At 42.0% G+C, this 144,179-nt stretch overlaps 1 protein-coding gene across 3 annotated transcripts; it reads right to left on the minus strand.

Annotated features, from left to right (window-relative positions):
• Nucleotides 1-11,713: 11,713 nt before the first annotated feature.
• On the minus strand, nt 11,714-94,524 carry CDH11 (cadherin 11). 3 transcript variants are annotated; one of them, XM_053987374.1, is made up of 14 exons: nt 94,498-94,524; nt 93,548-93,699; nt 54,205-54,326; nt 32,794-33,189; nt 30,611-30,905; nt 29,736-29,855; nt 29,168-29,335; nt 26,746-26,933; nt 25,020-25,273; nt 23,677-23,813; nt 23,341-23,462; nt 22,130-22,247; nt 16,023-16,274; nt 11,714-14,702 (listed from the first exon to the last, which is right to left on the minus strand). In XM_053987374.1, the coding sequence occupies exons 4-14, from the start codon at nt 33,019-33,021 to the stop codon at nt 14,206-14,208; spliced, it is 2,379 nt and encodes a 792-aa protein (XP_053843349.1). In that variant the 5' UTR covers nt 33,022-33,189; nt 54,205-54,326; nt 93,548-93,699; nt 94,498-94,524; the 3' UTR covers nt 11,714-14,205. The 3 variants fall into 3 exon arrangements, with proteins under 3 accessions (XP_053843349.1, XP_053843348.1, XP_053843350.1); XM_053987373.1 differs by lacking the exon at nt 94,498-94,524 and adding an exon at nt 94,028-94,072; XM_053987375.1 differs by lacking the exons at nt 93,548-93,699; nt 94,498-94,524 and adding an exon at nt 81,688-81,743.
• Between the last annotated feature and the right edge of the window lie 49,655 nt (nt 94,525-144,179).

Here is a 144,179-nt window from a genome sequence, read left to right on the forward strand (position 1 = left end):
TCCTTCCTTCCTTCCTTCCTTCCTTCCTTCCTTCCTTCCTTCCTTCCTTCCTTCCTTCCTTCCTTCCTTCCTTCCTTCCTTCCTTCCTTCCTTCCTTCCTTCCTTCCTTCCTTCCTTCCTTCCTTCCTTCCTTCCTTCCTTCCTTCCTTCCTTCCTTCCTTCCTTCCTTCCTTCCTTCCTTCCTTCCTTCCTTCCTTCCTTCCTTCCTTCCTTCCTTCCTTCCTTCCTTCCTTCCTTCCTTCCTTCCTTCCTTCCTTCCTTCCTTCCTTCCTTCCTTCCTTCCTTCCTTCCTTCCTTCCTTCCTTCCTTCCTTCCTTCCCTTCCCCACTTCCCCCCCAACCCCCCAAACATTCCCTCCGTTTCTCTCTGTTTCTCTCTACAGAAATTCAAACTTTTTCAATAACAGGTTAATTCTCACTCTTGATGTTGAAATTCTTCCTTCCTTGGAGTACACCAAAAATTCAGCAGTTGCTATAGGAGCAATGTTTAAGGGCTACCAATAGCATTAGTCTATCCTATAAAAACACAAGCAGTTTAGTAGTTGAAGGCTGCCAAAAGATACAGTAATCTGTTGGAAACCTAAAGTTCTGTGCACGTGTCAGAGTGAGTAAATATACATTAAATTAAAAAAAAAAAAAAAAAAAAAAAAAAAAAAAAGAAAAGCAAATTTTTTACTTGAAATGACTTGTGGAAGGAGCCTCAGAGAATCTCTGAATATTTTTAAAGGGAAAGACATAACAAATAATGCACAGGATGACTTGCAGATTCAGCCCTGCCTGCTCTGAGGGCCGCAGGAATTCTGTGCATCTCTGAGTGGCAGCTCCTCCCTGCAGGGCTTGGAAGACGTGGTAAGAATGAAGGGTCATCATCACAGTGAGTAAAATGTTGCATCCAGCTTGGGTGGTTTCCAGAAAATTCTCTTCTTTGGTTCATTTGCTTATTGCTTCACCATTTCTGCTCATTAAACCATCCAGTGTGAAACTCAATATACAAATAAATAAATAAATAAACTGATAAATATTCCGTGATGCAGAAGAAGGCTGGATAAGAGCTGGCACACTGAGAGTTGAAGAGGAGGATGCAAGAAGGCTCTTTGCAGTTCTCCCCCATAGCTTTTTTAATGGCTGGTGGAGGCAACCTATAGAAATTTGCTCTTTGATTTTTGGACAGTGTGAAAATCCCCACTAAACTTGTGTAAAGGCCTGACTGTGTCCATAATGGTTGTAATAAGATTGCTATAAAAAATCACTGAAGTGTTTTCTAGATAAGTCAGTCTGTAAGCTTAGGAAAAAGTCAAATTTTTTTGTTTCTCAGGGATATAAAGCTGCAGAATTGTTGATTAAAGAATCACTTGGTGGGTGAGAAGTACCCTCATTCCTGAGTGCAGTTCAGTTTGGTCATCCTGATTAAAAAATTCCCATGCTGCAGTGTTAAACCAATATTTATTAGTTGATTGTTTCATATATATATTATATTAAATACTATTAATAGTTAAACTACTATTAAAGAATAGCCTGGCCTTTGGCCATTGGAATTCACTGTAGGATTTTTTTTCACTCAGTTTATTTCACAGCATTTTGGATTATTTTGACACGAAACAAACAACCAAGCAAATAGAAAATTGCTTAATTTCACAAGAAGATGGAAACTTTCAGAAAGGTTCATGAAGCACAGATCCTTGTACAGGGAGGATCTCGGGAATTCCTTTGGGAAAAAAGGACACCAGATTTAGGCACCAAAGAGCTTTGAAGTCTTTAAAATGGTTCTTTTATAAGCCGCTGGCACCAAGCTCAGTTAAAGCATTGAGCTAATTTTTAATCAGATATATGAAAAAGCATAGAATGAGAACGTGGATTTTTTTCTGAGGCTTGTTGGTTATCAGAGTAGTGCTGGAAAAAAGGCGGCTCTATTTCAGTGTTTAATGTGCCTTAATACTACATGACCACAAGCCATTAGGTTCTTCATCTCATAGGTGATTAATTTCCAGGGAACATATGTTAAGAGAATAAAATCTATCCCCAGATTCCCTCCCCAAAAGGTTCTCACCAGGCAATGTCAGTGTTTTGTATTTACTGACACAAAAATGAAAAAAAAGAAAAAAAAAACCGATGAAAAATCAGAATATTTTTTCAGCAAAACTAGTTTTAGTCATTAGAGGGAAAACAAATATTTCCCAAAGTTCTGTGAAGCAATATGGTGGTGATGAGGAAAAAAAATATTGCAGCTAACTTAATGTGAGCATGAAATGCATCATCACTGTTCCCTGACTTCTGAAACTTGGTAATGCAAGTTCATAAAATGACTATAACTTCTTAGGCAAAATCCCTATGTAATCTCCTTTCAAATAAGCAGAAATGTCATTATGTTGCCCGTTTCCTGCTTTAAACAGACAGCTCAGTGCTCAGGCTCATCTGTGGGGGCTGATGCTGGGCCTGGGACAGGAGCAGGATGGGAAAATTGTCTCAGACTCCTGAGAGAATTTGGCTGCCAAGTGCTAACAGGTCTTCACTGACCATCTGTAAACTGAGTTTTATTCCCCTTCTCCCCACCCAGGCTCAGGCATCTTCTACACTGGGATGGGTTTTCTTAGGGCAGGATCAGTGATGAATGGACATGGTTATCCACAATCCTGCCAGCTCCCACAGCTCAGCCCCTGAGCAATGCTGACATTCCATAACAAAACTATTGCCAGGATTCTCTTCATCTTAGCTCCACCTTTTCGCTGAAACTTTTCACCTGCTTTATTTCTGCAAAACTTGATGTTCTTTGAAAAAAAACACAGAAAAATAGTCTAAATAGTTTATATTTGACAAATTATGGATGTTTGTGTTTGTGTCTGTCCAAGGCAGATCTTTAGTGTGAGGTTTCAGTGCTATCTCCAGATACTGAGTAAGGACAGCCCAACAGGGCTTTCAAGTTATGCCGGTGCAATTGTTTGAAAAACTATGTACAGCTAAATCTGTCTTTAAAACTCCCTATTTATTGTTTAAGCTTTCAACAGATGGACCTAAATATCAGTATTGAAGTAATCTATTTCACCTGTCTCATTAGAGAATTATATGTAAGAGCCATAGGAATGTAAGGGTTATATAAAATTGTATTCACTATTTATGTATTATTGTCTCCAACACATATGTCCTTTCCATATGGGATGTTCTCACTGTACAGAACATGGTCGCTTCCAAGTATAACTCAACAGAATCACTCAACCTTTGATTTTAAAACTGTGATCATCCCCACTTCAACAGCCCACATTGGGAGGAGATTCCAGATTGGGGAGGGGGGGTGGGGGGAATGGCTGCCAATCTGAATGAGGAGGAACGTTGTCAGATGGCAGGGAAGTATTTGTATGAGTTGTATTAACAGAAGCACTGACCTTTACATACTCCAAAACAAGCCAGATGGGCCTTGGATCACAACACCCATTTGTCAAGCAGAACTCCTGTATCTTCTCAGGCAGTGTTCAAATACGGCCAGGAGAAGTCTGAACTCAAAGATCTCCCCTAAAATACAGCCCTGATGCAGCAGAGGCACACCAGGTTTTGAGGTAAGTGCTACTCAAGCCATCAAATCCTAGGCAATATTTTGTTGCATAAATTTCAGCCTATCCATTGTCTGGTATGGAAAACAGATGGGTTGCAGTTTAGCTTTGCAGCAAGAATCCAAATTCAATTCTCTGGCTTGCTCTTAAGAGAGTTAATGCAAGTTGAATAATATGCACTGGCAGCCCCTATAACCCTCTGTGGTTTTCTTTTCCTTGGCAGGGCGAGGCCATTCTGCATTAAATTTGCACATGGCCACCTTTCTCCCTAGAGTAACTCCAGTGGTTCCTCTGACCATATTTCTAGTGGATAAGGACCCTACACTTCAGGAACTTTGCCCTCACAGACAATCTCCATGCTCTTTGCAGCTCCTGCAAGTGAACCAGAGTGACCTGCAGAAGTGAGCCATGATTTAGTATTTGCCCTGTTTATTCATTAAACTGATGAGGGTGATATTCTGCTCCTCTATGACAACACTAATCTTTAACTGAAACAAATTGAACTTAAGGGAGAGAATACACTGAGTTTTGGATGTTTGCGGCAGGGATATTAATAGAGTGCTCAGGGTGGCAAACAACACATTTTAAATGGAATCTAAGAGAGATCAAGAAAGAAAACACCATATTTCAGGAAAAACAACAACAACAACAAAAAACCCAGACAAATTGAGCATGTAATCTTTGTTGTGAGTAGAATGAGTAGAGCAAAAAAATTACATTGGGTTTTGCTTGGAGAATCTGGAGGAGAGGAAGAGCTCATGTGCCAGAATCAGAGCTAAGAAAACACCACAAACATTGCAGTCTTCTGAGTTTAAGTGATGATGGGATTCAACCTGACAGACTAATTTTGAAATCTGAGTTTCCATCTGAGAAAGATGGAAACTCTTTGCCAGATAAATAACTCTGAATTTGGCCAATCAGGAACAAGAGCCTTCCTCCAGCTGGACACTGCTGCCCTGCCATTCCACTGTGGGCACAGAAGCTTTCCTGAAGTAAGGACTGGAAAGATTCATCCTGCTTTTGGTTTTCTGACCTGCCTGACTCTCTGCTCAGACAGCAGTGATGTGCTGAGCCCCAGAGCACAAGAGGGTTGGGAAGGAGCCCAGCAGAGAGGGGATGAAAGTTTTCAGGGGTCATTCTTAAAGATCAATGAAAGTGCTCGTGAGAGAAAGGGATTTTAAGAACTGCAAGGTAATATTTGAAGTCAGCAGGAATCTGGATTCTTTCAAATGTTGCACCCTCAACAGACCTGCAGGGCCTGTCAATGGAGCTGGTCCCACTCACCAGGGTGTAGAGCAGCCCTTTGCTGTGGTACAGAAACCAACCTACTACCCATGACTGTGTGTCCTCTCGGCTGTGCTCTGGAGCTGGGTCTCCATCATGGCCATGCATCAAAGTGGTGGCTGAGGTGAGCATGGAGGCCTGAGTCTCTCTCACTCCCTCACACATACTCAGATTATCTCGCGTGCCTTGTTGGCTTTGATTTCTGGCCCCATAGGACATTGAGCCAATGAGACCAAAAGCACTTTGCCTGAATCTTTCCTCCTCCCACTCTTTTCTGAAAGAGTTTTCAGACAAAGAGTAAAGCTCAGGGAGATCAGGATGGTTTAAGGTGAGCTCCTCCTATTTCCCCTGCTGTGTGGCATTTCCAGGCAGGCTCCCTTCCTTAGAAGTGCTTCTATCCCTCTGTTTCCTGACTCCCCAAACGAAAAGATGCTTTTTCTGGCCGCAAGGTGGTGGTTTTGGTGGTGTGGTCACAGCACATCATTCTCTTGGAAGATGCAGCTCTGCATTGGTTCACCTCCACTGCTGCCAGGGCAGCCCAGGTGTCCCATCCACTGGGCAGGGAGCCCTGCATGTCTTGTCCATCAGTGGCTATTCCAGCTTGTGATTCCCAGGGATATTTCATAAATGTTGCCCTCAGAGTGTGCAGCCAGCACAAACTGGGAGCAGAGGACAATGACACCTGCAGGGTATGAGGGAGGTCACAGGAAAGGAAATAGCCTGGGCTGGTGGATTCCAGCAATCCCCACAGCACCAACAAACAGAGCAGCTAACTGCTCCTGGGTCTGGCTCACCTCTGAAACCCGTGGTGGGAAGGGGCCATGTCTGCAGTGAATCGCTGGCATCTGGCTTCCCACGTTGCATGGGAAGGGTTGGTTTAGGCTCTGAGTTTTACAGGCACAATGTGTCTAATGCTCTTTTATTAGCACGACTCCATGCTGACCTCCATGCTAAAAAAAGCAGTGACTTTAATTTCATCTCATAATCCACCAAGGGCAAATAAACAGTCAGAAATTCTACTCTTTCTTTTTCCCCAACTCTCATTAAAACTGGTCTCTGTTATTACCATACAGACATTTTGCACTAGTTTTTTATTACAGTCAAGTACAGATGCCCTTTTTATTTTGAGGCAGAGTTAATAGCAAAGGGTTTTTTTGCTAAAGTTTCTGATTATCTGCTATGGCTGAGAGCACTTTGCCAGCAATAACCTTCTTGGAATATTCAGGGTTATGCACAGCTTTTAATTCTTTAAAGAGTTTATCGGTAAATAGCTTGTGAACACTACGATATCACTTGAAAAACAGCCAGCAGACTTCTGAACCTGCCTGTCCACTTCTCCCTCACCCAGCCACTGGTCCAGCATCAGGAACCTGAAACTGCTGATGCAAAAGTCACATAATGGATTTAAGTTAGGGGATTTTACAATGAACCATTGGACACATCACAAGCCATGCCCCATGTCCATGCTTTTGGTGCTGCTGTAGCTGTGTGTTCTGTAGGATATCTCTGTGCTCTGTAGGATATCTCTGTGCTCTGTAGGATGGCTCTGGGTTCTGCAGGATATCTCTGTGCTCTGTAGGATGGCTCTGTGTCTTGTGGGAAGGTGCTGGCCTTGCTGCTCTCACTTGGAGGTGGCATAAGAAAGTGGAGGTAAGAGCAGCAAGAAAGAAAAAGAGATCCTGTTTTATCTATGTGCTGGAAATGCCCAAGGCCAGGCTGGGCAGGGGCTCTGAGCAACCTGGTCTGGTGAAATGTGTCCCTGGCCACGGCACGAGGTGGGAATGGGATCATCCTCAAGGCCCCTTCAAACCAAATCATTCTATGATACTTTGATACAGTTGCTGGACAGTCAAGGCTGACCTTGCTGGAGATTTACAGTGTCTCTCAATACAACAAATTTCTGCTGATTTTTTCTTTCTTTTTCAAAATATTGTAAAGCAGCTCCTATGTTGTTTTTTTTTTGTTGCTGTTTTGGGGTTTTTTGTGGTTTGTTTTTTGTTTGTTTGTTTGTTTGTTTGTTTGTTTGTTTTTACTCTTACTACAGTTGTGTATTTTTACTTAGATGAGTGAAATAGTCAGTTGTCTTTGGGTGGCCATGAGAAAAAATCTGCCTTTCTAGTGTTCTTAGTGGGGGACTTAGGTGTTATTGGAGGAATTTTCCTCATGAAATGAATGGTTCTTGACACCAGGCACTCCAGAGTAGTGTGCAGTGCAGTGACAGCCTGGGTGGACCCACAGACTGTCCATATTGCTTCATTTATGATGTTTAAACACTGTGTGACACAGCAGCCTCCAGGAGTGTGGGAGCACTTGGATTCCAGCAGTGCTAGCTCATTACACTGACTGTCCTGAGTGCTACCATTTACTCACAGTAATAAACACTGTGCTAGAGCGTGTACACAGGATCCAGGCTCTACAAAATGATACCATTATGAGAACTGAACAATCCTGAGAGACTGTGCTTAGTGAAAAACATTTGCGGGAGCATTGTATAAAGCCACAGAAATGGGCAGTTCTTGGATGTCAGGAGACTTTCCAAGGCTTTTTACCCAGATAAAACTCTGATAGAAATTAAATATCTGAGATTAACTATGATTCATTAGTGAACAAAACTGCAGAACTTGGGGCCCATTCAGTACCTGAGCTCCTCTAAGACTCTTAACAAGGGTGAAGGATGGCTGGATGAGGACAGATCTTGAAGTGTAGATTTCTGCTAAATCAGTGGATGAGACTTATCAGATTTCCAGTCATTTCCCAGAGCTTCTGCCAGCCCCAGCAAACAGCTACCCTTTCATTCATTGTAGCACTAGGCACTAGAGACACATAACAAGAGAGCAAATCATGTTCTCTGGGGTTTTACACTTTAAGGCATCCAACTTTCCATTTTCGAAAGAAAAGAATGAAAACAACAGTTTTGTTTCTATGTCTGACCAACATACAGCAGGTCTAGAATCAATAACAGAAAATGTTCCTGAAAGGCCCAGCAGACCTCAAAGAGATAATGTGAATTGTCCATTAACAGTAAGTTATTATGGAACTTATTAAGTGAAGCCTTGGGACCGTCATAGAGCCTAAAAGTTGACATAAATTTTTTATACACATTGAACTTTGCTAAATGTGCTTGCATTTGATTAATGATGACTTTCTTCAGTGCACTAATAAGAAGAAGGAAAATGTGAGCTGGGGCTGCAGCAGGGAAAATGGGCTCCTGCAAGGAAGGGCAGTATTGGCAGCAGGAGAACAATGGGGCTTTCTAGAGATACCCTGCCAAGCAGGAGGGAGTTTATTACTCCCTGAAAAACTGCTCCTTAACACCCAGGGACAGGGTACTGAGCACAGCATGAAAGCCAGTTTCGTAATTGTGGAAGTAAAAGCATCATAGGTCCAAAACACTGGTGGAAAAATCCACCTCCCAGCCCCCTAAAGCACTCATATATCGCAAAGAACAACAAAAAACCCCAACCTCAGCCCCTAAAGCCCTCCATACATCACAAAGAACAACCAGAACCCCACCCTCAGCCCCTAAAGCCCTCATATATCACACAGAACAATGCAGAAGAGCTTCATATTCAGCAAGAAAGAGGATTGGCGTGTCTGCAAGTCCTGCTGGAAACAGAACTGTAGGAAATTTGCCTTGGTGCAGCCAATGCAGTGAGTCATGGACTCATATGGAATGATTTAGTTTGGAAAAGAAGACAACAACAACAAAACAAAGCCTTCACTTGCAGCTAGGTCTGTACAACAGCATATGGATTTGTTGAGTTAAAATAAACATGTTTTTCCCTTGTTTGGAAGTAGAACAAAAAGGGAAAGCAATCAATAACCTCAGTCCAAAGCAGTCACAATGTCCGAGGCTCTTTCACTAACCACCAAAAATGCAAGGCATGCCCTAAAATTCAATTAAAATTGAATTCTTAAAAAACACTACAGGGTGAGGTTTTTTTGGGATTATTTTAAACTTTTTAGTTTTAAAGTTGCTAAAGGCAAAACTTTTAAGCTTTCATTTTGTTTTATTTTAAAAGAGCAACCCTTTGAACAAGAGTCTGCCAAACAGCCTTAGCAAAGAGGACTCAAGATGAAGTCTTCTCCCAGCTTAGATAGCTGAGCAATCAGGTATTTGTCCTGATTTTACAAGCACAAAAGGAAGAAGAAATGCAGAAAACAAGAGATGCGGCTCGCTATTCCATCTCCTGGCAGCGTGGGGTAGAAGGCAATAATTGTTTCCCCATCACCACCAGCTATAAATTTGCCACTCCAGAGCAGTTTCCCCCCAGCCATGAAATGCTTTATCCACAAACCTGGTTGGTGTCTCAGGTGTTGCTCTTCTTGATGCAGTTATGAACTACTGCAAATGGACTAAACAAGTACAAAAAACAAAAGCAGGGTGTAAAAGTATCAGGTTTTGAGTTTGGCAGTTAAGAGAACTCACAAGGACTTTGAAAATCTCAGGTTCAATTCCCTGCTCCGGATAATATTTATTTATAAAACACAAACCAGCTTCATTAGGAAATCTGAAAGACTCTTGAGAAAGACCTTTGCCTGACCTGGAAGGAGTTCTGAGAGTCACTCACAGTCCAAGCAAGTCTCTCCCTCTTTCTCATTTTCTTTCCATGAGGAAGGATGAACTGCTCCATACTCTCTGCAGAACATCCCCCCTGCCATGGATCAGGAGCTGTCCTGAACATCACATCCCCCCAGCAGGAGAAGGAGGTCTGGGCCATCAGCAGAGTCCCCTGTGTGTGCACACACATGAAGTTCCCTTGGCAGGTCTGCTGCAGCTTCTGCCCCTGCTCTGTGGGACAGAGCAGGACAGCCACAGTGGATATGGGATTTGCAGCTCATTAAGAGAGGGACTAGCAGAGACCTGGAGTTGGTGAGCAGCCAAGGCCCAAGATTTCATGCAGAAATACAAGAAAAAATTTTTCAAATGACTATGAATCCATGAATTGGAGTGGGTTAAAATTGCTCTATGGCTTGAGTAATTGTAGCCAGTCCATCTCAGGTTTGAAAAGGCCTTTCTTATCAAACACAGAGATCAATGATAATAAATAATGGAAAACTTGGGCACTTGCATGCAGGCAATGGAACTGGGTCAAGATGGTTGATCCCCAATTTCAGGCTATAAGAGTGAAACAATAATAGAGCTCCAGAGATCTGCAGCTCACTCCCTGAAAAGCTCACTCAGTCCCATTCCCAAGCCATTCATTTTGCTTTTCTCTTTCATCTTTTTCTTCTTTCTCTTTCTCTTTCTCTTTCTCTTTCTCTTTCTCTTTCTCTTTCTCTTTCTCTTTCTCTCTTTCTCTTTCTCTTTTTTCTTTTTCTTTTTCTTTTTCTTTTTCTTTTTCTTTTTCTTTTTCTTTTTCTTTTTCTTTTTCTTTTTCTTTTTCTTTTTCTTTTTCTTTTTCTTTTTCTTTTTCTTTTTCTTTTTCTTTTTCTTTTTCTTTTTCTTTTTCTTCTTCTTCTTTTCCTTTTTTTCTTTTTTTTGTTTTCTTTTTTTCTTTTTTCCCCTTGATACAGAATGTGATTCTGATGCCAATTAATCAGTTTTGGTTAGTAGCTCAGTATTTGGTTCAAAGGGCAAAGGGAAAACTTGCGTAAGTCCTACCTGAATTTTTGCTTACTGACCCTTTAATTACAAAAGTAATTCTGACAATGCAGCTAGACGGGGAAGACATACAAGAATTCCATGCTTTTGGGTCCCTAAGATTGTCCCTTTGTGAGCCTTATTTAAAGTCCTACTGATCATTTTATCTCTGAGCTTATCAGCAGCAACATGGTAAATTTCAGCATTTTATTTTGCCAGTCAATCAACAACATGGAGCCAACAGAACCTGCAAGCTCTTTAAAAAGCTTTTCTTATCTGAGTTGTAGCAGTCTCTGGGACAGGATCTTGCCCCAGATCACAGAAATGCTGGTGGTGAGCTCACAAGCTTGTACCCCTTAACATGTTACCAAAGACTGCTTGACATTGTGGCAGGAACACAGCAGAGGAGATCTGAGAATTCCCAAACAAACCCTCCCCTTCCCTATCAGTGCAAGCTAGGAGAGCTCCCTTAGCAACCAGCCCTGCACTTGCTTCCCTAATTGCTTCTTGCAGGAGGAGGAACAGCGTTACAAAGCACTGCAGAGACACCGTGGCACCTTGGCCTTCTGCTCTTCTGGTGACACCCAGCTAGACCAGGAGCTGAGCAGTTCTGCCAGTTGCAGCTCAGGATTTGCTCAGCTCACTAAAAAAATCCCTCTGGTAAGGTCAGGCTGTCTGTTACTGATGGTGTTTGGAGGGGTGTTGTTGTGGTCCCTCAAATGATCCTCAGGCAAGATTTGCAAGAGGCAAAACTGGCCAAAGCACCACCTTCACTTGCCACCATCCCCTGACTTACCTGGCTCAGCCGTGGTGATCCTCCTTGTGGTTTGGGTTTTCTCCAGACCCACTGAGGTTGTAATTAACCTTTCAGTTGTCTTCCATGGATGTGAGGCTTTGTCCTTGGGGAAGGCAGTGCCACTGCACTAAAGTAACTGGAGTGGGTGAATCCTTTCCCAGGTGGCCCAGATCTTTGGGAATGCTGCGACAACCTGTGGCCCACAGCCTTCTTGTGTGTGTCGGGACTAACTTGGAGCTGCCATGCTGGGCTGGGTTTTACCAAGCTCAGATTAAAGACCCGAGGCTCCCGCGAGTGCCGTGGTGAAGTTCAGAGCAAAGCAATGTCTTGTTGTGGTGCCAGAATGCGTTGTTCATCCAAGGTGCTGCCGACAGTCTGGAGTGAAGGTAATTCCCAGCACTTCAGGGCTGGCCTTGGCTGAGATTAGCAAGCCTAACTTAAAAAAGCACTACCATAATTGCATGTTCACTGGGAAGGGGAAAAATAATCAAATGAAAAAGGACAAAACTAGCACAGAAAAAAAAATTTATTTCCAAGCATCTACGAGAGTGGTACAAACGATAGAGACTAAAACTCAAAGCATTTGAAACTATTAAAAAATGTAGTTGACAATGTCCTTCTTAAAAATTAAACATAAAGATGTAGAAAATGCAGTTATTAATTCTAAAACTTGCTCAAAAGTGAAATAAATCCAGATAGCATCAATGACGATGGAGTCCTACAAATTACCTTTTTTTAAATTTTATTTCAATTTGATAATTTGCAAAGTGATACTTATTTATTTTCTCTTTTTTTTTAATGTTTATTTAAATTTATAATGGAGAAATGTGCAAATCTAGCAAAATATTCTTTGGATTATAAACAGAGAAAAATCAACAACCAAAGAAATTTGAACCAAGTTAATAATAAACTATAGAATTATATAGAATGCATACAGCTATAATAAAGTGAAATATTACAATAAACACTGTAGAGCAAATCTGCTAATTTAGCAAACTTTGCCTTATAAAACATAGGGATATAATGTGACAAGTGAATGCGTTATGGATATAGATCTGAAACATCAGTCATCCTTTTAAGGAGTTAAGTTTTAATCTAACTACATATATGGGGGGCGGTCTTCAGAAAAGCAACACACCAACAAATCAGTTTTCCTCTCAGATCAAGCAGTTTGGTACCTGACTGCAAATGAAGGACAGGGTCTGTAAAACAAATGTAGGAAAATCTAGTTAATAATTTTTTATTTATTGCCTCTTCCCATATTGCAGCTGCTGATTTCTGACCCTAAACAGCCAACTATATTAAATTCAGCAGAGGTACAGCTTGTACACAGATGCACAAAATGTTGATGTGCAGAACATATCCCATCCCTTGCTCCTTCTGAACTAATACTTAAAAGAAAAAAAAAGTTATAAATCCCTTTTTGGATTAAAAACATGCATTACAAAGAACAATTCTGAAAGCAATTCTGTATTTCTGTTGTCACAAATTAAAATATCTCCCTATCTGCAGATGATGCTATTCTACTGCAAATTAGAAAAAAAAAAAAAAAAACAACCAGCCAAACAAACACTCCACCCCACCCCAAAAAAAAAAAAAAAAAAAAAAAAAAAAAAAGAAAAAAGGAATTAAGTACCAAAATCTTAATTACTACTCAGGTAAGGTAATTATCAGGTAGAACAGTCCTTAGGGAAGTCACAGCTAAACTGGGTCAGATTTCAGTCTCTAGAACCTGCAGAAGCTCAGCACAGATATGGAAACTCACAAGGCTGGAGTAAAGTGTAAGCACAGAGTACTCCCGTCCACCCATAAAGTCACTCCTAAAGCCTCGGGAATCTCTAAGATATGAGATAAATGCATATTACATGGGAAATATTGAAAAGTATTACACTTAATCCAGAAAACACAGTAGGACTATATGATGATTCTTACTGTGTTCTGGGAGCAGCCACAAGCTGTAGATAGAGAGGGTACAAAATGTTCACCAGACATTACATTTGTTTTAATCTAAAAAACATTTGTAAAATGTACTTGATTTTTAAATAATCACTTAACAAGGCAACAAACCAACTACAAACACATAATAAATAAGGCTATTAAAAGGTCACAATTGTAGTAAATTAGTCAGAACTATAAATGGGACATTAGAAACACTATGTTTTTCCTTATATGCTTAATAACCAGAACAAGAATTAAAAAAGAATCAGTTTATTTCAAAGTCTGCTTCTTATATTGAAGCACATATTAAAGCAACAGTACAATGTTCATAAAATATAAGTGTGATGCTGTAACATTTCTTACATGTCAGAATACTGATATTTGTATGTATACTAAAATAAGAATTTAAAAATTGTACAAATAGATACATTAAAAATGACATAGAAATAGGGCGCCTCCCACTGAACAGAGTTTTTATATCTGGCACGTATTAGTTTAAGATGAAAGAATAAGCAAAAAGATTTACAAGAATCAGCATTAACAAGTTTGATGCTCAAGAGACATAATAATTGTACATTGTACTGTACATACATCATATGGGTTTAAGCTGGCTGAATATTATATATTTCAAGTTTAAAAATGCACTACCATATAGAGTGTCCATAGTTTAAGGCGAAATTACAGCTCAGAACTGTTATCTTTTCTAATTTGTGGAAGCTTCTTTGACATAAAAGATTTAGATGTTCATAACACATAAAAGATTTCCCTTATTTGTAGATTCGCTTTTAGCATTTTCCTTCATTTAAATATTTCGCATTTCTTAAGTGGGTTTTTTCCTTCAGTGAAGCTGGCAGCCAACTTCAAGATTTGCCTTTTGTAGGAAAAGGTACTTCACAGTATTTACCACTTTCATGTCCTTTTTTATCAAAGGAAACCTCTCTGTCAAACTTAAATGTTTAAATGAGTTTTTTCTTGATTTTTAAAAAAATACCTGCTTACATTTCCTCTGGATTCTTCAGAACTTCGGACACAGTTCTTAAGGCCAAATCTTAAACTTTATTGTTAAGAATCATCATCGAAAATGTCTTTGGAGCCATACAAGTCTGCAAGTTTCTTAAATCGAGGTCCCCAGTTTTGTAGATAGTCGTAGTCCAAGTCAGAATCTGTTGTTGCTGATTCCAAGGAGCTGAGGGACCCAGCCACGGAGCCCCTGCCCTCATAGCCATAGATCTGGATGGAGTCATAGGGAGGGGCAGTGGGGTCATTGTCAGCCTCCTGTATCCTGGTGTTGATGAAATCATCCACGTCCACACTGTTGGGCACGGGCCGCAGCCCCGGCCTGGGCAGGTACTGGTACTCGGGCTTGATGTCCTTGCGGGGGATGAAGCCGTTGATGCCGTCGGGATTCTGCAGTGTGGCGATGTCAAACGCCTCTGTGTCCTCCTCACCTCCGCCCTCATCATCGTACGTGATGATGTTCTCCCGCACGTCTTCCTCCTCAAACACAATCAGGGGCTCTTTCTTCTGCCTCTTCAGGGTTACAAACAGCACCACAATGACTGGGGAAAACAAAATGCGGGTTAGACCACACTGTCAAACAGCAGCCCCTTTGTAAGTAATTATTGCATCCCCGAGCCCTCGGCTTTCTGATGGATTGTTGCAAACTTCGGCATTTTTAGTGCTCCTTGCTAGGAAAAAACAGAGATGTTTGTATGCAGAACTAAACCCACTGATTTGAGGCTTTCTGTCTGAGCTGCATGACAGTGCTCTTACTAATTGCTCATTACTGCAACACTAATTCAAGGGAAGTGCTTGTGGGGCCCCCAGTACTGCAGAACACTGTGACACTGCCTTTGAGCAGCCCAAGCACATGAATATCTGCAACAAACCAAAGATGAATCTTTATCCTCTCCTGTATGCCCAAAGATTAACTCTAATTCCAAAGTGTCATTTCCATTAAAATGGAATTTTTTTAAGCAACACCTCCAAAGACGTATTTGTTTTGCATTCTCACTTCAAATTTCTAAAAAATAAAGTATATGAGAAAGGAAACACTATAAAATATTACAGGGAAATTAGAAAATATTGTGTAATTTTTCTTCCAAATCATCAGGAAACATTTTGCGGCACTTTCTTAAAAGCAGGTCTTCCAAGCTACTCATCTGTCTTCAACACAAGATGGGTTTGAGGGAAATAGCTGGCAGGGGCCATTAATCCTGGCTGACGTCAATAAGGAACTTGTCATCCAGGGAAGATCACAAAACTTAGAACTGTATGCTATGACCTCCTTTAAGCAGTGTCCCTGATTAGTAGGCATCAGGCCACAGGAGGACATTCTCCAAGCACATCTACACAAATTCACTGGTGTTTGCTATCGAAGATATCACAGAAGCCCAGAATGGTTTAGGATGGAAGACACCATAAAGCTCACCTCATTCCACCCCCTGCCATGGACACCTTCCACTGTCCCAGGCACTCCCAGCCCCAGTGTCCAGCCTGGCCTTGGGCACTGCCAGGGATCCAGGGGCAGCCACAGCTGCTCTGGGCACCCTGTGCCAGGGCCTGCCCACCTTCCCAGAGAACAATTCCTAATTCCCAATATCCCATCCAGCCCTGCCCTCTGGCACTGGGAGCCATTCCCTGTGTCCTGTCCCTCCATCCCTTGGCAATTGTCTCTCTCCATCTTTCCTGCAGCTCCTTCAGGCCCTGCAAGGCCACAGTGAGCTCACCCTAGATCCTCTCACAGCCAGGCAGATCAGCACTCCCTATAAAAATAAAAGCTAAAAAATTCAGATTCATTTCTACATCTTGGAGCTGAGGGCAGGATATTTTTTTTTAACACAAGCCCAGACAAGCAGCAAGGAAGGAACATTTTTCACCTAAGAGAATGACGATGCAGGCCAGGATGGCGATGAGGGCGCCAGTGCTGAGCCCCGCGTTGAGGACGTAAGCCTCGGCGTTGCAGGACAGCAGGGAGCCACTGCCGTCGCAGCCGCACACACGGATGGTCAGTGTGTTGGTGCTGCTCAGCGGGGGCACGCCGCCGTCACTGATCACGATGGGCAGGAGGTACAAATCCTGCTTCTGGCGACTGAACCCTTCCCGTCTGACCAGCACGCTCGCTGTGTTATCTGGTTGAAGAAGAGAGAGAATCGTTGTTAATTCTTCCACAGGGCTGTCCTCTTAGCCAATATTGAAAAGGAAATTATCTCGCTGCAAAGGCTCTCAATTTTCTGGGGCTTTAGCATTATTTCTACAGTAAAACAGTAGAAAATGCTGCCTTTCTAACAACCCAAGAGCAATTACAGGATTATATTTAATTCATATAGCACCACACTCAGTTTTAATTCTTTAATTAACACAAGCAACTCAGGTAATCTCTGTCTGATAGTACGTTTTAGTATTTGTAACTTTCTGAGAAATGCACAATATTTTTTCAGCTACCCAAATGGCTGGACCTTCTTATTGCTGTCTGATCTGGTTTTAGTGTCTCTCCAGAATTAAAGCTTTCAGTGGAGGGGTAAAACCCATATCTCCCTTATGTGTTCTTGGCATCACATATAAAAGCGTGGTAGACGCTGTCCCCAAATGGGCTTTGATAATGAGACTTCCACCATAACAAAAGCCAATATTTACTGTGTATGAGCAAATTTGAGCCTTGTTGTTTCAGTAAGAAATGCTGAAGGTAACAGTGCTTTATCAGAATCTGGTTTTCACCCAAACTTCCAAAGCCAGAATTCAGAGAGCTGGATCATACATGCACAGTATGTCTGGGCACATTTTGAATCACATGGATGTGAGGAAGAATTAAATCACAAAAACAAAAATGCCCTGAGTTGGAAGGGACCCACAGGGATCCAAGAGTCCAACTCCTGGCAGTATTGCTGTAACTCTATTCCCATTGTCCTCACAAGAAATGACCTGCCATGGTGCAGGGGACAGAAAATGAGCTGCCATCTCAGCACAGGATATTTTGGATGGTCCTGCATACTTCCTCTGCCTTAAGCCTTGGAAAGGAGACAGTGTGAGATGACACCCTGGGCTGAGGCAGCCTGTGCTTCCCGCTCTCAGCGGAACCAACAGGGCTCCCTTGCTGTGCCCCTCCTCTCTCTCTTAGCTCAGCCTAAACCAAAGTTTATAAAAGTTGTAAACATCCCAAAGTAAATAAAGTGAAGTAATCACATCTGTGGTTTTCAGCCCTTCAAAATCCAGTTTATATTGAAGATTTATTCCATACAACCTTTCCTGGCTTGCTATGTTCTTTATTTTTCACTGTATAACAGAAAGGGGGGAAAAAAGTGCAGTTCTTTTGTCTGCTGAAGGAGGGCTGTTCAGTTTACTGCTGCCTCAGGCTTCTGCAGATTAATCGTTTTCCTGTTGAAGAGTCAGCATAAATCCCAGAATTTAATAATGCAAACCATAAAACCTCTCCTAATGATCTAATCACTGTGATTCCCATGGAAATCTTTGAATAAATTATACCCAAAGAGAAGCATTCTTGCCTTGTATTAACCACCCTTGCAGGCAGTGCCTCTGATGTAGGACAAGGTCTGAAACTGACCCCAAATTTGGCCAATCTATGGGATGAGGAGGAAGTTTGCACAGCTTGACTCTCCCAGGAACTTCACCAGAAAAGACGAATATTTAAGGTGGAGCTGTTTGTTACACACCAAATGAATCTATCCCCCATATCTGCCCCTGTCCTGCCAGCCCACACCCCTGGTGCCCTGAATGGCCACCTGGGCTTGACAGAACTGCTGCTTTTTGGTGTTGAGCCTCACAAAAACAGCAAGTGGGTAGAAAGGAGCTTGTCAACTTCTCCTTTGCACAATGTCACATTTGCTAAGGACAGAGACACTGATAAAGATCTGATTATTACTTGTGGCTCTTGGAGATGTCCCATGTCTCCCTCAGAGTCTTCATAATCTCCTGAAAGTTTACATGCACTATCTAAACTTTGAGGCACAATTTTTTACAGGAGCTTGGTGATATCAATGTCTGCATGACAAAAGCCTTATTTTAGGACTTTAGATTAATGGGCTTGTATCACTTTGGTACAAATAGGAATACAACATCTAATATCTATTAACCTATCAGCTAACTTAAACTAATATATTGATCCAGAATGAAATATTCCCCAGAGTCCTCTAAAATGCACTTAATAATTCATTTCCTCAATGGGAGAACCAAGATTTGCTCCATTAAATGAAAAACCACAACAGAGCATATTATCTTGTAGCAAAAAATATGAACATTAACAGGGGCCTGAGCTACAGCTGCCTCAAGGCTGCAAAGGCAATGTGCAAGGAATGACAATACCATATATTCGTATATACAGTCTTTGGCTATGCATTTTTTAACATATATTTTACTTTTCTTGCCTTTTGTCAGCTGAAATAGCATTCCTAGTTAAAAATAAGAAAAGGCTGGCAAATTATTCAGCTGTTATACAGACTGGCCTGGTCCACTGGCCTGCAGTCACTTACACTAAAAAAACCTGATTTTGATCCAATGACTGATTTATCTGTTTTAATGGGAAGTGATTTTTGGTTTAACATAAATTTTTAAAAAGAAAAATCCAATCAACATGCCTGGCTAAAGTGTAAAAAGAGCTACAATACATCAAGTCTAAAAGGTCATTTTTTAAACTTCTCCTGTTACTGTTTATGTTCACTTCTCACATTTAGAAGAAACATAATATCCATAAGAGGAAAAAAAACCCCTTTCTTACCTAGAAAAAAGATAACATATAATCCCAGCTAATATTCTCATCCTTGCTTTTTTATTATTTTCAAGACCCAGGAGTAGAACTATAATGCTGGTAAAATGGCATTTTTTAAGCCAACAGAAGTTAAATGTCAATACCAGCTTAAAGCTATTACTTAACACATATGGGAGCTACTTGACTGTCAGTCCTAATGAACACAATGGGGGTTAACACAAGAAGGAAAAGAACAGTCATCTCAAGGCCATTCCCAAAATATCACATTTTTCCAGCTATTATTGCCTTGGCTATCCAATATTCAAAGATGTTGCAGGCAAAGCTTCCCTGTGCTCTCCATGAAATCTTCACAATTAGTAGCTAAAATTGCATTATTCTTGGTGATACTTATACTGATCGCCCTGACCTTTGATTTTTGTCTTTTTCTCTAGTGATATTATTGATGATTTCCATTTTTTCCTGTGTGCATAGGCAAATGTAGCTTAGTTTTTGGGGGCTTGTTAACACATAGATTGTGTAAGGAGGATTCTAGATTACAGGAGCTGACTGCAGTGTGAACTTTATCACTTATATGAGGTGTGAGGGCTGATTCAGCTAGAAAATGAAACAATTTCAGGGGTCCAGCTGTCTAAAATCTTTACCTTACCAGGAGTGGCAATCACTGTGTATAATCCATGGCAACATCCTATGACTTGACTGTTTGTGTGTTTCAAAATTTTCTTGTTGAAAAAGTGTGAAGCACATGTTTGAATTTGAAAAGTAGACTTTAGTCACTGATTTTCAGGAGCTCACAAATTTAATTTCAGGCTCTGTAAAGCTTTATCTTGTGAATTTGGGACTGCAGCCGTTCCAGTAATGCTGGGCTGAGGGAGCTCAAGGAAAGGGCATTTCAGCACAGGACCCAGCAGGGTAAAAGCAGGAAATCCATTCACTCAGAATCTGCCTCTTTGCTGTGAAGTGCCACGAGCCTCTGCTGCTGTTTTGAAGGCCTGACTTCAGTGGGAGCGGAACTGAGCAGAGCCCAGGCAGACAGTGCTGTTTGTTTATGAGCTATAATATAAGGAAACAGTGCAAAAGTAATTCTGTGTTTTATCCCAGCGTGGGCTAAGCCATTATCTCATGTTTTCCATGGGAGATGGGCTCAGCTGAAGACTTGGTAACACAGTGGGCTATTAATAGGATGTAGAATGTGATTATGCTTTTTTGGATTACTGCAATATGTGATTACTTTCAGGAGCTGGTAAAAAGAAACTCTATTAAATGATAATTATGGGACGGTATTCACTTTAAAGTTCTGTAATAGGCCCAAACACTGGAGTTTTCATTAACTGTTCTCCACAGTTAATAAAGCCATTTTTCCCTGAAAGTAGCAATTCCCTCTGAAAGCTGTGGCATGGCTTATAGAATACTCAGACTTACCACTGAAAAAACAACTTTGAATGAACATGGACATTATTTGACTTGCAAATGGTAACACACTATCCCTAAGAAGTTTTTTTATATGGGAGTACACAGAATTTTAAATTTTTTACTTTGTTCTAGTATAACTTTTAAAAACTCACAAGAATTTGGAAATTAACAACATAATTGCACCGAGGATTGAACAAAATGAGGGAAAGAAAGGATAGAAATTAATGAATTTTCTCAGCCTATTCATTTCCCAAAAAGAAAATTATGTGGGAAGATTCAATCCCTTAATACTATCTTGAAATAACCTTTTGCATTATTGTCAGGTAGAAACCTTACATTAAACTGACACCATAATTTCAACTACAACACATTTTTATCTGGGTTAATTTTGTCAGTAACAAATTTCTGCTTATGGAAATGAAGGATGAATGGATTGGCTGGAGTCAGAAACCATAATACCACTCAGAGTATCTCCACTCTGAGCTGCACTTCCTTTGCTAGATTATAAAATAGAATCTATATTCAGTTTGATGTGGTGACCATAAAATGTATTTTATAGTGAAACTTGGCCTCTGGGTCTCAAGCAAAGAATACATGCTTATTTACTCCTCTCTAAAAATACACCCATGAATTTTTCAAAACTTGTGTTTTACTGCTTTAAAGAGAATAAATATATGCCCTGCACTGACTCCTTTATGAATTGCTTACATATGTACAACTGTCAAGCACCAGGCAACAGTATTACTTTGATCAGTCAGGAATAACAGAGATTTTATTTGGGAACTCTAATGATAATTGCCCTCCCTTCAGATGTGAAGAGATATAAAGTGTGCCTCAACAGAATAGTTTTTACTGAAATCATGTATCTGGATTGTGTTGCCTTTTGTACTTCTGGCACTCTTGGATTCATTATTTAAGCCAGTTCAACCAAGTTTTACTTTTCAGAAAACAGTCAAGTTTCCCTCAAACATTAAAGCTTACTAATCAAAATCAGTTCCTTAGAAGCTGAAGCAGTTTTTGCCCTGTGAAGGGAAATAAAAAATGAACACTGAATCAGAATATAATGAAATAAATGGAATAAATATGTATAATGGCCAAACCTGTCTTTTTTTTTTTCAGTTTGCCCACTTCCTCTGGCTCTCTCAGCCTCTGACAAGTTCAGGTCACTCATGGTATTATGTTGTGATCAATTGAATTTTGACACTCACCCAGGCCTGGGTTTTTTTGCTTACAAATTTCTTATATCTTGCCATCAATCTGGATGCAAAGCTCTACTTTATTTCATGAATACCAAATTGGCAAAGGGATCAGGATATCCGGATCCTGAGACAACCAGCACAGGTATGTTCCACAGCACAAATCCCCATTTCATTTCCTGCACTGGGCAGTGATTTGATTCCATTGGGAATCTAGCCCACATCTCTTGTGATCCATAATTTACAAAAGCTGGCAGGCACAGTGGTGAACAAATACAAGCAGCCTAATAATTTATGCTGTCCCAGCTAATTTTAGGTTTGTCTAAATCAAGGACATCTGCCAGTTCCATTTACTGAGTGTTTGACAGTGGTTTTATCCTCTTCCTGGGAGATAAAATGGCAGTGGATTCTTCCTGTTGGGTATTATTATGTAATTTAAAATATGCATTCAAGAAAATTCAAGTGAGTTAACAAACATCCCACTTTCCCAGGAACATACTTGCAACTCAGCTGTATGCTTTTGCCTTCCTCCCCTAAATCTTGGAGAAAGACATTCTGCCAAAGTTAATGACGATGCTTTTGCATGACATTACATTGGCCATTAGTTCTACTTTGTCATTTCTTTGGATTCTGGTAGAGTGGGAATCTTCACACAAACCTCTGTTGTCTCTGAGTGTAAAATTTGGATTATGAATAATTTCAGGTGGTAAACTGAAGATAAATCTTGGTCCATTGGCCGAGTCATCCTTGTCATCAGCACTAATTGTAATAAATTGCTGTAAAAGAAAAGCACTCAGTAAACAAACAGCTCCTTCTCCGGGTAGATCACATACAGGCAGCATTCTGAGACAGTCCTTGAGTAAGAATTGTAAAATAGCAGTAACCCCCTCAAATACAAACATAAGCAATTAGAAACACAGAGCCAACTCCAAACTACAACAGGCAATCTTTAATTACTATTGCATTAACCACCCCAGAACTACAGCTGTAAAAGCACACACCTTCAACATTCTTATACACAAATATGTGTTAATGGTAACACAACAGATTAAATAAAATTCTGCAGCAAACTCAGCAGCTGAGAAAGTCTCTTACAAACTGCTGCTCTGACTGCAAAGGCACAGATCATGTGCAGAGCTGTATTTCCCTATGATCCTAACCCCTCTTCCTCACAGATTGCCAGGAATAAATCTGTTGGCTAAACTCTACAAGCACTGCACTAGGATTCTTCCTGTAAGACATTGAGTATTTCTGTAATATCCAAACGAGTCTCACAACTGGGAAAGCTGCCCCCAGCTGCACTGGCCCTGTGTGGGTGGGTACTCCCACCCAACACCAATCCCACTCCATGCACAAAGCACTGGATAACTGCTGATAGCAGAAATAAAGTGCCTTTCTGAGTGCTCAAAGCTTTCTGGTCAAAACCTCAAAGCAAATGTTCATCTATTCCCTCTCATTGGAGCTGACAGGACAAACCTGGGCTAATGCCCTGAGGGAAAAGCTGTGTGTGCAGGGAGGTGGGGGGAACAGGGAAGGTGGTGGGAAAAGGGAAGGTAATGGGAACAGGGAAGGGCCTGGAGGAAGTGGTGGGAACAGGACATGTTGGGAACAGTGAAGGTGTTGGGCACAGGAAGGTGGTAGGAACAGGAAGGTAGTTGGAACAGGAAGATGGTGCACACAAAGCCGTGGACAGAGGAAGACGGTGGGCACAGGGAAGGTGGGGCAGGGCAGGATGGTGGGCAGAAGAAGGTGGTGGCACAGGGAAGGTGGTGAGCACAGGGTGGTGGTGGGCAGAAGGAGGTGATGGGAAGAGGGAGGTGGTGAGAACAAGGAAGGTGCTGGGCACAGGATGTGCTGGGCAGGCCATACCTGGTTGCTTCGGGCATTCTCACACACGAAGGCTTCATAGGCAGCCGCAAACTTGGGAGCGTTGTCATTGACGTCAATGACCTTGATTGCAACGGGAACTTTGGCTTCCTGGTGCTGTTTGTCTGCAGGAGAGGCAACACTGAGATGAGACAGAAGCAGGAAAACCCCTCAAAACAAAAAATTTCCCAGCTGCATCCAAGGAAAGATCAAATATTGGAAAGATCAAATAAGCTGAGGTATTTCTGCTGAGATTTCTTGCAGTTTATCAAACTGAGACAATTGGAGGATTACAAGATTCATGCCACTGATTCTAAAACACCTCAGTGAAATACTCACGGACTTCAACTGCAAAGACAGAGATATTATGCCAAGCCATTTCTTCCCTATCCAAAGCCTTTATTGTCTTGATATTGCCATCTTCTGCATTAATAACAAAATATCTTTCAAGGTCGGTGTGTCGATCAATTGAATATCTAAAGATTGAAAGCCAGTAATTAGAGAAAAGAAGGACTTAGGAGCTTCATGCATCCAGATTTGTGCAATATAATTATTATTTCTAAATATTTGTAAGTAGTACACCTATTGTCATCCTCAATATGATTGTCAAAAGGACAATATGTGTTATTTTAAAAGGAGAATCACCTGTTTGGTTTCTACATTTAGAAAAACAGTACATCAGAATGTTTGTAGTAAGTGAAAATGCTGGTCTTTGAAGTCTCTATATCAAAGGCCTAATATACTCTTTATTTTCTTCTCTTATAAAGCATGATAAAAATATCTACTGAGATATTTTTTCTCTTCTGTTTCATATTAATCTTGTTGATCTTTTAAGTCTTCCAGTCTTTGGTTTACTCAGAATATTAATTGATCATACCAATTTATCAGCTGTTATCCACTCTCTGCACATTTGTACAGCTTTATTCAGCTCTGACTTTCATAACTTCACATTGAAATTCTTTGAAATGTTAAGTATACCCACAAAAGAGGTCTTCATAATTTCAGTTACACTGAGAACATGACAAATAAAATTAAAATAATAGAAGGGTATTATAATATAAGAATTCTTTACTATGAGGGTAGGGAGACCCTGTCACAGGTTGCCCCCAGAAGCTGTGGCTGCTCCTAGCAGTATCCAAGGCCAGGTTGGACACTGAGGCTTGGAACAACCTGGGGCAGTGGAAGGTGTCCCTGCCTATGGCAGGGGTTAGGAATGGATGAACCTTAAGGTCCTTCCAGCCCAAACCATTCCATGAGTCTGTGATTCCAAGACGATCCAACATAACTGCAGAAAGCAGGGGTCTCTGTGTGCTTCTCTTTAACAATTAACACTTAACAATTGCCCAGCCCAATCCATAATCTACATCTTAGACTTTGATGTGCTGTTATCACAGCATGGATTTTTCTCAACATATCAAAGTCTAAGATGTAGATTATGGATTGGGCTGGGCAATTTAGAATAGAGTCTACCAAAGATGCCCTTAAGTATATTTTAATTAGACATAGCTATAATATGATACAGGCTTTGAGAAACTGGCAGCTTGTGGAACAGGCATAAAAACAATGCTGGATGGTTAAACTTTCAATATTCTGGGTGTCTGTAGATCTGTCACACTGTCTTCAGAACTTGCCTAACAATTCCAAAAGCTAATGCTCAGAAGGAAACAGGAAATCCAGCAAACCTTATAGCACTGTTGGCAGCATCCGGGTCTTTGGCATGTACTTTTCCAACCACAGTACCAGATGCTGCATTTTCCTGTACTTCAAAAATGTAACTTGGCTTCAAAAACACTGGTGGTTCATCAGCATCTTCCACCGCTATTTTCACTGTCACCGTGTCCTTGAAGGGCCCGTTGCTGATGAACTTGGGGTCAATGTGGACATTGGCTGCCTCCACCTTCAGGCTGTAGGACTTTTTGGTTTCATAATCTAAGGTCTGTGAGAAACAAGAGGACAGTGCATTCCAGAGTCAGGGAAACCAGGCTGTAAGAGCAGCAGGCAGCGCCCCAGTGTTCAATGACATCAAACAAAGGTGAGCGTCTGTCAACGAGCTTGGACTGAAATGTGTGTATTTAAAAACATAAAGACTCAGATGGAAGGAGCTACATTCTATGTATGGAGCAGCATAGGAAGGCACACAAAATATCACCACAGAGTCCTGGTCCTGCCCTTTGCTTACTGTATCACTGAGGAAATCATCTGTACTGGAAATACGAATTTTACCTCCATCCAGCCTTCCAGGCAGCACAAAAGTGCAACGGATGGGAAAGAAGCTCCCACATGAGCCCTGGCTTTATCCAGGCTGGCAGGCATTCCACGTGGATGTGGTTTGAAATGCTCCTGGGTGCACCATGAGATAGCACACTGATAAGTTAAATTATTTAGGTAGTGGGGAAAATATGAAGATGGTTTGCAGTGCTTTCATTCCTGCAGTTCTTTCCAACCACAGAACTCATACGCTTTCCAAAGAGGAGGTGAAATAATATCCCATGGGACAAGTCCTTTTGGGAGCCTGATCAAAGCCACAGCACCTCTTCACCTGCATTGGCATGAAATGGCTGCAGGGTTGCATCTCAAAATGATCACTCAGGTGCCAACCACAATTCACAAAGTATGTTAACACCAGTGGAGTGGAGTGACAGCTCACTCACATTTCAAAACACACAAAAAAATCCACTCCCACCTCTAGAACAGAGACAGAAATTGAACCAGGGAAGTTTTGAGCAGAGGAGACCTCTGGGTCCCTCCCTGAGGGTCTGCCCTAAAGGGCAGGGCAGGGTTGACCAGAAGTTGACCAGGTCTTCTCCTCTGAGTTCTGATTATCTTCAAGAGGGATAAATAGCTCAAAGATACAAAGGGCAAAATGATAATGCTTCCATAATAATAAGATTTATGTTCTGTAATTTCCAATTTAAAATTAATTTGATAACGTTTTCAAAGCTCCTGCTGACGGGCTGTGTGTGAAATCCCCTCTGCTGCTTTTCCCATAGCCTGTGACTCCTTCAGAACACTATTGTGGACAATGCACAGCTGAAGAATTCAAACTATAGGGCATGAGGCTTTTCAGACTGAACATAAAGCAACAGTGAATGTCTGCTACTTATCAGCACTAGGCAAAACTTCATTAACAATGAAGCTGATGGCATCATATTTTACCATGACTTTTTATTATGAATTCATTTAGTTTGTGCAATTAATCCACTGTACAGTATTTATGTAACTCTTCTTGGTTATTTTCTTCCATTCCAATTCAGCTAATGGGGAAATGGAATATTAAGAGTTAATCACACCTTGAGAAATGAATTAAGTGAAATTTGCATTTACTAATTTTAGCTTAGGTAGTAATCCATTATTACCAAATATTCTGTCAGCAACAAAAAACACTACATAGCAATAGGCATCACTCACCTTCTTAAGCTTCACAACCCCTTCCTGAGTCTCATAATCTGTGGTGATTTCAAACATGTCCATGCCATCTCCATCAATAATGCTGTAAGCCACCAAGCCATTCTCCCCAATGTCAGGATCTTTGGCCTTCACTCTCCCCACTTCCTCTCCTGGGACAGCTGCTTCCGACACTGACATCTGGTACACACCTGGGCCAGGGAGAACAGGAAGAACAGGCATGTGCCCCAAGTGAGCAAGCTGCTCCCCACTTGTGTGTTAACTCTTTGAACTTGAGAGTTCCAAAGAAACACAGTGATTTTTGGCATTTTCACTCCTCTGAAGGAATGTTGTGTTGTGTTGCGTTGTGTTGTGTTGTGTTGTGTTGTGTTGTGTTCTGTTCTGTTCTGTTCTGTTCTGTTCTGTTCTGTTCTGTTCTAAAGAGCTTTGAGCAGCAAGTCAGCTGTGAAACCTTAACCCACATGGATAATGTGTAGAACATGACCTCCTCCCTGTTACGCCTCTGCTCAGGGAGGGACTTAAAAGGACAACTAACCACCCAGCATGCAGAAATTGTTGTGGCATCAAGGCTACCACCGATAGCAGAGAAGTTATTACAAAAATGGAAATAAAACTCTCTCTCTCACGTGACTCATGGTAAAACCTTCACCTCCGTTTCTCATTTCTGCCCATTCATTCAAGAGGCGTAAATTATATACAGTGAATTGGATAAATCCTGGATGCTGTGCTGGCTAAAGTATAAATCTGCTGCTTTCGATGGCTTGAATTTGGAGTGTGAATATAGAGCAACAATGATTATTAAAATTTCACATCACAGAGAGTATGTACCAATTTGTATGTGATTTCATGGCAAACAAAAAATGGCTTTCCCACAGCAAGTTCCAGTAGGAAAATCATCCCCAAACATCCCACAGGTATTTCCCTGGGTATTCAGGGACCCCAGAGGAGAGCAACACTGTTCCTGGATAAATATCTTTCCAACAGTTGTCCTTTAGGCACTACTGATTTCAGAACTTTCCCAACCCCCTCCAGAGTTCAGATAACATAACCTGATCCTAAATATATAAATCTATGTCAGCATATTCTGACACATCATCAGCAGTAATAAATTGGGGAGAAAAAAAAATGGATGCTAAAATAAAATAATCTAATTTATTCCCTTTTGTAATTGCTCCTATTTGCTCCATGGGCACCCTAGGAACATTAGGAGACTTACACCAGGCAGGGACTTGGCTCATTAACCATAAAAACAATTGCCACATGTCATTGAAATAGGTCATTAACTCCAGTTACAAAGAACCCAAAATTTAAGCATATATCTGATTAACAGCTTGAGCAATGAACATTAAAAAAAAAAAAAAAAGTAAAATAAGAATGAAAATATCACTAATTTGGCTGTTTATACAGACCCTGCTTTTGAGTTACAAAGCATTCCCAAATCAGATTTAACCTGGGGGTGAATAATTAAGTAGAGGAACTGCTTTTGGTCATTTCTGATAATTTAACATGTTCTTGCAAAACACTCAGTGAAGGAGCTTGAATTCATAGAAAAATCTATAATTTGATTGAGTTAACAAAATATTGTATACTGGGGTCCCAGGTTATGATGTGGAGGGAAAAGGCTTGTTTGTAAGGTACATAAAACCTGATTTTTTATGATTTAATCCTTTTTTGAAGGGTAAATAACGCTGACACAGATTTTTGCATTCAGTTCTTGCATGAGAAGCCAGGGAGCTGCAGCACTGGAAGAAGAGCTGTTAAAGCTGTTAGAGGGATGGCCACGGCCAGGACATGTCAGGGTCAGAAGTGCTGCTCAGAGGAGAAACACGGGCTGAGACGGCTTTGAGTGAGTCTGCACTGCACTCAAAAAAACCCCAAAGCCATGCAGAGATGAGCTGCAGAACAGATGTGTGGGCCCACTAATGTACTGCCACCCAGCTGTGAAGGCTGGGTCTGGTAATGTCAGCCCTGATTAATTTTATATGTGAAAAGTAAATTGCTCAGGTATAAAAAAATTGCTGTATTTGACCTCCATTAATACACTTCAACAATTAAAAAATGTAATTGTGCTAAATTTAGTTTGTTTTGCAATGGTAAATATGAGTCTTGAAGAATATATGCATATGTCTCTCTGCTCATGTAAGTTATAGAGCATGGCCCAGTAGCTTCAAAAATGAAGTGTAGGGTCAGAAATCTTTGCAATTTAATGTTGGCCCTAAAAATGTCTCACTTTTCAACACAAAACAAATAATCCAGACACTGAAGTTCCATATGTTACCAGCAAAAAATGAGTAACTAATACTTCTTTATTCACGTGTGGTGCAATAATCCATCAGTTATTGCCTCTTCAAGCCTTGGGTGTGTCTGATACTTCACAAACATGGGTCCTGGCAGGAGATGGGAGAAGGATTTTGTTGATACTCACTCTGTGGGAACTTTGGTGGGTTGTCATTGACATCTGTAAGCGTAATTGTCACTTTGGTTGTCCCTGAGAGGCCTCCCATGTGTCCTCCCATGTCCTTGGCCTGTATCACTACATGGTACTCCTCCTTGGCTTCTCTGTCCATGTTGGGAAGGGCAGTTCGGATGATTCCTGAAGGCACAAACAAAGGTGGCATACACAGATTTAATGCAAACCTGGCTGCTGCATTTTGAGTGCATTAAACACAGCAATATTTGCAGTGATGGTGGATGTTTTGCTTTCCCTGAGCATTGCTGTGAGGAAAGCAGCCCTAATATTCCACACAGAGGACAGGCCTGGAGAATTACAGCTGAGTACAGAACCAGCCTTTTAATCATCACAGCATACAGAACACACAGAAACAACACCAGCTTTCTAGTGTAGAAGCTCCAGCAAATGCTAGGAGACCAAGCTGCAGCAGAGCAGGAAGCTTTGCTCAGACACAGCAGCAGCTGCGTCCCATCAGTACGTTCAGTTCACTTTGATGTGCTCTGGTCACGAGGTGCCACTCAAAGAAACTGTTTAACAATACCTGTCTGAGCCTCCACCGAGAAGTAGGGTTGACCTTCAAGGATACTGTAAACCAATTTGGCACTGTTCCCATAGGTAGGGTCATCAGCATCTGAAGCTGTTACCTGAATAACTGATGTGCCTAAAAATGGAGAGCAAACACAGGAGGGAGAGTCAGAGGCAAACACATCTGGAAGGACCACGCAGAGATGCTTTCAGTCACACAGCAGAGCTGTTCCTAACATTTTTTTTTCCATTTTGGTAAATGAAAATCAAAGTTACTTGACAATTTCTATATGACAAAATATACTCATATGATCCAAAAAGATCTGTCAGCAGCTGTGATGGGGATTAATGCTCTAACCAGTGAAGATATAAAAGTCAGCAGTCACCCTGCACTGTTATGGCTTTTCCCCTCAGTAGTTTAAGCCTTATATTGCTTTTGTCATTACACAGCCAAACAATAGAGTTTTCCCTTACATTTTTCTCAGTAAGTTTCAGACAAATCATTCCTGTAGAAATCTCTGAGACAGACACAAGCTCAAATAGGAGATGAAAATGGAATAGATGGTGAGGCAGTAACTTCCCAGCTTTATTACACAGCTCTGCCAAAGGAATGATCTTTGGGTTTACCCCAGAGGAGTCACAGTCCATAAATTCCAGGGGATTCTTATGCTCCTTCCTAGGAGGAAAAATAGTTCTATTCTAGGAAGGTCTCCCAGTTAGGAGCTGTGCAGGGTTTGATTTGGCAGCAGATTAAATACATCAAGTGAATGATGGCTGAACACAAAAGTAAATTTTACTTCCCCAAATCCTTGACAATAAGAATGAAATAAAGCTAAGATGTCCTGACAGTGCAGCACCTTCCACAAGGGCAGTGCCCTCCTGAGCACTCACCTACATTGGATCTCTCAGGCACATTGGCATGGTAGTTTTCATGGAGAAACTCGGGTGGGTTGTCATTTATATCTTGAACTTTGACAATGAATTCAGAAGGGGGTTCCAAAGGTCTGTTTGTGTTCCTGTCCACAGCCTGAGCTGTCAGGGTATACTGAGCTCTCTCCTCCCGATCCAGTGTCTTGGTTGCATGAATGTTCCCTGATTTGTCATCAATAACAAAAATGATTCCTGCTCCTTCACCTGAGAGAATGTATTTAATGTTTCCATCTCCAGAATCAATATCTGAATGAAGCTACAAAAGGAGAAACAGACACACCTTAACAAGGGAAAACACATTTCCTGGATGTGCTTGTAAAACAAAGAAGTGCAGGAAATTGCTATCATTTCACAGTTTTCAACAATTGTGGCTTCCATCAGGCAATAATCGACATTCAGGGACATGCTGTGACCACAGGTACCCTGCATCCAGGGCAGTGCCAGCCCAGACATGCCTCCTGCCACATGCAGGACTCTGCTAAACCCAAAATTTCAGATTTAAGGAAGAGAATAGATAAAAAGATGCTTATAGCAGGTTCTTTATTCACATGAAGTTAGTGTGAGTACTAATTTTTACAAAGATTTTGTACACTTCAGTGAACCATGTTCTAGTGGGATACATGTAAAAAGCTGTTAAATGTCAAATGGGATGAGTTAAGTGATAAATTAATGAGCCGAGCTGTGCCCAGGTGTGCAAGAAGGCCATGGGCATCCTGGCTTGGAGCAAGTACAATGAGGACAGCAGGACCAGGGAAGGGACTGTCTCCTGTACTGGGGGCACTGCTGAGGCCACCCCTCGGGGCTGTGGCCAGTTCTGGGCCTCCCCATTCAGGAAGGACATGGAGGGGCTGGAGCATGTCCAGGGAAGGGAACGGAGCTGGGGAAGGGGCTGGAGCCCCAGGAGGGGCTGAGGGAGCTGGAAAGGGGCTCAGCCTGGAGAAAAGGAGGCTCAGGGGGGCCCTTGTGGCTCTGCACAGCTCCTGACAGGAGGGGACAGCCGGGGGGGTCGGGCTGTGCTCCAGGGAACAGGGACAGGAGGAGAGGGAACGGCCTCAGGCTGGGCCAGGGCAGGCTCAGGGTGGACAGCAGCAGGAATTTCCCCATGGAAAGGGTGCTCAGGCCTTGGCAGGCGCTGCCCAGGGAGGTTTGGAGTGCCCATCCCTGGAGGTGTCCCAGGAAGGGCTGGAGGTGGCACTCAGTGCTCTGGGCTGGGAACAGGGTGAACATCGGGCACAGCTGGGACTCCATGGGCTGGGAGGGCTTTTCCAACCTGAATGATTCTGGGATTCTGTGTTTGACAACTAATTTTTAATTACACCCTCTCTAATATAAAAGAGGCAACAAATGCTTACTAAACATTCTTAATTCCAAAACCAGTGCACATTTCAGTTTGATGAATGAGGGAAACATTGAGCCAAATTACAGATTTATTGATTTTGTATTGACAACTACAAATTGAACCATTTTAAATGAGAATACCCAGCATGGTATTTGCTGACATTGATCCTGTTTCTCAGGTCCTTTTGTGGTGGGGTTAAGTCAACACCGTTCTGCTGCCCATTTAGAAACTGGCAAATATACTGGTTTAGTTACCTGTTTATATTTTATTAGTGTTAGACAGTAGCAGAATAAAAAAAAAATCAGTCCAGGATATGTGTACATACACATGTGCACACAGATATTTACCTTCCTCTATACATAGCCCTCAATATATTTAATTGTACTGATAATTTGAAAATGAGAGGACAAAAAGATACCTATTTCACTGAGTTGCCGGGTTAGATATTCAATTTTTACTTGCTGTTTTTAAAGACCTGAGAATGGTATTCTTGAGACATATTTTTCCTCCTTTTGTTGGTGTGGTTCTTGGTGTTTTGCTGAGTAACAGTCTGCATAGCTTCATTCAAGGACTGCTGAGGTCAATGGAAATATTTGTATTGACTTAGGTTGTATTTTGCTTAGCATTTAAACTGAGCTACCAGAAAATGAAGAAGCAGCTTATACAGCACAAAGGCAACAACAACAACAACAGCAACAAAAAACCACAAAAAACACCCACAAAACTGTGGTAAGCACAAAATCACCTCAAAAATAATAAAAATTAAGACTATTAATCAATGGCTGAAAAAAGAATTCTTTCTTACCCTTCCTACCAGCACAGGATCTGGTCCTGTGTACTCCTCTATAACAAAGAACTGGTTCCACACCCAGCCTCTCTTGGAGCGGTGCAGGACTTGTCCTTCCTTGCCCTTCTCGTGGTGCCCGTGCAGCGAGGGCCGGGTGCGGCCAAGGCGCTCCGTGGTCAGGCCGTGGCTGTAGCACAGCACCCCCAGGCAGAGCAGAGCAGCCTGTAAACAATGGTCCTCCTTCATTTTTGGTTAGTGTGTAGGCGCAGGAGTATCCAAGATTCTACTCCTTCCACCTCGGAAGTCACAAAGTCTGGGGCCACTGAGGAGTTTCAGACCAACCCTTGTGCACATAGGATGGCACCACGCATTAAACACATCACCTTAATGCTCTGCAGCTTCCCAGCTCAGTTCCTGGAAGAAGGGAAAATGGAAAAAATCGTCAATTCTTTGAGGATCTAGTAGGGTTTTTTATTTAGCAAAACAAAACTAAGACTGCAAAATGGGTAAATATCAAGATAAGAAGATTAAAATAAATACATCAATGCTGATGAAATCCTGAGTAATGATCAGATTTGGTGTTTTGCTGCATGCAGCTGCCACCTTGCAGAATCTCCTGGCTGGCTGGTTTGGCCACTCAGTGACTGGAAGTTGAAAGACAGATAGGGAATCATATTTTCTCATGATCCTTTCAAATAGATTTAGCCCAAGATGCAGGGTAACTGTAGAAATACCTAATTTAGACCTAATCCCTCTTTAGAGCTTAGATATAAGTCTTAGATATAAGCTGCTAAGGTAGAGGTTCCAGATATAAGGGAGATCCCAAGACTTATCAGAAATGCAATATTTCTCCACCAGCCCTTTCATGATCAACACATCCTTGTGCTGAACGTAACCATCCCTGTTTTTTTCTGGGCAGGAGCAGGGGCTGGCAGACCTCCAAGGAACTCCAGTTTGGATTTAAACCCGGGAAGCACCTCTGAGGATCAAGGCACCATCAGCATTGATTGCCAGTGTGATGCATTCAGATATTTTTAATAGTATAACAATTGATTTAACTATTTATTTCTACTTTCCCTGGATGTTAAATTACCAGGATTACATTGATCTCCTACTTTCTTATACTTCTTAAAACACTCGGTCAGATTTAATATTTGAGGGAGAAAATGCATTATACAGTGGAACCCAAACTAACAGCCCTCAATCCATCACAAAGGCCACTTTCACTTATCTCTGGGGTATGTCCCAACATATTCTCCTTGAATCTTTACACAGCAAATTTTACAAGGTCCCTAAAATGTTTGGTTAATTTTTGATGTGATTCACTTTACTCTTCTGCAAGATACTGATAAAAATCTTGACGTTATATTTATACAGGCAAATGTATAAATATGTACCACCATCAACTGTAAAACATAATGATTTTTAAATGTGAAGTAAGGAGATTTTAATGGTATTTTCAGCAGAGAAAATGTGAATATAGGCAAAAGCTTGAAGCTAAACACATTCTGTAACTCCAGCCACAGACAAACATCTCACTAGTCCCAAACCCACTCATTTGGGGTTGTCTTTCTCACATCCTAAGCAGTCATGTCCTCCTTCCACATTCCATTTACAGTTACATAAAAATGCATTGGCTGACAGGGGTTCATGAATAAGGAATGACATATTTTGGTTGATTTCCTCAGAAAAGACCAGCTTTCAATTTTATTATACTGAAAACTGAAATCACCTCAATTACAGCACCAAACTAGCTCCAACATAATGAGTGAAATTACATTCTCACACATAGATGGAAATACAGTCTGGTTTTCCAAAGCATATTTATTAAATAGATTTGGTGTATCCATTTGACTTTTTCCTGTTGTTACATGATGACACATTACAGATTACTCACACCAGCATGGAACACATAGAAAGGAAAATAATCCCTATGATTTTGCTCAGGAAAATGCTTCTATTTTGACACAACGTATGCATGTGAAGTGTGGGGCATTAGGTCTGTGGTTTCTATTTCATGTCTCCATCTTGCTGAGGGGTAAAAACAACAAAAGGCTTAAATGGCATGAAAACTGCGATTTCACATATTTTGGAGGCTTGTTTTGCACCCAGCTTTGCATAGGAAAAAAAAAAAGGTTGGGATTTCTGCTGTAGGGATCACTCATCTGCAGTAGTTAGAAGGGATTGGGCTCCTAGAATGTTATAAAGAACCTACATGCTCTAAACATGGAATAGGAAGATATTCCTGCACAGCTGTACATTTCTAAACATGCTGTGGGAAAAAAAAAAAAAATCTGTAAATAAACTTCTTATGTTAATAGACTTGGGGTGCACTTGAAAATTAAACTCACTGATAGTCATTCATCATTAGCATCACAGAATGATGTCAGCTACAGAGACAAGTAAACAAATCCCCCCACTCTTCCCCAACTCCTCAATACTGTTATGTAAACCAGTGAACACTTTTTAAAGCTGCTTAACCAGAATGGCAGAACCAAGCTGATACACACACTGCTTATTATCAGCTCTTCAAGTGTGAAGTGCTGGAAACAAAATGTTAATCACAGATCCATGCTTATTTACTAACAAGGATTTAAAGCAAAAAAATGCTTGTTATCTTTTGTTTTATCCTGTCCATGTACAGAGATGAAGCAATAAGGCTCCATATCTTCGTGCTAAAGAAAACTGTTCTCTCTTATCTATCACTTCAGAGAATGCCAGAATCTCAGCATGGTTTTGGCTGGAATGGACCTTAAAGCCCATCCAGTGCCACCCCTGCCATGGCAGGGACACCTTCCACTGTCCCAGGCTGCTCCCAGCCCCAGTGTCCAACCTGGCCTTGGGCACTGCCAGGGATCCAGGGGCAGCCACAGCTGCTCTGGGCACCCTGTGCCAGGGCCTGCCCACCCTCCCAGGGAACAACTCCTGATTTCCAATATCCCATCCAGCCCTGCCCTCTGGCACTGGGAGCCATTCCCTGGGTCCTGTCCCTCCAGCCCTTGGCAATTGTCTCTCTCCATCTTTCCTGCAGCTCCTTCAGGCCCTGCAAGGCCACAGTGAGCTCACCCCAAAGCTTCTCCTGTCCAGGTGAACAATCCCAGCTCTGCCAGCCTTTCCTCCCAGCAGAGCTGCTCCATCCCTCTGCTCCTCCTGCTGCCTCCTCTGGGCTCTCTGCAGCAGCTCCAGGTCCTGGCTGTGCTGGTCCCAGGGCTGGGGCAGCTCTGCAGGTAGGGTCTCACCTGAACACAGGGGCAGAGGGGCTGCCCTGCTGCCCACACTGGGCTCAGCCCAGGGCAGGGGGTTCTGGCTGGGTCAGGTCCTTCTCAGGCTAAAAACAAGTCCCTCAGGCTGTTTGCAGCAATTGCTTCTGTTTTGGGTTGTAAAGGCAAAGGGCTCCATGCTAGCAGCAGTTCCAAGCTGGCTCTTTAGGCAGTGACCCCAGGTAAGACAGGCTGCCAGGAAAGCTGGAGCTGCAATGACGTGACCCTGGCCTCCTCAGGCCCCTTCTCCCCTCCTGGAGTTCATGCTCTGCTCACTCACATCGTGTTCACTCCAGCAGTAAAACCTCTGACTCCTATCCTCAGAAAACCTAAAATAGCATAAATCAACAGGCTTCCACTGAAGGCTGTGAAATTACTTAAATTCAAGCCAGCTACAAGCTGGATTTTCATAAACTACTTGTATTCTAAAAGACAAGGTGCACAAGATGCTCTTAAGTTAAAGCTAAAATAAACTCCATTAAAAATGAAGCAGTAGCTTTTACAAAAAAAAAAAAATCCCAAATCTCTTTTTTCCTTCCTTTATTTTCCAAACAATCTACTTAAAATATTTCAAATATTTCAACATTAACTCAACTGCTGAAAGCCTACAGTTTCCTTCTACTTCAAGCAGAAAACATGGAAAAACAGCTAAACAATTTATAAAGCAATTCCTTTTTCTCTTGGGGAAAAATACTTCATAATCCTGAGACTTTGGAATACAGATGTGAGGATGGCAATTGTTGCAGCTGCTGGGCTGCTGCTCCAGTGAGCATCTGAAAATTCTGTGTGCAGCACTTGGATTCAGGCACTGCACAGATTTGTCAGACTGATTTCCCATGAATGGTTGCAGCCTTTTTTGTAAGTCACAATCTTTGAGGCATTGGGGTATCTCTGCCCATAGCTTATAATCCCCAACTGCAGCAAAGCCAGTCTCAGTGAGCAGTTGACCAAACTGCAACACTGCTGCTTCTAGCTGGGACAGAGTTAACCTTCCTCCTGGTAGCTGCTCCATGGTGTGTTTTGGATTTAGGGAGAGAATGGTGCTGATAACACACTGAAGTTGGAGTTAGTGCTGAGCAGTGCTCCACACTGAGTCAAGGACTTTTCAGCTTTCAGCAGGCTGCACGGGAGGCACCAAGAGCTGGGAGTGGACACAGCTGGGATAACTGACCCAGCCTGCTCAGAGGGATATTCCAGACCATTCCACTGTGCTCGGCACATAAACTGGGAGGAGCTAGCCAGGTGTCTCTCAGGAGCTGGCTTGGCAGAAGTCTGTGAGTGGTGAGCAACTGCAGTGTGCATCACTTGTTTGGTATATTCAAATTCTTTCCTTGTTGTTATCACTATTTCCTTCCTTTTCTGTCCTATTAGAGTGTCTTTATCTCAACCCATGAGTGTTCTCACTTTTACTCTCCCAAATCTCTGCCCCATCCCTGGGGAGTAGCAGGGAGTGAGCAGTGCCTGTGTGGTGCTCAATTGCTGGCTGAGGTTAATCGACAAACATCCCGATTTTTTTTTTTTTTTTACATTATTTAGAATTGCGCAAGATATCACTTTGAAATCCCAAATTTTCCTAACAAATCTGTAAGAAAAGCTGTTTCCCTCTTCCTTGAGCATAGTGGATCCCAAGTTTCATAGAAACATAGAATATCCTGAGTGGGAAGGGACCCACAGGGATCATCCGGTCCAGTTCGTGGCCCTGCCCAGACCCCCCAACAATCCCCCCAGGATCATTGATCCAGCCCCTGTCCCTGCCCAGACCCCCCAACAATCCCCCCTGTCCATCCCTGGTGTCCAAAGGCTCCTGGAGCTCCGGCATCCTCGGGGCTGTGCCCATTCCCTGGGGAGCCTGGGCAGTGCCAGCACCCTCTGGGGGAAGCAGAACCTTTCCCTGCTCTGCAGCCTGAGCCTGCCCTGGCCCAGCTCCAGCCACTCCCTGGCTGCTGTCCCCAGAGCAGAGCCCAGAGCTGCCCCTGGGGAGGAAGTCTCAGACTGCTCTGGCTGAACCAAGATGGACTTAGACGCAAAAGCATGAATTCCATTGATATCTTTTAACTGTATACAGATGAATGTTGGCAATTTTGGTATTGAATAAGAGTGTTATCAGGGGTAAAGGGTGAACAAGAGTTAGTCAGCCACCACACAAGGTCTGATCTCATTAGCAATGCACATGAATGCAGTGAAATCCCTGAATATCATTGGATGCATGCAGAACAGAGAAATATTTTAAAAGTCTAGTCCACACTCTGAAAAAGAAACTTGCATGAGGAGGTGTATACCAAAATGTCTGCATGGAAATAAAATGTGTCCCTAAACAATTGTGAGAACAGGCCTGCTGGGCATTTCTAGCTGCACAGACAGCGTGGCTGTGCTGTGTGCTTGTAGTTGTTAATGCAAACCTCACCAGTTTCAATTTTAACATAAGAAAAATCTGTTCTTTGACTGTTGGAAAATAACACCCATCAATATTCCTAATGGAAATATGCTGTTCATTTAAAAATTCAATCAAGAACACAACACCTGAAAAATAATATATCCATGTCCACGTGGAAACCATATTGCAAGCAGCCACTCTGCAAAGTCACTGTGCTCCACACAGCTTCACACAGATCTGAATGACTGCTCCAAGATACCAACACCAAAAAATGAAGAGGCGGCAGAGATAATTTCAATGACAAGAGCAGTGGCGGAAGTGAAGTCTAGCCAACTTTAAATTCCTTTCATTATTTTTATAGCAACAATAATCCCCAGCATTCATGATGATTTCCTGTGTGCTATTAAATGACCATATGCCAAATTATAATAGACTAAACAATTTTTTCTGATTTGTCTAGGCCATAACTTCTGGATGATGCATTAAAATAGCAATTGTTCTCAGGGATACACTTGGCAGAAGGCAGCCAAGATCACAGTGTTGCAGTATAATAATGGATGATTATGTTCTGAAATGTTTTGCAAAAGTGTCATGTAAATATAGCAAACTCCCAGTCTAAATGAGATTTTAGCTGTAATTAGAATTAGCTGAAAAGATGAAGGATTTATTCTACCATAATTTTATCATCAGACAAGGAAATGAATAGCTTTTTAATGACAGAATAAATATTGGATCATATTAGTTCTGGAGTTGAGAGTGCTTGAGTTTTGGGCAGAGAGGTGGAGGTGGGGCACAGCGGGAGGAGCTCTGAAAGGCAGGGAAGGACCTGCAGTGTCCAAGTGATGTCCCCAGCTGGGCAGGGACCTCTCCCCATAGGATCAGGCACTGCAAAGCTCCCCAGAACCTGGACAGATTCCTGCCTCTGGCAGTGGGGCTGTTCTGAGCAGCCCCAGGGCTCCCACTGCAGGGTTAAACCTCAGTGTTCAGCACGGAGTGTGTACCTCCCCTGGACACTGCAATTTCCATGGGCTCCTGGAAAACGAGCAGCTCCCATGGAAAGCAGGGGGGGAGCAGATCTCCAGATCCAATAATCAGTCGAGTCACACTGGTTAACCTTTAGGGTATATCATAAATGTAACTTTGGGAGTTTTTCATAAAACACACGAGGTGAGGGATGTGGAAGAGTTCTGTGCACAAGGGTTCCATTCCTCCTGTTCATTGATGAGTGTGGGAGGAGTTCAGCCTGTCACGGATCTTTATCCTCCTGCAGATTGCTCCATGCAAACCCTTGATGCCTACCAATTTTCAAGATATTTGGTGTATATTAATAAGAAAAGATTTTTGAAGGATAAAAGTTATTGTTGAAGAAAGCTATTCAGCCCTAACCAGTCAGTCTCCCACATTTAACATTTAATTTTATTTTTTTCCTCTTTAACAAAATGTTGTTCTCTTCCTTGAGTCATTTCAAGAAAATTACATAATAAAGTAAATTGATAGCATATTCCTTATTGTGTGTGGAACAAGAAAAAACAACAGGAATCAGTACATTGCACATTTAACTTAATTCTCTCCATTAATTTTTGATTTTAAACTGTTCTGCATTATCAGACCAATCTTTGAATAGTTTTTAGCTTGGACTTCATGATAAACTTATGCAAAAGAGGGTCTCTCATTTTATTTACACAAAATAACATTATGATATCAAGATCTGATTTGCAGCACATTCAGTTGCATGACACATATGGCAAAGCCAGTTCTTCAAATAAAACCTTTAGTCCTGAAAACAACTGAAATTTTAAATTCTAGGTGTGCTAAATTTGGACAAGACTCAAATGAGGATTATTGCATTTTTCCACTGTAACTAGAAACCAGGCTGAATTTACCCTAAAGCAGAATTAAGGGAGGTGCAACACTGCTGTGACAAAATTTGCAAGGCATTCTTTAAAAGGACATCTGAACTGGGAGATGAGACAACATCAGCTGTCAGCTGTACCCCAGCAGTTTAGGGCTTCCTGTGTATTTCCAGTCAGGAAATCATCCCACTGGGTGGGATGAGTTTTGCTTCCTCAAATGAAGCCCCTATCCCAGGGCAGCACTGGGACACAGCACCAATACAGTTCCCTCTCTCAGTGCCAGCACCATGGGCCTCACTCATCATGTGTGAAACAGGAGAATTAAAAACTGAAGGACTCCCTCTGCATGAAACTGACTCCATGCCTGTGAGCAGCCCCAGAATCTGGTCATGTACATCTGTGTGTGCTGGGAATCAGGCACCAGCAGTATGGAATGACAGGACAACTGATAGAGAGAAGATTTAGAGCAGATATTAGGGAAAAAATAATTGTTCTCTGGGAGGTGGGCAGGCCCTGGCACAGGGTGCCCAGAGCAGCTGGGGCTGCCCCTGGATCCCTGGCAGTGTCCAAGGCCAGGTTGGACACTGGGGCTGGGAGCAGCCTGGGACAGTGGAAGGTGTCCCTGCCATGGCTGGGGCAGCACTGGAATTGGTTTAAGGCCCCTTCCAGCCAAAACCATCCTGGAATTTTTAAATAAAAGCCAATGTGCATTGGTCTCATGTAAAATGTTTTGTTTAGATGACAAGAGCTCTGATCTCTATACCTTCCTGCTGTATATGTAGCTGGTAAATTTCATTTTTCCCAGTGTGTGATTTCAAAGCAGACCAGCAGCCAGTAACTCCCTGTGAGCCCCTCTGCAGCTCTGGGTCCCTCTTGCTGGAGCACATTCCAGGCCTCACTGGAGAGAACAGCAAAAACCCCTCAACTGAATGCAAATTAATATAAAGTTTTCTGTGCCATTCACAAAACATAATTAGTCTTACGAGACAAAAGTATTTAGTCCAGAAAAGGAACTTCTTCATATTTATGGATACCTGAGGGAAAAAAATTCACTTAGTTATTGCACTGAATAATGAGAACCTCACACTCCCCCAGTTCACGTTCTATGTTTTGTATGGGAGCACTTTACACTGCAATGTAAAGGATTAGAATTTGAGGCTGCAGTTCTGCAGAGATAAGTGTATATATAACTTTATATTTGGTGAGGAAACAGCCAAGATTCTAGAGGTATCCCACCACAGAGGAATTCTAGGTCATGGCAAGATTTGTATGTACTAAATACAGAAGTGAAGTCTTTACAGAACTGGTGATTTGCATCTTGACAATAGAAGTTGCTTCAAAAATGCTAAGCAAGTTTTGTAGAATCCTATTCTGAGTTCTGTAGAATCCTATGAAAGGAAATCTTAATCCTTTGCATTTTTAAATTATGTTTTATAGCAGTGTATTGGATTACTGAGATGTTTAAAGCCAATAATCCCCAGCTGCTCCAAATAAGAGTTTTTGAAATGTAACCACATTTTCCTGTAGCAGCACTGAGACTCAGCATTACAAAACCATAGACAAAGCCAGAAAATGATGGCCCTTTGAAAGCAGAAGTCATTGTGCAAGGAAGAGGAAGAGAAATAATCTCGTGAGCAGTGTGATGTGCTATCTGTCAGCACCCACCTCTGAATTCATCATGGAAGGAGGGCATTTTCCCCAAGCTTTGATTTAATTTGTGCTCGATGGGGAGGGGTGAGATTGCCTCTTGCTGTACCTCATATAAAGCAGGGGAAAGCAGGAAGACAACTTAGTACATTATGGAGTGAATGACACAGAAATAAGCCTGAGAGAGTGATATTAAAAGGATTGGGAAATGAAAAATGGCTGTAAACAGAGTTTTACATTTACTTGCTGCCCTGGGGAGATCCACTTAAGATAAATGTGACAGAGGCTGTCTGGTTTTAAGCATAAACTCTACAGGAACACAACCAGCATAAGAAAGGCAGTCTTATTAAAGAACATGGTGATTGATAGAGTTATTTCAAGTAATGACTAAGCTTTTGGTAGAGTTTATTTTAAATAGTAATTGTGTTCTTGTGCTTCTCAGACAAACTGGAATTCTCATAATTCCTGGGATGATCCAAGGCCAGCAAGGCTGAAGCCAAGCCCATGCTGGTCTCAGTCATTTTGTTATTATGTAAGTGGCTATCAATGACAGCCTGAGGAGGACACAAATGACAACTAAAGTCAACTTACTTGCAACTACTAATTCTGTATTTACATGCTAAACCAACCCTGAATATTTTTCCCCTAAGAATTGATATGTATGAATATGTGAATAAAATTTGTGCTATGACTGATAGTCTCTTTGGTTAGTGCCAGAAATGAGACAGAAAGTCAAGATTAAATGGTAAAAACCTATCAAAAACTAACGTCTGCAGGCAGGTCTATTGAGCTCCCAAAACAAGGCAGACAGAATTCCAGCCAGCAATCCATTTCTGCTCAGATCCATAACCTCTTGCTGAAAGGCTGGCAGCCCCCTCAGGAGCAGAAATCTAAATTCATTCTGTGGTTCTGCACTTACAGCTTCATTTCCAGAGGCAGCTTCAGCAGTGCTGCCCAAAAGCTGGACTACTAAAGCATCCTGGGTGGTCTTTGTGTGGCCAGTGCGTTTCTCGACAAAACATTCTTCAACTTTGAATGTAATCCCACTGGACTCCTCAATCCCCTTGTCCCCTTCAGTTTGGTCTCCCGCATGCAGGAAAGTTCCTGATGAAAGACTTTCCCACCATGACTCATTTAGAGAGGTTCACATTACAGGCCCTGGAACATTTATCTTTACTCGACAAGTTAGGGAATTACTGAGAGTTCCCTTTACAAATACATTTGCTAAAAAGAGAAAGGTGAGAACTAAATGACCAGTCAAAAGCCTTCTCCTTTCCCCAGCTTTCTTGGAGCTGCAGAAGGAAGAGCTCAGATCCTTTAGCCATGCCTGTGGAAGGTTCTTCTTTTGATAGCTTGCTTAAGTATTCCAGTTTAGTGCAGATTTCTTCCATAAAGAGCATAAAAGCCACTTTGAGATTTCTGAATGAAAAATTGAATCAATAATTAATTTTTGCCTAGGCAGAGATTGTCTGTGAGGAGACCAATTTTGGCTCAAAAGTATGAGATAACAACCTCAGAATATTCAAACACATTCCTAAAGCAGCCTCAGTGGCACTAATAAAGGAGACCATCACTGTTTAAATACCTAATGGAGGCTACAGCTGAAAAGACCAAATCTTCACATTTCTATTAATATTTGCAACCTATTAAATCACAAGATTATAATTAAAACAATGTTTGCATGAGTCTTTTCTGAGATGCCTTGCTGTAATTAATCACCATAGAATATTTCCATTTAACCTAAGAAACCCCAAGTACACAAACACAAAGAAAACACCACCTTCATTAAAACAACTTCCTTTTGGATTTCTGATCTGCTCTGAGCACAAATCAGAGGAATTATATGAATTTTTAGGGTTCATAGGCTGTAAGGCATAATTCCCAACTTATTATTGTAAACCCAAAAATCCAGCAACATGTGGTAGGATGATGCAATGAGATGCTAAGCATACAAATAAATACAATAATAGCACAAAAAAGACAGGCACAAAAAATAGCACAAAAAAGACAGACTGGTGTCAGCTTGCAATTAAAATTTGTTTTTCATTCAACTGATCCACTAAAAAAAGGGGCAAATGATTCAGCATATTTTCCATAAGCATAACTCATTTCAAGTTAAACCTGTTCATCACATTTTTCTAACTGATCACATGAACCACAAACACATCCCACACCTGGCCTGGCACTATTTCTGACCTGTAATTACAGATGATGGTGGCAAAACATTTCATTTCTGTTCCTGTGACAGAACCAGTAGCAACAACAGATTTAAGGCAGTGCCTTGCTTTAGCTGGAATGATGTTTGGTGTCATTGTTATCATGCAGAAAAGGCAAATTTTAAGTACCCGAACTGATATTTCACACAGTTTGTCGTGGGAAATTGGCCAAAAATGGGCATTTTAAAAATTAGATTAGTGATATTCATAGCTGAATCTCTGAATTAACTTTATTAGAAGTCTTTTGGAAGTTCATTAGGGATTTTGAGGCTATAAATACCTTTTGTCACCCTTACTCTGGTGCCAAGGGCAAGCCTTGGCCTTAAGAGTACAATCACCAGGTGTGGTGGGGTGTGCCTGCAGGTCCTAGAACACCAAGCTCATGTCTGCATCTTGCACCAGCAATGTTTCCTTTAACCAGCCGGAGATGATGAAAGTACTGGAGTGGGAATGAACCTGTGTCCAGTCAGGTAAAGCTTCACTTTCCACATCAATAACAATTTTCTCATTAATGAAAATCCCTGAAGTGCCCTTAAAAATGAATTTGGGGAAAAGAAGGAGGAAAACTGAACATTTGGTAGGACTGCTGGATTGAGAACAGTTTAATTTTTTTGATGAAATGACATTAATATGAGGCAAGTAGAAGGGAAAAAATTACATTTATAGAAGTGAAATAAATCCAAAACCCTATTATTAAAAAATGACATGCATGTACAAATATACACATAAAAATACTGGAAGCTCCATTCACCAGAACAGCATTAAGGATTTTTTTTTTCTCCATGTTAAACATGCCCTTACATTCAGCTTATTTTCTACCAAAATGTTCTTTTCAAAATGTTGCCAGGGTGATATCACTATTTCAATCCAACCAATCCAACCAATTTCCTTTGAAGTCTCCCATAACAGTAATTAAATAAATTGCTCTTGTAGTAATTATGGGGCTTTTTTTTTTTTTTTTTTTTTTTTTTTTTTTTTTTTTTTTTTGGAAAAATAACTATTAGGTTAAAGAGAGATGAGAGAGTCTGTCACCAAACATAATCTTTCTAGAAACATTGGTGCTTGCTACATTTATTGGAAGAAGGATGGAAATGTCAACTTCCCAGCTGAAATAAGCACTAAGCTAAAATGACTGCTGACAGTCCTGGGAGTGCAGAGAGAAAGAAAATGGAAGTTGTGTCAATAGAAAGCTTTTAAATTCTATGTATTAAGCCCAAGAGGGCTGGTGAGAACTGGAAGGCCAAATTGCAGTGTTAAAGCAAGTGGATGGTGAACAAGATGAAGGGGATGGAGAGCTGAGGACTGATGATCCAGTGGAGGGCACAAAATGGAACAGTCCATAAATCCTTCGTTTTGGAGCCCCTGGGGACTGGGCTGCTGCAGTTGGGGAGGTTCTGTGTGTGGCCATCGTCAGCTCCAATGCCTCCCTTCTCTGCTCTGGGAATTTGATCAGTCCTGAGAGAGGCAAAAGAGGCTTTCACAGCTCCACAGTTTCCAAATGTGTAACTTTATGTTCCAGCTGTACTTTGGCTCCAAGTCAGGCTAAAATTGCTAGGTGTAGCATGTCGAGCATCTCATGAATTTTTTTGGTTTGGTTGTTTTTTGGGTTTTTTTTCCTCAGAATAAGTTATTTTACCTTTGCTAGGGATTCCCTTTTATTTGTGGGGATTTGGCCTTCATCTGATAAGCAGCACTGATTTCAGAACAAACTTAGCTAACCCTCACCTTGTTCTCTGGCTTAGTCTGGTACCTCACACTTCATGGAATTTAAATTCTGGTGCTTGCTAGTATTGTTCACATTGCAAAGAACATGGAGCTTTCCATTTAAAGCTTTTCTTTTAATTCCTCAGCTCCGTTTTTCTTTATGTGTGATACTGAAACACCCATCCTCCCTTTCCTTTAAATCTCTCTGGGATATGAGATAATGTTGCATAAGAATAACCCACATGGATCAGTATCTGAATTTATTTATGGAGCCTTTACCATATCCCACCCAAGGACAGTGACACAGTGCTTGTCTGCAAGCTAAACCTCTGCTTTCTCACCACTTTGAAGACCCAAAGACAGTGTTTTCAACTTAAAAGCTCACAAGAGTGAGCAAAAGGACAATAAGAAATAGTTTCCTGGAAATCCAGTGGTCAGAGGGAATAAAGCACCAGACAGGCACCAGCTGGAGAAACTGGATCTGGGGATTCATCCAAGAACAGGGAACATCTTTCTGAGCAGACAGACATATTTCTTGTTCCAATGGATGGCTGACAGGGTAAACATTGCTATAAAAAACTTAACATGTTTTTTTTTTTTTTTTTAACTCTTTGTGCAAATTTTGTGAACCCCTTCTGGCTTAAGCTTCAGCAAGTAAGCTTAGACCCAAGGAATGGCAAATCCATATTATAAGCAGGAAGAATAATTAGGAAGGTCACGCACAGGCAGTTGTATTATGTTTGCAAACACAGCTTTAACTAAACCAAACAAATGATGGTGTAAGCATGAAATTGCCAATAGGAATGTTTACTAAATGCTTATTTAATAATGGGGCTTAAATAAATAGTGTAAAACATAATTTTCCACATGTTAATGTGAACTTTTTAAAATTTCAGCACCTTGTAAGCCCTTAGGACAGTGTCGCCGTTGTTTGTGACATGCCCAAGCTGGAATAAGCTGCCAGCACAGGCAGCAGGACCCAGCTGGATTCTTAGGTAGCATCAGCTTTTGGCCTGCCCAGGCCTTGGGTTTGGTTAATTTATTTGGCTGTAAGAAGTTATCTAAGGACCAAAGGGCTATTGCCTGTTTTGCTTGGGCTTTTTGCTTCACTCAGGATGACTCCATGCTGTAACACAGTGAGTTTTTGTGTATGTTTGAAATGAAAGGGTAAAAATAATAATGCTCTGGTCCATACACTGTGAACTACCTGTGCAGCCAGGAGACTGCAAAGGAGGAGAGAGGAGATCTGAAAACTGGAGAATAGTGGGGCTGGAAACTGCTCCCCACGGCTCAGCCGTGGAACCACTGCCGTCTGGGAGCTGCACAAAGCTCAGAGACAGCACAGGGAGCAGAGGGTGCTGTTCAACACCCACAAAATCACCTTTCACAGCCACACAGGCTGCCATGTGCCCTACAGAGCTGAGGGGGAAGCGCAGCCTGAGGAGCAGGTTTGCAAACTTAACAGTGACTGGAAAAATAACGTTACAAAGAGAACAATGGCTCTGGGTCCAGGGAGAAGGATCCATCCCTGAGTTCTCTGTGATAAGGTCCCACACCCATCCTGCCTCAAGACCTCTGCTTGAGGCAGCTGATGGTTCCTTTCCATCAGGAAAAGGCAGGGACTGAGAAGCTCCTGTGCACCACTTTTAACTGTACATAACTTGTATAAGAGCTCAGTGTGGCAGAACTGATAATTCTTTGGTTAGACTCTTTAGAATTTAGGCCAGAAGAACATTCTTGGCTTTTAATTTGTGTTCTTTTGGGTTAGATGAGCTCAACAAGCTGCAGCAGATTAAACTGGTGGCGACTTCAAGGACTCTGGACTGAGACCTGGATGTAACTCCACAACTGCTCAGAGGCAAAGCACTCAGCTGGACAAAGGGAATGTGTCAGCCCTGTGTGAGCTGTGCAGAGGAAACAGAGGGAGCAGCATGTGGGGAACAGAGGTAACCTGAGTAACCCTAACCCAACAGAGCACCAGCCCCTGCTTGGGAGAGTGGTTTTGACAGCTGTTAAAAAGTCATTACCATTCTATTCTTTGCTGGTAAGTTTTCCCACTTAAACAATCTCTGTATTTGTTTAATATAAAGCAAATCAAATTACTACAGACCTACAAGGAGAAAAGTGGTCATTCCATTTATTGAACACACAACTTTGGTGTCATTCTGCTGATGTTGGGAGCAGCAGAGGGGTGATAACCAGTGAGTCAGTGGCTTTACTGGGAGAGAGCACAGCACAGTCTCTGTTGAGCTGTCTTTGGGGTGAGCCTGTTCTTGGAATGGGGCCGTTCTCTCCTGGGCCTCACACATGGCAGAGGGGGACAGGAGACATAGGTGGCACCTTTGAGCTCATGAACAGGACAGCAGAGCAGTGAAGGTTGCAGCTGGCTCCCAGCCTTGGGATGAACAGCTCATTAGTGAGTGCTAAATGTTTGTGTGAGCACGTTTCCTGGATTAAATAGGGAATATCTTCTACCCAGCGTGCTGCAACTCACACATGCTGCCTGCAGTAAGAAAGCATGAGAACAGCTTGGGAGGTCAAGGCAGAGCCTTTGGCTTGGTTGGTTATTTTTGCTTCAGTGCAGCCCTGGTTCACAAAATACAGCTGATGGCACGAACCCGAGCCAGGACGGCCAGGAGGCCTCTCACAGTGGCCAGGCTGTGCAGCTTATGTAATCTGCTTTTCTGTTTTGGGGGGAGAGACGGGAGAGTTGGAGGCCAAATGGCCAAGTTCTCCTGTAAAAGAAGGGATAAAGCTGCAAAAGTACAGGGGGCCAGACCCCATGGCCATGAATATTCAGTATTTTAGGCTGTTGTTTCTAAAGGAAGATCATGTTCATAAACAGAACCAGAAAATACCCTTCAGGGTCAGTCCTGCTTTTGATTCCAAATGTTATGTTGGCTCAGACTTCCCCTTTCCTGGCCTCTCCCATTATCCCATTGAATTCATCAGGAGGCTGTGGCTACTGGCCAAAAGAAACAGGTAATGCATCCCAGAGCCCATATTCTTTGAAATATCTTCTGAGACAGGAATTTATAGCATCAATATAATGAAACTCAGATTACAGCATTAAAGTCTGAGTCTGTCTGCTTGCCACACATACCAGAATTATGCAGAAAATTTGAGCCATGGAACCCTGAAGAAATTGGGGAAAATATGCACTCCCATCTAGAGGGAGGCTTTAGGACTTGGTTGCACCAAGTCAGAGAACAAGTTAAACCACATTAAAGAACAGCCTCAAGCAAGAGAGAAATCACGCATGATGCTACATAGGTAGCAGCAGCAGACCTGAAAGAATTGCCATGGAATGACAAACACTTTGGCTTTGGCACACTGAATTTAGCAAATTTAGCCTGGTCTAGAGCAGTTGCTACCTTAGATAAGAAAAAAATAGGATCAAGTCCTGACTCCATTCTCATTTTGTCCCTCCTGACTGTGACCAGCAGTGAGAGGGTTACTTTCTTGCTTTAAGGTATCTGTTTAGTGTGTTGTATTCTATGCCATTCTCTTTGATGTTATGTTTATTATTATGCATTCAATGATTATCAAATGGGTGCTTTCTATCCCAAAAAATCCACATTATTCTCCTGCAGTAATTACATGTATTGCTTCTATAGACCAGAAACTGGACAGCTTTTTCCTGTAAAGGGAGACTTCACCTAAAACTTTGGAACAAACCTTCATTTATGAGAGACGGGAATCATTTTTATTACACTACATGAATTCAGTGGGCTGCCACAGGCCAGTCATAATCTGTTATTGTTTCCCTACAACCTTGTACTATTAATTTTTCTTTTTAATTAACTGTCCAGTCTAGTTTAGCTGTAGAAGCTATGATGGAGCTGCAATAGAAATGGTTTATGTCATGCCTTTGTCAAAAAGCTTTCCCCTACAGCAGCAGAATGTAATTGAAAAGCCATTTTAAAATAAAAGTAACTGAGTGGTTGCAAATGCAGGTTGTCAGGAATGGAGAGGGAAAAACCTTTGCATTGCATTAGATTTTACCAATCACTACTTGTGTGTCTTTATTAGTGTTTACACAGATGAGGAAAGCCACAGAAACTGCATTTGCTGCGTGGTTATATCAGCAAGTGATCCTGCAAGATACATTCTTAAATTTTTCTTCAACTGTGACTAACAATGTAGTAATTGGCTGGGTTAAACGCTCAAAAGAATTAAATACACTAAATTTTGATTTATTTTATGGCATACAGAATATGTCAATTTTTGAGACAGCAAACTAACATCTGAGCAGAATTCAAATCACTTTTACTGCATATGAAACCCTGAAAGGCTGAGTGCACAGTCATCTTTTCATATGTAATATATATGTGAAAGGCAAACTATGTAGTTTTTTCTTGGGTTTATTTTTCTAGCCCTGGCTATGTGTATTTTTTCTTGGAGACACTATAGTAGAAATTTTAAATATGCTATTATTTCCTCCTCACCATCACTATTAAAACACAAAGTGAGCAACTGTATATATATATATATATATATGTATGTATGTATGTATGTATATAGGTATACATGTGTGTGTATATATACACACTGTATATTTATGTATTTATTGTTAAAGCTGACAACAGTTTTATCCAAAAATTCCCATTAAAATTGTTTCAGAAAGACTCTGATTTAGCTTTTAATTCTCACTTTTCACCTTTGAAGTAACTGTGGAACTTTTGCCAGTTCATTGTATCAGAGCACAATTTCCAAGTATTTGAGGTTATTTTGACCCAGAAATGATTGGAGTTTTGGGGAGTTTTTCAGTCAATGGATCAATCTTTTACTGTCCTTTCTCCTCTACTGGCCAATCTCTACAGCCTGTGCAGTGCAAATTCCTTAGGGAATCTCATCCTGGGGCGGGGATTTCAGGAGTTTCTGGTTCCTTAGCCCAGCCAGGCTGCTCCAGATCCTGCTCCAGAGCTGCACCCTGCAGCCCAGGCATGGCTGGGATTCCCCAGAAAGCTGGAAAATGCAGGGATGAGTCTCTGATGACTCAGTTATTTCAGGATTCAACCAGGAACAAACTTTTTTGACACGAAAAGCTGAATTTCAGCTCAGGTACATGTTAATTGTTTTCAAAAACAAATCACTCATTTCAGCATTCTTCTACACTGAAGATTCTTTCAAGGCAACATGGAAATAATTTTCTATTAAAAAGCAGATAGGAAAACCTTAAATGTCCATGTTAGTAAGTACTGAGACCACAAGAGACAGGATAGTGTCAATGTATTTCCCCACTTGATGTCTTTGAAGCCTTTGTAATTTCTAACAAAATAATCATTCTTCTTTGGTATCTGTGACCAGAATATGTCTTATAATTATCCCAAAAATGTTTCCAAAGGTTTTTCAGCTCAAATAAGGTCTTGAAGAGAACCAAAAAGGCAGAAGTAATAAATTCAGACTCCATCTCATTGCACAGACTATGTAAAATGACACTCTTCTTAACAGTTCACTCTCAGGCATTTCTTTAAGAGCCACCTGGAGATTCCCTGTACTTTGGAGTGTCATCCTACTAAAATCAAAGCTTTTGCCCTCACATGTGAGTCTATTTCATTTAGAATACTAATATCCATCCTAAAATAGATGTGATGAGCTAATCCTGCAGGTACACTGAGTGTCTGTTCTGTGGGTTGACACTGAGAATTCAAAATTCAGGTTTTAAAAACCTACAGAAGTGGATATTTGTAGAGAAGCAAAGTGAAGATGTGAGACAGATAAAACAGGCAGCTGGAGGGGGAACACTCTGCTCTGACTTACAGGCCAAGTTCAACATGCAGGACAGGGATTCAAAGTGCAAATTAATTTTCTTTCCACGTGCCATCTGTGCAAAAACAAAACTATAGAGGAATTTCATTCCAAGACCTGCTCTGTGCATCAGGAACAGCCTGGTTTTCCCATTATGGTCTTTCTACATAAGAATGGAATATTACATATGAAAGAGGCAAAGTATGTATTATACAGCACTAATTTATATATTCAGGAAGTGAACTTCAGTTTCTCATCCCATCTGATGAGCTCATCACAGCCTTCCAGGATCTGAGGGGGCTGCAGGAGTGTGGAGAGAGGCTCTGCACCAGGAGCTGCAGTGCCAGGGGCAAGGGCAAGGGCTTCACTCTCACAGAGGGGAAATTCAGTCAGGTGTTGGGAAGGAATTGTTCCCTGGGAGGGTGGGCAGGCCATGGCAGGGATGGCACTGGGTGGGCTTTTAGGTCCCTTCCAACCCATTCTGGGAGTCCCTGATTTTATGATTCTATGAGAGAATTCTTTTTTGGGGTCCTGAGGACCCTTTATTCATGTAGGATGCTTTACAGAATAATATCATCATAGGGAAGTGTATCTCTTATGCTTACCCTCAGTCTCTCTTGAAATTCAGTATCTAAAATCCAAGCAGCACAGGAGGAAAATGTCCAGTCAGGATATTCCCAGTTCCTGTAGCTCCCTGGTCACCTTCTGTAGTCACTGAGCCAAGGCTGTGTCACAGCCCCCAGCAGCTCAGCAGGGCCTTGCTGTCTGCCCCACTGCTCTTTGTTCCATGAACAATAGTTAAACATGAATATTTTACCTTCTCAACTCTTGTCATTATCCAGATACTGTAACAGGAAATTTGCATTCCTGAATAAGCACAGCTGGAAGTAATTTAAGAAAGATCCTTCAAAAGAAGGGAAAAGAATTTAGGAAGCATATGGAGTCACAGGTTTACATGATAATCAACAAAAGCAGCTCTTGTTCCTCCTCTTTTGCAGGGAGACACTTCACACTCCAAGCAGAGGGAACATCCCACAGTCTCTCTGCAGGAAGCTTTCTTTCACAAATTATTTGCTTTAACTCTGAAATGCAAAGAAGTCTATGAAAAAAAAAGACAACACTTTGTCAGATAAAACTGCGGTAGGAGCCCAGTTAAAATTCACTTATCTCACGCACTAGTGAGAGTGATGGGCTGTTTTCCTTTAAGCATATTCCTCACAGTCATTTAATTTCTAAAAATTAAGTCCGTTTAGAAGTAGCTCTGAAGTCAAGAACAAATGGAGTAGAAAGGGGCCTGAACTAAACCATGAACTGAGATATTAGAAAATGCTAAAAGAGGCAAAACAGTGGTGAAAAAATTCATGTAACTGTGCATGGAACAGAGACATGCAGAAGTAACTTCAGATATTTTTCTCTATGTCTTCTTGATACCCAGGAATGAATTTGAAACCTAGTCAGGAAGTCTTCAAACCAAACCCTCTTTAGAATCATTCTGTTGAGAAACTGGATCTGAACAAGGGCTGAGCACTGATGCAAAATATGGCTTTTGTGGTCAGACAGGACCAGAATCTGCCTCTGCCATTGCTCAGGAGTTAATTCAACCCAGTGCTGCTGGTGTCACCCAGCCTGGCTGCTGCAGTCCCCTCTCCAAATCTGAGGACACCACACACACACATCCCATAGAGCTGCTCACAAGGATGTTGAAGTGTTGGTCCATTTGGCTGCCAGAAATAAGATCATTGTCATTTAAGGACATTTTCACAGAAATGGAGCATCTGTCAAGCAGGACCTGAGCAAATTGAACGTAGAAACTGTGAATGAGTCAGCAAGACAAAGAGCTTTAAAATCCTGGCATGGTACTTTTTATCCCACACAATTCAGGTGGGCTCATGTCTTTGATTCTGTAAAAATGATAGTGTTTAGCTATTTATTATCTATTACACCTAATCTGTTTCTGTGTTAAACTTAGAAACAAACAATGAACGCTCCTGTAAGTGAGCAATTCTCACCTCTGTGGAATCAGAGCAACAGCACAACTGAAAGTCACAGGGAATTTGAAAAATTAAAGGCATCAGAGCAGCAGATCCAACTATTTTTATGTCTAGAGTTTCCCACACTCTGTACTTCCACACTTACCACCTTCTCTGAAGCCTGAGGGTCACCACGAAGGTCCTTTCCCAACCCAAGTCTGAGCAGTTATACTGAGCTCAGAATATCAGAGTCCAAATGTGGAATTAAGCACTCACTAGAATAAGGAAAGTATGAACCTGTTTGACTGATTACTTCCAGCTGTAAACTAAATATCAGAAAAATTCTTACATTCCTGTTCTTCAGTGCTCCACTGCTGTGAATTTTCAAGTGATACTTTGATATTTAAAACAAGAAATTCAACAACAGGGATTCAAAACATGTCCCTTATCAAACTGTGCTGTAGAGAGGGAGAAGGATGGTCTGTGTCCTACAGCTGACAGCTATCAGGAATTCTGGTTAAACTCTTTGAGGGATCAGTGCCTGCAGAAGTGTTCCCTATATTGCACAAACATTGTAGACACTGCAGAAGCAATGTCCCAGCCATGGATCCCTGACATCCCTCAGGAGATCACAGGGCTGGGTGCAGGACTTACCTTCACCCACTGGAAACCTGCTGCCAGTTGATGTAGCATATTCCACACATCTGAAATGCCACTTCAGGAGCTGTGACACCTGTCAGCCCTCTGCTGCCACTCAGCCACTACTTCAGCTCTGGCTGCAAAGAAGGAAAAAGGACATTTGAAATCCAAACCATTGGTGGGACCATAAAAAATGAAACTGAAGCCTGGCCTATAAACTACCACAGCAGTCTAAAGACAAGAAATTAAATACTACTTATAATTAATAAATAGCCTTTACCTAGAATCACAGAAGGCCAGGTTTGGAAAGGACCTTAAAGATAACCCAGTGCCACCCCTGCCATGGGCAGGGACACCTCCCACCATCCCAGCCCCGTCCAACCTGGAATATTTAAGACTCACTTTTGCTACAGTGTTCCCATAACTAAAATGCTTGAGGCCATATCAAAATTCTTTCACATATCTTTTGTGTTATCTATGGAAAAAATCTGTTCTGGCAACATTATCCAAGACCAGACACACTGTAGTGAAAAAAGGAACAGCTGCAGATGCCATTAACCAGCAAGATGTGCTTTGAACATTTCTAAGTGCTCTAAAGGCATATTAGAAAATTAGTGGGTTTATCATTATGATGGCAAAGGGAGAAGATTATTTTAGGAAGTGGAACTGCCACTACAGTAGTGAAAAAAATACGTAGGAGAAAACATCTGAAGCAAAAACAAACAAACAAACAAACAAAAAACCCAAACCAAACAAAAAAAAACAAACCAAAACAAACAAACAAACAAACAAAAAAACCCACAAAACAAAACAAAACAAAACAAACCCCCCCAAAAAAACAAACCCCAAACAAGTAAGAGGTGCCTCTGCCTGTAAGAAGTTCATCTACAGCTGTTTCAGTGGTTACAATTCTTTCACAAATGGGGCAGGAAGTTGAATCAGCCTGGACAAAGGGAGCAAAAACAAAAAGAAACCTGCTGAATCATTTCTCATGACAAGTCTTGAACTTAAATTGGTAAATTAATGATGGTCACCATTTCCCAGAGCAGTCATCCTCACACCTCATAATTTCACATCTCATCATCCCAGGTGTTTCTGACAATGTCCCCACACAAGTAAAATATAGATAAAATATAATTAATGTGACAGAATGCAAAGGAAATACTCAGTGTGATCTGTTGTTACCTACAGGTGCAGACACTGCATTCCTGAGGTTCATTTGAGACCTTGATAGATACTTAAACAGCCCTAACTGTATTCTAGGACTAAGATCCATTCCAGCCAAGGAAACCAGGCTAGATTCCCTAGTACCTCCAAATTTATTAACTGCAAATTTCTAGAACCAATTATTAAAAAATAGCCTCTGTAATTTGGGCTAATAGATCCAAGTCAGTAATTTTCTGTAGTGTTTAATTGTTGAAGATACATCATCTGTATCAATCCTTCATTTTGTACCTACTTTTCACCCCTGTTAAACCAATCAAGTTTTAATTGCAAAAAACCCAGTTCAGCAGCACAGGTTGCATTTCAGAGTTCCCAGCACAAGTGTTGAAAAGGAAACAAGCATTGATTGGCTATTTTACATTCAGTATTGCACAAACATATTTCACTCTTGCTCCATCGAAGGAAGAAATAAAGTCATGTGGCTTCTGTGGCTTCTCAGGACTGCAAATACATTGAGTCCTTTGTAAAAATTTGGGATACACGTGCCATATAAGCACATTCCTTGACAGTGGATCTTGCTAAGGTTAAGCTCTGTGGAGTGATGATTTGTGTGATGACGGAGCCACTAATATAAAAGCACTTGGTTGCTAAAAGTAGTCCACACATTCATGCTATGAAGTACCTATGCCACTTCGAAATAAATTCATTTTGCAATTTTTTTTTTCATAAAGGACCCTTTTGAACTAATTCACAATTCATATGAATGACTGAAACAGAATAAACTCCCTCCTTTTGAGAATTGATTCAATATCTTTATGGAAAACAACATCTTTATGGATGACTTTGCAGCTCAGGACTCCTTTATGCCTGAGACATTTGAATTTGCTTGGATAAGGACTTCTCAAAATATCCTCTTAAATATCCCTATCATCCAATTTTTTAAGCTCTTCTTTTGTTTTTAAAAGCCTCAGAGATTTGATGACAGACACTGCCACTCCCAACCTGGCCTGCAGCTCCATTAACTTCTCCCTGTGCATCCTCCTGGCCGCCAGCAAAGGGACCAATCAGGGGACCACGGAGTGGGCTGGGCTGCAAGCATCTTAAAGAATAATAGATACTAAATAACAAATAATCATTTCACTGCCAGTTACAGCCTCTATTCTGCAGTCACACTGCATTGCAACAAATATCAGGGGTTACAAACTGATACTTTTTGCAGCATTAACCAGTGTTAGAAGTAAATAAATCTTCATATTAACATCAAGCAGGGAGAAACTCCTCTAGATCTTAATTTTCATTAAAAACATGGTTTGAGACTATTTCCATCCTTGTGACTGTAGGCAGAACAGTTTAGCTGAGTAATTGATATTTAGGGGTCAGATACTATTTATTTCTTATTACCATTTCATTTATCAGATACCTATTACTTACTGTATAACATTTTTATCTTCCTATTTTCTCTGCAGCTAAATATGCCTTCAGGAGTTCTAATAACTTTACAACACTTACAAAAGGGTGAAAAGCCAAGCCCCCCCCCCGCAACTGCTGTATTTAAAGAAGGCTGTTTCAAAGTCCAATTACAATTACAAGAAAACTTAAAAAAAAAAAAAATCCATTAAACAGTTCCAATGCTTCAAACAGATTTGCCACAGTGGTTCTTTAAACCACACGGCCCAACAAGACTTTATGGGGCAAAAGAAGCTGTGGCTTCAGGGCTGGTTGATGCAAAGTGACAGGCGGAGCAGTTTGGAAATGCGGCTGGGAGCGGGGCAGGAGCCCCGGCCCATTGTCACTCTGGCAATTATTGCACAACGCCTGATGGGAGACGGGCCTGGCCAGCAGCTGAATCCGGCATTGTCCTCGCACCATAAAAAGATTTGGGAGTCTGAAAAGCAGAGGAACGGAATCTCACAGCTTCTTAGAGTACCCTCTGAAAGGGCCATTGTAACATCATCATAAATCCTGGGCTCCCCAGGCACTTGACAACTAAAGCAGTGGACAATAGAATTCTTGTGCTGGACAAAACGCTCCTTGTCTGCCAAAGGGTTTATCTGCTTCATTTACAAATGTCTTTCATTGTACCCAAATAATTCCCTATTAGCAAAACGATTAGGAACAGCACTAAATAAATATTCACAGCTTTGTGGGCCGTTTGGCAAAGTGAATAAACCAATACAATCGAGGTGCAGGCAAAATATGAGATTTATGCAGAGAAAACCCAAAACATCCCCAAACCTCTATTTATTTTCATTTTCCCTTTTCCTGATGTGCTGCAAACACATTTGTCCCTCTAAAAAACACCCAGGTACATTACTCTTATCAAAAGAGATGAAAAATATTAGAAATCCACAAAGATCTCAAATTATATCTACTGTGCCCCTAAAATTAAATATTTAAGAAGAGCAGTTCCAGAAATAAACTTGGGAGCATATCTGAGAGTTTAATGAACTAGAGACAAATTGCTCACAATTTTAAAAGGATTTAAACTGTGGATTTCTAACTACATATGTTTAGGTCCCACTTACTGAGAAATCCAAAAGCATCAGGGATGAGTTTCTGAAATGAAATGGTGCCAGATTCTTGCAACTCCTTTCAAGCCCAATGAAAATTCTGGTAAATATCACATAAATTAATGAAAGATATTAAAATATTCCATATATATGACACTTCAAAAAGCATTTCTAGCACAGTCAGAACTCCATTGCCTCAGGTTTCCACATAAATGATTATTTGATTAAAATTTACTGGAGAAGTGCCTATGGAAACACAACTGACACCACACACAATGATTAAAGAAAAACCCTAATAATATAAATTATTGCTCAAGCAAAGAGTGCTGATCATATTCAAAGTGCCAGAGACATCTGCATGGCTGAATTAAAACCTGGAGAAGTCAAAACTGCTTGACTGAATTATTGACCATAAACTACTTCTTGAAATCCAATACATGAACAAGGTTTTTTACATAGCCCAGGCCAATGGACTGAGTTGCTGAAGGGCTTTTTTTTCCCCCCTGTGATTAATTATTATAGGACCACAAAGAATGCAGGTATTCATAACCTATGAAACAGATTACTCATATTAAATATTCAGAATGTATGCAATAAACAACAACAATAGTGGTAAAATTAAAAAAAAGAAAAAGAAAAAGAAAAAAAGAAAAAGAAAAAAAGAAAAAGAAAAAGAAAAAGAAAAAGAAAAAGAAAAAGAAAAAGAAAAAGAAAAAGAAAAAGAAAAAGAAAAAGAAAAAGAAAAAGAAAAAGAAAAAGAAAAAGAAAGGAAGCCAATGTAATTTAAAATAAAAATGATCAGGTTTGAGCTCACAATCACAAAGGTTTAGGAATATGTGAGCTTTCCATGGTTCTGCCATGAATTTGCAGTCTGGACCTGCCACATGTCACTTAACCTTGGAGCCATTGCTGAAAGTGAGCAAAGGTACACTATAAAACATTTCACCTCTGAAAAATGCACTAATCCATATAAAACTCAGAGGAAAGAGGCTGGAACTCAGAGCTCCCACATGCCAGCTGAGGATCTCCGCTGTTTGGGTGCAGAGCTTCCTGATTTCTTCTCTCACGTCTCTCCTCACTGAATAATTAACTGTTCTAAAGATGTAGGTATAAGTTCTGTCTTAAAATAAAGTTTAAACTTGACTTCCCCAATGCTGTTTTTTGGTGTTTGCTGCTCTGTGCTAGGCACTGCCCAAACTCCCCTTTCTCCTGAAGCTGGATCATCTGTATAAATATAATTTGCATGAAATTATTATGATCATTTCTGCAATTTGCATTTTGAAGGAACACAGCTTCAACAAAATTTGCTTCCTGTCAGCTCTCTGAGTTTTATTCTAGGCCTACTATACCCCACAGCACAACACCGTATTTCTATATGGAGTCATCTCTGTTTAGGTATTAAAAAAATGGATCTGCACTGGGGTTTAAGTCTCAGTGTACAACAGGGATTACTTAATCCTTCTGGAGAACTCGGATCTGGGGGCCTTGACCAGGGTGAGCATCCTTGGCTGTGTAACAATTGCTCCTTTGCTAGTCATTATCTTAGTAACTAAATAAGCTCATGCTTGGAATCACCTTGCAGGAGAAACTGTTTTTCCCTCTGATTCCAGGCAGCTGAGCCAAGCAATGGGAATCCCACAGTCAGCAATCAACAGAGCAGCCCAGGATAATTCAGGTGGGAAGGGGCCCTGGAGGACTCCTTGTCCAACTGCACTACTGAAAGCAGCTCCAAATTCAAAGTTCATTTAGGTAATTAAGGCTGTCACTTAATTAATGTCCACAGCTGACACCAGCAGCACAACCAAGGTCTCTGTGTGGACATGGACACATAAGGGTTGCCCATCTTGTGCTGAACGATGGTCAGGTGCAAACGTATGGAACAAAGCAAAGGGCAAGAACTGCAGCAGAAGGCATAGAAGAGCAATTTGGATAACCTGCCTTCCCCACACACACCTAGAGACAGGCCTGTTGGCAGGGCAGGGTAAATAACTCTGATTTCAGAGCTGGGGGTGTTTTCCCTGCCCTGTGCTCACTCCTGAGCAGCAGGGACAGGAGCACACACTGTCCCTCTACCACCACAACCCTGCAGCCCCTGAGGTCAGTTCTGCTGCTTCTGCTTCCAAGGCAGGGAAGTGTTAATGCCTGTGTCCACACACAGGGCTCAGTCCTGCAGGAGCTGTTCTCAACCCAAGAAGCCTGACATAAAATGAGGATCAGAACCAGAATTTGACTCAAAAAGTTGTACAGCCCTGTACCTTTGTCCAGAAGGAAAGCATCTCTCCACTTGAGGGGGATGCCACAGGGGAGAAGGACAAAATGCAAGAGCTGCAGAGGTTTCGCACAAACAAGGTTCTGTTCTAAGCAGGTTAACAGCCTGTTTCGCTTTCTTATGAGCTATTCTGACTTTTTACTCTGCCCAAATATTTCCTCTGGTGCTCCTATCCCATGTCCACCCACACTGCTCTGGCACAGGCAGGGAACCAGGAGAGCAGAGCAGCTCTGTGCTCTCATAAGAGACAAAATCACATCTCAGTGCTTTGCAGAATGTTAACAGTCTGCAGACTAAAGCCCAAATCTCACCCATCTGAGGCCAAATTACCCAGCAGGACAGCAAAGGTTCGTATGGGCTCACAAGGAACAAATTAACCTCTCTCCAAAAGCCTTCTGCAAATCACATGAGTGCCCAGTCCTGTGCTCACCCATACAATATGACTTTATCAGCTTTTTCTTGCTTTTGGGTCACAAGGGCCTGGAGGCAAACGATGGGCCCTGGAGGGTGAAGTCTGTATTAATTATCCTCATGCTGCTGCAGTCCCATCCTACCCAGGTACCAGGGATACAAGTGGACTGGGAGACCTGCAGGCAGGTGTGTTCTGTCATTTTAAATATCATAAATCAAGCCCTCTGTTTCAATGTTTCCAATTTCCTTGTGCTTCCTCTAAAATCTAAATTTGGAAGCATTTTGGATCCACAGCAAGCAGCTACAGACTTTTTGTGCATACACACTTATACAGATGTATATGCATGTATATAAATATGAATTAAAAATTATACAAGTTTTTCATGCTTAAATAAATATTTCTATGTACCACACTCTATGTAATTCAAATTACCTACATGTGGGAAAAGCACTTCATTTGTACTCTAAAAATTTGACTTTTTATTTTTGTTGTTTAACAGATTCTCTCAAACCTTTGTTCTTGAGCTGCTACCACTAAAAGGCTCATATATATTCTCTCTTGGAAAAGCAAATTCTACATGCAGAGCATACTAAATCAGTTCCTGCTAGTGCAGCAGGCACACAGAGCTGCTCTGAAGCCTTCTGAGTCACACTGGAGCTCAGCTTCCACTGGCAGCAGATGTCAGACACCACGGATTGGGAGCTTGTCAGCACTGAAAAATTTTTATGGCAAATTTGCCCCTACAGTTTTGGGGTTTTTTCTGGTTTGTGTCCTCCCCTTGCCATTTTCCTATTCTTTGGTGCTTTTTTTCCACTAAACATGAATGGCCAGATCCTTCCTCTAGAGCAAATCCATAGCAGAGGCTGTTTTCACTAGCATTTGGTGCTCTATTTATATTAGCTTTCAGGAGGCCGTTCTCGATTTCTTTCCTCTGGCTTTCTTCTGCTCTCTTTTATCAATCTCTTCTAGTGACCTGAAAAGAAATCCTAAAAATTGAGAGCCACTGAAGTATATGCTGAATGCCCCCATTAGTCAAGCTGTAGGGGATACTCAGCACAGAAAATAAATTCAACTAACCTTTGGAAAAATCTTTATATAAATTTTCTACAAAATCATCCTGCTGGTTCCAGGTCCACTGGAGACGCCCAAGGAAGAATAATTCTGGGACATCAGAGATACCATAAAGGAGAATATCTAAGAGTCTGTCCAAGAGTCTCAAGAGAGACAGAATTCTTTGGTCTCAGGGACATTTTTTCCTACCTTCTTCCTTTTATTAATAAATAAAGAAAAGAGGAGTTGTTCAAAGCCACCCCAGAGATCTGATGTTTCTGAATTTCTGTGAGCCTCATTCAACTCACTGAATATCTCTGTCAGCCCAGGAAGATTCATTATTCATTCTGGGGACCCTATTGCAAACCCTGCAATGACTCTTCAAACATTTGTAAGGCTTTTAAAAAAGTTTCATTCAGTCTTATTTCTGGACCAAATATATCCCTTTGCCTATTCCTATTCCATTCTCCTCCCAGACTCCCAGAGGTCACAGCTTGTCTAGATCTAGGGAGGGTGGCAGGAAGGGAAAATGGATTGTAAATTCATTTTAGGGTCACCCAGAAGCCATTCTGTCTCTGTCCTTCATCACTGTCTTTTCCTCATTTCCTTTTGTGTTTCCTCAAAGGACATTACACACTTGGCTTCTCAATCAAGGACAAGGCAATGTCAAGCACATGAATTTGTCCATGAAACAGTCTTTAAATGATAACAAAAGAAAGCCTAAAGAAGTGCAGAGAGACAAGATAAACATTACTGATTCAAAAAGGAAAACAACCCCAAATCCTCTTTAAACTGGTAATTTCAGTTTTCAGGACTGAACAATACTGAGCAACTGATACTTTGATACTGTCATAATATAATATATTTGTGTCTATATAATATATACAGATACATATATTTTTATGTATATTATATCTATGTATATATTTTTTAGGAAATATCTATTAAAAACAATATCAGTGAGTAAGAACTTGGGAGATGAGAAAGTACTAGGAGCATTTCTTGATGCCTGCTGTGCAGTTCCTACTCACAACTAATAGAGTTTTGCAGAATTTCAGCAATATTTATAGCAAGGATGACATGGTTTTCCACCACCCATCATTTCAGGATATCACTCCAGAAATTACAATACACTAATATTTTTTATGGAGTTACTTTGTTATTTGCTAACCTGCCTTCCCATCTATTCTTGGAGCTGTAACTTGCGCACATATCTGTATTTCAGCTGCAGCAGACAATGAAGTGTTCATAACACCAAAGTTCACAGCCAAAATGTACCAGAATAGTTGACAATATTAATATTTAACATTATGCTGCCCAAAGAGGACCAAGGCTTTAATTTTCTGTGGTGTAATTATAGCAAGCTACAAGCAAGTGCATTAGGAGGTTTCTTCCAAACGATGGTTGTGAAGTAGAAACACACACAGCCAAACAATAACAGAGCAAGTGCTCTGCATATTCCAGAGAAAATGCACAAGTAGGGAAAAATTCCTGCTGGTATCTGTCAGTGATATTGCCTGGTGGAGATAGTCCTAGGTGCTGTAGGCAGTTCTTTAAATAATAATAAATGAGCTCCAGGATACCCCTGGCAATCATGTGGTAAATTTATATTCAACCAACAAGAGGATATATTTAGGAAAATAAAAGCATCATATAAAAAAAAACAAAACAAAACAAAACTGAAACAAAAACAATAGAAGACAACACTAACAAAGCAACAAACCCTCACTGGTCGAAAGCTGAGAACCTGTCTCCACTATTTCACCAGATTTCAGAAGCATAGATACTCCCTGAGTTTCAGTGGCTTTTTTTTGGGACTGAGCAAGGAGTGCCCAGTGTTAACATCCCTAGAGAAAAAGGAAGACTGCATGGAAGTAACCTCACTGGGAGCTGGAAAGGGGCTCAGCCTGGAGAAAAGAAGGCTCAGGGGGGACCTTGTGGCTCTGCACAACTCCTGCCAGGAGGGGACAGCCGGGGGGGTCGGGCTCTGCTCCCAGGGAACAGGGACAGGAGGAGAGGGAACAGCCTCAGGCTGGGCCAGGGCAGGCTCAGGGTGGGCAGCAGCAGGAATTTCCCCATGGAAAGGGTGCTCAGGCCTTGGCAGGCGCTGCCCAGGGAGGTTTGGAGTGCCCATCCCTGGAGGTGTCCCAGGAAGGGCTGGAGGTGGCACTCAGTGCTCTGGGCTGGGGACAGGGTGGACATTGGGCACAGCTGGGACTCCATGGGCTGGGAGAGCTTTTCCAACCTAAATAATTTTATGATTCCATGATTCTAATTACTAATAAAGTCAAAGATAACTTTATAATAAGGGAATCACTTTACCTTCTGCAGAAATGTGACTCTCCCCAAAAGCACAGAAAAGCCTATTTGCCAAAAGCTTGTCTAAAATAGATAAGTCAAATAATTTTCATACAGCAGTAACATTTTTCCTTCTCAATTGAATTGGACAGGGGTGGAAGAATGTTCCAGGCCATAACTGAAGCCTTCTGGGTGGCCTTGGGCAGTTTTGCTGGGATCATCTACATGGTGCATTGCTGGCAGATGTGAGCTCTTCCTGCCCAAGCTGCAGGCTGAGCTGAAGCTGAATAAATGTGTTTAGCAGGGCACAGCGTGCCCAGCCCACAGGGCGCTGGGCAAGCCGAGGCGCAGGGCTGTGCTCAGAGCTGTTCATCCAGCCCTGGCACGGGGACAAGCACCGTGGTGGGGCTGGGCTGAAGTGCCATCTGCCACCAGCAGGCTTTGTCAACAGGGGCTCTGCGCCTCAGCTCCAGGAGCTGGAGACAGCAACTAACTCCCGGATCTGGGAATGGCCAGCAAGGGGAGGCAATTTACTCTCACAACCAATGCTGAGATACTCTAAACCCAGAATGAGATGGCCATATAATTATTTCTTCAGGGAGCCAACCTTTCTCCATATGTGTGCTGTGGAACCGAGCCAAACTGAGGCTGTCTGCACACTTAATGTTCAATTTGGTGAGCTCTCCACTTGGAGAACATAAACACACACTCGTGTCTGTGCTATCAGCTTCGAGTTCGTGAGACTTATGAGTACTTGACAGCTCAACATGGCTAAACAAACCTGTTATTTTGTTTTCAGATAGCGTCAACCTGAGTTATAGGGAAACAAGCCCCCTAAGGAGTTTACCTGAGAGTGTGGACAACTCAGCTTCAACACCTCGCTGGTTCTGCGGTCACAGAAATGATAATTACACTGCAGCCCTTTCTAACAGACAGCATTCTGCATGCTAAATTATGGCTGAACACTTCACAAAATTCATTTGAGAGGTTTCAAACAGCAATAAGCTTCCTCACTCCCTTTCAAAAAAAGAAATCTAATTATTCATTCTGTCAATCTCATGCAAGATGTTAATTGTTTTTACATAATTGTTTTCTTATTACTGTAATGGGAGTACCCAGAGAAAAAGAGAGCATGAGAAATAAGCCACAAAAAGTCCACTAAATGTCGGATTTTTCCTTTTTATAGTTTGCATTTTATTCAAAGGCTGGGTTTATGTTCTTATCTTTCAGGGCACAGAAACTGTCCCAGCCACACTGGAGAAAACGAACTTTACCAGTCCCCCCACTGGTGGGGACTGTGAAGTCAAGACAGTATAATTTTATGAGCAATTACATAAATGATCTTCCAAAATACTTTGTGAAGAAATATCTTGTGGTATTGAGAATCACCCACTGCTATAACTCAAAAGGTCAAGGTTTCAGTGTTTAAAGCACCGTACATCCACAAATTCAGTACAAAGGACTCAGACAAAAATGACCAAAAGTCGCAACTTGCAGAGCAAGACCTAGTATTTCACTGGAGAAAGAAATCTGGATGAGTACCCAAGGCACAGTCACACACTGCTCTTCCTTCTCTATGTGATAATCCACAATTTCACCCAGCCTGCCTGGGGCAGCCTCTGAGATGCAAAAACCTGCAGAGCTGGACTTATGGACACAGATGTCCCCAAGTGCCTTCGGAACAGGGAGGAAAATGCACATTATCAGGAAGATGAAGCACAGGCAGCTGGAAGTTGAGCTGTGGAGCTGGTTTCTGCCTTCTGGTTGCTTTGTGCCCTGGAGATTTCCAGGACTGGAGTTACTTCAGTACAGCACAGGAATATTTCAATTGATTAACAATAATAACTGGAGGAAAGGATATTTACAGGGAAGAAGAAAAGTGATCCAAGGCATCAAAGATTTTTTTGAGCACAAATTCTACTGGAAGTCTAATGGCTTTGTACAATTAAATCATTTTGACTTGGAAAAAACTTGAGATCCTGTACACTTAAAGATCTTCCCCCATATCAGCAAAGTCAAACCTTTTAGTTAAGTAGTAATAAACCCACATCTGCAATGAAAGTTAAGTGCAACTATTCAGCACTGTTCAGCAAATGTAACTTATTTTGATTGTCAAAACCAGAGCCTGCACCGGGTTAATGCTCTACAGAGAAAACCTTCCCAGCTACCCAAGCTCCTGGGTGTACACAACTGCCTGAAGATCCTTTGGGACATCCCCAGCTTGGAGCCACCACGTCTCACCCTCCCTGGATTTCCCCATCTGCCACTTTTAGGAACAACCTGGGGGCTCTCCCATGGCACAGCAGGGGCTGTGCAGGACCCCAGGCATCCCAAACTCAGCTCTGAGCAGAACAGAGCAACTCACCAAACAGAGAGACAAGTTTAGCTGTCTTGAGGAATTAAAAAAAAAGGATCCTTAAAAACGAAGCCAGCAATCTTGGAAGAGCCAGCAGGCTCCCATGTCAGCCATATGCCTTCATATGTCTGTTCTGGGGGAGTGTTACAGCTCCTGCTGTTCCATTCGTCACTTTTTAAAGGAAATGTTACAAGGCCACAAGGACTCACAAACATTTGTTGACATTTCTTCTGGGTCAGCCTTAGGAGGCCTGCAAGAATTTAAACATATGGCAGTATTTAGCTGCGTGAGGGAATGGGTTTTTTCAGAGAAAAGCAGTATTTAGTTGGAAAACAGTTTAATCCACCATAAAGGTTTTGAATTTTTTGGCCCAAATCCAAACCTTTTCTCCTTATAGTTTTCACATTATATTTTTAAAGCAACAGCAGCTTACCCACTGAGCTGGTATTGAGAAATACTGAGATACTTCACACTGTTTTCTACTGCCTTCCACGCAAATAATATCTTGATCTGGCATTGCAGATCAAACAGATTTGATATGTGTTTAGATTTAAAGAGGGGGAGACAAGAAGAGATAATTTGAGCACTGAAATGAAGGTTATTGCCCATACTTAAAGGACACAGAACCTTTGCATTTTGAACCACATGACGAAATTAACTGGGTTTTCAGCATGTTTCAGTGGCAGTACAGATGCATTTGCAAGGCAGAAAAATGGGATTTGCAAGGCTTTGTCGTGTTCTTCAGCTCTCATTGCTGTCAGTCAGCCGCTAGCAAAGGCACAGCGGCTCCCCGGCTGACACTTGTTAGGTCTTGCTGCTAAAAGAAATACGTTGCACATCAGGAGCTGAGCTGAGGTTTGTCTTAAATAATGTAAAAAGGGCAGCACACATATTAAACTTCCTCAAAACTGTACTGGGAACACACCTGACCCAGCTGCAGGCAGGGAAGGACCAAGGCAAGGTGTAGCCTCTTTTTCCTTCACTGCTGGTTTCCTGTAACACGAAGCTCAAGGAGGGCAGGGTTAGAGCAGATATGAGAGAGAAATTCTTCCCTTCCTCCCTGTGAGGGTGGGCAGGCCCTGGCACAGGGTGCCCAGAGCAGCTGTGGCTGCCCCTGGATCCCTGGCAGTGCCCAAGGCCAGGTTGGACATTGGGGCTGGGAGCAGCCTGGGACAGTGGAAGGTGTCCCTGCCATGGCAGGGGTGGCACTGGGTGGGCTTTATGATCCCAACCCAACCCATTCTGGGATTCTGTGGTTGCAGCTCACAGCCAAAAAAGCTCCTGCCACTCTTTTCCCTTCCACAATCTTGTCTGTTAATTATATAGCACAATATTTAAAATGAGCACTTTAAGCAGCTGAAACAGAAGATCTTGCACGGGAAACAAGGATGCAAGAGCCACTCTGTTTATTTTTTTTTTTTTCCACGTCCCAAGCAGACTCTTCATTTTTAAAATGAAGAGTGGATCCAGAAATTATGCTCTCATAAAATGTTCCATTAATTAACATCTACTCTAACACATGAACTAACATGAACCAGGAGGAGACAAACACCTCTGGTTTTGAACAACATTTTGGAGCCTCAGAAGGAACCCAAGGTTACTTTGCTGGAAACATTTATAAGAAATTAATATATGAATGACTGAGATGGATACAGAAATTTTATAGAAATTATGAGAGAACAGCAAAAATGTCTAATTTTAACAAGTAAATTGCACAAATAAATAAAACCTCTGGATAAGGAAGTTCAAAGAAGAGAGGCAGCACTTCCTTGGGGGTTCATCAGCTGGCAGCAGGCAGGGTCTGGGTGCATCACCTGTGCTGTCAGTCAGATGAAGGGAAGCTCCTTATAGGTCTTATTTTAACTCAGTTATAGGCTGGAAAATAATCAAACATTCTGAAATTTAAAATGAGTCAGAGGACAAACTTCTGTCATTACAAATTTGTGTGGACATAAAAATAATGTGCATAAAACTTCAAGGACAAGTTACTTTTATCCAACTTTCATAGTCTCAACCAAACTGTCATCCAAATTTGGTTAGAGAGGTCACTGTCAAAAATGCTGGAGATTGTGCAGCCCTTAAGAAACAGAGCACATCCCATCTTCTAAAGCTTTGCAAAAAAAAAGTTTTTATAATCTTGCTAAAATTAAGTTGACATTTCCTGAAAGTTAGCCACTTACATTTAACCTTTATCCAAAATTACCTTTTATTCTAAACTCTTCAATAATAAAATGCATGAGGCGTTAAGGGAAGGTAAAAGCTGAATTTCAGAATCTAGTTATCAGCAGTGATCACAACCAGGAAAAGGAAAGTTACTCTGAGAAAGTTCCAGTAATTCCAGAGGAAACAAAATCAAAACCCCACTGATTTTTTGGTCACCACATAACAAATATTAAAACTTAGGAGAGATTTGTACTTAAAAGCTGAATTGGACAATGATGAAAAGTCCTGACTACAGAAGGGTATGAAGAATCTGGTGACCTTGGTGGAAATAACTGGAAAGTATTAATTAAATGCTCACATGAGTAGGTAAATAAAAATTAGAAAGTGAAAACAGTCTAAGGCTACATGCTTAACCTTGCAGCTGAATTACAAGCTTAAGGATTTGTGAGCCAGGTAGATCAAAAGATGTATCAGCAACACAGGAAAAATAACAAAACAATGAATAAAAGGCACTGTATGACTCATTCAGATGTCAGAGAGAAAATGGCATCAGAGACCTGAAAGCATCAGCTTGCAACAAATCAAGAAAAGGTTAAAAATAAGTTTCATGCATTAAAAAACCATCAGGAAGGCTTAGCTGCAAACTTTCTGATGCCTTTAATGGCAAGGGTGGACAGCTTTAATTAAAAGCTGGCAATTGTGAAAAAAATTTTATAATGAATTTTTCCTACAAGCACTTGATGTTAAATCCACATTTTCTCAACTTCATGACAGAAGGCAAGACCCACAAATCCGTTTCCATCTTGGGGTGAGGGAAACAATGTAACCATTTTAAGTGCCCCAGTGTGATGGAAAAAAGGCTTGTTAGATTCTTGAGTCCATTGACATTTTCTAAGTAGGAAAAAAAGAGACTGATTCATTTCTGGATCTGGAGACAACACAAACAAATGTAAAAGTAACTGTGAGCATGGAACAGCAAGGCTGAGTGGGGGACCCTACAGCAGTGGCAGTTTCTGGTGGGATGCTGAGGGTTTTCTCAGAGTGATGAACATAGTGGTGGTCCTGGTTGAGCTTCATAATCTTAAAGGGATTTTCCAAACTTAATGGTTCTGTGATTTTATGACTAAAAGCAGAATCGTGGATTTCACTGCTCTGCCTTACAGAGATGAACAGCTATGCCTTGGGTTCCTGGATACCACTTCAGCCATCAGCTGTGATGAGAACCTCACTCCAACCCCCTGAGACCAAAGTTTGTCTTTATTTAGCTACTTGCCCCAAGTAATTAATTCTTTTTCCATGGTAAGGAAATGAAAATAGTCTGATACACCCATGAGCCATTATAAAAGCTATGCAAATATTGACAAAGCACTATAAATATTCATTTCAGATTAAAACATTTTGATCAAATTCACACACTTTCAGGTCCTATATCTGCAAATGCTTCCCTGAATCCAGGTTATCAAGTGCATTTTCTGAAAGAGCAGATTTTGTGTAACTATTCACAGCAGCCTTTCAAGTTGTCATTGCTAATATCCAGGATCCAAACTCCAAGAATTACACATCCATTTAGGAAACTGAAGGTTATCACACATCATTTATACATGATATCAACCCAGCTCAAAATGCACCAAACAGCCCACAAAAAAAAAAAAAATCCCAAATAAACACAATTCCTCCAACAGTGAATGTCAGTGACCTTGTGCAAAGAGTCAAGTGAGGTGACAAAAGATTATCACATACACGAGCCTTTGCTGAGTATTTTGCTGAGATTAACTAATTTTCAATTACTATGTTAGTATGTAATTATTGCATGAACATACTGCAAATGGAAAAGCAGGATGACCTTTACTAAATGAATTCCTGTAATAAATTAAGTAATGCTATTAAAATAATCGAAAAAAAATTACTGTATGTTCTTAATTACACCAAATCAGCATATTTTTCTTAGAATCATAGAATGACTGAATGGTTTGGGTGGGAAGGGACCTTAAATCCCACCCATTTCCACCCCAGCCATGGCAGGGACACCTTCCACTGTCCCAGGCTGCTCCCAGCCCCAGTGTCCAACCTGGCCTTGGGCACTGCCAGGGATCCAGGGACAGCCCCAGCTGCTCTGGGCACCCTGTGCCAGGGCCTGCCCACCTCACAGGGAACAATTCCTAATTCCCAATATCCCATCCAGCCCTGCCCTCTGGCACTGGGAACCATTCCCTGTGTCCTGTCACATCCACCTGTTTAATTTTAACACAAATTCTGAGGAAAGGAGAATGCATGACCATGATTTTATGGCAAGGTAGGAGCATCTGTTTGGATAAACCATAATAATCACAGTTAGAATTTCTCATTAGCTCCATCCAGTTGAACACCCAACAGTTCTGCTGTCAAATCCAAACTAATTGTATCCCAATTTACAGGAATCATTAGCTCCAATTAGCAAACATGATGGCTGCCTCAATGACAAACAGTGAGGTTTTGTAATTCCCTCCACTTGGGCTGAAATGCAGGTTTGATCAACATTACTTCCATTGATATGAAGCCTAATAAGATATATCAGCTCTAGCATTATTTTTATTATTCAACAATATAAATGGCTTTGCTGCACTGAAACAACAAATACCATGAGAGGCAATCAGGCAACTTCTGATTTATACTCAGATTTTAGGTCCACAAAATTAGGGAAAAGGAGACAAGCTGAGCACCAGTTCAGCTCATTAGAAGAATTATTAAGATCTTAAGCCATGCTGGTGTACTATTCTGCACTCCTGGTAAGATGTGAGCAGAAGCTCAGGCTGCTATTGGAGCATCTTTGCAGTATTTAGCAAGCACTCCATCCTCCTTCATCACCATTTAGTACCTCTCCAAATAAACAGCACACAGCTAAAGAGTAGATTCTTCCTGTTCTTGGGAAGGAAGAACAGCAATTCAGTAAATTGATGTTAACTTTTTTCTTGCCTTGCATTAAATATGTTTTCAGTACCAGTTTCAGGTCAGATTTTTAGCTGGAGGTAAAACATCCTGTAACTGCTCCCTGTTTAAGTAGGACTCAGGATGAACCAGCTCCAGATGGAGGGAAGGTAGGATGGGGCTCACAGTGTCTTTAGGAAGAGCACAGCTTTTTCTGGATGGCCAAAATGCCATTGCCAGGATCTCCTCAGTACAGCTGCTGTGCCAAGGCATCACTTGCCTTTCATCCCAAACTCAGCAAGTTTTAAATGCCTTAAAATTTCCATGTTCTTTTAATTCTCACAGCCTTAAGTATCTTCTGTGCATCTGCACTGGTAACTCTTTTGTGTTGGCCTAACTCACTTCCTGTCCTAAATCCCAAAACCAAAGAACACGTTTTGCTTAATTCATGTGACTTTTGTATGTAGAGAAGGTGATACAGCTAATAAAATCAAAAGCAGTCTGTGAAATACAGAGCAGTAAAGAAAATTGAATATAAAACATGGAGTCAGAACTCTATCCTGTATCCACAAAGTAGAAACCAAAACTGCAGCCCATTTTCATTAAATGTAACTTTTGGAGAAAGAAGAACAAACAGAACAGAAAATAATGGTAAAGACAATATTGCCAAAAGAGTATATATTACTATATATGCTATATAGTAAAATATACAATATATTAGTATATAAATTATATGTTTGTCAAGCACTTTTCTCAACCTACCAGCAAAGAAATTATCTGGTGCCAGCTGAGCCTCACCCTGTATTTGTACTCCATCCCCCCAGTATAAACTCACAGTTTCATTGCTTATAAACCAAAAATGCTGAAAGGGAAATAGTCCCACAAAGGCTCCCATGGAAAGGAATGTTCCTGACATTTATACCTCCCATCCCTTGCATCTTTCCTCCCCTTAAATATCTACTTTGGTGTCTCATCCCTGCTCAGCAGCTCAAGACTGTCCTAACCTACAGCGCCAGTCACAGCTCTGCCCTAAAGAAACACCGGGCAGCTGAGTCTGAAAGAAGCCTGGCAGATCCCTCAGCTAACAGCAATAATGAAGAGCTTTCTGCACAGCTGAGAGAGGCTCTAGAGCCATGTGTGCTGCTGGGAAATTTCTTGGTGGGTAAGAAGCAAGAGGGTGTAGCAGTACCCTCATGTGGGCAGACCCAGACATACACCTGGGAGAGAGGTTTGAGAACTTTCTTTACTTATTTTTGTCCTAATTCTCCATAAACAGTCCTGTCTTCAGAAGAACACCACAGGCCTGGAGTAAATACGTTCTGCACTTATGAGCTTATACAGAGGAAAATGGAAATGGTGCTTTGCACTAAGGATTGTATCACACAGTGCATGAGCAACACATTGTTCACCAGCAATTAGCAGCATTTCCAAGCTATGAAGTGCTTAATTTTGCTAATTTAATAATGATGTAGCTAGTGAGTTACAGCTCCTGCAGGTTCTGAACTGAAGGACACTGCTGGTCACTGTTACATCCACAGGTTTTGGGTTAGCACACAGCTTTTATGTAAGAAAAGTCTTCAGCCGTTTTAGATTACTTAGATTGGAAACTTCCTGGCTTGACAGAAGGACCTATCTCCCTAAAGCCTCTAGATTTCTAAAACCATGTGCAAACCTATTCCAAGAGATGGGCACAGCCACCTGGGATGGTGTAAAGACATGAATGGCCTCGATAAAGGCCATAAAACAAGTCACTAAAAGAATCCACAGTGGTAGGAAAAGAACCCACATTTTTTACTCAGATGTCTCTAGATTAGCAAATGTGACATTAACCATATAGTCTATCAATCTTTTCTGTCAGTTTTTACAAGACCTTAAATCCCTTTGCACTGACACCTCTCGGTGTTGGTGATAACAGTGTTTCTTGAAAATTGTGACTCTAGAAATAATGTCTAAAAAATAGCAGAAACTTCAGAGATGTCTAAATTAGCAATGTCTTACTTTCTCTGGCTCCCTGAAAATTTGGGTTCAGCCTACATCAGAGACGCCTCAGCCCCTCCTGACGGTGTAAGACAAAAACTTGAGAAGTTTTTCATCTGGCAGAACCTGAGTCCTTTCTGCCATATGAGTTTTATCCACGAACCGATAAAAACATTTCTTTGCCAGCACACGCTGTGCTTAAAATAAGGAGCGTTGTTGATACAGCTATCCTGGCAGAACTCTATCAGCAAACACTTTCTGCTGCAGAACAGGACACAAAACATATCTTCCTCACGAGAATTTTTTTTTCTTTTTAAAGTTTGAACCAAAAAAGAAGTCCAAACTTGGAGCAGACAGTTTGGTGAGAGTACATTTCTTTAAGAGGTAACATCTCAATTTGAAGAAAATTCTGTTTCCTGCCACTGTCCTGACCTATAACTAATTCCAAATAGTAATATTAAAAAAAAGGAATAGTTTCAGACCTCTGACCTGTGAAGTCCATCTCTATTCCACAGCTCCATGAGTCTGTGCTAGTGGATTTTCTCTGTTCCCATCCCTCTGAACAGAGCTACTACTGCTGTTACACAAAGCAAAGGCTCTCTCACCAACTGCACACACATTTCCATGCTCCATGTGCCTTTCAAGATATCCACATATTCTCCTACAGAGAAATAAGAGGCAGACAAAAAAATAAATTTGGCAAGCAGTGTCAACTGAGTCCAACTGACACCATGTGGGCGTCAGCAGTTCCTCTGAAGTTCAATCTCATGTCTTACCCGAAGACAGATTTGCTGGTGCCTGAAAACTGTTACATGAGTCATTTACTAAGAATACTAAGGGATGGAATTAATTTTCCTCTGAATTAAAAATTCAAGTTTTTTTTTCTTCCAGGAAATAAGTAGCTAAAATTACAGCAAGTCTGTCGCTTTATGATTTTTCCCTGTTTTAGCATCTGAGAAACCATCACTTCAAGGTAGAAAATGTCCTTTCTTTTCTGCATAAAGGATTGCAACTATTGGATTTATGAGCGAAATAGATACCTAAAATCATTATCCCAAAAGAAGCTGGAGAAAATAATAACAGTTCAAGAATAAGAAAAATAAATATTGCAATTCTATACCGTAGTATCTGAAGAAAATACTTCAAATAAATGACTATCCTGTATTAATTTAATGTTCTTTCTTTTCAAAAACTTAATGGTTCCTTGAGATATTATTACAGAGTTTAACCTGAATTTTGTCTCATTCTGTGGTACTCTCACACCTCCTCAAGGAACTTTTTACTACAGGAATAAAATTGTTACATTTCCTCAGTTTAAAATGAAGAAACAAGTAATCAGAGCTGAAGTAGTCGGAAAAGAACAAATGAAATACAGGGAACATCTTGTGAACTGACACACTTTGAGGAATTTTTACAAAATTTATTCATAAACTGTAAGGACAACCTATGGATTTCACTAGAGGTCCATTAGAGTCATAGAGGACCTTGGTTTTCCTAGGCTCTGTGGGAGTTTAACAAACATGCAATATTTAATTTGAAAGAGCACAATAGATATTTTATAAAGAAAAAATCACTGCAAATAGAATTTGCCTTTTCTGATCCAAAAGATAGCAAATAAATCTGAAAAGGGTGACTATAAAAAATGAATTCCACTCTTTATTTTCATTTATCAGAATCTTTTAAGACAAGTTTTGGTCTTCCTTCACTCAAAGGTCCCCATTCCAGTGATGTTTCCTCCAAGTGACTTTGCAAAGAACAACTCACCGGGATGTTGTTTGGGGTGGGGCTCAGGACAACCTGGTTTGGAGGGGCCAGTGCAGGTTCAGGTAATGAAAGCCTGTGCAGCTGAGCTGGGGGGGCTGTGGCAGCTTCATTTTGATCATTCCTGAGGAGAAACTCCTCTGAGGAGCGCTTGGGCTGGTGCCACCTGTGAGTTGCGGCAGCAGAAATCCAACACTCCTCACTCAGCTGCCTTGGGCAATCCACGGCCTCTTCAAAAGCCTGCTGACTCTATTTGGTTCTGAGGACTTAAACTGTCTGGTTTAGTGTTTTGCACAACATTTAGCACTCTCAAAATGTTGAAGTATGTAATTATGCTTGAAATAATTAGAATCACAGTTAAAAAAAGAAAGAAAGAAAAGAAATGCAAACCTAACAACAAAAGGAGAGCAAAAGGGGGATCCCTGTGGATCCCTGTAGTACGTGTGCTGGAAACCCTGAACTGAGGTTGGGAATCCACTGTATGTGGCACTGCAAACCCTCGCACCTAAGCCAGCTCAGCAGGAAGAATCTCATGGAGCTGAAGGAGATCAAGAATGTGAAAAGGGAATGTGAAAGAATGGTATGAGAATATTGAAAAATAGGCAGTAGAGACATAGGATAAAAGATCCAGGCACTGAAAAGGTGAAAGATGAAGCAACATTGGGGTGAAAATTTATAAATAAAGAATTAATTTTATATCGGTCTTTCATCTGAGAGAGGGCATATGGAGCAAAGAGTTCTTCTTGCCTCTAGCATTGCTCAATCTATTTTATATTTCAGCTCTTATGATGGAGCCCATAAAGAGCTTCCTGCAGGGTCAAACTTTACACGAAACAAAGAATTTAGGTACAACACCATTTAGGTACAACACCTCCATTATATCTGCTTTTGCTTGCATTTAACCCTATTAACCATCCTCAAAAGTTCTAATGCCTTCCACACAAATATGTGCCAGGATTCCTTTGATATCCAAGAATATACAAAGCTGCTTATCATCCCCTATCCCAGTGCTGTAACCTGCCCGAAATTCACTGAAAGCATTTCAGAAAAGAGAAACAAGGAACTGGTATTGGTAATACCCCTGCATGAATCATACATATATGGAGTGAGGGGTCCTTTTCCCCTCAAATCATAAGGAATCCTTGGGAAATTTCTGGAAGGAGCAGCGATGCACACGCTGTGCTCAGTGCCACAGAGCAGAGCCGAGAGATAATTACCCTGTGAGCACGGAGTCAGTGCGGTGTAAAAAAGGTGCCAAAAATCCCAGTGCTGTCATTAACAGCTGCTGGCTGCTTGTCAGCTGCTAGGGGAGCACAGCCTTGCCCCGCTGATGGGCAGATGAGAACACACCTGAACACGGCAGGATATTTATAAAATCTAATCAGGCAGGGGAAAAAAGTACAGCCATTGCTTCACAAAGACTTGTAGCACTTATTTCAGGTGCAAGACATTTCATTTTTCCTCTCGAGCTGGCAGTGTCATATTGCTGATCTTTTCCCTGATTAAAAACTAAGTTTCCAAAAACCTATTAAATAGGTTTTAATAGGTCTAAGCCCACTGGTTATTTTGTATAGTCCCTGGATTGAAACAGGATCAAGGAGAGAAAGAACCATTAGTGGGACATTTTGTCTATATGCAGCAGATCTAGTTCCATTGAAAGCTACCAACACCAATATTTTTAAGAGTTTCAAAGCACCCTATAAATAATGGCACTTAAGACAAGGGGTTTCTACTTTCACTTCTATCTTATCATGTAAATTATCAAAGAAATTGCCTCTGTGCACTACCGAATAAAAAAGGAACACCAGGAATTTCTAGACTGACTCAGGCAGGCAAAGAAGGATATTGAAAAGGTGCAGCTCCTGAAACACCATCACATGTAAGCAGCGTACAGGTTTGAGTATAGGAAACCCCAGATGTGCACTAGAAGATGAAAAACCTAAAGTGCCATAAGAACAGAGCTTGAGAAGTCAAGAAGCACAGATTCTGGAGGAGGAACATATTTGCAATGTAAAAGCCCTGGATGATACTATTAAACATAAAAAATCCCATACCATGTTCCAAAAGAAGAAGAATACAAATTGAAAAACAACCCCAGCGAGTGACCCAAGCCTGCCTAAGTCTTGTCCAAACCACATCTGAGTAAAAGATGAAGCATCCCCTTGAAGGAGGTGCAGTTGGTCTTTTAATTACCCTAATCTAGGCACTTCTCTAATTGGATTAGCTATAGCCTTTCACAAAAATAAAAGTGGTCATGTTTAATTGTACATAAATTGTACAGCATTTACAACAAATAGCTGCTATTTCAGCTGATTCACGTACATTTTGTTTTAGTGGCTGCCCAAGTTCTGTAGTCATTTCAAGAGACAACTCGCTAAACTTGTAAAACATTTTAACTTTATCTGATTTGGCTTTCATCTCTCACACTGAGTTGTAAAACACATTCTTCCTATTCGCTAAGTGTGCCACAGACAGAGATTTGGGCTGGAGCCTGATCTACATGACAGCTGCTGAAGCCATGGACAAGAAAAACGGTATCTGAAATTGCAGGGAGTGGGCTGGGAGCGATAGCACCTGCAGCAGCCAGGAGCTGCTGGGCTGGGTTAAGATATATTGCCCTGACTACTGCATTTCATTCTCATGGCAGTAGCAGGCTGAGTGCACTGTTCAGACTTCAGCAGCTCTGATTCCCCTAGAAAGAGGACAGAGCCAGAGGTGCTCAGAGTTCAGAGGTGCTGCTGCACACTGAGACTACCCAAACTGACCTGGCTGTTTTAAATCACTGTGTTAATACAAATGCAGGGCTGCTCGTGGTTCCCCCCGGTCTAATTCCCTGTCTTAATACAAATACAGAGCTGCTCCTGGTTCCTCCAGCCTCCAGCTGCAGTTCCCCAGAGAGGGCGTGTCCCTGGATGGAATGAATTGGTATTTCCCCTAATACATGCCCCTTCCCATATTTCAACTTTTCCTGTTTTTCCTTGGCCTTTAGGGGACAGCAATTCTCATCTGGACAGGTGGGCTCCCTGCTGGTGGCCAGCAGGAGCTCTGGGACAATTCAGTTTTTTGGGTGTTTTTTCAGCTGGTGCTTAATCACCAGCAAGATGTGCTGATGTTTGAGCAGATTCCAGATCCTGGTGTGGTTCAAGAGAGATTTCAATCTGAATATTCAAATCTGAATGTTCTGCAAGGCTCCCAAGATCAGTCTGGGGTGCCTGCAACTGCCTACAATGGGTATGGAGTTGGGAAACAATTAAAAAAACTGTACACATTCCCTCACTCCCACCTCTGAAGCTCATCCAGGAGCACTCTAAGGATGTGAATCCTGAGCACACACATCGTTTATCCCTGAGAATATGGCTGGGCAAAGAGACACCCAAGACTGACTTGCCCTTTCTATGTGTCTCTCTCTGTAAACCTTGGGAGATCCTTTCAGATTTTTAAACAGCGTTTAATGGACATGGAGAAATGGCAGGAAAATAAGTAAGCATGTAAAAAGATGGAAAGTAGGCAAGAGAGGTCTTGCCAGAGGAGCTGGAGAGCAGAGGGAGATGGCATTTTCAAAGACTGTGCAGCACATACAGCAACTTCTGTGAAAAGCTGGGGAAAAAATCGACCACTCTTAGGGCTTGAGAGTGTTACAGCTTAATCACCTTAATAGGACCTTTTAGTGGTGAACCCAGTGCAAAATGAGCCTCCCCCTTCTTGGGATTTTCTTTTTCTCAAAGGCTAAGTGGCTTTACATTTGTCTTTTGCACCTCTCTAAACCAACTGAGCAACCTTCTCTCTAGGCATTATTCTTAAACTTTGGTAATGTGAACTCAGAGTGCTCCCTCTCCTTTTCCTGTGTGCAGTTGTTGCATCCACAGTGACAGAACTCTGTTTAAAAGCCTTTTGGCAGACTTTGGGTGCCAACAGCCTTGTCAAAGTTTCACTCCAGTTTCAAGCAGAAATTGAAAGATTCATGATTCAAATGTCAGATTTGTGTCTGCTCCTCTCCTTACATAACTTGCAAACACAAGTCATCATGCATGCACTACACCCACAGCCCCTTTTCTTAGCTAAAATAATACAATGCACTTTGGGAGTTTTGAACTCTTCACCTCAGATGAGGGATTTGAGGATGTGCTAACAAAATTATCTGTATGAATGTTTCCTAAAAGGACTGAAACACCTGTCCCTGTACTCTCTTACACAGAGTGTGGCTGTCATCTAAAGATGTTCTTCATTTCTGTCAGGAACTTTGCTTTGATAAGAGGTAGATAAATCTTGTCCTATCTGAATTTCTGTTCATGTTAGTATATAGAAGATATTGTTTATACTGTTGGATTGTAAGATAGCTGGATAAAATGGAAATAAGTGTAAATTCCTACATTTTAGTCTGACTATCCTCAGGCAGCAAAAGGGAGAATGAAACTGCCACATCCAAAACTCACCAACTGAAGATCTAAATGAGAACTCTTATGCTCTGAGATGCTCCATGAGGGGCCTGGGTATCCAAACCAAAGGATGCATTACATCCCTCATTAGATAATATTTTTAGCTCCTACATTTTCTTCTCTGTGTGCTAAAATATAATAATCTTCTATTTAAAAAATTAAGTTGTGCTAAGCACTTCATTTTCATAAAGCAATTGTTGGCCTTGGTAGACAATAGTCTATGACGGAGGTTTTCATTTCCAGCACCTTAATTGCTTAATGGCTTTTTAGTCCCTAACTTAGACCTGAAATTTTCATAGGAAGGAGTCTATGTAGGAATTACCACTAAACAAACATAAAAGGCACCTTTCTATTCATCATCTGTTCACCTTCACTCCACAGCAACAGCAATAATGGGTTTATATCAGCTTTCTCTCTAAATCAGGAAACACAGCCCAGTTTTCAAGGATTTCCCTTAGCCCTTGTCTTCTTTCAGGATGATATTTTATCCACTTTTTAATTTTTATAGGGATACTTATCCCCACTAAATATTCCAAGGGACTCAAAGTCTTGTGTAATTGAATTACCAGGTTTATAGAAAATCACTTATAGACAAAATTGCCAAGGTGGGTGTGGGGAAAGAAGGAACATTTCAGCAAGATGTGGCCCATTATGCAAATTTGTCACCACATGCCATACATAATGAATAAACCTTGCGCTCTTAACACTTTGATTATAGACTATACAGACAATGCAAATTAAAATTCCTGCTGCTCCATAAACGAAATGAGAGGAAATTATGTAAATTCTCACACATTATATTGATTTGGTTGAAACAAAACCTGATCCACTTGATGTTTTAGGGGAAGAGCCACAATTACAATGATTGAGAAAGTGCAGCGTTAATGAAGTGTGTTATTGCTAATCAATTCCTCCTCCTCTGGTAATGGCACGTCCATGAGCTCTGCCACTGCATCATCCACTGCCCACGGAGCCTCTGAGCTCTGGGGCTGCCAGAAACCCCTGCTGGCACCAGGAACTCACAGGAACTCTGTGACTGACATCCAGGAGGGGTGTGTGTTCTCAAACAGGATCACTGAATGGTTTGGAGTGGAAAGGATCCTAAAAATCACCCCCTGCCACGGGCAGGGACAGGACACCTTCCACAAGATCAGGTTGCTCCAAACCCCGTCCAGCCTGGCCTGGAAAACTTTTTAGCAATCCTGCCTGGCTGTCTTGGATGCTACTGGAAATCCTAACCAAGCAACTTCCCTTAAGCGATTGAATCACCTTTCCATGGTTGACTTCTCAGAAAATAAGGAATAAGATTTTCACCTGGTAATAAACTGACCATGTTTAGTTAATGGAAATTAAAAGCAAGATCTTTCAGCTTAAAAGTTCCCTGTCCAAATTAAAGAAACTGAAGAATGGGACCCAACAGTTTTAAAAGTTTCAAATGAAACAATCTTCCAATAACAGTTGCCTAGGCTTTGTTGTAGGAATTTGGAATGTCTCTAAAATGGAGCTCAGTTGATTAAATTCTGTGATCTGTAGGGCACTGATATGCACAGAGCTGATAGAAATGTTCTATAGTTAATCAATAGATGAAGGTTACACCTTTACACCAAGCAGAGGAACATCTCTCCAAGCATCCTCTCACCATTTTATACAAAATTCTCTGTAGAGCTTCTTACCAGTGAGCTGCAGAATACTGCATTGCTATCTTTATTATTCACTGTGTAGTATAAAATAATTAAGCAGTTTATTTATCATATTTTGCATTTTGAAGCCCTTCCTCTAAAATATTTCCATCGCATTTTTAAAGAAAAAATTTTCATTTGTAAAAGGATCTGCATCATTAGAAATTTGTGGCTCTTATCTCACAGGTAAATACAAGCAGGTGGAATGAGCCACTATTTTATTTTCTATTTAGATAACTTTTATATCATTCTCAGAAACATTTGTCACTGCACATAGTGGCTGCATTTGTTTCCTCCCTCTGCTGATTTGTCTCCCACTAATTTATTTTGGCTCCTGCTGAGACACAAGGAAGCACAGAGACATCTCACTGCCTTCAGCAGCAGCTTCACACACAGGACTGGTGCAGGTTGTGAATAAAATGCATCCAACACCAAGGCAGCACAGGCAAGGAGAGGGCTTTTTTGCAGAAATGATGTGGCACATAAACACACAACACACACACCGAGGCTGGCACTTACCAGAAGAAATTCTAGTATTTTATGTTTGCTCCATGAACAAGGAAACAACAGGGGTCAGGCCCCAGCTGCAAAAGAAAATTTGGCAGACCGAGAAAAGAGAATGTTCAAATGAGAAGAGGAGGGAAAGATACAAAGGAGTTATCTCTCCCAGAAATAAAGCGACATTTAGTTTTGCGGGTGGAGGATCCATTCTCGTGGCAGCACAAGCTCCTCTGCTACGGCTGGCTTTTCAAAAATGCCAGTCCATTTTCGCCTCATTCATTGTGAGCTATCGCTGCGCTGTGAGAGCTCAGGGAGCGCTCGGACTGAGCTGCGCTCCCCTCCCGGAATTTATTCCGGCTTTGGGCCGGGATGCTGCGGGAGCCGCCGCCCCCGCACAGGGGTGCCCAGTCTAATTGCGACGTGCTAATTGGAATTTCATAGCGTGACGTGGTCAGACAGCCACTCAGAGCTTGGCACAGAGTGATTTGCAATCCAAAATGCGAAACATCGCCCAAAGCTGAGGAACAGGGAAAACAACGGCAAGTAAGTGGCTGTACAGGAGCGGGAGCTGAGCATTTCAGCGTGGGACAGATGTTTTCTTACATAAAACAAACACAAAGAATCACAGTGGTAAATATCTCACCCCACAGGAGTCATCTTAATTTCCAGCTCACAAAGACCTTAGAAAACAGAGTCTCTTCACATTAGCTTTTACTTGAATTCTTTGACTTCCCACTGCTTTGTTTATAGGAACAGGCTCTCTTTGATGTTGGAACATTAGAAGGAGTGCAACAATAAATTTCCCATATTCTAATATCCAGGCATCCCGAGCTTGTTCAAGGACCCCTTGATTCATGAAGGCAAATAATTAAATTACCTGAGCTTTGATCAAGGAGTCGCTGCAGTCGCTTTTTGATGTCGATTGAGGCTGTTTGCAGCTCCACACAGATAGCTGGCCCACACGGGGTTTAACCCTTTTGGCATCAGCAGCAGACTGCAGGCAGTGTTCTGGCATTCCTAAGTGAGCCCCGCAGCATCATTTAGGAATGCTGCTCCAGAAGGAGCACAGGAGGCATGGCAGGTCCAGGAGGATCCCTGTATCAGACTTGATGGGATGTTCATTGAAAGGCTGAACCTCTTTCTTTTAAACAAGGTGAAATTATTTCCCAGTCAGGTCAACCTTTCTTAAAAGCATTATTTTAGGAGCTGCTCTTTGGATGGCATGGCACTGAGACATAAAAATGCTGCTGAGAAGCAAAAGGGTTTGCCTTGGTAGTACAAGAGATTTCATCACATCCATGCTTCCCAACAATTCCCCCCACAAGAAATGGGAGTGGGCACAGACTTCCTCAGTCAGGTGAAAGAACACTCCTCAACAGGAAAATCAAGTAGATTTAAGCCTTCCCTCTCCTCAAATACAAGCACCTGGATTAATTAATCTGTGCCATGATCAAGTCAAAGCCCTGGTCATGCTGCCTGCAGAAAAACAGAAACTAGTCAGTGCAGATACTGTGCTCTCAGCTGATTTGCCATTCTGAATATGATTACTGAGAGAATTCCTTCACATAAATGAGGAATTAGGCTCCTCTTCATTCATTCTAAGATCTTCTGGGACATGAGGAGGTTACTAAAAGGACATAATTAGAAGTCATAATTAATATATAGCAATCTCTCACTCGGTTCCCTACACAGCTCCAACAACACAACCATGGATATACCCCTAATTTTAGCAGCAGTTGCATGGATGATAGAAATGACCTCACCAGACTACTGAGATGTGGCAAAACCAGTTCTGCAACAGGACTTTTCTGGTCTTTCATGACAGGAAGGCATCTGTCCTTCACAGCACAGCTGGGGAAAGGATCCCTGTCATGCAGAGTGACATCTCAATTCGCAGGATACAGGCTGCAAAAAGCATAACGAGCGTGCCTGCCTTCCCCTAGATAACAGGCAAATTATTTTGGGGCATAAGGATGTAGATGGAAATTCATATATTTACATTAAAATGCTTGATAAGGTCTTAAAAATTTGGGATGTTTCTGATTTGTTGGAAAATAAAACTTGGGGCCTTCTGTAAAGCCCACAGGGGAAATATGTATAATGAATTATAAGAATGAGAAAAGGAGTCAATGTACACACAATTTTATGCATTTTCCATTAAGCCAAAGGAGCTGCACATATAACTAACATGAGAAATGAGAAACCTTCCTCTTTGAGCAAACAGTCCTGGTAACACCAGTGAAAAAATGTTAAAGGAGGAGCTGCTGATCTCCAATTCAACAAGCAATTAGCATTCATTAACTCAGAGTAATAAAATGCCCAAAGCAATTATGGGTTAAATATAGTATTCTTTAAAGAACATGGAAACAGTTAAAACACAAGCTTTACTCCACTTTATTTTGAATGATTTAATTTCTAGTAAAAATGGATGTGATTTCCAGATGGGAGATGACTCTAGGCAAAAACATTCTCCTTCTCTCCTCCAGTAGGCAAAATGACTAAATACAAATGGAAAAGTCTTTCATAGACATGATTAATTTCATTTACATTATTTTCTTAATAAAATATCAATGACCTTCTGTAAATATTGGGGGGAAAAAAAGTAAATAGAAGTTAAAAGTCCTATGTTTTGGTAGCTCTCCTATAATGTATAACTTCCAAGAAATTACTTGCTGTTTACTCATTTCTGAAGGGAAATACCATAAACGCTGAGCTGTTTCCTAGACTGTTTGTGGGGGTAGTTACAAGCAGGATTTTACAGCTCTGTGATTAAAATACAGAATTGCACACAGTGCCTCAGTGATGGGGGACACTGCACAGTCTGGTAGGAGTCCTCAGGATGCCTGGAAGGCAGAAATTCCAGGAGCACCCACCCTGATCTCCAGCTCATCCCGAAAAAGCCAAGGTCAGGACAACCAACAACTGCAAATCCTGGTAAATCTTGGTAGATCTGAGCACTTCCTCTGCAGAACTGGTTATTTCAGCCCAACTCATTTCAACTTGATTGGATAATTAAACACATATTAATGCAATTTCATCCCTTTGATAGGATATTGAGAGCATTCCTAACACTGGTAGGATCAAAACCTGGCTGAGCCCTGGGATGCACAACTCCATCTAAACTCAAACACAAACACAGTGTAACCACCAAAACTCCCTGAAATGCCACATCAAGGGTGCTGCTCAATAATCCCAGTGTCATTGAATAACCCCATAGACTCCAGCACCACTTCTCTCTTTAGATCAGGTTCACCAGTCTGAATTTAACCAGGAGGTACAGACATCAGATAAACAGCTTAAACTCACCTGCTCATAAAAATAATTTTAAAAGGCTGCTAACCACAATAACAAGTTCTGACCATGTATTAACCAAGGTGGATATTTCCAGTGCCTTCCAAAAGTACAAATCCACACTGAAGGGCACAATAAGGAGGAACTCAATGTTGAGTCCATGCCATGAGGAAAAAACCCAGCAATCTGACTTTTGACTTTTGATTTTCCTCATGTGTTTTGACTGCTCCTTTAAAGCCCAAGCCAGCAGCCATCACAATTTTGGTAATTTGTGATGCTCCAGAATGACAGCACATCACTGCAGCCTGGAGTGAATCCTTGTGCTACCTTTTCCATGGAGTTCATCATGTCCTAGTTCCATGTGACAGCTGCATATTGCACTTCTCTGATGAGCCAGTAGGGCTGGTTCCCACTTCCTCTCTCAGGAGAGTGCTCAGGTATTTCTCAGATCACGCTCTTGCCTCATTTCAATGTGGGGTTTTCTTTGTCATGAAGTAAATAATTATTGAAGTCACTGAATGTACCGAGACTTAATTTTAACTGCTCCCAGCACTTGGTCATCTACTGAGACAAATACACAGACAAATGAGCTTTTGCTGTTGGATCCAGAAAGTGAAATACTGTCAGCAGAAGGTCACTGGATATCAGCTCCAAGGTCATAGTGAGGGGTGTGATTGCCCTGCAGGCTGGACATGGAAACCTTGCTTAATTCAGGGAGTAGGAAGTGTCAGAGGAGAAGGCAAATGTTGGATAAGCCTGACTCAAGGAAGTTGAGGAGAATCTCTCCACTTTTGAACACAAGTGGAGCTGGCTGAGTCAAGGAGAAATATGAAAATTAAAAAAGAAAGGTCAGAAGAGGCTGCTGTACCTGCTAAAGGTGAGGTTATGGCAGGGCAGAGCAAAGTTTGCATTGCAAAGTGGGAAAGTCTGGGGGTGAAATGTTCACTGAATATTAGATTTGAAGCTGCACAGGGAGAGCAGGATCTGACAAACTGAGGGGCAAGGAACCTCATACACACCTCAGCAAGGTGAGTGAACTCCAGCTGAAGGTGCAGAAACCTGAGAGACCCCAAGCCAAGGTCAGGAGCACAGGCAGGACTCCAAGGGCACAGAAACATCAGCCTCAGCTGCTGTGCATGGTTCCTTGTGAGCCAGGGCATGCAGATGCCCCAGTTAGCTCTGAATGCTCCAAATCAGCTTTGTTTGTCGAGGGCAGTGGACTGTGACCTGCAGCACTGGGTTGGGAAGCACTGAGCAAGGGATCAGCTAAAACCAGTTTCACTCACAGGGCTGTAGCCAAAGCACCACAGAAAGCTAGAGATCTCTAAGAGGATTTGTAACTCAGTACTTGAAACATGAACATAATGAATTGATGAGTATAGTATTTTCATATAAATATTACAAAATTCATAATTTTAAGGACAGAAAAAGCAATTATGACCTACAGGCTGTCTGACCTATAGCCACAAGTATTGCTACCTAATCAGCCCTTTTGTATGTAAATGACAAATTGTTTGCATGCAAACGCCACTGCCTGCTCTGTTTTCTTCTTGCTTTAGAAAGAGAAATGCTATGGAAATTGCCACCATGTTAAAAAGAACTGAAATGCATACTAATCAACCATATTCTCCCAGCCATACCAGCTATAATTGGAACAGTAACAAATAAAAAGGCAACAATCAGCACTGGACAAAATTTTCTATTTGAATCAGAGCCCCAAGTAAAATTATTATTCAGCTGCTTTTCAAAATTTTGGAACCTCTTGCATCTGGAGAAATTGGGTTTGAAACTGTGAATGAACAGTGACTTTTCACTAATGTGAAATATTGAAGATCCCTGGAATTTCAATTGCAAGAAAAAATATCCTGAAAGAGAATGGGAAGGAACCATTATCATAAAAAATGTCTGTTCTCTGTGTGCACTGGATAAATGTTGGAGTGATTCTCAGTTCCACCAAGCTGCTGATCCCCGTGGCTCATGCAATATGGAACAGGAGGGTTTGATCAGTGCTCTGGACCTGCTGAATTAACCTGGCAGCATTCAGCTCCTCAAGTATTGCTCCTTCCTGGAAAACAGCCATTCCTGCCTGATCAGGAAGTGCCCTGAAAGCAAGAAATGCACTAAAACCTTGTTTTGAATGATCTAGCATGAGCTGAGTGATGCTGAGAAATCCTTAACTGCACCAGTGTGAGGTCAGGTCTCTGAAGGGACCACTGCTCTGAGGAGGGTGAGATTGAATCCTACAATTGAATCCAACATTTCAACTGTGTTTTCTATTCTAATGAGACCTTTGTTAATCTCTAAATGCCATTCAAAGTCCTGTATTTGCCTCAGGACTCTCTTTATCAAATTAAACTCTGGCAAAAAATTAGGGATAAACTTTTTGAATGGCATTTTCTTTGAGCAGTATGAAGGTTGCAATTTTTACCTGTTGCTTCCAGCAAAGTTTTCCAGTCACCTCTATAAATGGTTCAAATGCCAGCCAACTTGGCACAAGGTCTATTTCTTTTGTATGCCTTGCAATGTCTGCACACACACACACACACACACACAAAAAAAACCACCAAAAACAAAACCCAAAAAACCTTAGTTGATAAAAGATGAAAGGAGTAACAGAGTTATTCGTTCAGCAGCCAAGATCTGTGAGATAATTACTTTAAAGAAGGGGCAGACAATTTAAATTTATTATTTAATGCTGACACATGCATGTATTAATAAAACAGTTAGCATTAATGGAAATAGGGTTTAGTCTCCTGATTCCAATAGAGCCATCACTTCTGCTTTCCACTGAACTAATGACTTAGCCTTGGCAGAATGATATGTATGCATGTATTTAACTATTTAACTTAACCACTGAGACCAATTAATATATTTCTGAAGTTTGATTTTATTTAAAAGTATATATCAGCAACCTCACTGGGATCAAAATTATGTTGAAACAGAGTTTATATGGCAGCAGTTTAACCTTAAGCCTGACTCTCTCCCCTGGAATATCTGATGTAAAAGGAAGAGCACTGAAATGGGGGGCAGAAGAAGCAGCCCTTCAATGGGATTTGGCTTCCCAGGCCAGCACAGACTGTGTGATTAGTGGCTCACATGGGAGGGAGTGGGGCTGTGAGAGGGCACAGCACTGATTTACTGCCTGTCCAGGTTTGGAGGACAGGATCCAGGGACAAACCTGACCCAGCCAGGCTGAGCTCGAGCTGAGCTTGCTCACAGGGCACAAAAACCTGCGCCAGTTGCACCATACAAAGACAGGGGAGCTAAATGCTCAGTGCTGTGCAGCTCACAAACACAAAAACTCTGTTTTTAAGGCTTTTTGAATAAAATTCCTCCTGCTCATCTTTCCATCATTTCTCTGCATGGGCTGGTGTCCCCACAGTATCACTGGGGGCTCACAGCAAGAGTGTCAGCCTGCAGCAACACCATTGAATGAAACCTTAATTGCAATTACTGTCTAGTCAGGCATTTCCTACAACTGACATTCACATATCAAAGTCCTTCCAATTTTCTCTGCATTATCACGCTCCATGATCCACAATTTCTGTTAGTGTGTCTATAACGTAGCTACAGCCTACCTGTTGATGAACATTAAACATCATTGTAATAATATTTGGAAATCTCTTGCTGCACTGTTCACCAATCACTCTGCCTCCCTTTTTACATTCAGTTACTTAGTCCTTTTCTTTTAATCCATTTACATTGATTTCTACTACTCCAACTCTGCCTGCCATTGCATTCCAATTAAGAATTCTGATGAACTCTTGCTGATTCAGAAGGGAGAGGGCTCTCACTCATTGCCAAACTTTGGAGTGAAAAAAAAACAACCAACCACACACACAAAACCCCCTTAGAATTCACTTAAGCCAGCACTTCAAAACTGAGGAGCTAAATTACGGCTGGTGGAGCCAGCAGAGCTCGATGGGACGGGGATGCCTGGGAGCCACCGCACTCGAGCCGTGACGGAAGGAGCCTCGGTGCCTTTGCCAGGCAAAAAGAGCCTTAATGTCACCTTCCTCCGGGCACTGCTCAGCAGCACGGCTGCCGGCTCCACACTGGAAATTTCAGTCTCTGAAGTCCTGCTGGCTCCGCTGGGGGAGGCACCGGGAGACACCGCTGCTGTCCCTGCTGCTGTCCCTGCCGTGCGGGATCTTCTCGGGAGGGTCTTGAGCAGCACTGGCAGCTCGACGTTTCCCTCCCAGCCTGAGCACAGGGAGCAGCTGAAGGGCTGTTCCCTGCCCTGCAGCACAGAGAAGGGGCACTGACAGGACTCCTGCGCAGGAAATATGCCCTCCTGTGCTGGAGCCACTGATGCTCTCGCCCTGATAATTCTTCACTGTCTCTCTGAGGCCGTTGACAGAAAATTGTACAGCTATCACGGCGCTGTGCTGCCTGGCTTTGTTGTAGGCAAGAACTTGGATTAGGAGCATAATGAACTTCTCTGACTGCACCCAGTGCATGTTCTGCAATTTTGTAGAGTTCTGCACTGTTATTTATGTTATATCCTTCTTACACAAAGCAACGTGGTTGGTCTGAGTCAAATCAAAGATCCAGTCTGTAGGAACACTCCAAAGAGGATGTCTAGAGGAACATCTGAATTAAGAAGGCAGCAGCAGCTGGAATAAGCCTCTTTCCATGCCTGCAACCATTCCAAATCTATATGATCATATATGGCCTTGCTGGTCAGCATCCAGCACGGATGGGCTTTGGAGCAGCCTGAGGTAGTGGAAGGTGTCCCTGCCCATGGCAGAGGGTGGAAGGAAATGAGCTTTAAGGTCCCTTCCCACCCAAACCATTCTGTAATTCTGTGGGTAGTAACAACTTCTTTTGTATTCCAGGGTGCTGCAGGATATATGGAAGTGATTTGGACTAATTTGCTTTTCTTAGGCCTTCAGCTGTAAGCTCCACTGACCTGGATATGAACAGATAAAAGTAGTCCAATTTGGCTTAATATGTGATTGTTTGACTGGTTTTTTTTTTTTTTTTTTCTCCTGTCAAGGATGTCTTTATAGGAGCTCTCAAACCTGATAACATTTCTGAAAGAAATACATTTGTTTCGCTGAATAATTTTTTTCCGCCTTTGAACTCTTAGCATGGCATGAACCATCTCTGCCTTTGAAAAGGAACGAAAGAGCAAGCAAAAACCCTCCCGAGATGGGCCCGCGCTCTTATTCCACGCCCAGCCTCCAGCTGTGGAGTCAGCCTGTCTGCAGACAAGCCGCACTTCCAGCATCCCAAAGCTCCTCCGCCAGAGCCAAGACGGTGCCGCGCGGCCGCAGGTGAGGCGGGCAGCGGCTGGAGGGCTGTAAAACCCCGGGGAGCGCGGGGCGTGATGCCGCGGGATGCTCCCGGTGCGGGCACAGAACCGGGAACGGCTCCGGGAACAGGCGGAGGGTCCGGTCCCGCATCCCGCGGGATGCTCCCGGTGCGGGCACAGCCGGGAGCGGCTCCGGGAACGCGCGGGGCAGCACTGCCCCCTGCTGCCCGCCCGCCGCAGCGCGGCCGCGCCAGCCCCGCGCCCCGCGGAGCGGCCGGAGCGATCCGAGCCCTCCTTCCGCGGGGATAACGCACCCGCGGACCGCCTGTCTCACAGTCTGAGTCCTCAGCGTCAAAACCCGGCACGAGGCTGCTACATTTTCTCCTAAAATACCATAAAAAGGTTTTACTCCATATCCAGCGTGGATCAAAGCAAGGGGTACCGTGCTCCTCGACCGGTAAGAGACAATGTATCTGACGTACAAAGATACAGATGGCACAAAATGACCATAAAGTCCTCTTAGTTCACCCGGACAAAGTGCCCGACCCAATATCCATTTAAATCAATGGCCACCTTGTCATTTCTGTCCCCAAGCCTTGGGCTGGCCCCAACACAGGAACAATGAAAGCTGAAATGCCATTAAAAACATAAAACTGGGTATGGCATAGGAAATTGTACAGAGATTTTAGCTTAAAATGCTGGTAGAAAAACTCAGACACACACACAAAGTCCAGGAAGTATGTTGCTAAGCTGTTTCAAATTAACTGATTCCAGATGAGACCTCTGCTTCTCACACACTGAAGATATTTCGCTAAACATCCAGCTCACAAAATGGCTTCAAAATTCAGTTAGGGGGCTCACCAAAAAGAAGAGATGCCAGTTTTAAGTGTGAGATGATTTGAAATTTCTATGATGTCTGAGCTAGCAATAGCTTCTATTGTGGAATGCTCATCACTCAAAGGTTTGTTTGTCAAGTTATGCTGTTATTCTACAGCAGTTGCAGAAAATAAGAATGCTAGTCTCAGTCTACTGTAACTCTGAACTTCACATATGTTCCTTACACTAAATTAAATATGTCAGATGTTGTCAGAATAGCATATTAATTGAAGCTGAAATCACATGATACAGTTTAAAGCATTTTATCAGATAAATCACAGAAATCACTCCAATCTTCACAGTTTCCCCATATTTTTATGCAGAAGAAAAATTAATTTAGCTGCCCAATCTCTCAACCATTTCTATACATATTTTCCTCTGAAACTGCTGCTGAGAAATTGCAATGACTTATCCCATGGCATGTCCTATTGTAGCAGCATTTCTGCTAATGAAGTAATCTAGTTCTTACTGATTTCTTTGGACAGGTAACAATTAGAATTGTAGCAAAGTTAAAGCTGATGTGGAGAAGCCTATAAATAGCATTCTCTGACCATGCTTATTCTCTGATGTGCAAGGCTGAAGTGAAAAAAAAATCCTATTTCAGGGCCTAAGAACAAGAGCCTGCCAAAGAAAGATGTCCTTTAGGTAAAATTTTCCTAAAGTATTTCCAGTTCTTTTACTGAATATCTTGTTCTTAGTTCTGTAACTTTATTTTGTTCTTCTGCAAGAGGCAGGAGAACTGCTTTTGAACTGCAGCCAGGAACTTCTGTTGTCTAGAGCACAGACTTTTCTAGACTCAGAAACCTGCTCCAAGAATGCCTGGTGTGTTGAGGCATGAGGCTCAGACCAGACTTCTGCTCCCCATTTCCCCTGCTCTCACTGGCCCTCTCCCGGCTGCAGGAACTGTGCAGCCCTGCCAGGGATCTGCTGCTCCCGAGCAAACATCTGCAGTTCCCCTGCCACGGACTCGCACATATCTCTGCTTATAAAACCAGCCCAAGGACCAAGCACAAGCATCGATTTCTGTTCCAAACCTCAGCGGACAGACCTGGCTGAGGCAGATGTCACGTTAATTATTGCAGGACTTCTACACTGAAAGGCATTGGGATCCGTTAGCCAGTGTGGAAAAAGAGAACAAAGTATTTACCTGGAGAATCACACAGACTTTGGAAACACTGAGGCAGACGGAATAGCAAGGTGGGGGGAGGAGACGGACATCCATCAGCGCCTGAATGAGTGCTCCCCTGCCCCTGAGCCCGGCGGTGCCTCTTATTCAACAGTTCCATTATTAAATAATTCAAAACATTGAATTTCTTAACAGAGAGGCACGGAGTCTGTGAAAACCTTATCGTATCACCATCACAAATCAACAGGAAGAAAGTCTTTCCCAGGGACTTGCTAGTAATTGGAACGTGACAAAGAAATGAGCATTCTCCTCATAAACGGCCAATTTCTGAATTAGTGACCTCATTTACTGAAGAGATTCCTTTGTCACACATGTCTGGGTAGGTAAATACTGTGTTACACAGCCACTCTGTCCTTTGTAGCAGCCTCCAAAGAAGCTCTCCCAGCATATACTGATTCTCTCCTCACCAAATGAATATTTAAAAAGTAGACAATAAAAGGGGACTTATATAGGAGGTGAATGCACTTGTATCATGATGTCAGACTGCTATATGTGCTCCCGGAGGGCTGCACAGGAAGCACTTTTATTCTGAACTTAATGGTATTTATGGGGACCCACAGCCTGATCTATTTTACCTTCCTTGGGGATGTGCTTATGCACGCATCACCCAGGAGTCTAATGCTTTTTGGACTAGCCCGTGTTGGAGACAGATACCATTTTGGTACCTTGTGAATAGTAATGCGTTTGGAAGCCAGCAAAATAATTAAATAAATAAATAAAGGGGGTGGGGGGGAGAGGGGGGAAAGGTATAAATCAAAGTCTTTGCCTTTTTCATTCTGGCTAGAATATCCTTCATTTCATGCACTCCTAATTCCTGCATATCCATTTCGTGCCTGGGAACTACGGCGCAAGTAAAAGATTTTCAGTTCGGGGCTTTCAGCATCTGCTTCCCCGGAGGAACATTTTAAAACGGCCAAACGCTCGCCTTCTCCCTCCCCGCCCCCGAGCAAGAACTGAAGGGAGGAAAAAAAAAAAATAAAGCAGCGTCTGCCAGAGCGTTTTCCTTCTCCCTCCGGAGAGCCGAGCGCGCCCCGGGGGCCCCGCGGCCGCCGCAGCGCCCGCAGCGCGCCCGGACCCGCTCGCACACCTGCCCGGCCCCGCCAACTCCGAGGGGCCCGCGAGCATCCCCCTTTGCTTTCCTTTCCTTTCCGGGCTGCCCACACGCTCAGCCCCCGCCGCTTCCCTGCCCTTCCCTGCGCTGTCCCCTTCCCCTGGCGGGGCTCTCAGCGCTCTCCGCACCGCACGGCCCCCGCCGCTCCCCCGCTCACCTGCGGGTCCCGCGGGGCTGGCCGCGTCCCTCGGCCTCCTGCGGAGCGGGGACGCCAGGCAAGTCCCATTCACAAGTGGCCGCGGAGCGGGCTCGGCAGCATCTTCAGCCTATTACACTCCAGCGGCAGCGGCTGCTCAATGAGGCTCCGAGCTAGTGGCAGGAATTAGAAAGAGGGAGGGAGGGGAAAGGGGAGAGGGAGGGAGAGGGAGCAAGGGGAGTGAAGCAAGATTAGAGGAAGGGAAAAGCTGGAGGCTGTTGCTTCGTCTCGATTTTCCTGTCCCTTCCCCCCAGCCCAGGCGGAGCGCAGCCCCCGGCCCTGCCCTCCCGCAGGGCCCTGCTCCTGTGCTCCGCTGCTGCCCGCGGGGACCAGCGGGGGCTGGAGGGGCCAAACGAGCGGGGGAAGCAGCCCAGGGCAGCCAGTCCCTGTCCCTGTGCCCGGGCAGGGGCGGGTGTCCCCTCCCCACGGGTCGTTCCGCACCCTCTCGGTCACGCAGGCACCCACAGACACGGCTGCGAGGGGGCCGGGGACCCCCACCCATGCTGCGGCGCTGGTGCCCTGTCCCTGCGTAGTCCCTCCCTGCCGCCTCTCTGCAGGCTGCCCAGGGCCACCCCGCCGCGGAGCGCCGTGCGTGGAGACACAGACACGGGGCTCGGCTGGGCGGCAGGGACAGCGCCAGCATTTTATACCCAATCCAGTTATGTTTCCTGTCACCAGCAGACATTTGTCCAGGAATAAAAAAAGACAAAAAAAAAAAAAAAAAAAAAAAAAAAAAAAAAAAAAAAAAAAGTAGTTAAAGTTCCTCAAGCATTTCTGCATGTGGAAAAATCCTGGTCTCTTACAGCTCATAGCCAGAGGCTATGGCCAGGCCTGGATCTGGAGGGGGGCCCTTTCCTTCTCAACCACGCCTGCCCCATGGCTGCCCCTCTCCCACTCCCCGTTCTCCTCACCTACAGCGATTCCCAGGTGTGGCTGAGCTCCGTGAACGCAGGGAGCAGCACCCCGAGCCCATTCACCCATCCACACCCAGAAGCAGCTCACAGTCCCCCCGATGCCCACACAGGCACAGGTGAGCCTGCAAATCCCCTCTGATCCACCAGCATCCACCGTGCCCCACCCACATGAACCTGTGAGCGCAGCCTGTGCCATCCGTGTGGCTGTGGAGCAGAGCAAGGAAGGATGCAACACGTGGCTCCTCCAGAATAAGAGTTGCATTCACTGCTGGAATAAACCTGGTACCTCTTTGTGAAGACATTCTGCCCATCCTCAGGCAGCCCATCCCTCTGCTCATTCCCCAGGGCAGGACTGATGCTGCTCTGGGACAGCACCACCCGGCCCTGGAGAACAAGGCTTTTATATTCTGTGGTTAATTAGCTCTGCCAATAACTCCAGGCAAAGGGGAAAAAAAATAGCACAAAAGCTGCCACTGTACAAACAAAGAATTTGTAAGGAGCAAAGCTGATAAACACTGCATCCTTAGGAGGCTGAGGGACACTGAACGTAGCACAGTGGAACACTAAGTCATAAAATTGTTTAGGTTGGAAAAGCCCTGTAAGATCATCAAGTCCAACTACTCTCCCAGCCCTGCCAAATCTACCACTAAACCCTGTCCCCAACTGCCATATCCAGAAGTCTTTTAGTGCTTGAGTCACCACGCCCCTGAACAGGCCCTTGACAACCCTTTGAGTGAAGAAATTTTCTCTAATAGCCAATCTAAACCTCCCTTGGTGCAGCCTGAGGCCGTTTTCCCTTGTCCTGTTTCTTGTTACTTGGGAGCAGACTCTGACCCTCACCTGGCTATGACCTCCTGTCAGGGAATTGTAGAGAACTCTAAGGAGAGGGAGCCTCCTTTTCCCCAGGCTAAATAACCCCAACCTGGCCCATGGCAGCCTGGGGCAAACAGCAAGAGCCTTCTGGCTCCAGGGCTGGGGCTTGGAGAATTAAGGACACAAACTGCTTCAGAGCATGGTTGAGAGTTGCCCTTTCAGCTGAGAAAGGCCCAGGGACAGGCCTGGGGGTGCCACGAGCCGGAAGGATGGGAGTGGAGCACAGACACAGCCCCATGGCCATGCCTGGGGACCTGGATGGCTGAACAGGGTGAGAAATGAGGGCCATGGCTGGGACAGCCCTGAGCAAACCCAGAAACACCCCAGGGACTGAGCTGAAAGCATGATGTAACAGCACTGCGGAGTAATTAGTACTGAAGGTCTAAGGGCTTTATTTTTGTAGGAATAGGGTTCTGGGACTAAGGCAACACATTTTAAGATTGAGTTTTGAGAGAGAATTCAAGGAGCAATAAAGCCCATCAAGAAATGAAACATGCAAAGGATTGTTTGACAACATCTTTAGGGAGATGTGGATGAGGAAGGAGGGTGGTACACATTACTTTGACAATAGTTTTTTCAATAAATTGGTTTTGGACAGAAAATACAAGTATGTCTCAAAATTGATTATGCAGACCCAGTCCAAGCAGGTTGCCTTCAATGGACACCAGTCAGTCTCTTGGTGATGATGAAAGAATTACCATTTGGGTAATTACCAACGGGTACATGGCAGTACAAGTGAGCTCTGCCATAACTGACACCAAGGTGAGACCTGAGAGCGGGCAGAGGAGCTTTTCCCTTTTCCCCTTCTCTTGCTGATTCCAGCACCATGGCAGAGAGGATGAATTTTGTAATTCCCTTTTTTAAACTGCTGAGATCAGATTTTTTTGAATATAAAGGAAATGTGAAAGCAATTTAAATCCAATTAAGCATATACAATAGGCACCCATAATATTCTCTAGTCAAAGAACATATTGATCTGTAATGAAAGGTTTCATTAATTCCATTCAAGGACGCACATTAACAAATGAGTGCAGTAACATCTGATCTGGAGAGAGCCTTGTATCTTCCCTTCCTTCTGCATTGAAATCTCAGCGTGAACTAATCAGATTCTGCTATTATTTTTTCTCATTTGTTCATCTTCCCGTAGGATCTATGGATGGGTGGTCCTAATCTGCAAACAAAATTGAAGCAAAACTCCTGCTGGAATCTGTGTTTGCACCTCTGGCTAAGTCCCAAGGCTGATTACCTGAATAACCACTGTGGAATTAATTTCACCTAAATTTTAGAATTAAAACTCCATTTTAAAATTGAAACTCTAACAGGCTGTCTGTAGAAAAAGTCCAGTCAATGTCAACAAACAGTCCCTCAAACTGGGACAGGCTTAAGCTGGATATGCCTTTCTGTATCCCAAAGACAACCTCCTCACTAAAATCCTACCTACAGCCATCTGCCAGCCAGAGGAGAAGAGGCAGGACCTGCTTTTTCTGTTGGACACAGAAAAGAAGTGCTCAAATGAAAATCAGCCCGTGATGCTGATAAATGGCGACATTTGGGATACTCCCTTCAGCCACTGCAGTTCCCATTCCAGCAGCTCCAAACCACCGTGCCATCCTTCCAGGAGACCATTGCACAGGGAATGACAGCAGGCCACACAAAGGAGGCGTGGGCAGGGAGGAAGGGCAGCCTGGAGTGGCTGCAGAGCTGCCCCACAGATTTCTGCCAGTGTTTGTGAGTTCACAGCCTGCCCAGGCCACACCTTGCTATTCCTAGCACACATGGAGACAGGGAAAAGTGGATTTGCTATTCCCCATTTCTGCCTTTGGTGACTCCCCACCTCCACAGCCCTGGGCTGGTGGTCCCTCTGTGAATGGCACATTGAACCAAGCTAAACTCTGTGTCACACTCACTTCTGGGAAATCTTTCTAAATATAATTGTCATCTCTCTTCACAAAATGTTAGATGCACCCCCAAAAACCAGGCTGAGCTCTCCTGCTGCCAAGGAAGGCATGGGGAGCAGCAGGGGAGCACATTGAGCCCTGCAGTTTGCATTTCCAGCTGCTTGAAACCTGGAGTCAGAATAAAATCAGTGTCAGACATAAATAAAGGAAGTTTATACATATTTTTAAAAGTATTTGTTTTTGCATATCCATATATTTGGGTTAAGAACATCTGTGATAACAAATCTGTGAAACGAAAAAAAAAATGTTTATTTTCTACTGTGGGTTGACACAATCTGAAGTTTTTTAAAACCTATGCTTATTGCTGGGTAAGTTAACCCATTTTTTGTTTGAAGATAAGCTGGCTGCTTTGTTTTCTAAGCACCTGAAGGGATACATACACTTCTGCTAATTGAACTATTGTTCTAGGAAATTGTAAGTTTATAAATAAGAGTAAGAAAGCCGCAAGTTTAAATTGGACATTTGCATTGGGGTGCATAGATAAGCTTGAACTGTGAACTTCAGGAACTGAACTGCAAAAAGCCTTTAGCAACTCAAAAGAATTTATCAGTACTCCATTTACTCACCAGCTTGAGCAGATTTACACAGAGAATAGGAAAGGAGAAACTTCTTCCCATCTTTTTGACCCTGTTTTCTGGACCCCCCCCCCCCAGCCCTGTTTGGTTTTGCCAACACACACTCTTCCCTCTCAGCTCCCTTTAACAGACCTGCAATTTCCTTCACTTTTCTTCTCACGTGGAAAATATTAGAGATTTGAGAGGCACATGAGTAGCATATTGCTATCTGAAGGAGCTGGAAGCACAGGAAGGAGCAGGAGAGGCAGAGGAAAGGAAAGGATAGGAAAGGATATTCCACAAAACCATAACAAAGTTTTTTGTTCCAAGTGCCCTTCAATTTCAGTGTCATTTTGCTAATTAATCAAAGCACAATTTGAATCCTATGTGGAAACATGAAAGGTGGCCAGGATTGAAGGAGAGAAAAAACCTTGCTCTTAATAATGCCAAAAAAAGGGAAAACTAATTGAAGCCACAATGCCAGCCCAGTGAGAAGACAAGTGTGTAAAAAGAGTATAACTAACAAAAGTGGTTTTCTTGGGGCGAGGAAGAAAGGCTTTTACACCATAAATAATGAACAGCTCAAAGCAGCTGCTACCTAAAGCCATTTCTTCCAATAACAAATGTCTTCCTTGTTTACTTGAAAAAGGTTAAAACAAAGGCAAAACCACTGAGGTTAAAACAAATATCCACAAAACAACTGATACAGAATCTCCACAAAGTTCGCAATGCAAACATTTTCTGGGGGTTAGACTTGAGACATTGAAACCTGGAGGGAAAAGGAAATTTTGAAGTGGGAAGAGGATCACAGTAAAAACAGACTGAACTATGGAAACAATGCAATCATAGACAGAGGATTTGGGGGTGGTTTTAAATTTCAGATGTGCACGTGGAGCATCTTGCAAGGCCGCAGGCTACACTGGTAAACCGTCAGCTGGAAACACCTATGCCAAGTGGAACAGCTGTTCCATGGAGATGAAAATCCCTCTTGTCAGCCAAAGCCAGGCATCCAGGCTCAGGCCACAGAACTAGCACCTTCCTGACCACAGAAGACAATAGAATGGAATCCAGTTCCATTTAGGCTGCAGTAGAAAACAGCTTATTTTTCTCCAGTGTTCAGAGACCTTATAAAGCCAGGTCTGTTCGCGTTAAGGCCTTGCTGGGAGAGCTTCCCTCATGGCTTTGTTTTATAAAATCTGAGGCTGTTTGGCAATGTATGGACACTGAAACATTGCTGCCACATCTTTGAGATCATCTTACCCTCATACAATCCTCTGACTCTTCTGACCCTATTTTATTCAGTTTTATGATGTGGTAAGTGACTGTTGTGAACGCAGCAGCACTCTGGCCATCATCTCATTTCCTCATCTCTGCTGGGAGGCAGTGAAGGCCAGGCAGGACTGGGCTGGTCAGCTTTTCTGTCCTGAGGGTCTCTCAAGCCTGGGAGATTTCCAGGGACATTTTTGGTTGCCTTGAGTTACACACTTGGCCCATGCAGGGATCAAGCTCTAGCTGTGTGATTTTGACCACACTGAAGTAGATTATCACAGAGAACATTATTTGTAAGGACAGTAATTCAAAAATGCTCTATACAAAGGGTCTGCTGACCAATGTAGATTCACAACTGTGTACTATTTATAGCTCCAACCCAGTATCCAAAAATTACAGCACAAAGAATCCAAGGGGGAAAAAAAGGCCTGCATGGGTGAGTCAGACCAGCCTCATAAACTTTTTAACGTATAAATGTCTTCTGCTAATAAGTTCTTTAGAAATGCAGATACTAAAATTAATTTTCTCATTTAGACAAGGTATTATTTAGTTAGGAACTTGAGGCTCATTTATTTCTGACACTGTGCATTAAAAGAAAGAAATGCATTTTTTAATGTGTATGAACACATAATAAGGCTGGGAATGAGAGGCTGGGGAGAAGCCATGAGAAGGGACCTGGGGGTCCTGGTAGATGGGCAGGTGGATATGAGTCAGCAATGGAGGGACAAATGATCCTTGTGAGTCCCTTCCAATCCAGGATATTCCATAAGTCCATGGTTCTGTGATTCCAACCATGTGTAAGGCACTGTCTGCGCAGGCTGCCAAGCAGGATAACACCTCTGAATATATTCCTCTAATGTAGTCAACTGATAGCTTAATAATTTATCTTGTTAGAAAACAAGTTAAAAAATCTTCCTAGAGAGCATGCACAGCTTGTACACACATCTGACAGTAAGACATAGCACAGCTAAATAGCTGCTAATAATTGTGTCTTTTCATTCCAGGTCTGAATGTCCGTTATTTTGTGCAGGATGTGCTGTACAATTAATGATTGACTATTTCTTCCAAAATCTAAGAAAAAACATATAATCTTCACAATGTTTCATTTTTGTCCATTTCCTGTTTTGTATGGAGAAATCACGTTTGATTTGTTAGCATGTACTTCTGCTGGGAATATTCCGTGTGTATTGGGCACACCAACCATCAGTTTGTAAACAGCCCTGGCTGTGCTCAGGAAGATTTAAAGGAGAGTACTGTCCCTGTAATCTCCCTGCTCACCCCCCTGTGATGATGGACACCAGGCAGTCATGCTTATCTAGCACAAAGATCTTTCTTCACTGAATGCCCGCAGCTTGAGATAGTCAATCTCACCCAGCGAGTGCCTCGAGTATTTCAGATTGTTCTTGGTGATTTCTGTCCATGTCCCCTCGCTATTCCAGGCACCAGGAGCTGGGAGCTACTTATCTCTCCACACAAGGCCATAATCAAAGGCATTCTCACGTCTGTATAGAATAGCCATGATCCAAGAGACCAGCCACTCTTGAGTTCAGTAAACAGCTATAAACTGTGCATAGACTAGCAAAATAATGGCAAAATTATGAAGTTTTTTTCATAAATCACGTGCTGTCACTGCATTCACATCTATCTGCTACTGGAAAAAACACGGTGGCTTTAATGGAGTAAAGAAGTTATAAAAAGAAATATGTTCGCTTCACTATTGAAAGTCCCCAAGATTATAATTCTTTATTATTGATTTTATCAGGAGATAAAAATATAACAGACTTTGGAATCTGTCAGATGAGTCACAACTGAAAACATCAGATGATTCACACAATAATCAATCATAAAACAAGAAAACAATCTCAGTTATTAAACTTGTTAAAAAAATGAAATGGCACCTCTTTACTATAAATCTGCCACAAGGTTTAAAATCTCATTGATCACACAGTGCAATCTTTTTAAAATCCTGTGTCTAATATGGTATTATTTTTCTTGAGCCCAGATAATTATTTGAAGAGTGTGCTGGGTTTTTTTCCTCTATTTTCCAATAACATAAATGAAATATTGAATAGCATTTTTATTTCCATGTACAAGGAAGTCAGGGGTCATAAATCCCACTCAGAGAAGGGATGCCTGAAAATGACAGGCAGGAAACTCAGCCATCTATTTGCCTTTAATTCTCACCTAGATAGATCATCTAACAAGCTTCTGTGGAAAAACATGGTGTCCTTTGGACATCTATAAGAAATCATGAGAATGCCTTTCTGTTGCTTGGTCATTCGCTGATTTTGGGTTTTTGTTCCATATATGTGGTGATTTTTTTTAGTTTTTAAGGAAAAAAAAAAAAAAAACAAAAAAAAAAAAACCCAAAAAACCAGCCTTCTGTCAATTCCACAGAAGAGATGTGTTGCTGTTTGCCTTCCATTTTTCAAAATCAGGAGGTAGATTAACACAGATGCTTAATGCATCAAACAATGTCAGGGCTTTTTCCAAGTGAAATATTGTGGGTGCAAAGAAATCGTGAAAAACAAGCCCAAGCTGTGCTGCCACACTGTCAAATGCAACCAGGAGACAAACACATTCCACCTGAGAATCCAATGCACCCTTCCTACTAATTTAATCAACAAAAGAAGCAAATCTATGTATTTAAAAAAGAAACAAATGGGTATTTCTACATGGACTAGGCCTCTTCAGCCTCTGTTCAGGTTATACAACACAAAGCAATGCTTCACAGAAGCATTTCATAAATTTAACACAGCTGAATGGCTCTTTCCTAGGAGTATTGGAGAAAATTACATATGTTCTGGATCTGCAGAGCCCTTAATCCATGGAAAATGCTTTCATTTCCATAAGACCTACTCAGAGAAAGCCTCATCTTTCTCCATTTTCCACCGCTGCCACGTAGGAATGTGCAAGGAGCCCTCACTAAACTGTTTAGCATCTAGATGAACTCATTTCCAAGGAAAGCAGCACCTGCAATGCTCTCCCATGCAGAAACCTCTAAGAGGTTCTCTGTAGCTGCTTCAGCTTTAGGGATGTATTGATTACTGTGACTCTCCATAGCTTTCCCAAGCATCTTGGAGAGGGGTGGCCACCTCCTGCAGCTTTTCAGGATCGAGTGGATGCTCTCTGCCATTGCTGCCTGCTCGATGTTCCACACCAGGCACTCCTGAAGGGACCCAGACACTGGCCCAGTTTCAAGAACGTACCCACAGGATGTTAAGATGAGCCAGCATCTACTTTCTAAAGCTTTTAAAAGTCAGTTATTTCAATATAGTCCCTTCTGGACTTGTGCAATGAAGTCACATACCTGTCAGCATGCCCTGGGCTGAGCCCAGCGTGGGCAGCAGGGCAGGGGATTGTGCCCCTCTGCCCCTGTGTTCAGGTGAGACCCCACCTGCAGAGCTGCCCCAGCCCTGGGACCAGCACAGCCAGGACCTGGAGCTGCTGCAGAGAGCCCAGAGGAGGCACCAGGATGAGCAGAGGGATGGAGCAGCTCTGCTGGGAGGAAAGGCTGGCACAGCTGGCATTGCTCACCTGGAGAGGAGGAGCTTTGGGGTGAGCTCAGGGTGGCCTTGCAGGGCCTGAAGGAGCTGCAGGAAAGATGGAGAGAGACAATTGCCAAGGGATGGAGGGACAGGACCCAGGGAATGGCTCCCAGTGCCAGAGGGCAGGGCTGGATGGGATATTGGGAATCAGGAGTTGTTCCCTGTGAGGTGGGCAGGCCCTGGCACAGGGTGCCCAGAGCAGCTGGGGCTGCCCCTGGATCCCTGGCAGTGCCCAAGGCCAGGTTGGACACTGGGGCTGGGAGCAGCCTGGGACAGTGGAAGGTGTCCCTGCCATGGCAGGGGTGGCACTGGATGGGTTTTAATGTCCCTTCCAGCCCAAACCATTCTACCACTCAATTTTATGCTGTCATAATTAAGTACACAGATCTATATTATAGACCTACATGTTTTCTTTTTTGGCTTGATATAATGCAGCTTGGCAATTTTTTAAAGATCTGCTTGGACTGCACTGTTCGTGGTAGAATATAGTATTTGAAAGTTTGACTCAAGAATACCAGAAACCGAGAATTTAAATATAATATTGATAAATAACACCCCTGTGTCCCCAGGAGTTACACATATCAATACATTTAACGCCTGGATCTAGGGACATTTTTGATTTTTAATTACCATGTTGAAATTAGTAACAATGATAGTTACAATTGTCCAACAAAACCAACGTTAGAAAAATATGCCTGAATGTTTGAAGTTCCTGATCATGCAGTGAAAAGAGAGATTTTCTTTCATTGCAGTGATTCATGCAATTAAATTAATACTGTCCCCATACTATTTCAACATCTGTTCTGTTGAAAATGTAACTGAAAAAGACTCTATAGGAGAATTGCAAAATAACGAGGCAAAAGAAATGAAGCAAAGAAGTTAGATGTCCTGGGGTGACTTTGTGATGCTTGTATCCCCATTTGTCTGTTTAGCCCTGAAATAAGTTTTGCACCTTTAAGACTGGTTCTGAGAGCAAAGGGGGGAAGAGAAGGTACACCCCACGAGCTGAGCTGTGGTTCTTCCTGCATGATTGTGGAGAAAACATGAGGACATGGGACGGAAAATCTACTGCTGCTCTGGCACAATGGGTGCGTGAATTGAAGGAAGGCAAGACTCAGAGAAGTTCCACCAAAAGGAAAGCAGCCCCAACTGCCCATAGCTGAACTGCCAGGTATGATGGTGATGATCCGATCCGATCCGATCCGATCCGATGATGGTGATGTCCGATCCCCTGGACGGAGCCTCTAAGACATATGCCCAAGGAAAGAAGGATAAACAGGCTTAGAGGGGCCCTGCCTCTAGCCAGGCAGGGGCTAGGGAAAACTGTGTTTTTTGGATTCACTGGCCTGGCACATCCACAAAAATACAAGGCCTTGGTCAACACTGGTGCACAATGCACGCTAATCCCATCAGGACATGTGGGGGCAGAACCTGTTTCTATTGCTGGGGTGACAGTGGGACCATGGCAGTTGACTCTGTTGTCTGCTGAGGTGAGCCTGACTGGAAATGAGTGGAAGAAACATCCCATTGTGCCTGGCCCAGAGGCCCTGTGCATTTTGGGCATAGACTTCCTCCGAAGTGGGTATTTCAAAGACTCAAAAGGACTCAGGTGGGCATTTGGGATAGCAGCTGTGGAGACAGAGGGCATCCAGCAATTGAACACCTTGCCTGGACTGTCCAAGAATCCATCTACAGTAGGACTTCTGAAGGGGAAAGAGCAATGAGTGCCAATTGCCACCTCAACAGTGCACCGTGAGCAGTATCGGATGAATCGGGATGCCGTGACCCCCATCCACTGAATGATTTGTGAGCTGGAGAGCCAAGGGGTGGTCAGCAAAACCCACTCACCCTTCAACAGCCCCACTTGGCCTCTGCACAAGTTGACAGAGAATGGAGATTGGCTGTGGACTATTGTGGCTGGAATGAAGTGGCACCACCGCTGAGCGCTGCTGTGCCCGACATGCTGGAGCTCCATTATGAGCTGAAGTCCAAGGCAGCACAGTGGTATACCACTGCTGACATTGCTAACGCATTTTTCTCCATTCCTCTGGCAGCAGAATGCAGGCCTCAGTTTGCTTTCACCTGGAAGGAAGTGCAGTACACCTGGAACCGACTGCCCCAGGGGTGGAAGCACAGCCCCACCATCTGCCATGGACTGATCCAGGCTGCACTGGAAAAGGGCAAAGCTCCAGAGCACCTACAGTACATCGATGGCATCGTATGGGGGAACACAGAAATGGAAGTATTTGAGAAGGGGGAAAGGATCGTCCAGATTCTTCTGGAAACTGGCTTTGCCATCAAAAAGGGCAAAGTGAAGGGACCTACTCGAGAGATCCAGTTCTTGGGAGTGAAGTGCCAAGATGGACGGCGTCAGATTCCAAGTGAGGTCATCAACAAGATCACAGCTATGTCCCCACCAACCAATAAGAAGGAAACACAAGCTTTCTTAGGCGCCATAGGTTTTTGGAGAATGCACATTCCTGAGTACAGTCAGATCGTGAGCCCTCTGTACCTGGTTACCTGCAAGAAGAACGATTTCCACTGGGGCCCTGAGCAGCAACAAGCCTTCACCCAGATCAAGCAGGAGATCGCTCATGTGGTAGCCCTTGGCCCAGTCTGCCTGGTTTTGAAACTGAAACCACCACATTAGAGAACATGATTCATTACTTATTGATATCACAAGTCTTCAGGTCAAGCTCAAAAAAAAAGAAAACAAACCTTTTGACAGGCAAAGATGAAAAAACAAGACCACAGGATACAGATTTCCTACTTGCTCCCTCAAGGAGCTAAAACATAAGGAAGCCATGCCAGGTTCTGTTCTCATGCCATAAATCCAAAATAACACTATTGGCTTACTTAGATTTTACATTGACTTCAGGAGAGTTACTTTAAATTTACATCACTGTAGGATCAGGATCAAACTGTGGAGAGGATATTAAAAGGAGATTAAACATGATCTTAAACAGTGATTTCCCAGGAGATCCAAGGATTTTCAATTTGCAAGATTTTACAACCATCCGAGAGTTGGATAAATTTCAAATGCAGTTGTTGATAAGAGCATTTGCAGCTGCCAGAAGAACCTGTTTTAAGGATGTGGAAGCTGGCAGAGGAGCTGAACATCCTGGGAGAGTGTAACAGAACAAGGGAGGCTGTGAGAGAAGGGAGAGCTGAGAGCATTTCTGGGTGCACAGGGGCCTTTCTGGATTAATTCTACTCAGATATTTGATGGGTTTATGCTCCGGTCACTTATTCAGTAAAACTCTGAGTCTCGGTTTAAAGTACAGATTTTGATATCATTCAGCCTGTCTTCTGTTCAAGACAGACTCGTGCTGAAAGAACTCAGAAAACTTTTGAATACTTTGGTCTGGGTTGTTTTGCTTTTTCCCAGGCAGAAGAATAATATTCAGCATTTCCATGTCTGAGTGTTGATTTCGACCTTGATGCCTCATCTAGCTTTTCCTTCATTCATTAAACAGGATTTCTACAGAATTTAATGGAAAAACAAATTTATTTCTGGAACCTGTGCTCTTGGGTCTCTCCAGATGCAATTTGCAGGAAGCTCTCAGAGCATCAGCGAGAGGAGTGCAACAATCCAATCTGTAATTCTTGAAACAGAGGATGAGTTTCATTTCACTCAAATTAATTTCTCATCTGCCATAAGAGGACATCATATCTATCTTCTCATACTTTGAAAGTCATAGGCTCGGTTGATAAATTTTCCTGAATAAATGAGAACCTTAAAGAACTGATAAAAAAAGAATGAAGCCTGGTTTGGTGCTGGGTAAGAGATCTCTTTGGTAAGGTATTTCTTTGGGTAAGAGATATAAGAAGAAATTAATGCTCTACTCTCAAACTATGTGCGCAGTTCTGAGCATCATATGTCCTTTAAATTTCCTTATGCACCCATCTACAAACTGCCCAGAAATCAAATTGAACAGATCCACAGATGCTTTTTGAGCCCAACTCTAATGGTTCTGTACACCAAAGAATTGAATAAAACATACACAAAGCAGATATACAAAATTTTTTGTACCTTTAACCCTGAAAATCAAGCGCTGTAAATCATCCTCTTCAGGGATGTGCTGTAGTAACTAAAGTATACAGATTTTAAAGATACCAAGAGAATAATTTTAAATAATCTAAACTGCATTACAGACATGATACATTAAACATGAAACATTATATAATGGGCTAATTTGAAGAAGTCCCTGAGTCCTACGGGCCTTACATTTGTCTGTGGAAAATCCTTAAGGAAAGCATCTTCTCTAATTTACAAGTGATTTTTTTACTGTTTGTGTTTTATGATGCAACAGTAACCTAGTTCAAATTTCATACAATTATGTAGTGTTTGTTCTGGAATAAAATGGAACTGAAATACACATACAAGTAAAATAGTTTAATTTTATTGCCCAGAGCAATTACAGTGTGAAATCAGACAAAAAGGGGGCAGAGCCTGCTGCAAAAGATCAAAGAGAGTATTCAGATGTCAATATAACTTAATTTCTAGAAATAAATCTACTAGGAAATAGAAAATGGAATTTTTTCCATTCATTATAATAAAAATCCCAACAAGAGTATGGCAGGTACTGGAGCATGTCCCACATGACATTCCTGAGTAATCCATTAAATGTCATTATTTCTTCATTACTTCCAGTTGTGTCCACGGACTCCATGCATTTCACCTCCCTGTCCCAAATCAAACAGCCCTCCTGGCATCCAGTGTCTCACCTCTCAAAGTATTCATCACTTCAGCTTTTCCAATTAAAACCCCAATTAACAACAGGGATGTTTCTTTTCCGCACAAAATATTCAGTGCCTTGTGCAATTTGGGCCTGAATTTGCATGTCCTTTTCTCAGCCTCTGTTTAAATTGTTCATTTCCATAATAGATTTACTTGTTTTCTTTGTTGCCAGTCAAAATATTAAACTGAAATTTTAGCAACAAACTATTGATAAATTGACATTAAATCCAATGTGCAAATGGGATTGAGACAAATGGAGAAGGGAAGCATTTTAGAAAAGTCAAAACATTGTTTTTATATATTTTAAACAAAAGGTGTGAAAATGTTATTTATAAATGTAAACCAAAATGAAACGTAACAAAATTTCTCAAACCTAAATGTTTAAAACTGTCTTTGAGTAGATTCGAACATTTAGTTCAACTGTAAATACATTTTGGGAGTTTCATTTCAAACAGAAAAAAAATGTTTAAATTGTTCCATTGAGTGACCAAAGTAGGAAAAAAAACAGTTCTCAGTTTAAATAAGGTTTATGGGAACACCTATAAATGCTGGTAACAAGTAATATGCTAATGACATGCACAGAAATATTCCACTGAACTTGTAAATTATGAAATTCACTGGTTTGATAAAAAAGTATTTCCATGACCTTTGTTCCCCAGGATCTTATGGATAGGTTCTTATGTTAATGTACCCAGTATAAATACATTTTTATAATTTACATGCTCCCAGAAAAAAAAAAAAAAAAAGAACAGCCTATTTTTACCTATCTCTATACATATTAAACAACTAAAAGGCAATGAAATGTAAAAATGCAGCAGCTAAAATGTGTGAAACCAAACATTCATAAAGATATATCAAGACTGAGCAGCAATGTCACCCTATTCATGGTGCAGATTAGAAGGCATCTGAGGACTGATGAAGATGGCAAAGTGAGGGTCTATCAAAAGCAGTTCCATGTTCAAGATAACGAGGTCATCACTCCATTGTGCATTTTTGGGATGGAATTAACAGAAAAACTCATTGAGGGTCAAAATGCTGTATTGCAATCCAAGTCCTTGAAAGCAGCTCTTTGAGAAACTGTGCATCCAAATGGCAAAGAGAGGGAGTTAGATAATCAGTTTTTACAAAATGATATATAATAAGCAAAGTAGAGAATTGTGTAAAAGTAAGAGGAAAATTTGAGTATTAAGCGTTGTTCATAACTACACGGTATGGTTCTTCCACAGAAAACAAAAGCACTGCATTGATTTGTAATATCCACAAGATGCACTCAGAAAAAAAAGAATTGATTCATTTGTTAAAAATAGAGCTTTCTCCAATGACAGAAATAGAAATTTCCTGCACAAAACCCGGACAGCCGTTAAATACAGGGCTAACCTGGGTGTGCTGATGGTGTGTGAGATGTGGGAAGGGACAACATCTCAGTGCATGGAAGAGAGACTGAAAGAGGGGAAGTTTAGATGGGATATTGGGAATTAGGAATTGTTCCCTGTGAGGGTGGGCAGGCCCTGGCACAGGGTGCCCAGAGCAGCTGGGGCTGCCCCTGGATCCCTGGCAGGGCCCAAGGCCAGGCTGGACAGGGCTGGGAGCAGCCTGGGACAGTGGAAGGTGTCCCTGCCTATGGCAGGAGTGGCACTGGATGGGCTTTAAGGTCCCTTCAAACTCAAACCATTCTGTGGTTCTGTGAGTCTAAGAGTTACACATCTTCTTTCTAAAGGTGAAGACTTTTTGTCCAAAGAAAGAAATGTTTCCAAAGTATTTTTTTAAAATATTTTCAAATACTAGCAGTGGCAAGTGGAAAGAAAACTTGCAAGTCTTATCAGATTCCCATCCATTTTAATCTACAGAATGATGATCAACATCAAGGAAAGGGAAGAATGACTAATTTAAATTAAATTTAATCTAATGAATCCACAGGTTTGTCAATGTATTAAAAATTTATGCACTGCCACATCAACAAACAAAATGCCATAACTCCATTAAAACAAAAAAAAAAGCTAAAAATTGGCCTTGAAAACAAGGCGGTTCTAATGACACTTGTCATTCATCCCCTTCACACGAGCTGTGACTCATCACATTTGCAAAACGCTTTGAAACCCTGAGATGAAAGGTGCCAAAGCACCACCACGATGCTCCAGAGGGGTGTCATCATTGCCATCAGACACGGCGCCTCAGGAAAGGGCACTTTGCACAGCAATTCATTTGGGATTTTAATCCTCACTTAGTCCTGCGGGAAGCCGCTGCTGCCATCAGATCCAAACCTGTCTCCAGGGAGGGAAACTGTCAGGAATAAATCCTTCACTCACAGACCCAAGACTGCTAAACAGAGAATTGGATCTGAATTAGAGCTTAGCAGAGTGCAGCATCAATTCAGCATCCACCTCTGTGGACAGCAGCTCCAGCTCTGGAGCTCCCCTCCTGCAGGACACTGGGAAGGCAATTCCAGAGCTCCCCTCCTGCAGGACACTGGGCAAATCATCTGCCTCTTTTTAGTTCATGCAAATGGTGTTCTAAAGAATACTGCACAGAGAATGACAAGATAAAAATATATGCAAATGCATAATACACAAAAGGGAAATTAATTTCTTTTTAATTTATTATTATTATATCATTTTTATTTACCATCCCCCTGAATATAGCAATAGTTTAACTTCACAGTTACACTGAATACCTTTAAAATTCTTCAGTATTAGCTGAGGATTGGGTAATTTTTTGCCGTTCTAGGCAGCAACACAGTCTCACTTTGACATCTGTGTCATTAAAATAACAGGGCTGTGCTGCTATTGAAGGAGAGATTCTGGCTCCACACATCAACACCAACTCATCCCCTGTGAGACAGCATCAGGATTTCCACAGCCAGCATCTGCCCAGGCAAAGGAATTTGTGGGAAGCTTTGCAGGAGTCCCCACGTGCCCAAGCTCTGCCATTTGCCACTGTTGTTTCTGCTGATGAAATATTAATGATTCTCTGCAAGGTTCAGCTTGATGCCGGTAATCTGTCACTTTTACCCACTTATCTATAAGTAAGCAAATGACATCAATGGTTAAAAGGTTACATTTTTTACTGATCTTAAGCCTCCATCTGACAGATGTTACTTTCTTTCCATAGGGGCCTCTTTTTGGCAGCGCACCTTAGAGGAATTACCCTGAAATTAAATTCCTGCTTTGGTTCATTAGAATATTCAACAAGTGAATACATTTATAAATCATAATTAACTTCTCATTTCTGTTTTGTTTTTATCTTGAATTGCTTTGCATTTATTTGTTACAGTTTTGGGGCAGAGAGAAAATATGTCTATTAAAGATTTTGGAAATCTCTTCAAAAATAAAAAAACTTTTATTGATTGCTGCTGAAGGAATTTGTTCCTGCTTGGAGAGGATCAAGCTGTCCTTGTCTTTCTCCAGTTAAACCCAAACCAATCTGCAAACCTCTGCAGCTGATCAGTCACATATGGGGTCTGGCCCAAATTGCACCTCTGGCCGTTAATTCTGCTGTTAGCCCACAGAATACTTTTGAAGTTAATGGAGCTGTGCCAGTTTTCATGTGCAGAATATTATTTCTGACATCACACAATTACAGAACAGCTCTGCCAGGCTCCTTGTTTTTATCAAGAAACAGTTTATTTAAATCAAGTGCATTGTGTTGTACAACTCTTTAAAAAAGGCTTAAAAAGCCAAGGGAGTAGAAAGAGTAGGTCACTCTGTTACTTACAATAAGGGATTGGAAGTGCTTAATTTTGATGTAAATTCCTCTAAGGAATGATGGGTTCATTTTGCCTTGATATCATTCGAGGTGTCAGTAATTCTTTGTGGAAACAACATATCAGATATACAGAGAAGCTTTCCATAAGAGTACACTGGAAACCAACAGGTTTGTTACTTTTAGTAGAGTAGCAGAATAATTTGGGAGCAGTTTCTTTTCCTTTTGCTTTTTTTTGATGGCTTGGGAAATAATGTTCAGCATTCTCATGTCTCAGCAGAGGATGGTTTGGGGAAATCAGAGGACACATGAGCCCTGAACAAAGGGTGGGGGCTGCTCTTCCTCCTGACCCTGCCTGGCCAGCAGAGCAAACTGCACAGAGCTGCTCATCATCCTGAGGGATGATCAGCATGGTGCTAATCCTGTCTGCTAAGTGGTGATCACACTGCTAAACCCCTCAGACCGAGGAAATCAAGGATTGTGCTCCTGGGGTCATTCAGTTCCACAGCTCCACACCACAGACGTGCACCTGTCTGTCACAGTCTGCCTCTGCTGACCTGCTGAAGAGTCTGCTGACAGAAAAGCACAGGGTTAAAGCTTTCTAAACATGATTCCCAAAGACAATGCAAAATTTAAACATGCCTCAAATCTATCTACACCCTGCCTCCCTGGAATTAGGGCAAATCAGGGAACAGATCCATCTCCAGCCCTGCAGTGCGAACTCTGCTCCCCTCCCATGAGACCAGAGCACAATGCCTGGGACACACTCAATGGCTCAGGATCAGAGGAGACCACAGCACCAGTGTTGGGAAGCTCTGCCTGAGGTGCCAACTGCACGTAATTCCCATCCTTCTACCCGGGAATAGGAACCTGCTGTGGGTTCTTGGCGTGCAGACCACCAGCTCTCTATGGAAGGACCACAGGGTTCACAGGGAGAAGAATTTGATTTAGAGCACCATTTGCTCTCCCTGACTACTCATTTGGATCATTCCTCTGGTTCAGAATACAATTTCTCTTCCTGTGCTGCTATTCTTCAAGTCACCACTTAACTCATTTGCATTTTTGCCCCTGGCAAAGAGAAATGTTCTGGTTCTTTCTGTGTTGATCCTTTTCTGTCTCCAGTTCACAATGTGATTATAAAAAATCATTGTAAATAAGCGTTGATCCTCCCATAAAACTTCATCTGAAACATTGTCCAGGAAGCCCAAGAAAACAATGTAAAGTGAAAGGAAGGGTAGAGGGGGAAGACGCATATTGCTATTCAAAGCCCAGACTGCCTGAAAGGATCCAGTGTGAATATAACATTTAAGTGACCTACAGAAAACATAAACACTTGATGTTTGATTCACGAAAGAGAAGAAACCGAGGTAAGACATCAAATACTGTAAAAAACAGCAGAGAATAATAGCTACAAGGCAATGTACAAAGGTGAAAGAAGAGAGATATTACAAAAATCCTGAAACAAAAAGGTGCTAATTGCCATTCATCTTAAAAGTAGGCAATTTTCCAAGGCACTGTAACTAGCCCTCGTCTTCCTGTTAGATGAAAGAATAGTATTTCCAGTAGAACACTTCAAATCACCCAACTCAAACCTCAAGTAAGAAAAAAATTCGCCCAGAATTTTCTGCGTAAATTGCACCAAAACTCATTGGATTTATAAAAGCAAAACATGAGAGCCCAGTTCAGTGTTTAATCATTGCAGCATCCTGTCAGTAATGACTTAGTGAGCAGGTTAACATGATTGTTTGTACCATTTAGCACAACTGTCTGGAGATACAGAAAATATTGTTTAAGGACTCCCAGGGCCTGTTCTGTTCTGGTTCACCTTACACTATCTCTTTGAAACAGAAAAGTTTGCTTTTAAACTAGGGTTTTTATTTACTGTTAAATTAAACACATGAGAATGCACTTTCTGCTTGATTTTTAGATCTCATGCTCACTCAGCCAACAGAAATTTGCAGGAATATCTATTCCCAGCTGTACAGCCATGGAAATATGGAGTGTGTGGAAGATTTAGAGCCCTTCCTCTACCTTTAGAAGCCTGAGTGGTTGAAATTGCTCCTTTGTCTCAGAAAACACTGGCTAGAATTCACTCTTGGTGGGTCATTAGAGAAGGTTTGGGGGGGCTGTGAAGCAGGAGTAACTCCACCCCACAGGCTCTTCCCAGTGGTCACACACTCCAACTTCTTCTGGCAGGAGAACTGGCTTGGCTTTCCACCACAGATGCTTTGAACACGGCAAGTGTACGTTTGGATAATGTTTAAAGTCAAACATTGCAATAGGTCAAGGCCAGCAGAATTAATGATCTACATCAGTAAATCACACAATCATATCTGTGCTGGTTTTCCCTACGTGGATAATAAAGGTAATGGGGTGTGGAATGAAGAAATAAACACCAGATCCTTCTAGCATTTTTTTGTGTAAGCATTTCAAAGGATTTTGGGATAAATTCTTACACAGCCATTTCTCCTTTTGTTCTAACCTTTACTGAGCTCTCCATAGCACAAAAGGTGGGGATACTGGGCTCTGTTTTGGCTTTTTCACCTGATCTTCCTGCTTCAGGAATACTGAAGGAACTGATCTTCAACTTAAAATGTCAGTCCCATTTCAGCAGAAATACTTATTCCAAACCAGATAAGTTTAAGTCACTTATCCAGGATTACAGAATTCCATTTTTCCTCCATCCTTTTGGCCAGGCCAGCTGGGACCTGAATTACACACAGCCTGCGGAGCTGGAAAAGCTGTGCCATGGCCACTTTCCTCCTCTGAATTCTCTTGTATAAAAGGACTTGTTTATGAGAATAAACAACCCCACAAGTCATGATTCAAACCTTTTACAGCATCTTGAGGGTTTGTACTCATTAAAGTCTTAGCACAGATTCCTCAGAGGAAGCCAAAAACGTCTCAAACTTTAACAGCACTAAGGGATTTATAAGGACTAAAATATACACCAGAACACACTCAAACATGCAGTGAAGGAATGTTTGGTTTTGACATTCTGATTAAAATCTCCTGTCAGTCTGACTCCATCTGTGATGTGTTGGTGTTGGCTTGCTCACCACAACACAGCAGCATGGACCAACCCAACCCCAAACCATCCACAGGGTACACACCTGGGACTTCTGCTGGACAGGACAGTGCTTCCATCGGGAAAATTCACTGGGAATAACAGCAGTGGAAATGTTGTGAAAAAATGAAATGTTTCCACGTTTTTATACCTCAAATGAAGAATATGACAGAGAAATAAGTTGGATTGCATGTTCTAGATGCAGAGCTGGCTGTGAGAGTAGAGAAAAAGCTGTTCCAGTAGCAGGAGATAATTATGGACAATGACAGGATATCTCATAAAGTCTCCTGGGGAAAAAAATTGATCCAGGGTATCAATAAAATTATTTCACTTTATCTTTTCATATTTGTCTCAGCCTCTTTTCCTTCTTTCTTCTTTCTACTTTACGACTACTCTTATTTAACCTTCAGCTCATCATTAAAGTAACTATTGAGCAGCAGCAATAATTTTATAGTGTACTCTATAATCTTCTTGCTTTTGGCATTAATCTCAGGAGGTTTTCTTCTTTTTAATATCACTTCTTAACATTTCCAGCATGATAAGGATGTATTCTCTGCTATTTGAATTGCTTTCTATTGGTACTAATTATTTCCCAAAATTTGAACAACACTTCAGTGCCAGGCAGTGAGACCCACAGCTTCACTTCATCTTCCTGCCAAAGACTTATTTTGTATTTGTGCAGAACTCTAGACCTGGTTGCATGACAGCAACCCTCCAGTCCACTGTATTCTTCAACAAATAAATAAGAATTTCATAAAAGTCCTTGGGCTTCTCACTGATAGGGTGACACAAATGTACCAGAACATTGGTGCTGATGTAGCCCTGGCAAAGAAGGGAACAAGTACAAGATTAAATTAAAAAATAACACACCTACTTCTCAGTTTTGTTGTAATTCTGGATATCCTATTATATTGCCTATTACCAGGGACTTTTATGATTTTAGTTCTGCAGAGCATAAGCATCACCTTAACAGAATTAATAACTCTAAGTATTATGGCTACTAAGAATGTACCAGCAAAAATGCCAGAAAGCATTAAAGATATTAACATTACCATTTAAAACAAACTGTGGGGAAATCAAACTGAAATTAAATAAGAATCTTTCTGCTGGCTCTTCATTTTAAGGAAATCCATGAATTTCACTCACAAGAATGCTATTAGGAAATTAAATTAAACTGTTCAACAAGCACTGATTGTGCTTGTTGAAAATGGTGTGAGCCCCAGAAGATGAGACAGAACAAAGAGGTGACTTGGGAGGCTTTATCCTGACCAACCCCTGCACAAAGACAGGGAAACACTGGAATTTAGGGGTTGGTTTGTAACTAGAACTGTACCACATCATCTCACCAAAATGCACAGAGGGGAGGTGCTGACAGCCTCACAAGGGACCTCTCTGCAAAATTTCTCTGAATTATATATTTATTAAGCTTTCTAAACAACTGTTCTTCATGTCACAGTGACAAAGGAGACTTCCAGTGACAACTGGAGGATGTGACAGGACAAATGCTGTTTTTTACAGTGTAAATTCTCTGGCAAACATGGTGAACTCAGACAGAAAACTTTCCTGTGGAAATCCAGAACAGACCCGGCACAAACCAAGCTGAAATCAGACAAATCCCAATGAGGCATGGGTTTGTGCAGGCTAATTGAACACAGCAGTAATGAGGGAAAGGAACTTCATCTTCTCCCACCGAGGTGCTGCTATTGTTCAAGTGCTGTTGCCTCCCTCACATCATGGGCCCATGGCAGAAAAGGAAAAGGGCAAGAGTGATTGCACATAAAAGGTCAAACAGATAATTGAATGGTTCCAGCCAATCCTGAAATTAAAACCACTTTTATTTACTTGCTCTCTGAACTCTATACACATGCATATCTTCATCAGTGCCTGTGCTGCAGGAGGAATTTCCTTCATGTGGTCCATTACTCACCTTTCTTATTGTTCTCCAATTGATTTTCCTTTTTTTTTTTTTTTTAATGGAGAAGAAAATTGATGGCAAAAGAGATCTGTTAATTACAAAAAAAATATAATATATGAAAATACATATTACATATGCTCCCTTATGACTTTATGGCTGATATTTTCAATATGAATATTCTAACAAAGGGGATGAATGGACTGGAGTAGTCAGTCAGAGGCCATTCACACTGCAAAAGTGAATGCTGCTCAAAGGAAAGGTTTAGTTTATGTGTTTCTATTAAAAATAACCCATTTTGACTTTTTTCCAATCCAAAACCACTTTATTTCCAAGCAAAAGAATGCACAAGAATGCATTCAAAGTGAGTTCTTTGAATTAATAAAACCAGGATTTATGTGCTGTCTACAGAAATCTCTAAGATGTGACTTGCTAAGATTACTTAATGTGGCATAAATACAAATGTAAGAAATCGAATCAACAAAACAAAACCCAGAAAAAACACCATACCAACAAATCGAATTTCTAAACATCCAGTGAATATCTTTATACAGCAGAAAAATGCATCAAACAATGCATGGATCCCTTCCACCCCAATTTTTATGGCTGGAAAACTGACAGAAAGAAGTAGGGAAAGGGCAATATTCCCAGCATAAGCATATGGAATAAATAATCACCAATACTATTTTTGTGTAAAAAAAGTTTGTGCAGTCAGAATGCATTTGAGTCTTTTTGTAGCTCTCCACCCGAGCACATGCTGAAAGAATGTCAATTTGAGGGCAATAAAAATGTGTTCTAGATTAGAATTGCACATAATGAAGGAAGAATTCCAGTCAAAATAGAACGATTCTCATGTTACTTTCTTGGGTTCAAGAATCAGATACAGTTTCTTTTTTTGTTTTTTAAACTTATGAATTTGAAAAGTGTTTCCTCTTTAGGATATAATCAGGAACATCTGTGAGAAATATCTAAACTGATGATAGTCTCACAAAGCACTGAAAGAAACAGATTTTCAGAGTCAGGATTCTGATTTGGTAATGTATGTACATAATTGCAACTAGGAAGGTGAAAGCACAAATTGCTACAGGCACCTGCACTCAATCCATTTTAAAAAGCAAATAGAAGAGCTCTAAAATTCCATATTTAACCCCTAAAATGTTTAAGTCCCAATCCAGCAGGGAACAAAATATCTTTAAAATATGTCTAAGTAGCTAAATACTTCTTAATAACTCACTTAAGAAACCCCAATGGAAACAAACAAAAAAATCTCCACTGGATCTCTGATTCTCTAAAACACAGTTTAAGGATTTTACAACTCTTCCCTTTTAAAATTTAATTTGTGTGGTTTTCATCATTCACACAGTTTATTGTTCTATCTAAAAGGCAATAACCAGAAATGGCCCAGAACCTATTTGCGTGTTGAGGACAACACGCAAGTGAGTTCGAATATATTTTAGGAAGATTTGATTTTGCAAGTCTTCAAAAAGATCTCTGCTGAGAAATATGGATGTCAGACATAAATTATCCTCCATGTAGCACCTGGAATCTGAGTGGAGCAGGTGAAATAACATCACGGAAATGAAACACAGACAAGAAATCAGGGAAGTGAGTAGCTCAACTCATTTCTGTTCATCTCCACCTGCATCACCTGCATTGAGCCACATTTTGTGGCCAAATACCAGTACTCAGAATCTCTTTGAGGAAGCTGAGGTCAAGCACAAATACAAACTTCCTTCAATTTTTTCTCCAAGTTCTTCCCTGTGACATAAAAAGTTCTATCCTGGCCATTTTGCTCCTTTCATATACATATTAATTATCAGAGTTAATTATCATCTCCCTTATTCTCTTCACTCTTCTTGAGCAAACTTGGGGTTTGTAAACAAGTCAAGCAGAAGAGGTGAAAATATGGATACTGGGAAACTTGGATTTAACTAACTGCACTGAAAATAGGATTTTCCACCCTTCAATTTTTAGGGGATATTTATGAGATACAGAACAAAAACAGAGTCATGCATTGGGTAAAGCTTAAAAAATAATAATAAAAAAAACGCTTCAAAGCAGTTGGTATTAAGTAAGCTGATACTTTGGTTTTCTCGTTGGCCTAAATATTTCTGGGAATTTTCTGAGCATAAAGAAGTCTGTTCTGGTGCAATTGGAAGACAGTAAATCTGAGCTGGATTCCTCCAGCAGATGATGTGCCCTTATAAGACGAACTTGAAAAACCATATAAAAACCAAGACTGAAGGAAGAACACAATTCCAAATGTAATGATACTGATTTAAAAACAAGCAATAGTTCTGTTAGAAACTGGCAGCATTCCCAATAATAATATTTAAACAAGCCAAGACAGAATACAATATGCACAGGCATACTCCCAACTATTTTTAACTGACACATTACTGTATACTTTCTGAGAAAAGTTCAACAAGATTTGTTAAATCACTCAAGGTCTGGCTATTCAAACCTCTCTGCACAGAACAATGGCCTCGTTTTGCATCCCATCAAAAATGTGCTGAGGAGCTCCAGCCCCAGGTGGCACCTTGGTAACAACAGGAACATCACACACCTTGTTCTGCACAGTTTCCTGTGACAAAAAGGGGGTTCAGTTACTGATGTGACATTCTGATTTACACACTGTGGACAAGCTGCTTCCTGCCTGCCCGTCTTCAGATATTTGGCTCTTCAGGGAGACAGTTTTGCTTTCCCAGGGAAAAAAAACCATCTCTGGTGACAATGCTCTGCTCCAGGATCTGGAAGCTTTCAGGGAAGCTGCTAAAGATTCCGAGCAATGTGTCCCAACAAAACTACCAGCAAAGCTCTCTGAGGTTTAACTCCTTGACACCCTTGGCATAATTGGAAATTTTTAGGCTGACACAGATTTTTAAGGTCTGTCTGATACTTACAGATGTCCAAGAGTTATGGCTCCACCCTAGGCTTTTCAAAGATTTCTTTATCAGCAAATGACCAAGGAAGCCATCAGTGCAGCCCCATGGACGAGATTAGATATGTTTTTAGGTTGCAAGCGAAAAGCTTGCTAATGCTTACAGGCATTCCCTGTCTAGGAATGTTTGTTAATTTGAACTCCCCTCCCTTGCTGGGTTTCTTTAATCTCCCAACCAGCTGTCTCCCATAAAAAGATATTTCTGTTTTTAGTTACAAATCTGTTTAGAGATAAACCTTGCTCATAAATACACAACTGCATACATGGTCGGGTTTCTGTTTTGTGTTGTTTTGTTTTTCTGACAGAAAACCAACTCTAGATGAAAAATATTGAACTTTTTTTATAGGATCAGAACACATTTCCTACTTGCTCAGAGCATGGTGCATGTGTAATAGATGCTCTCGATTTTAGGGCTGGCATGACACTGTGAAAGAGCTCATTGAAACAGCCATTTTTGCCACCTTTTCAGATTTAGAGCTCATGAGATGGGATAAATTGAAGCTCTCAGAGATTGGCAGTATTTTTACCTGCAGAACACCCAAATATATGAAATGGACTCAGTGTAAGCAACTGAAAACCTCCGCTGAGCCCAACAGTTTTTGCTTTTCTAATAACAGCAAAACCAGGAAATTTCTGACTTGTTTTCACTTCTCTTAGTTTCTAGATTTTAACTAAATAAATTGCACTTATTTCTTATTTGTATATTCACAACAGATACATCAATCCAGAGTTCAGCACTTCTGGGAACAGCTTTGAGCACAATTAAGGGCTATGAGTCAGAACCTCTGGTTAAAGCACACACATTTAGGGGTTTTTTAAGCATTTTCACTAGAATGTGATTAGAGTTCTTTAATTTACCCATACCATATTCCTCTTAAAGCAACCTCCATCTTCTGAATAATTCCAGGTTCCACTAAAATGATTGCCAGCTATTTTATTAGATATAAATTGAAATACCCCCTGTAATTCAAGCTAAGTGTAAAAGAGCAACAGAATTCTGGTGATGAATTTTAGTGCTGCAGAAAGTAACATTTCAGTGACACCCCAGCAACATTCTCAAAAATGCTTCTACCCATCACACCTCATGCCTACAGGAAAACATTTACTCTTCCAAACCTATCATTCTTCCAGTGGTCCTTGGCTAATTGAGGCTCTGGAAATTTATCTTGCAGTATTAGTTTAGGATTTCGCCATGAATATCTTTGTGTATATAATATTCCATTACATCGTAATAATTAAAATACTATTTCAAATGTATTTTCATTAATATTTACTTTACTCCTGCTGCAGTTCAGCACACAATTCAGTAGAAAACTGATTAAAAATATAGTTGCATGAAATATATGAAAATTAAATTCTACTTGTCTCAAAATATCAAGATTTTATGGACATTGTGCCAAAACTCTGTGTTATAGTGCAGAGTATAAATATTTACAATTGACTTTTTACATTAGCAGTTAAATACTGTGGGATGAATTCATTGTCCCAAGTGAGTTCCCATCGGAGGACACCCAGCAGTTGTCGGTTCATTATTCCACAAATTTATCTAAGCTGTCTTCCATGGGAGGCCTGTGTCATTTAGATCCTGAGGTGATACGTGCCTTATAAATACCCTTAGCTGATAAAGGTGACTGACAGGAGCTAAAAGGAGGCAGAAAACTAAAGATGAAGAAGTCTTTCCTGCTCTTCACTTCAGGAATGTGTTCTGGGCACAGGAGCTGCCCTTGGCTCCTGTCAGGGCTGGTTCTTCAGGGGTTCCATCACAGATGGGGCTCCAGGGATTTCCTTCTGTGCAATGGGAACCTAGCTCTGAGGGACAGAGCCAGGCATGAGCAACTTCAGCTCTGGAGGAGAGGGAAAATTACCTGAGGATAGGATCCCAGAGTGGGTTGGGTTGAAGGGACCTTAAATCCCACCCAGTGCCACCCCTGCCATGGCAGGGACACCTTCCACTGTCCCAGGCTGCTCCCAGCCCCAGTGTCCAACCTGGCCTTGGACACTGCCAGGGATCCAGGGGCAGCCCCAGTTGCTCTGGGCACCCTGCCAGGGAACAATTCCCTCCCAATATCCCATCTAGCCTTGCCCTCAAGTGTGAAGCTATTCCCCCTTGTCCTGTCACTCCAATTCCTGATGAGAAGTTCCTTTCCAACTTCCTTCTGGAAGGTGCTGGGAGGTCTCCATGCAACCTTCTCTTCTCCAGGCTGAGCAGCCCCAAATTCAGGAAACTGGAACCTTGGAAAGTTTGAGGTCTCCTCACAATCCACCTTCACACAAACCATGGGATAACTCTGGGATTGCCTTGGCTCCAAGAAATCTTGAAAGCAACTGGAAGCTGAGCTAGTAGTCAGTAACAACAAAAGAAATTCCACTGGCTCCTACCGTCCCTCCAGTCCTGCTATGCTCACACCTAAACCAGAGCAGAGCCCTGTAACCCTCAGAGCTTCATCACAACAAGATTTTACCCAGTACAGAACAAACCCACCCATGAAAAAAAAAGAAACATTGGCAAAATGAAGACTTAGCCAAAATTTATTTTACAAGTAATAAAAATAGTAAGCAACAACATGGAAATCCTCAGTGTCCCATCTATAAATTAATTAAAGAACTTGTTACAGGGAGAATGAATATCACACCCAGGCCTGTGTGGCACAGCTGAAAAATGATCTGACAAACATGATGTCTCCAGAGGAATGAGCTGGCAGTTAAAGCAGACAGGTTAATACCCTTCCTACAGCCACAAGACACTCACTGCTCCCTTGTAACTGCTGGGCCTTGGGACAAAAGCTTTAACCAATAAAAACCATTAAACCCAGGCAATAAAACAATGTCAGCTACAACAGACCACATGACTCTGGATCAATACATGGTATTTCCTCTAAAAATCATGGCATAATGGTTTCAGCCTGAAAACATTTAGAAATGCAGAGGGGGAAAAAATAAAAAGGAAATTTAGTCAGGTCTGTATTTAGAGAACCCAAACCAGAGGGCAACAAGTAGAAGAGATTCATGGTGAAATCACTCCCAAAATGCGAAAAATGAAACATGGACAGCTGTGGGGTGGTATGGACATGGATATGTCTTTGTAGGGCCAGTGGATTCATGGATTCCCCCACAGCTACACTTTGCCTTTAAATATATGTATACATATATATTAAATAACAATCCACCAGATATTTGACAGAGCTTCTTCCATTCTTATCTAGCATGCAGCAGGAAGATAGTTACTAATGAGAGCTGATACCAGGTAATTCCTCCCCAGGATTCAGGCACTGCACACACAGAATCACTCGGCCAGTACTAGGCAAAACCACTTTGCCATGAAGCAAAATTCCCCCAGGAATTGGGTGTTCTGGGTTCCCTGTGCTGTCAGCACAGAACTTTCTCTGCATGTGAGCCCTTCCACACCGCTGCACAGCCCATCAGAAATGAGGATTTTTATCCCTCACCAGATCTCCATGACTGTGGGGATTTGCATGCTCCCAACACATTATTTAACATATTCAGAAAGTATTCTTTATATTTATATACTCAGGTAATACTCTACAACAGAGAAGAGAGCTCAAGACAAAGGCCAAAGAACATCCAAAGAAGGTTAATTAAAAACTTATTTCTTTCCCATTTTTTATCCATCCCCATTCCCCCCTCATCCATGCCAACAATATATAACCAATTATTTTAAACATTAAAAGAAAGCTGAGGGTGAACTTGCCCCACAAGTCCTCTGTGCCAGGCCTCAGGGGGGCAGCTTCCCAGCTGTACTTGGGCTCCTGAGCACCCTGAGCTGCTCTGCAGCACGAGGATGAGCTGTGCTCACCCTTCATTTATGGGGCCTGGCAGAGACAAAGACAAAGCTGAGCCCCCACACTGCAGCCCCATGATTTTCCAGTGCCACCATCCTTCGTTTCCATGTCATTGCTGCAGACACAGGTTTTATATCCACACAGGCAGGACATTTATCTTCCCAAACTCTTGAGTCCAGCTAGGCAACACCACGCTTTGTTTCTTTATGAAAAATAATAATAATAAAATGATATAAAACCATGATGAAACCTTAATTCTTAACTGAATGACCCCTTTGACATCAAATTACTCTGATATTTCAATGCCTTGTGCCTTAACAGGGCGGCAGCTTTATCTCTCTCTTTGCTAAAGGCCTTGGGAAGTAAGATCAGAAATCAAAGTAATAGAAAAAGCAATACAGAACGTATATAGAACTCAGCCGAATATCCTCAAACATTTCTCAGCATGTTGGCTGTTACAAGATCAGGTGCCTGGACAGTAAATTACTAGATTTTGATTTGTGTAACAGGTATTTTCTGTGTGGTTGCCAAATTAGCAGAAACAATCAAAAAAATTCCACACACTTAGTGGCGTCCACGTTCTGTTTTTGAAATGTCATTGCAAGTTTACTTGGGAAAGAGCTTTGAAGGGCAGTTTTCCAGACCTGACTTAAATACATTTTCAGGGTCAATTTCTAAAGAATATTATTGTTTCTATTATAAATTGTTTGACCTTCATGTTATAAAAATCAAAGTCATATAAAGCCTTTTTTATATAAACTAAAATTAGGAAAATGTCATTTCTTACATTGAAAAGGGAGGTTCAGAGGGACACAAACACACATATACACACTGCATTTCAACTCCCAGCCAATTTTCTGTTCAAGTAAATAGAGAAAAAGAGAAGATTTATGGCAAGAATAGTTTCCATTTCTTTTTCCATTATTTGATTTTTTTATCCTCCCTGTTATCCATGTATCAGAGAAAATATATTCAAGAAAAACAACCATAATAATAATACAAAAAAAAAAAGTGAAACTTTCTTGAGTATAGGAACAAATCATCTGGAACTCCTACCTGCTTTTTATTTTTTCTTTGTAGATAAAGTATGGTTTGGGGGGGGCAGGGTGTGTAATTAGAGCACTCATTTTAGGCACACAGAAGAAAGCGAGGTGAGGAATTTCTCCTGCTGAGAGAAAGCATCAGGTTAGGAAGAGGAGAAGGCATGGGAGGAAAAATTCTCCTCCATGCCACCTTACCACTTCTTGTGAAATCTGAAAGATTTTCTTCTTCCAAGGCTCCAAGTCAATAGATGCAAGAACATAATGACCACCTGACCTTAATGAGAAATAAAACACTTGCATTGTTTTTCCTGTCACTAATACCACAAACCCTTCATGCTTTGGTGTCCTCTCCCTCTTTCTGGAACTATCTTGAAGTGTAACTAAGGTCACCTTTATTAAAGACTGTTTCTGCCTATTTCCAGTTGAAAAATCAGAATTCAGCCACTGCATTAAAGCTCCCACTGCTGCTGTTTGTTCTGCTCCTATAGCCACAGACAGGTCGAACAGAATGACACAGACAGAGGGAGAGGAGTGCACTAATATCTCCCAAAGCAGAGGTGAAGACAGCCAGGTACTTCAGGATGGCACAGGGACCTCACAGTGCATGTGGCTCTATCATTAAACCAGGCAAATGATTCATAACTATGGATTTTAGCCCTTTTTTTTTTTTTTTAAGTATTTTAAATACTTACAGATTTGTAAGGCAGCATGACTGGAAATTGTGCTGACCTTGGAAAGGCAGAAATCTTTGTGTTTTTTACCAAATGAGCTGCAATAGCTCCAGGACCATTCCATGAACCTGGAAGAGACCCTGCAGTCTTGGATCACCCCAGGAATTCAACCCCAAACTCACCATCCCAGAACTGCACAGTGTCCAGGTGCTGGGGCTTGGGGAGGGAGGAGTAAATAGTACATCCAGGGAGAGGGAAAAAGTGTTTAGTGGTGGAGAAGAGAAGGTGGAGAAAGAAGTGTTCCTTCTTAGAAGAAGGTTTTTATTTCCATTGGCTTGATTAAAGGCCAAGGCTCAGATATGAGAGTTCAAAAGCACTCAAAGGACAGCAAAATTAGGGGTGAGAAATGCAGAAAATTCCAAACAAGTGCTGGTAAGACTTTTGTACCCTGAACCATCTCATATATTGTAAAAAAAAAAGTATTTATTGAAAGATGAAAAGGAGTTTTAAAATAGATTTTTGAGACTATTTTTGCAGCCTGTGCCCATAAGCCCCTGTTCTCCAGTGAGTGCCAAGTCTGAGGGCTCAGAGGGAGAGGAAAAAATGTGAACTAATAAATTCAGCTTCACTTTTGTGAGTAAGGCACCCCCTCCCAACCTCATGCTGATAAACCCTTTCTGCCTCTCTCTCGCATGTTCCCCCTCTCCCTCAATTTTAATTTGAGTTTTTCCCACATCATATGTGTAATACGCAGAATCCACGATGGTGCTGGGAATAAAGGTTTCATTAGCACTCATTTGGGATGCAGCAGAACTCCCTCCTGATTTCACAACATGGGAGCGAGTGAGCCATTCCAAATACCTCCTGCTGAAACATTTGTAATGCAACCAGCGCTCTCCCACTTTGCCTTTCACTCCCATCCACTCTCCACCCACACACGCTGCCTGCCCCATTGCAAACTCAATTTTCTGTGGTTCCTAAGACCTGAAAAAACAGACCACAGCCATCTAAACGTGCGTGCAGTCTCTATGTCTTCATGGAGATTAATCTAATTTTAACTTCTCTGCTTTGGTGGGATTTTGGTGATGGTTTGGGAGAAAATAACTAGAATGACTCTACTTAAAAGAAAAAATTGATAACCCCCATCTTTATTGAAATATCCTTTCAAATTATTGGGGGTTTGGCTTCTTTTTTCACATAGAAATCCTGTTGAAAGCTCCTGCAAGAATTTAGTTAACATTTTCTCTTTAAATATCACACACATTCTGAGGAATCTGTATATTAGAAAAAGTTTCCCCTCCAAAAAAGCTGAAAAACAGCATTTTAGCAAGATGCAATTGTGGGTCTTTACTTTGCTGGCCATGGAAATGAGAAGGAAATGAGTATTTATTTTAGCTAATGGGTAAGTAAAACTCTCAGGATCATGTCTTTGAATGGATCTGTCATTTTAAAATTAGGTACTATACATAGTCCCTAACGGTACTGGGGGAAACTGTGCTGGTATGAAAAGCTATTAGGAAGAGGAGGAAACTTTTGGGTGGAATGCAGTGTTAATAAGAGCTCATTATGTTATTGCGAATTTTGACATAGTGCATGTTTTTCTCACAGCCTCAGCTTCCCCAAGTAAGGTAAGCCTTAGTTCTCGAAAAAAGTAAAATAAAATCATCCTTCCCCTCTGCCTCCAAAAATAAAAGCAGAATAAAAGGACCCATAATTTAGATCCCTATTACCTGAAGCTACCCTAATTACTCAGGATAAAGCAGTTTATGACTTCTAAAAAATATGAGTGGCAAAACAAAGAATATTTAATATCTGCCACCATAAAGAGCAGCGAGGAATTGCCTTTCAGGGAAGATGGATCTGCCACTCCCCAGCTCCAAGCCTCTGGCACGGCTTTGCCAACAGGAGCCATGAGCCTCGTTTGTTCAGTGTTTGCTTTGCAGCTTTACCTACTGCAGGAAACACGAGACCATTACTTCTTCTGATTTCCAAACTAACAGTAATTTAAGAATGGAAGCTATTTTTATTAGTCTGAGACAATTTCTTAATGACATGATTTATAGAGGTTATTTCGGAAGGGTAGAATAATGCACACAGATCTCTGTATGTGGAGACCCTGCCCCTGAGGAGTTCTGTAGTCACAGGTTTTCCCAGAAAATGGGGTTTTCCCAGCAATTCAGTTATAATTTGAAGCATCTTAAATAAAAAGGGTGAATTTTCCTTATTCTTCTTAACTTTTCCTGTATTAGACAGCATTGGAGTAATCCAGACTTTCTGTTCCATTCAAGTGACTGCTTGAATTTGCTGCATTAAAAGGGGGCAAAATTGTGAAGAAAATAAAAATTATACTGAGACGACACTGCCTGATCTACATCTTTATCTATTGTGAGCCCTTACAGAAAATCAAATTAGCAATATAATAATAATTTAAAAAAATGAGTGCAGTGAACCCCACAAACAGCCAAAAAAGGTGGTGTGCCATCTGAGGCGTGTCTTTGAATGAGACTAGACTTCTCTCTTCACTTTCCAGAAAAATATTTTAGACTCTTTTGAGAGGAATACACAACGTTTTGCATCTGCTGGATGACTAAAGGAAACTGTTTCATTCTTATAGCAGGAGCATCACAGTGACACAGTCAAGACTGTATCAAATCTGATAAAAATTCTATTCTTCCCTTACAGCTGGACCAGAAATGAGATCAAGTCTGAATCCCGTCTTACAATAGGATTTTTCTGCCTATTTGTATTCTTTAGCATATTTTGCAGTCTTTTCCCACCAGAAAATTAGAAGTGATTTAGTCCATTTCTCTTTTCTTTCAATACTCAATTTAAGGCATTTTTGTGAGCCTAACTCCTGCACAAGTTTGTTTTGAAAACTTAAATTCACCACTCTGTACATTCTAAATTTAGTCTAATTAGTGTTGCTGTTGAGCAGATAATGCCCGACAAAGAGTGACAAAGACACAGAGTGCCAAACAAAAGACAAAGACAAAGACACAGAGTGCCAAAGCAGCTCTGCCTCTGTGCTTCTGTGCTGTGCAGAGGTGAACCCAGCAGCAGAAACTAACACAGCTACAGATTCCAGAGCAGAATCACAAACACATTTCCTGGTTTGTCTCTATTTGGAATACAGCTCCTCTGCTGCAGTACACTGACAAAGCATGTACAGCTGAGAAAAAGCTGGGAAATTCATTCTGGTTTTTATAGGGTCTAAAACAGGAGGGGTCCAATTCTAACTGGTCTTTTTGGACACCACCTGAATCAATAAAGAATGGCAATCCATACTTGTTCTCATCAGCCTTTACTGCTGCTCTTTATTTCTTGTGCCCTTTACCAAGAAAAGAAAAAAAACTGGTTTTTTGCTTGTAAAGTTCTTTTTGTATTGCAAATCCTTAAGATGGGAGCTGCTGTTGACATTTCCTAAATTGAAATTCCTTCCTTCCCTCCCTCCCTCCCTTCCTTCCTTCCTTCCTCCCTTCCTCCCTTCCTTCCTATCATCCCCTTGGGATTCAGGTGATGACCCAGCTCATTGTCCCCTCTGGATACAGAATTCTTCCACATAAATATAGGAATTGCTGGTGCAACCAAGAAAAATGAAACCCCCAAATCAAACCCAAGAGAAGTCCCCACAGAATGCTTTGAACAAATGAGTTTCAGAATGTTGAACAAGAATTGCCTGCTAGGACTCTCTCCAAAGTGGTGTCACTATGCTGGCATGGCTTCAGCGGCCCTGCCAGGCCTGGAGAGGCAGCAGGAATTCCAGTCCTGGTGCTCCAAACGCCAGGTGTGCTCCTGCCACAGAAACAGAGATTGTTTGGGTAGAAAGCAACCCCCACCAAAGCAAAACACTCCACTGCACATTGTCAGGGACACTGTCCCTGCTCAGGGACAGAAAACTCATGGGACAGATGTAACTCAGGATGCTTATATTGCTCCTGAAGGCACTCGTAAAAAGCCTCTCAAACCAGAGTCATTTCCTCATTCTGCTCCTTTTTTTTTCTCCACCACAGCAATAACAACTAATTTTGAAACTGAAAATAAAATTTAGCACAATTACACTGAGCTCATGCCATGCTGGAAAAATAAGAACCCAATGTTTTCTCATAGAGTCAGCGAATTCCCGGTCAAACAAAGCCATGCAAAGCCACAAGAGGTACACAAGGTCTGGGGTACCAGACCTTCAGAAGCAGAAACATGAGGCCTCCAATACCTCACACATTATATTCTGTTAAAGGAAGACAGATTAATTTGAAGGAAATATCTTGGTTATGTTTTTGCACAAACACATCAAAGTTCTTATTTGCATAGCCTAAAGTATACACTAGCACACATTTACTTAAATAAGCATTACCTTTTAGCACAATTTTTCTTCATTTCTATATTTTTTCCCATGAATGAGCAGAGATGACAACAAAATAAGTGACTAATTTGACTTCAAGCCCATTTGCTTTGATGATAAAATATAGCACTGTACATATTAGCCAGTTTCACCTATAGCTAATACATTTTTAAAGTATATTTAAAAAATATCTCAGATGTACCTTGTCTAACTCTGAAAGCCGCTTACTATTTCTACATAGCTGTTTACAAATAATCAAACTCTATTTTGGATGCTGTAGAGTAAATCTCAAATTCTTGGGCTTTTTCTAGGCTCAGAGTTTGATTTATAGCTCTGCAGGCTGGTAGAGCCAAGGGTGGAACCCAGGTTCTGCCCATCCATCACACATCAGGGCAGCTTTGGGAACATTCCCTGGCACTGGAGGAAAACCCAGGTGTGAGCTGCCATCCTGCAGGATGCAGGGCAGTAAAGGCATGCCCTGCCCTCATTCCTGGCACCAGTTCCCTGCATTTGGCTCCCCATCTCCACATGAATAACCAAGACTCCCGTCATGAGGAGGTTTTAAAGGGACTCCCACATATTGACGTGTGCTACAGAATTTCAGCCTAAAAATGGAAAGTGTGGAGAGGAACAAAAGGAGCCAAACTAGAATGAAAACAATATATAAATCAGCAAAGTTTCTGCTGCTAAATTCACTCATATTGTACTTTGATTTATGCCAAGCTTCAAAATAATGTTTGCAAACATGGGATTATTGAAAATCATTGAGTGATTTGAGTTGAGAGGGACCTTAAAGATCTTCTTATTCCAGCCCTGCCATGGCAGGGACACCTTCCACTGTCCCAGGAACTCCCAGCCCCAGTGTCCAGCCTGGCCTTGGGCACTGCCAGGGATCCAGGGGCAGCCCCAGCTGCTCTGGGCACCCTGTGCCAGGTCCTGCCCACCTTCTCAGGGAACAATTCCTTCCCAATATCCCATCTCACCCTACTCTCTCTCCCTATGCCATGGGAGCCAGAAATCCTCATTCACAGCATTATTTGGAGCACATGAGAAGAAAACCCAGTCCAGGAGCAACCCTTGTATTTTGCCCACAGAAGTAACATGAACTAATCCCTAAGGCGTGGGTTGGACAATCACTGACTCTGATCCAGAAAACTGCATTTGCTCAAGCTGAGGAGTCAATTCCAGTTCCAGTGAACATTAACATGCTGCATAACATGCAAAATAAATTATGTGTTCTACCACCACAGTCAGTGCTATTGTGCTTTGTCTGTAAAAAAAGCCTTCCCTCATTTGTATTGCATACAGGCAGGGCATTGTGTTAAAGATTTCTTGACTTAGGGATTAAAAGTGAGCCGTAGAGGAATGCAGAAATTTCTTCTGCAGAGAATTCTGGGTTTCTAAATACCTTAACATGCCTTTATTTCCTTCAGTGAGAAACCACAGGAATGGGTGAAAAACACTGGCATGTCTCTGAAAGCAGAAACTTCCCAATTTCATACCAGAAAGATATAGATGAGTGTTTTGTTGGCATGGCTCAGAGTTTTTCATAAACTTACATTGTCACTTTCCCTATGGCCGTCCTATGGGCAACCTGGGATTTGTCTTAATCATTAAAGAGATGATTTGCAGATTGTATCCCCTTCTCTCTCACATGTCTATTCTGATCTCAGAACAAATTTATCAGCAGGAACCTCCCATATCACACTGTATTCATCAAATAAACACAATTATTCACACTGAAACCACAAATCTGTATTGAAATACAACAAGTTGAAGATCACTATTTCTTTTTCTTCCACTGCAAGATGTAGGTTTCTTGGGATGAAGGAAGATGAAGAAAAAAAAATTAATTCCAGGGTACTTCAGAGTGGTAGTTCTAGATTTTTCAGAATCATAATCATAGAATCATAGAATTGTTTGGGTGGGAAGGGACCTTAAAGCCCATCCCATCCCACCCCTGCCATAGGCAGGGACACCTCCCACTGTCCCAGGCTGCTCCCAGCCCCAGTGTCCAACCTGGCCTTGGGCACTGCCAGGGATCCAGGGGCAGCCCCAGCTGCTCTGGGCACCCTGTGCCAGGGCCTACCCACCCTGCCAGGGAACAATTCCTTCCCAATATCCCATCTAACCCTGCCCTCTGGCACTGGGAGCCATTCCCTGCGTCCTGTCCCTCCAGGCCTTTGTAAATAGTCTCTCTCAGATTTCTTTAGCCAGATGTCTCATGGGATTCTGTCTTGCCCAGCTGATAGAGAGAAAAAACCTCAGGCCATGGCAATGAAACAGCACAGAGCAGAAACTAAAACTGGCTCCAGAAGAGCCTGACCCAGGTTTTCAAACAAAAATCAGTCTTGAACCCCCACATTTCTAACAGAAATGAGAATAAATTTTTAAAAAAGTAAATAGTCTGGACATTTCCATAAAGACCCCACCAGTTCCCAGACACAAGGAGCAGCAGTGACACAGGGATTGCTCTGCAGAAGGCCTCGCAATGAGGCCTCATTAAATGGGCAGGTAAATCCAGCTGTCAGTCATCGCCATTGTGTCACATCCCCAGTGCAAAGCCTTGCTTCCAGCACTATCAGAAAGGTAAAGATGTCCTTAATCTGTCAGTCAGAATGGAGAAAATCTCCCCAGCTGCACTTCCTCAAAATATGCCACCACCCCTCCTGCCCCACAGAGATTTCAGGTCAGGTTCGGTGCCCACCGAGCAGCCAGAGCCCACATACAGCCCCAGCTAGACCGGTCCTGCCCAGCTGGGCCCAGCCCAGGACAGGGCACCCTCAGTGCCACAGCAAACGCAGGAGCCCAAGCTGCTGCCCCCTCTGCTGAGTGGGCCATGGCTCACTGCAGCCACTGCGCCCCGAGGGGAGCACAGGGACAGCCTGGATGCTGCCCACCTGCCAAGGGATACTCCCGAAACACACCTGCCTCAGGAAGCTCGGGGAAATTCACACCATTCTGCCAGGCTGAGGCTTTTATACCGGTTTTATAAATGTCTTAAGGGACAGAAAATATATTCCACGAACTAGAGATTCACTGAATATGCTATGATGGTATATACTGCACTTAGGCCCGGACTAAAATAAAAGAGCTATAATTGGTCTCTTGTCCATATTTAAGGTAAAATAAGTGCCTGGATTTCCAGAAGCACAGAGCTCAGATCATTCAGAGTGAATCTGGAAAGTGCTGAGCAATTTTGAAAATGAGGACAAGCATTTTTTTCAGCCTAAATGTGAATAAAATCTAACCAGAAGCTGCAGTTCTCTGAAAATCCTACTGCCCTATATTTGTTTTTCACTTCTCTTCTGGTTTTACACCCATACACAGGAAAAAGTATTCTGTTTCCTGCCTCCTTCCTGCTTTTTACCAATTCTTTTCCTAGTGGAAACTGAATATCAATATGAGTCAGCCTCCCAAAGCCGTAAGTTGAGTAAAAATCTGTAACTACACTATGGGAGTTCACTCTTTTCTACCTAAAGTACAGCTTGGATTTTGCTGAAAGAAAAAAGTCATGATAAAAGCAGGCCACTCATATGAACTATACACATCCAGTAGTTACAGTTCAAAATTTAATTATCAGTTTTCCATTGGGAAGAACATCCTATTCTCCCAGCCTCTCACAGTAAATGTTTGCTATTTACTGCTAAAGGAAAAGACAAATACCTGCAATAAAGAATCAATAACGTTATAGTTGCAACATATTTTCACTCTGAATTTAGACCAACATGGTTCACCAAGGAGTCTGAAGGGCTGCTTCCAGTCCTCCGAGGTGGGAATTCTAGAAACTTCAGTTTGCAATTAATAATTTCAGCTGAACAGGCACAGTAAGTGAGAACTCCACAGCTTTTTAAGCTTGCCTGACTATGATGACTTTATAATTGTTGGAAATAAAGATTTGTCTACATGGCAGATGAATCTGCAGCATTGCTGTGTTTCACAAACTGTCAACATATTTCATATAATCTCCTAAGGACCTTTAAATGCACAGCTTGAGGGGGAAAGATGCAGCTCTCCAAGCTGTCTGTGCTCAAGAGCACATTCCCCTCTCCTTTCAAAGTGAAGATGCAAAACAGAGCAGAAATTTCCCTTCGCCACTTTTCAGAGCATAAATCTTTTCTTACAGTATTTATCAGAACTACCCTCAGATATGAAGTCCTGTAAAAATCCTCCATGACCAAAAGAACACAGTGACCAATTTTTATTCTTTTAACAAGACAGAGTATCATGGGCACAGGGTTGAGCTCCCTGCAGGCACAGGAGCACCTGGTACCACCTCACCCCCCAGTCCTGATCAGACCAGGCACATTTCTCACACTAAATCTTGAATTTGAAATGTTATATAGCCCATTACTATTACATTTTCTTCAGCATCTCCTCTGGCCAGGTTTTTGTGTTTGCTTACAAATCCTTCATGCTTGTATTTAAATTAAGAATGCAAATTACAGATGCAACTTGCTGGTTAGAAACACACAGGTTCTTATTTCCTGATATGACTTCCCTTAAGAGTGTGGAGCAGAACATTAAAAGTACCCCAGGAATTCAATAGGGAATGGAAATTACATTGGACTGAAGTGAAAGGCCACTTCAAATGACAGAATAATTAAACCACATTATTTCACCTCTGAAAGTGCAGAAACTTAACATCAAACTGATTGGAACTTCCAGGTTTTGTCCCACAGAAAATTATCATTTTCCAACCTCTCCCCAATGATATAAGAAGGTTAAATATCAAGTAATTACAGAATCAAATATTAATAAGGAAAAGTCAGTTCTAGTGTGGAATCAGATGTTCTAAAATCACTGACACGAGGTGCACTGCCCTGAACTCCAGGAGCCTGGATTTGCTCTGGTCACAGACCTGGGAATATTTTTCCAAGCTCATGTAGCACCAAGGATTACTCAGCTAACAAAGGCAGGCAAATCCTGTGAGGTTCTGGACAATTACAAACCTTGGAGCGTGAAGAGTTTAAAAACAAAACACAAATGTTGCATGACCCTGAAGCAAACTTCTAATTATGTGTGTTTTCAGTACAGCTCAAGATACATATAATTACCTTTAAACATTTCAAAATCTAAAGTGACAAGCATTGTTCAATATAGACTAGCAAGCATATATCAGTCTCTTAAAAAATATAATTTTACTATTTTAAAGAATTATCCCAAATTACAATAAGAACATGACAGATACTATGCCTGGGAAATCCTTAGAACTCTTCAAGCATCTTAGTTATTATAAAATAACCAGTAATGTTCCTTATAATTGGAGGTCTTGGTCTAATTAAAAGATTGTATTTAATACAGTAAGAGAAATTAATGTTGTAAGAGTATAAGTATATATGTAAAACCTTCATTGGTTCCAATTCAACTACTTATTTAGCAACTAAATATTCACAGGTTGAAGCTATTTGCTCCAAAATTCTAAATCTATTTAATTTGTGAGTGATTTAAACACCTTTGCTGCTCAATATGATTGTTGATCTCTACCAAGGCCTGTAGACTGCAATTAAAAATGTATTGATCTATAGTTTCTTTATTAAGGTTGCTAATATTTAAGTGGGATTTGGGTTTAAAATGTCAGGTAGGATTTTGAGGAGGGTTGAAGACGAGAGGAGGAAGGAAAGTTATACAAAGACAGCTGATAAGACAATATTAAATTAAATTCTCTGGTGATAAGTGAACTCCAACAAGCTCAGAGTTGCAGTTTGGGCATTCAGAAGTCCAAGGGCTTATCTAGGCTTATCAGAAACAGCTAAATCCTCTGGGTCTGCAGAACTGAGCTGAAATCTTGCAAGAGAGCTCTGCTTCTGCTTAGAAACACTTGATAGACATTATTTCATTGCATTTCAACATTTTAATTATCACTCTGACTGGGACTTGGTAGGCTTATGAAAATGAAAAGAAAAATGAGGATGCTGTTCTTAGAACTTCCATAAAGATTCCTCAGTCAAAGTTCAAATTATCTACCAGAAAAAAAAAAAAAAAAAAAAAAAAAAAAAAAAAAAAAAAAAAAAAAAAAGCCAAACCAATCCACTTGCAATTTTGGGATTGGATCTGGGAAGAAATGCAGGGATTTGTTTGCTTTTTTTGATTTTGCAGCTCCATTTATTATCCAGACTTAGTCAAACTAATGAACCATGGAAAGGGATATTCATTTTAGAACTCACCTAGCATTGTTCTGGTATCTGCTGGAAATGTCATCAATAATAGAGAACATACCTAGCGTGAAGGCAGCTTGTCAACAAGATGACTGAGTCCTGCACTCTTAAATTGGTTATTTTAGCTCACAGAAGTTCTTATTGACATGGATATATCTGAAACAATCCTCCCAGACACAGTCATGAGCTTTGGCAAGTTCTGAAGCCAAGATAAACTATTGAGCCACATATTTCCAAAGGTCAATATTATTTATCTCCTTCAAGAGAGGAGCCAGTGATGAACAGGAGCCCGCAGCAATGGTTGTCCTGGACATAGAAACACCAGCTACCCAAGAAGACAATTTCTTATTCGCCACAGCCAACATTTTGAAATTTTAGTTGCTATTTGTTAATGTTCCACTTTATTACTGAAGGGATTTCTCTGGGATAAAACAGGGCTTCCCAGCTACAGCATCAGCTTTTAGAGCAGACTGCCTTTGAAACCCGAGAGCTCAGCTGAGGCACAGCTACTGCTCTGCCCTGCCCTGCTCCACCAGGCTCTGCAGGACACACCTGGACCTGCCCTCTCACTGCCAGCACTGCCTCTTGCAGGAATTTCCTGTCTAGAGAGAGATCCTGGGATTGCTGGAAGATGCAAAGCCCCGCCAGTGCTTTCTCTCAGTTTGAGGCTCTTTTATGGCCCTGTTGCTGCTTCCTTTCTCCTACAAGCTCCTCACTTGGTTTTGCTTTTCCACGAGCAGCAATGCAGAGCTGTAGTACTCATCTTGCCTTTCCCATCTTCTCCCCATGTGAAGAAAGACAAACATTGTGGGTTCGTGGTGAGATGTCATTTTAGCAGCTGCCTCAACATTCTCTGAAGCCAACAGAAAGTTTCCATTGAGCTTGGCACACTTTGGTGGGTTTTTAAAATTTATTCTGCAGCACAACAGAGTTCCACAGGGAATGGTGGAAGATTCACCTTTGTTATTAGTCTTTTTAAAGACACAGCAAAGACTGAAGTGTAACCATTACTTCCTAAATCTGATATACTCTGTAATCTCTTGTGCAGTTTGCTATCTACACACAACTTTGCACAACTGCAAATATCTGCAATTTGCAATTTGCAATTTGCAAATTTGCAATTTGCAATTTGCACAACTGCAAATATCTGGTACCTGCCACTAACTTTAACTGTCTTCAAGCAAATGCCTTCAGGTGCCTGAACACGTGGATGAACCTCAGGAATTTCTTGTCCCAAGCTTGGTCAGTGGAAGCCTGGAGGAAGGGACCAGTCCACTCAAAACACTCCTAACACTCCCAGTGCAAAAAGAGCTTTTTTACTGCCACATTCCACCAAATGCTCTTGGGGTTATCACAGAATCCCAGAATAGTTAGGGTTGGCACCTCAAAGCTCATCTTGTTCCACCATGGCCTTCAATACTTCCAGGGATGCAGCTTCTTTGGGAAACCTGTCCCAGTATTCTAGAGAGGAAAAGCAAAACTAAAACAATTTTTAGACACAAGGGGATTATTTTAGGGAGCAGTCTACCGTGAATGTCTTGGTACTCAGTACTCCAATGACCAATCCCCCAGTACAAAATCCAGGGCTGATTTCAGATCACAGCACCAAGTGCTACGTTCAGAAAGCTCTGACACTTTCATTTTTCAATACAGGAGAAACCACTGAACTGACTCTGCGCTTATGTGCAGGTGTTTAAATGTTCCATCTTTCAGCACTTTTCTGGCAATGAAGCTCAGCCAGGACTTTGAGGTCATTCTGGCATGCAAAAACAATTCACATAAAATCATCATCGCTCATTTGAAGACAAGTGATTGTACAGAACTGTGCTTCCCATAGAAATCCAAAAGGCACAGAATATGGGCTGAAATGTCCAACTCTGGATGACTCATTCCTGATCCTATTCCATTTTCAAGATACTAATTATACATTAAGCTAAAAAGTCAAACCCATTGGACTTTCAGGCTATGAAGATTTGCAAACAGCACATTAATATCACATGTAGATTTCGTTTTCATTATTAAAAGACAGCTCTTGCAGTGATGTAAGCAACATTAGACGTTTACTTTCCGAGTCACAGCCAGGTGGTGTTTTCCCCCATATGAGGTAACTGTGGGAGGAGTATTTTACTTTTATATGTGTGTATCTATACATATGCATATGTATATACACACACACTTATACACACATATATATGTATGTATATATAATATGCATACATATATATGCATCTATATGCATACACAATTGTGCTCATGAATATATACATAAAAATTAATGTAATGTCACAAAGCAAAGTTCACCCGGGCTGGGGCAGCCACCGGCATCAGCCCAGGCTGGGGCTGAGCAGCTGGAGCAGCTCTGGGAGAGGCCCTGGGGGAGCTGTGGGGCAGAGCTGGCCCTGTCCCGGCCGTGTGCTGGGACCCCAAACCCTGCCCTGGGCTGAGCCCAGCGTGGGCAGCAGGGCAGGGGATTGTGCCCCTCTGCCCCTGTGCTCAGGTGAGACCCCACCTGCAGAGCTGCCCCAGCCCTGGGACCAGCACAGCCAGGACCTGGAGCTGCTGCAGAGAGCCCAGAGGAGGCACCAGGATGAGCAGAGGGATGGAGCAGCTCTGCTGGGAGGAAAGGCTGGCACAGCTGGGATTGTTCACCTGGACAGGAGAAGCGTTGGGGTGAGCTCACTGTGGCCTTGCAGGGCCTGAAGGAGCTGCAGGAAAGATGGAGAGAGACAATTGCCAAGGGATGGAGGGACAGGACCCAGGGAATGGCTCCCACTGCCAGAGGGCAGGGCTGGATGGGATATTGGGAATTAGGAATTGTTCCCTGGCAGGGTGGGCAGGCCCTGGCACAGGGTGCCCAGAGCAGCTGGGGCTGCCCCTGGATCCCTGGCAGTGCCCAAGACCAGGTTGGACACTGGGGCTGGGAGCAGCCTGGGACAGTGGAAGGTGTCCCTGCCATGGCAGGGGTGGCACTGGGTGTGATTTAAGGTCCCTCCTTACCCAACCCACTCTGGGATTCTGTCATGTCATTGGAAAGCCCAAGCACTGAAGCCACACTTTGTCTATCAAGCAGAGCCCTGCAGGCATGTGAGCAGGCACAGGACTGGCTGCCCTGCATCAGCCCAGTGAAGGCTGCCCTGGAGACACTTTCTGTAGGAGTGGGGGTAATCCTGCTTCTATATTAACTTCATCTTTGGCCTTTCTCAAGGCAGGGATTTCTTTGCCAGGCTAAATTTTTTTACAGTTAATATCTTCACAGGAGGAATACTGTTCCAGAAGTACTAAGATGAAACCACCAAACAGATTTCACACTGGGTTGGACCACCAGTTAGATGGAAACTTCAGTCCCATGGCACAGTTTTAGTGCTTTATTCATTCTCCTGTATCTTTTATTTATCAGCAAGGGGAGACTGAAGAAGAAATGAAGAGAAAGCAAAATCCTGCAGTTTAATGCAAAGTCTTGATCTCTCAGATATGGGAATTGAAAAGAAGCCAAAATGAGTGAGTGAAATGTGGTCAGTCACTTCACTGCAGCCCTCACTGGACAGCGGGGTGACAAGGAACTCCTTTTCCCTCTGAGGATTACATAACTCGTGGGACATGGAAAATGGATTAGTGCCTTCTCAGGGAAGCATAGGCTACAGGGCACAGCCCAGGCCCACTGAAGAGACAGTGTGGGCAAAACAGAACTTCAAAAGATTTGTTAGGCAGAAAATCTATCTTGTTTTTACCTTGTCTTAACAAAGACCTTGTGAAAAAATAAGCAAAATCGGTTTAGTTTGAAAGCTTCCTCACCTGGAAGGAGAAGCAGGTCAGAGAAGAAGCAACAGACAGGCAGCTTTCAGGCTGAAGAGGGAACAATCACTGTGCAGAGCTGATGACACCTCAATATTAGTATTCAAAGATGCATGAAAGGCCTAAGATTCCAATAAAAAATCCAGGGTCCCATTACCTGCACCTATTGCTCCTGCTCTACTACATAAACAGCCTGACTGTTCTACTGGCTGGGGGTGTGAAATTATTTCACTCACTGGAGTGAAGCTTTGTGCACTGTTCCCCTGATAACCCAACAATGGAACTCCCAGGATGGCCCCAAAGTTTCCTCCAGGTGCCTGGGGTGCTCAGCTCTCGATGGATGTCCTGAATTACACATTGGAAGCAAATGGAAGGACATCCCAGTCCTCCAGCTAGTGCAGTGTATGCACATCAAACCAGCCCACCAAGCACACTGGCAGCCTTACTTTGCAGTGAGAGAACTCCGAGTGAATTTCCAGGTCGAGAGCAGCAAGGTAATTGGACTTGTCCTAAGGAAGCCATAGATCCACATGCAGAGGGGAGATTTAATGGAGGATCTGTAATTACCTTGCTACATGCAAATGATGGCACATTTCCCCCAGGCTACAGCTGCTGGCTATCTAATCTCAGCCACAGGGCAGATACAGAGATCCCACTGTTCCTGTTCCCCAGACTTCCTGGGAGAGGCATGTAACCTTTTTTTCCCTCCCTTAGCACAGCTTTTCTCCAAATAAATCTAGTCCAATGGTTAGAGTCAGCACAGACTTTAGCATGCAAACATCTCTTCATCTGAAATTAATTCCAAGTCCTACCTAACACTTCAATCCCTCCCCACCCAAAAGAGTTTATTGCCCTCCCCATCTGGCTTAGGAAGCACAAACCAAACTAATTTGTCTCAAATGAAAAAAGTTTTCAGTGGTTTCTCAGCACCATAAGGAACCCTGCAAACCACAGTCCTTCTGGATGACAGGAATATGTGTTTGTCACCCAGAGAGGATGTGGGTATCCATTATTTTTGAGAAGATGCATCCATGTATTTATGCCCCAGAACCCTTCTGAGTTCACCAGGAATAGTGGCAAAGCAGAGAATGATCATGATCTAATCCATGGCAATCCATAAATTTCATCTGAGGAGACAATCAGTGAACCTCCTCTGCTTTTTTCCTTGCTCTGGATGCATTTACTCTGCATCTCACACTCTCCACAAGTCCCTAGGAGAGCTTGTCATGCCCTGTCGATGTTAAGAGTCAGCCTCCCTCCAAGCATTCAGAGTTCAGGCTTGAGGATTCTCTTTGGAGTAATGTCCTCACACATAAAAGTCTTGTTCTTCAGCTGCAGGAGCACTTTCTGCTGCATTTCAGTTCCTCTCACATGATTTAACCAAAAGCACCTCAACTTCTTCACTTCTAAAAAGGACCAAATTTTCAGCCATTTTTCTTCCTGGCTGCCTGCAGGCTGCTCCTGCCTCTGAGGTGAAGCATCATGGCAGAACATCACACCACGAGAAACTCCCAGTTCTCTGCAAGAAAAAATTGCCCTTCAAAGCACTCCTTACTCACCTTTACCTCTCAGCTATTTAAATTCTCACCTATAGGCCAGTCAAGATGTGGATTAGGAATTTCCAGCCTGATTGAGTGCCTAATCCCCTTCACTCTTTGTAGTCTGGGGCTGAATTAATCCTGAATCACCACTGAGTGTGGAAAAGGCAAAAGTGCTGGGAACTGACAGTGTTTCCCCCAAATTTTGTAAGAAAAAGTTATTTATTTTCTTCAGAACATATCCTGAAGACACATTCCTTGAGCCCTGTAAGTCAACCACCTGGAGAAGTTTAACACATAAATATATGGCTGTGGAATAACACAGGAACTGCCATATATTTGGTGCCCCAGCCTTCAAAAAAATTAAATAATGGTTGTTGTTACGAATTGCAGCATTGTATTTACAAGGGGATATTGATCTCAATTTTCTCTCCTTCACATTGAAATAATGCAATTGTTTACTTCACTATGGGAAATCAGGGGACTTTAAATCCCTTTGAAGAATAGCTGTGAAGTCTTCAGTTTTACATAGTATTAATCAGGCCTGAAGGCAAGTGACAGGAAACCAATAGTGAAGTTTTAAAAGTGAGGAGGAAAAAGCTGAAAGCCTCAGATTCTCTGCTGGAGCATCAGTTACACATTTGCACCCAGGTTCTGGATAGGAGTGGAGTAAAAAAAGCCACTGGGAATGCAGAAATATAATTTCCCATGGGTCTACCTGGAGTAAATCCCTGCAGGAAGAAAAGGAAAATCAGTATTTCTGATGACAGCCTGATATGAAATAGCCCAGGGGGACGTCCTGCCCTGCTCAGGCGGGAGGAGGGAGCCTACAGTAAGGAAAATTTGGTTGTGGAAGTTTCAAATGGAAGGAAGGCAGGGCAAGAGATCTTCTGCTGGTTCACAGATCCATGTGTACTCAGAGACTTTAATCCTGGAATTCCAGAAGGGGCTGTTTCTTGCAGGCCTTGGTGTGCTCCATACCTGCCCAGCTTCTCAGAGCTCCACAGGCAACACAATCCTCTAAAGATGCACAGAAGAAAGACATCCTTATCACCTAACCCAGTGAGGTTTTGTGTCAGAAGATAGGAAATGTACCAAGTTTATTACTGCCATTAGCATTTTCACATTGCATTAGCAAACAGCATTGGCAAGGAGCAGAAAACTACATGGAATTCATTACCACCTTCTGGGTTGGAAATACTGGGAAGTAGAAATAGTAATGGATCCTGCAAGGAAAGGAGCAAAATTTGCTGCCTGAGACCCATGGACACCTCAAATAGGGCAAGCAGGACAGCTGAATTTTTTAGACACATTCAACTATCATGAAGATCATGAGTCAGCTTTGAATTTTCAAATCAGCAACAAGGATTTTTTCCCTGTGATATGTAGCAGCTGCAGAGGAGGTTTCTCATGCCCTTTAACTGGTTTTCTGGGGGAAAGAATGAACATATGTGCTCTGATAGTGTGCTGAGAGAGCCGCAGCACCATCAAGAGCTGACGCTGCAGAACACTTCCCATCATTTATTTAAAGTGGTCTGAAGAATCTTTTGAAAGCATATTCCATTCTCAGAGCTCCAGCTGTGAAGATACTTATCACAGTACACATGCTCCTTTGGTCAACTGCTGCCCACACATCCTTGGAACCATTCCTGCTCCTCTCCAGCGTTTACAGCCTTGAGATTTTTGCAGATTGTTATTACATCCATTAAGCTACAAAACAAAGAACTGCAGGCAAGGAAAACACTGAGCTGGCTTTGCAGGGCTGCCTCTGGCCTCTGGAATGACACAAAACCCACACAGAGACAGAGGAGTCAAAAAGTTAAAGGGAAAGAAGGACAGGGAAACAACAGTTTAGATAACTGTGAACTGCACACTGAAAAGAGCCCTGTTAGACAAAGTCATTAATTTCCCAGGTCTGGGGAAAGAGCAGAGAGAATCAGTGATCAAGTGAAGAACCAGGACTAGGGTTTATGAATAAGGCATTCTTTTTGATGCTGCACACAGCAGCCAAACACCAGACCAGTTGGATAATTTTTATAGCCTTGCTTGCCCACCCATACTAGATTTACATACACATCTCACACTAAATATGTTGATACAGCACAGAAACAAATTTCTGTAGAATAGAAATTTTCTGAGCACTCTGATGAGAATTTCCAAGACTAAAGCTTTGCTGCCCTTTCAGCCCTGCAAGCCCAAGTGGCAGAGACCCTGTGCTTGGGGAAACTCTGGACACAGCTTCTTTTCTGCAGCATAAATTCTAACAAGTAGGGCTAGAAGGGGCTCAGTAAGTCAGCTACACCATTCTCCTGCCCAGAGCAGGACCAACAATACCCACATAGTCCATGGCAAAGATTTGCTTCATTCCCCCTGAAAATCCCTGATGCTGGTTGTTCCCCAAGCCCAAGGCTTTCTCTTCCATCCTTCCCCTCTTTGCCATTTGGGTGTCTTTGCTAACATCTAATCTGGTTCTGGGCTGCAATTCATAAAAGTATATTGCTTCTTTTATTAATCAAGAACAGAGCACATCCCTCTTTTCCTCACTGCAGCACCTTTAATTAACGTGAGCAGTGTGAACATCCACAACAGCACAGTCCAGAGGGACACTGGCAGGAAATACTGATGCCACCTGCTCGTGTGCTGAGAAAACGTGGGCTTGGGGACAGGCAGAAAGAAACCTGATTCAGCAAAAAAAATCTGCTGCTGTTGAATTTTGTATTTCTCTAAGCGTGGGGAGATGGCAGAAATTCCACAGCAGAACAGACCAAGCACTCATCAGACCTCCCAAAACACTCAGAAAAAACCTAGCAGAAAAAACCTGAAACAAGCATTAAAACAGAATATATAAACTGGTGGTTTCTTTTGTGGGTTTTTTCTGTGCTGAGAAAATAGGAAAGGAATTTTTGAAATACTGAGTTAAGGGGCACGACTGTGCTTTGGGGAGAAGGTGGGGCTTGTGTGTGTTTGTTAGGGACTCATTCTCCAGGATCTGTAGAGCCTGTGTGAACCAGAAGCCTCATACATCAATCCTGCAGTCTCCAGGCATGCAGCTGTCTTGGAATTCCTGTGCCAGGGAGTCTGTTAAGGAGTCTGTTAAGAAGTCTGACAGTAATTTTAATAAGAAGGTACCAAACCCTTGGGTGGTGTGTGTTTGTTCCTCCTCACCTTCAGCAGCCTGGGTCTGTGATGTGGATGTGGGTCAGGCTGGAGCAGGGGTTTATTTCACTGTGTACAGCCCTTTCATACCATTTGCTGCATTTCTGCCCCCTATTTAATATACCATGTAATTAAGAAATGTACAGAAAGAGGAGCCCCTTGGGTTTAAAATTAGCAAGAGCTGACTGCTTTGTTCAGCTGAAACCCAGCTAAAAGAAACTGTGAGAGGAGACCTTTTTGCAGGAACACTCAGGGGAGCAGAGGGTATAATTCTTTAAAAGCAAAACCTTAAGAGTACTGGAAAAAAAAATCATCAGGACTGAAATAAGAGGCCCTCAAAGTCAGTTTTGTGCTGTTCTGAGTATTTAGTGAACACCAGCATGATAATTCTTGGCACAGTCACTCCCTATTGCAGAAACAAATCTCTTCCCAAAGAGACCCAATGCAAGAGAGTCATTCTAACATCATAATATTCAAATCCTATCAATATTTTAATAAATTTGCCTAATCTTTGAGCATTGCTGAAACCCTGCAGGGCCAGGAGAACATTTTCTCTAAGAAACAAAGGCACTTGAATAGCAGAATTTTCAAGCATTCTATGATATTTTAAATCATTGTGT

Source organism: Vidua macroura, chromosome 11 (genome assembly GCF_024509145.1).
Source record: "Vidua macroura isolate BioBank_ID:100142 chromosome 11, ASM2450914v1, whole genome shotgun sequence".
In the NCBI taxonomy this organism is placed as follows: Eukaryota; Metazoa; Chordata; class Aves; order Passeriformes; family Viduidae; genus Vidua; species Vidua macroura.

What these genes read in the sequence shown, in the direction of transcription:
- CDH11 (XM_053987374.1), bottom strand. Translation starts at nt 33,021, where the DNA reads ATGAAGGAGGACCATTGTTTACAGGCTGCTCTGCTCTGCCTGGGGGTG. An exon ending in CCCACCAAAGTTCCCACAGA is followed by an intron (nt 26,934 to 29,167) that starts GTGAGTATCAAC and finishes TCCCTGGCCCAG; the next exon opens with GTGTGTACCAGATGTCAGTG. An exon ending in AGAATGCCCGAAGCAACCAG is followed by an intron (nt 22,248 to 23,340) that starts GTATGGCCTGCC and finishes TTTCTTTTACAG; the next exon opens with CAATTTATTACAATTAGTGC.